The sequence below is a fragment of the Solanum dulcamara genome, chromosome 6 (genome assembly GCF_947179165.1).
Source record: "Solanum dulcamara chromosome 6, daSolDulc1.2, whole genome shotgun sequence".
Taxonomy (NCBI): Eukaryota; Viridiplantae; Streptophyta; class Magnoliopsida; order Solanales; family Solanaceae; genus Solanum; species Solanum dulcamara.
The window spans coordinates 24,418,881-24,563,059 of NC_077242.1; the positions used below are offsets into that span (position 1 = coordinate 24,418,881).

Below are 144,179 nucleotides of genomic sequence, written 5' to 3' on the forward strand. Positions count from 1 at the left end.
TTAACTCAACATAGTATTCAAGTTCAAGCAGAAATGTACATACATAATCACCCCTACTATAAGAATGTTTTCAACCCAAGATTTGGAACAATAGAAAATTTCACCCCCCTCCCCCTTTTTTAAAAATGAAACCAACTTCAACACATTACTTTTTTTTGTTTACTCAAGAATTCAACACACATTATCCATAACAATCACAACATCCAATTTCTTCTAATCATCAATGGTAGGGTTAGATTTCAAGAACTTAACACATAATAATTTAACCACAATAACCAATTCTCAAGCAATTTCACACACCCATAAGTATTTCAATTTAAGAGCAATGAAAATCAATTATATTGAGCTAAAACTCAAGGCCCAAGAACTTACTTATTTATATTTCAACTATTTATAGCATAACACTAGTTCAAGAATACATACGTTGTTGTTATTTAGAAATTCAACAAACTATTTTGCTTGAATTGGAAGAGTGCATCGCGGATTTGGTTTAGAAGAGAGGAGTTGTGAGTGTAGAAGAGAGAAAAAATAGTTCAATGTTGAAAAAGATGAAGTTGTAAAGGGTCAATTTTGGGGTTTAAAGACTGATTTTGTCGGGTATACCCATTAAAATGGGTTAAACCCGTCTTTTTAATGAAAAATCCAAAAACTTATCCTAGGGCTGCAATGCAGAATTGTAGCGGACCTTACTATTTTTAAGGCCAAAGTTCCAAGTTTCATTTTGTACTGAAATAAGCTAGGTCCGTGACACAGACCTAACACACACTTTACTTGGAACTTATTTCACCAAATATTTGTTCGAAAACATACATGGTGAAATTAGCTGAAATAGAATAGGTCTGCGACACGAACTTGTCGCAGACCTTTCTGTACAAGCTTCGTCCAAATTTTCTTTTTATTTTATTTTATTTTATAAACTAACTTATACATTGGAACAAAATGAAATTTTAGCAAACCCAAATAAAATCCATTATAATTTTGAATTAAAAACATGTTATATTACCTCACGGGTTGCCTCCCGCACAGTGCCTTATTTACCTTCGTGGCATGACTTAGTGCCTTCATCTTTCGTCCTCAAGCTCTACAGCTTTCTCTTCATGGTCCACATCATTACCAAAGTAGTGTTTCACCCTTTGCTCATTAACTAGAAACGTGGACATTTTTGAGGAATTACATAGCTCCATAAGGTGTCATACCTAACTTCAAAAGGGCCACTCCACTTGGATCTTAACTTCCCTGGAAAAAGTTTTAGTCTAGAGTTAAAAAGAAGTACCTTTTTCCCTAGTTCGAAAGTGCAAGTGATGATGTGCTTATCCTGCCATCGCTTTATTTTCTCCTTGTAAAGCTTGGCATTTTCATAGGCCCAGAGCCTAAACTCCTCCAACTCATACAATTGGTCCAACTTCTTTCTCCCTGCTAAATCTAGATTAAGATTCAGCTTCTTGATTTCCCAATAGGCTTGGTGCTCTAACTCAACCGGCAAGTGACATGTTTTACCAAATACCATATGATATGGAGAGGTCCCAATGGGTATTTTGCATGTCGTTTGATATGCCCAAAGTGCTTCATCTAACTTATCTAACCAATCTTTCCTTTGTGCATTCACAATCTTTTGTACTATCTGCTTCACCTCTCTATTGGATACCTCGACCTGTCCGCTGGTTTATGGATGAAATGTTATAGCTACTTTATGCCTCACCCTATAATTAGCCAAGAGATTCTTCACTTTTTGATTTATGAAGTGTGATCCTCCATCACTGATAATTGCTCTAGGAGTGCCAAATCAAGTGAAGATGTGCTTCTTGAGAAACTTGGTCACCACCTTCAAGTCATTAGTGGGAAGAGCTACTGCCTCAACCCACTTGGACACGTAATCTACTGCCACTAAGATATATTGGTTTCCATAAGATGATGGAAATTGAACCATGAATTCCATGCCTCATACAACAAAAATTTTAATTCCCAAGATGTATCTCAATGGCATTTTCTGTCTTCTTGAGATAGTGTACGTTCGTTGACATTGGTCACAGTTCTTCATATACCCTACAACATTTTTAAATAATGTAGGCCAAAAGAAACCAGATTGAAATACCAGTATGCTTTCCTCCATGATAACCACTATATGGTGATGAGTGGAAACTATCTAACACTTGGCTCACCTCAATTTATAACAAACACCTTCTTACCATTTGGTCTAATCTCTACTTGAATAAGTAAGGCTCTTCCCATATGTAGAATCGAGCCACATGCATCATCTTTTTCTTCTTTTGTGAGGTTGCATCTAGGGGAAACACCCCACTCACTAGGTTATTGACTATATCAGCGTACCATGGAACTTTAGTCAACTCGAAACCTAAAAGTTGATCATCAGGGAATTCTTCTTTGATCTGCATCTGCTACCTAATATATGTCGAACTCTCTATCCTAGAAAAGTGATCGACAACTTGATTTTCACAACCCTTACGATCTTTGATCTCGATGTCAAATTCTTAGAGCAACAGGATCCATCTTATGAGTCATGGATTTGCATCTTTCTTGTTGAATAGGTACCTAAGACCTTCATGGTTAGTGTAAACAATTACTTTAGTACCTACTAGATAGGATCTGAACTTGTCGAATGCATAAACCAGCGCTACCATCTCCTTCTTGGTGACTGTGTAGTTTGCCTGTGCAGATTCAAGAGTCTTACTTGCATAATAAATGGAGTGTAAGATCTTCTCTTTTCTCTATCCAAGAACTGCTCCCATTGTTGTGTCACTTGCATCGCACATCAGCACAAAAGGTAGCTCCCAATCAGGAGCTACTAGGATAGGGGCTTCGATCAACTTCTTCTTTAAGAGTTCAAAGGCATGCAAACATTTATCATTAAAAATAAATTTTTCTGCCTTTTCAAACAAGTTGCACATGGGTCTTGCAATCTTTTAAAAATCTGTAATGAATTGCCGATAGAATCCAGCATGACTTAGAAAACTACAGATACCTTTCACTGAAATTGGTGGTGAAAGGTTCTCAAGCACTTCAATTTTAGCTTTTTCAACCACCAAACCATCTTTTGAAAGTTTGTGCCCCAACACAATACCCTCCTTTACTAAGAAATGACATTTCTCCCAATTTAAGACAATATTTGTTTCTCCACACCTTGCTAGTACTTTCTCTAGATTTTGCAAATAAAGATCAAAAGACTCTCTAAAGAATGACAAGTCATCCATAACAATCTCTACAAACTCTTCTACCATATCATAAAATATAGCAACCATGCACCTCTGAAAAGTGGTGGTAGCATTGCAAAGACCAAATGGTATACGCTTAAATGCATATGTCCTAATTGAGCATGTGAAAATTATCTTTTCCTAATCCTCTAGAGAAATAATAATCTTATTGTACCCTGAATACTCGTCGAAGGAACAATAATACTCTTGGCCTGCTAACTTTTCAAGCATTTGGTTAATAAATGGTACAGGATAGTGATCCTTCCTTGTGGCATCATTCAAGGACTATCTGTTCAACCGAGATTGTGTGAAATTATAGATAAAGAGAATGGTGAGATTTTTTGGAGTTCCCATAGCAATTGTCTCGGATGAAGGATCCTGATTTATAGCTAACTACTAAAGATCAGCCCACAAAGAGATTAGGAACGCACACAGGTCTTCATACACTATTGTACCCTCAGACCAATGGAAGAACTAAGCTTACTAGCTAAATCCTAGGAGATATGTTGTGGGCCTATACGGTTAACTCTAAAGGTAGCTTGGACAATTGTCTACTACCTATCAAGATTACTTCCGATATTAACTATCATTCCAGTCTCCGGATGGCCCCGTATAAGACTTTGTATGACAGAAAGTGTAGGTCGTTATTGGTTAGTCTGATGTTGGCAAAACATAACTAATAGGCCCAGACATGGTCTAATAGGTTATGGAGAAGGTAAAGCCTACTCAGGAGATATTATTAGTTGCCCAAAGTCGACAAAAGCTATATGCAGACAATCGATGTCGATCTTTGAAATTTCAAGTGAGCGATTGGGTGTTTTTGAAGGTGTCTCCCATGAAAGGAGTAATGAGGTTTAGCAAGAAAGGGAAGATGAGTCTGAGATTTATGGACCCTTACCAGATCCTGCGCCGAATAGGCAAGGTTGCCTACGAGCTAGACCTACCGGCGGATTTGGAAGCAGTACATCTAGCCTTCCATGTATCAATGCATCGCAAGTGCGTTGATGATCTATCCCGGGTACATCCCATAGATAATATCCAAGTCACAAAGGAGTTATCCTATGAGGAGCAACTTATCAACATCCTGGATCAGCAGATTAGAAGATTGTGGACTAAGGATGTAGCTTCTGTCAAGGTGTTATGGCAAAATGAGAATCGCGAAGAAATGACCTAGGAAGCTGAAGAGGAAATACAACACAAGTATACATACCTATTCCCTATGTCTACAGGCAATTCTAACTTCTGAAACCCTCAAGGTGATGAAAGTATGTGTTATTGCAATAGAAAGGAATTTTCCCTATAGTCTGCGTAGGATTTAGAAGAAGGTTTTTTTAACATTCGAGGAAGAATGTTCTAAAGGGGGGAAGGATGTTATACCCCATACTTTTGTACCTTGGAAGGTTCTCAAATTTCTTAATCTTAAGCTTCTCAAGCTTCTTAAGTTCTTGAAAGGTTCTTAAGCTTCTTAGAAGTTACCATGTAAGCCGGATAATGTATAACTCTATCAAGTAACTTTAAGGAAGGGAGAATGAGATACCCTATAATAGAGAAGATTGGAAATAGGGTCGTAAGAATCCAGAAGAAGTTGGAGACAAAACAATGAGTCATAGAACTCGACTTACCTACTTAAGCTACCAACTTGGAAATCTTACATTCTTAAGTTACTTGAGTTCATACCAAGCTTACGTAGCAAGGATTATATAGGTTCATAAAATAAAATGAGATTATGAACCCACGAGGAGGAAAAGAAAGAAATACGTGGCATCGCATGAGAGAGTGACACATGGAAGCATGAGGGAGTGCCACGTGATAGAAACTGCAGCAAAGGGGTGGGCCCCCACATGCCATGTGGCAGCCCCTAAGTGGAGGAGGTGTTGTGTTGGCCCTATGAGGGCTTGACACATGTCACCCTCTTAAAGTGGCATATATACACATATTTTATGACTTTTAAGCTTCATTCTTATCCTTCAATTTCATCTTCATCCAAAAACTTCTAGAAAAGAAGAGAAGAGAAACTCTAGAGAGAAAGGGAGAGAAAGCTTCAGATTTGGGGAGAAAAAAAGGTGACTTCTCCGATTTCATTCTGTGAATTAATTATCTACGGTATACTAAAAAGGTATGAAGGTGTTAGTAATATAAATTTATAGTTTGGAGCAGCCCCAAAATATTAGCAAACAGCCACGAAGTTTCACTCGCGCTAGAAGAACTTTCGAGGCAAGTTTCGACGAGTTTGATAAGTTCCGGGCAAGGTAAGGGTTTCTTTTTTCAAATTGGAAACTATGATGTGGTTGTGAGGTATATTACATGTCTTAAATAGGGTTGGAAGTGGAAAAATTGCATAAGAATATTTGACGTTAGGAACAAACTAAATTGAAGTCATAGTATGTAAATCAGAGTCGAGTAGTGCATTGTTGTTGTGGTGCTGCAGGTTGGGGGTGGTTTAATTGCATGTTACAGGGCTGTAAAGTACTCAAAAAGGGGTATGGGTGCTGATGGTTTCAGCCACACGACCCTCCATTTCTTATGGTAAAAGATTTTATGAAAGAAAGGCTAAAAACTTTATTTTGGTATCGTAGTTTCGAGCTAGTTGGATAGGGCAAGTTATAGGGGAGATGCTGCCCGATTTTTGATAACTTCGGAACTAGTAATAAACTAGTCAAGGGAAAGGGATAAGGGAATGATTCTTATGAATACGTGGGTGTAGAGTTGGAAATTGGAAAATGAAAGGTTATTAATCTTAGTATTACTTTCATGTTAAATAGGTTAAGGAGATATCGAGGCAAGCTAGGTTAAGATTAATCCCTAAAGAGGTATGTGAAGCCCTTCTTTCTCTTGGCATGTTTTTTTGGCATAAGTATGTGAAGCTTCTTCTTGGCATGTTTTTGGCACATGTAAAACTACTCTTCTTCCCTCTTGATGTATCTTTGGCATAAGTATGATATTGTAATGCTATGATTACTCACCGAGTCCTATCATGGGTTGGGTACATTAAATGATGGTAGGGTAAAGCAATGAGAAAGTTATGATACCGAGCTCATGACGGGCCGGGTAAGGTATATGTATATAATGACGCTATGAGGGAAAGTAGAGGGTATGTAAAGCTTATTCTCTTCCTTCTTTTGGCATGACCCATAGAAAGTCAACAGACAAAGAATGCACGAAGTCTACAAAAAGTTCTTATTCTTAAGTACACTACGACGGCTAACGTTTTAATTTCCTAGAACTTATGTCCTTTTGCCTCAATTCATGTGAAAGTTTCCAACCATCCTAAGTTGGTATAATTTATGTTTTGGTATAAATCATGACTCTTATTCACTCCTTTAAGCTAGAACTCTTCCAATAATGGAACTATGGCTTCTCAAGTTTTTCTATACCTTGGGAAGTAGTAAGTAGGTAAAGTTAATCTTCTTCTTTTTTTGGCATGAACTTTATAAAATGAATAGACGAAGTATATGTGATCCCAAGGAAGTCCCCATTCTCAAAGCCACTAAGATGGCCATTTTCTTTACTTTCAAAAGATATTTTAGTACACCTTGATACGAGTAGATAGTTCCAAGAGAGCTACTTTGATGCAAACAATAATGACACTCCAAAGGTTCTTGTTATGGCTATTGTCTTAATTTTTGAATGATAGTTCACTTTGATTATTTCCACAAGTCTCCAATGATGGTTTAAATTGCATATGGTTACTCACTACTCTACTCGTGTATACCGTAACCCTTCTTTCACCGAGTCTCAGGCTGGGAACGTAATTGTGCGCAGTTCACTACATTATCCACCGAGTTCCTCACTAAAGGGCAGGGTACGCTATATGAGGAAATGATAATGAAATGACATGAACAACTCACTGAGTCCCTCACTAGAGGGCCAGGAATGTATGTATATATATGTGATGATGTGATGTGATGTGATGTGATATTATGATGATGGTGCTGGTCCCTATGATGGTCCTATAGATATATATTTCACCGAGTCCCTGAAGAGGCCGGCTATATTGTATAATATGAGCATGCATGTTTTTATGATTCACAAAGTACAGTTACAGTGTTTTCTTAAGTAACGTATTTATCCCCTGACTCTCTTTATTTCAGATATGTTTTCAGTTATGCTTTGTATACTCAGTACATATGTCGTACTAACCCCCTTCTCTTCGAGGGGCTGTGTTTCATGTGCGCAGGTATAGATACATACTTTAGGGATTCGCCAGCATAGGAGTCCCACTCAGCAGTTCATAAGCACTCCATTATGCCAGAGCCTAGATTTTGGGTACTAACCCTCGATATATATATTTATCTATTTATGGGTACGGCGGGGGCTCATCCCGCCTTATGTTATTGTTCTTACTCTTAGAGGTCGGTGAACATGTATATGGGTGGTATGTGTATATGTATACAGTTGTTCCTATATGTTACGATAGCCTAGTCGGCTTATATGTTATCATGCCTATTGTTGCATTATAACTTAAACAAGAGGCAGGTTTACTTATAGTTTGCAGAGGTATATGCGAGTGTCCAGTTCGGTCACCCATCACGGCCTATGGGGTTGGGTAGTGACAAGATACTTACAATGGCATTTTATTCTATTTTGATTAAGGATGAGACAGAGACTTGTCTTAGCCCTTACTAAATCTAAAAGTTAGAGGTATTGTTAGGCATATATAAGTTGAAGATTTACTATTATGGTTTTCCCTTGTTTATTTATTTCCATTACCTATGAAAGACTAAATAAATGCTAAGAGTCTTGCTTGAGTTACTTTTGGGTTCCTCATTCATCGTGTCACGTCTAGGCCCTAGGCTTGGGTCGTGACAAAATTAGTATTAGAGCCCGAGGTTTTGAATGATCCTCGGAGTCCAAAATACTGCATCCAATAAGGTCTTGTTCATTGTTGTAAAGCACGCCACAATTATGAATAGGAGACTATGAGGTTTTTAGGAAAGTTTTCCTTCTTTCATGATCTATGTCGTGCGATAGAGCATACTCTAGGTCTCTTTCCCCCTAACAATTGTTCTTTGCGACTTTCAGAAGATGCCTTCAAGAAGAGCTCTAATCCAAAGAGGGATTGGTATTAATGAGGGTGGTATTCTTGTTCAAAATATTTCAAAATCATCATTTCTAGAGGATGTAAAAAGCAAGGCAAGACATGGTTCCAACCTTAGTTAAATTAAAGAAATTGATGGTTGATAAGAAGATTGAAGTTCTCTCACAAGGGGGAGATGGAGTACCTAGTTATCATGGATGGTTGTGTGTTCTAAAGTTAATGCTATTAGATGAGTCAGAGAGAGAGTGGGTATTCTGTATCTTAATGATGGTGGCATGCTTATTCCATTTAAGGTTATATACATGGAAAAAGAGCTAGATGGATCTTGTTGTGTGCATTAGATAGGTAAGAGTATATTGGTGTGCCCTTGGTAGAAGTTAATGCAAATGTGGATATATAGAGGCTAAGGTAGGAATGAAAATTCTTAAGTGATGTTGACTTCAATGGAACCATAAAGTGGTTAAAATGGTAGGTTTGAATGAGTTGTTGTAGATATTTGAGTGATTTTAGTAGGCTATTGATGACTTCTTGTTAAGGGTTTCAAATGAGTGTATTAGAATGGTTATAGAACTAGGCTTGAATGTGGTATTGATGGCATGTGGGTGAATGTACGATGTATTGGGTGTTTCTTTATTAGGTCTCGTCGTTTGTTGAATATGGTAGTAAGGGGTATTACTTTTGGAACAAAGTTTTGTATAGATGTATAGGGCCCTAAGGCCTTTTGGTAAGGTGGCCTATGAACATAATTTGTCATTGGAGTTAGACTCGGTTCATCCAGTATTTCATGGGTCTAAGGGTTGGTGATCTAAGTTTCATTGTGCCTTTAGAAGTAGTGAATGTTGAATAAAACTTGACTTATGAGAAGGTCTCCGGTTGAGATTTTGGACCGACAAGTCAAGAGTTTGAGGAACAAGGAAGTTGCATCCGTCAAAGCCCTTGGGAGGGATAAACAAGTCTAAAGTACTACATAGGAAGCGGATATGATGAAGCGATACCCTCATCTTTTTTCCTGTACTCAATCCTAAGGTATTAAGTTGTCCTTGCTCAATTACTTGAAATCTTTGCATTTCAACATTTCTTGTCATATACATGCATAATTATAAAATATATTTTGAATGATGTTTTAAATTGCACTATTGAATTAACGATGGGTTGTTGGTTTACTCTCTATTCAACTCAAGCTAAGTCTTGTCTCACTCGAGAACGAATGTTCCCAAGGGATAGATATTGTAACACCCCCTAAAAAACGTTGTATGTGGTATTCCAATTCTCGATGAAAATGATACCGCTATGATAGTTTGGGCATAACACTTCCTAGGATAGACTAAATTAGGTGCTTCAAGTTGCTAAAGAACCCAGACATCATTATCTACAACTTTTGTAGACCATAGCTTAAGATTCGGAGGCTAAGTAGGTCAAATAAATTAATTTTTGCGAGACCTGGTGTTGTGACAAAATTGAGTATTTGTAGAAGAAAATTCATATCTCACTGTAGATTAATCCAATTCGGTTGATTCTTGAACGACATAAAAGGATACTTCTATATCTAAAATTCATATGAGACACCAAATCCTAAATAGGAAGTTATCTTGTTCAAACGTAGCTCTAAAAAGGGGTATTTCATAAAAAGAAGATTTATCTCACCAACCATGGAAGATCTTGACCCATGACATCAAAATCCTTCATTTGACATCACCCAAGAAATTATAATTCACCATTGACATCATCTATAACATCACAATCCTCCATTGAATTTTTAAGATCATTCTTTGTAATTATTTTATTTATTGTTAGGTCCCTCCTTCACATCTATTAATACCCACCTTAGTTCCTCATTTTGTTCATCAAGCTTTCTCAAACAACTCCTCTCTTTATACACTTGTTTACTCATTCTCAAATATATTTTGTTTTTAGTAGTGTATAAATATTATTTCGGTGATTCATATACTCCGGGTAGTACATAAAACGCTCCGGCGAGGAGAAAAGGCTAAGGTTCAAGAGTGTTCATTGAGTTCTTTGATTTTCAGTAAAGCTTCGGATTCCAGGTATGTAAGACTTCAATGAGAGTATTCCTTCCACTCTCATGCATAAAGTATTTTGATTATATGATAAATTGCGTTTATTTATCCAATTCTCTTCAAACTTTACTCTAAGGTATGTGGGTGTTTATCTATAGATTCTTCCACCCATAGAGTCCAAAATTCTTTCAACTAAATCTTTTGATTTCAAGTAAGATTTTTTAATTGGTAATTCTTATTTCTATTTAATAGCATGATTCATGGTTAAACTAATGATTGTAGGTCTATTTTGATGCAAAATTATTTCATATGTATGGATTGATAGTGTGCATGTATTTTCTCTACTTAGCACTTTAAATGTTTTTGAAATTCATGATGGATTATTTAAAGCATGATTTTTAAATTGATGAATTTCAAAATATTTATACTTTAAAATAAAATAATTACAAAGAATGATCAAACTATTTAAATTGATGATTCAAATAGTTTTTGATGAGAAAGAAAGGATTAACAACTCCCTTACCTGTAACATAATAATTCTCCAGTGTTAGTGGGTAAGATCAGAAGAAAATGTGATGGTGGTGAAAAGGGAAACCTTGCATCATTCCATGGGAACATCACACACCACCAAAACGTCCTATTGAAATAACAAATTTTATTTATATTTAGCCATATTTACCTTAAATTGTCAAAATAGTACTTGAGAGGATAGTATCAACCAATAGCACCTATTCTTAAAGTTACGTGTTTAATTTAATTATATTAGAGGGTAAAATTACTAGGAAAAACACGTTTTAATTTAAAACAAGTACTGATTTTAGCGATACTTTTTATTTATTACCATTTGTAATAATATATAGCAATATTATGATATATCTACTATGTATTAAAAGTGAATTATGCATGCAATATAAATGTATTATAAATATTTTAAAATATATTATACTTGTTTGGTAAGAAATTGACACAATATATTCTAAGTGTATTAAAGTATGTGATAAATATATTATCCATGAATAAAATTTATATTATATGAGTTTTATAAATTATTCTCGCTAATATATATTAAAATTGTATTATAATGATATTATAAGTGTTCAGTGAAAAAAAATATTATTACTATAAATGATAAATATTTTCTTAATATAGTACATTTATGTAAATTTCCCATTAAATAATATTCATTGTCACTTGTTGTAATAGTTAAAGAATGTAAAAACTTGCTCTGAAACAATTAGGAGATTCTCTAGAAGAAATACGGGGTTCTGCTTCTGGCGGCAATATGCTATAACTACCTGAGCTGAACATTCCAGCTTTATTCTTAGGAATACAGCTCGCTAATAGACATAGTGAATAAGAAACTCGACGAAAAATAGCTTAAACCATCAAACATACTTGACAAATTTATAAGCACGATAATGATATAATAAAATCAATAATTAAGATCAGCTGATATCCCAATGTCTTTCACAAGAGTCTTCCTAACAACAGAATAGTAAAAATGACTTATTCAATAATTTAAAATTTTTAAAATTCGTGCAATATAAAAAAGAGAATTTCACCTTAACATACCTCGCTTTTAATCCGTTCACGTATTACTAAGAACAAATCTACAAAATAAGATAACAACACAAAAAATTGCCCAACGTGCAATTTCTACGAGGCTCAAAGAATAACTATTTTGAATATTGTTAGTATTTTCTTATTTCCAAAAATGAAGATGAACAATAGAGGTAGGAATGTATATATATATGTTTATTGGTCTATGTGGTGGCGGTGGAGGCGATGATAACTGAATAGGAGAAGTTACTACATATTTTCTACCACATTAATTAGATCCTCCACTATATTTAATGCAACTCAAGGATAATTATATATATAAATAATATAAATAATATTATGTCTATTCTTTCAATTCTTATTCTCATATATAAAATAATATATATTAGTTGTTATGTATTTATTGAAAGAATTAATGGAATCCATTTTGGATAAACATTATCCAATATATAATAATATTTTTGGCATAAGAAAATTTTATATGCGTTAAAATATTAATAACTTATAAAACTTTTATAAAAATAAATACATACACCATTATGTTGTAACTAACTAATTTTAATAAATATTAAAGACGTTTTAGAAATAAACTTAAAAATATATTCTTAGCAAATTTAAATTTAAAAATCGTTGTTTTCGAACACAAGCAATGTTACAATAACAAATCTCAAATTTTAATTCTTAAGCCTTTAATATAATACAAAGGACAACTGTAAACACTCGGAGTGTTACATTTATGATGCTGAGTTGACATAATATCATTTGGCAGCCATTATCGTTGCAGATACAAGGTCTGGCCATGCTGCTCTTTTATCCTCTACGGAGTCGATACATTTTGGCTACGATCGGTTTCCCCTTTGAAACTCATCCCCGATTCGAGGTACAGGCTTTGTAATTCTTAGTTGGGCTGCTACTGTTGGTTACTTGGAGACTAACATTGACTACTTTGAGATTCTTCCGCGGTTTGATGTACAGGCTTTGTGCTTATTTGCTAGTTGGCATTCATTGGCTACTTGGAGGCTATCAGTGGTTTGATATCCGGTCTATGCTCTTTCCACTCTGGACTCACTGTTATGTATTCCTAGTAGTTTTAGTTATTCTGTGCACCCGTCGGGCTTATGGGGTCCGCTCAGATTTTTATTTAAATTTGGGCACGAGTGTACCTTCTTGACTTATGGGGGTTCAGTTAGTTTTAGTTAGCTATACTTAGTTTTCTTCTAAATCTTAGTATACTCATGTGCATCTCCTTTACATTCCTTTTGGTTTCTACTGTTGCTAGATTCTTTCTTTTCATATTGCTTTTACTTTTCAAGTTAAGTCGGTCTATGATGTCTACTGTGTACTTGTTGTTTTGGTACTAATACTACACTCTGCATCTATTTTCATGATGCAAGTCTGACTACCAGTTACCAATGCTGATTGGAGCCAATCCCAGTCTACACGAAGGCGAGGGTGAGCATATGGTGTTCTAAATTTACTTATCTTCATTTATATATAGCTAACTAGTCTTTTGCTTTTTAAAACAACTCTGTGTTTTCTTGGTCCACTTTTGGGACTTGTATCTATTTTATAGCAGTTTTGTACTTGTGACTTTCATATGAGGAATTTTTTGTTATGTACATTTTTGGTTTCCTTCCGCTTATTCTACTAAAATTATTGTTATTGTTTAATTTCTAGTTTAGTTTTTACCCTTAATCCCATTATGTACAGTTCTGAGATATGGGTCAGCTTACCTACTAGTGGGTTATAGTAGGTGTCATCATGGCTTGAGAAATTGGGTTGAAAAAAGTATATATCAGACCCTAGGTTCACCGTGCTCACTTGTATAGAGATAACATCTTTTAGAGTCCTGTGGATCGGTGCGGAGACATCCGTAACCTATCTTTAGGAGGTTACAATATGTCGTTAGGAAGATTTCCTCTTTTGTATCGCTTTCGTGTACTGTGTGTCTTATCCATTTCATGAAATCTCACTTGGTTTAATCTTTTACAGGATGTCTCCTACGCGTGGTACCATAGTGAGTGGTGATCCACCCGAGCTTGCAGATAGAGCCCCAGCTAGGGGTAAAGGCCAACCTCGAGGTTGCACGAGTGCTGCAGCACCATCCTGTGATAGAGAGATAACTCCGGAGCTAGTAGAAGAGCCTCAGGTAGCTCTAGTTCATCCTCAGCCAGTTGGCCAGCGGCTAGCCCATCCACCACCCACACCAGTTACGCACTGATACGTCCAAATTACACCTCCCTAATGAAGTATAAAGTGGTTGTTGATCAAATATACAACCTAACAGAGGTTAGGGTCGACCACGAAGAATATGGTTTAGACTTAGGTTAATCGCTTATTATTTATTTTGGTAATCATATTATTTCTGTAAAGAAAGGGGTTTTTTAAGTAAAAGTAATTAACAGATTGAATAGCAAGTATCCAGTAACAAATCAACTATTTAATACGGTTTTAAATCAATATGAAATGAAACTAGGGTGTACGTGTTCCCCACGAATCCTTAACTATGTAGACCTTTTTTATTAGTAATTCTTTTATAGTGTGTTACATGTTGAATCGGTAAATTAAGTTCACTTAAGTCCTTAATCTAGAAAATAAGTGAATATAACCATGCAACTTGATCAGTCTACGGGTGTATGCTTTACTAACCCTTGCCAATGATCTCAAATTTAGCTATTCCTTGATCCGCTCAAGCTAATTAGATGAGTATGATTAGTCCTAAATCTCATTGTTTAATCCCTTTTACTATTTGTTCTTGATCCAGAAAGTAAGAATAAGGCGAGTTCTAACGTTGGCCATCGTTAAAAAGCAATCAAAGCAAAGAAAAAAAAATACATGTATGCACACTATTCAAGCATTACTTTTTATTAAGTCTACGTCATTAATTCTTCATGGTTTCCACAACCCTAGTTTTTTAATTAGCTACTCACAACTAGGTGATCACAATCAATAATATTTAGAATGTGAGAATCCAAAATCGTCAAATAAAATCCAAACGTAATCGTTCATAACAAAAACCGAGAATTCAAGAATTAAAGTCCAAAAGTAGTTCAAGCTTTATTCTCAAACTCAAAACGCGCATAATGCAAAATAAACCAAAGGAATGTATTTATAGACAACTAATCCTATTTAAATATGAACACGAAAAAAACAAGAAACTTTAAGTTGGTTGGGTTCTATGACCCGTTTCTACGGGTCATCTTCAGGTTGATGAGTCGTAGACCCAAATCGTAACACATCCCTTAGCACTGATGAACTTTTCTTCTCCACAGACGACTTCTATGACTCTTAATCTTCACAATGAATCATGTATTTTATTCTTAGATCAAGTCCTGGCTTTTAACTATTGTGGTCTCTTCTACGAATGTCTTTACGAGTCATAAATATTTGGAAAGTCGTAGACTTGAATCATAACTCCAACTTTTCCTTTATTCCTCAATATTATTTTGATTACAACCACCTATGACTCGTAGAAGTTACTAAGACTCGTAGGTTGGCCTCATAGACTCCAAAATAACTACAATCAGTACTATGTTTCTTTGTTTAATACTCTGACTTAACTTCCTTCAAAACAAACACAAACGACATCAAATTTACTAACAAATACGTAAAAGACATGAAATATCTCATGCTTAAAGTATTAAAAGTACCATAAACCCATGATACATCAGGCACCAGAGCTACAAGCGGCCATTATGCAGCTTTTGACAGTGCTAGAGGGTATGCAATAGGCCCCAGCTCCAGTTGTGCCTCTAGTGTCATGACAAAAGCTAGGCCCTAGATGTGACATGATGATTAGAATCTCAAGGGACTCAAACCAATCCTCTTAGCATACATCGCATATATAAGATAAGTAAAGACATCGACAAGATCATAGTGCGGAAGATAAGTCTCAAAAAGAAAAATCTCAAAATAAGGAGAGAACATTCTCATGACCGTATAATCATGCCTCTACTTTGACTAGATAGGGATTAGGACAAATTCTTGGCTAACCAAAATAAAAAGAATAAAAGTAATGGAAACATAGGAAAAATCATAAGTGTTGCGTCCTCGAAACATGAGGACTCACCAACAATAAAATAGTAACTCAATAGCTAGCTACGAGTAGGGTGAGTGTGATGATCATCGAGCCTTACATTATGATACAATGTAGGCAAAAAATATGTGTTAGTACGTGGAATGTACTAAGTATGTAAAAAATATGCATAATGTATCCATGATACCATGATGAGCATAAAACATGTGATGCAATACCAATAATCATTTAAAAGCATGAGATTTGAAATCATAAGTCAAAACATGTGTCAATATATCATTTGAGATCATCATAAGGACACATAAGAAGAAAACAAAGTTCATTTATGGGATATAGAGCCCGTTTGGATTGGCTTTAAGTTGGTCAAAACCAACTTAAAGCCCCTTTTCAGCTTTTGGACGTGTTTGTCTAATGCTAACTTTAAGCCAGAAAGTTCTTAAAGTCAGTCAAAAATGAAAAGTTAGGATTTCTAACTTTTTTTTTCTAAGTGCTTAAAGTCATTTTCTTTGACCATGGAAATTACTTTTATATCCCTTATATTTTAACTAAATTCCCAAACTACCCCTTTTATTCTTTTAACCCTAAAATTCACGTATTTTTTCTCATTTAAGCACTTTTATCCAAACTCTCAACTGCTTATTTATAAAAATAACTTTCAGCACTTTAAAGTTCTAAAAGCACTTCATACATAAAAGTTACTTTTTTAAGCCCATCCAAATGGGCTCATAGCCTTTAACCGTCATTTAAGACCATGCAAGCTATAAAATGGAATTCAATGTTACTCCAACACCAAAAAGAGAGGGCTATTTGCCAAGGTAGACTCCGTGAAAATATCATTTAACATTGAACTATTTGTGGATCCACTAGTTATGCCAATTAAGGCAAACCTATGGGGCCACGTAGTTAGGGACTAGAGGCTGCTACTAGAGTTTCCTTAGGTTGCTACTTGAGCTTCCTGACTGCAACTCCACCTCAAAGTTCTCTCGGTACTTAGTTAATATCCAAACAAAATTCATAAATTATAGTAATTAATAATATTAGAAAAGGAAAGAATACATACCAATCCACATCATAAAATAGTTACAAGAGTAGCTCATTAACATCATGATTCATACTAGTATGAGAAAACCTTTCATCTTTATAAATCTGTGTAGGTGAGGCAAACTTTCACCTTTGCATGAATGTGTGAGAAATACATTTACAACCATTTATACTTACTTGAAACATCCTTGGAAGCACCATTCATTACTTTCATGAATCATTTGTGAATCATTCGTAAACCTTTTATCAATTCATGATCAACTTTCACAAATTCATACTCTGAAAAATAGCATAATGCATGGGTCCATGAAAACTCTATCGAAAACATACAATTAAACTTGAATTATGCATAATTAATTCATTGAAATAAATCATAATTAAATTGACCCAATGTAAATTAATCAAAACCCTAGAATCATTGAATTGAAATTTATGGGAAATAGGGAGAACTCTTTGGGACTCCGTGGTTGAAAAGAATCCATAGATGAATTCCTACATACTCGATTAATCAAATCCCTAGATATTGAAATTAGGAGACTTGAACTTGACCTTGAGAATCCTTAGCTTGAAAGAGAAGAAATTTCTTGGGAGGGGGTTTTAGTGAGAGAATTATTGCATAGAGTGATTGGAGAGGGAATGAGGGGATTTCAAAGGTTTTGGATAGTAATAGATTTAGAAATATGTCCAAAACGACAAAGCTTAGGAATTAAATGAGTCAGAAAGGATAAAATTGCCCTCATTGAATGACTGACGGAGTCTATTTCGCGAGATTGATCGAGCTCACCATCCTGGTCAGCGAGTCGCCGATCTCCTAGATTACTCGCCAACTTGCCTTGAGTTTTGACAAAAAAGTCTCTAAATCATTGGCAAATTCGTGCTTGCTCACCGAAGTGGCAATTCCCATTCCAAACTCTCCTCATTCCTTCCAAATACATTGAACCTTTTGGCGAGGATACTCAGCTCGCCAATCACATTTTCTGAATCACTAAACCATTTCCTTTTCTCCATCTTTCTTACTTTTTGAGCAATACTTCCAGTACCTTTTGGTGAGGTCCCCTTGCTCTCCTATCCAACTTGGTGAGACGCTACTTTTCCTCTCTTCTTGCCAAAGTCCTTGTCTATTGAGCCAAATTTTTCGAATAATTGGACGAGCTCTTGAGCCCTTAGGTGAATCTCCCAACCCTCTCAGCGAGTCAGTGAGTACATTTTGGCAAGCATCAGTCTTATTTTTCTAAGTTTTTCCCTCTTTAATTTTAAAATTCCAACTTTCCAACTTTCCAACTTTCAGGGCCTCACAATATCTCCCCTTTGGTAATATTTGTCCTTAAATGGGACTCAACTAGCATGAACAGGGTAAGAAGAGAGACATAGCAGTCCAACATGAATGAAATAACATAGTCAAATGCAAAAAACATGGAATATTCAATCCCAAGCTAAAACATGACTTAGAAATCAATTTCATGAACCTACAAGCATATAAAAGACAAGGAAAAGCTAATACTTAGGAATTCGCGATAGTGAGTCATGAATAAACTTAATATGTCAACTTGTAATAGAAGGAAAGAGAGGAGGATATCGAGACATCATATTGTCTTCGGCCTCTCATGTAGCACCTTCAATTTCTAGTTTCCTCCACAACACTTTAACGAATGCAACTTCTTTGTTCGTTAACTTTCAAACTTGCCGGTCTAGAATCTCAACTTGAACTTCATAATAGGATAAACTCTCCTTCATACCAATGCTCACTAGAGGCACAATTGATCTAGGATCACCCACACACTTCTTACACAATGAAATATGAAACACCAGATATATCGATGCCAACACCGAAGGTAAGTCCAACTCATATGTCACCTTGTCAAACCGCCTCAAAATTTGGAATGGGCCTACGTATCGGGGACTAGGCTTCCCCTTCTTGCAAACAGGCATCACATCATTCATGCGTGAGATTTTCAAGTAAACCCAATCATAGACCTCAAACTCAAGTTCCCTTCTCCTCACATCCAAAAGGACATTTGTCGACTTTGGGTAGTTTTTAGTCCTTCCTTAATTTGTCTAACCTTCTCCATAGACTCATGCACCAACTCAGATCCTATCAAGGCAACTTCACCAACTTTAAACCAACCAATAGGAGATCCACATCTCCTACCATATAAGGCCTGAAATTAAGCTATTTGAATACTTGAATGCTAGTTACTGTTATAAGAAAACTCGATCAATACAAAGTGCTAATCCTAATAGACTTTAAAGTCAATTACATAAGCTCTCAACATATCTTACAAAGTCTGAATAGTACACTCGGCTTAGCCGTTAGTTTGAGGGTGAAAAGTTGTGCTCAACTTAACTTGAGTACCAAGACCTTTTTAATATGACCTTCAAAACTAAGATGTAAATTGAGTACCTCGGTCCGAAATGATAGATAACAGAAAACCATGAAGCTTAACCAACTCACAAATGTAAAGTCTATTATAATCCTCTACCGAATAGAAAGTCTTAACGGGAAGGAAATGTGTTGACTTAGTCGTTCAATCAACAACCACCCAAATTGAATCATGTTGACTTTGACTACAAGGCAAACTTCTAATAAAGTTCATATTTAAGTCTTTCCATTTCCAAGTAGGAATCACAATGTCTTGAGATAAACCTATTGTTTTTTATTCTCAAGCTTTACTTGTTGACAATTAGGACATTTAACCACGAACTCCGCAATATTCTTCTTCATGTCATTCCACCAATACACTTCCCTCAAATCTCAATACATTTTTTTGTAACCTGGATGAATAGAATACCGCAAACTATAAGGTTTGGAAAGTATTATTCCCCTCAATCCATAAACATTAAGAACACACAATTGACCTTGATATATAAGCACATCATCTCCCTCTTGGGAGAAAGTGTCAATGGCTTTTTTGAAAACCACTTTCTTTAACTCAACCAGACTTGGCTTCATTATCTTGCTTTGCCTTCACATCCATTACAAAAGACAATTTAGAACCATTTTGGACAACAATTCCACCATCCTATGGATCAACCAAGTGAACACCTAAACGAGCTAGTCTATGAGCACAGATCAACTCCTTCTTTTCATCCTCAACATGGATAATACTATTCATGGAAAATCTATCAAAAGCATCGGCAACCATATTTGCTTTACCCAGATGGTATAACACACTCATATCATAGTCCTTCAACAACTCAAGCCATCTCCGAAGGCTCTGGTCCTTTTGATTGAACACATATTGCAAACTCTTATGATTGGTGTCTCCAAATCTTCAAAGGAAACACAACTGCTGCTAACTCCAAGTCATGAGTCGGATAGTTCTTTTCATTCATCTTAAGTTGCCTAGAAGCATAGGCTATTACTTTACCATTTTTCAACAAAACACAACCAAGACCAACCCTTGAAGCATCATAATACACAACAAATTCGTTGAACCCTTTTGACAGAGTCAACACTGAAGTGGAAATGAGTCTATCTTTCAACTCTTGGAAGCTTTTCTCATATATCTTGGACCATTGAAATTTCACTTTTTTCTTAGTCAAAGTAGTCAAGGGAGATGAAATGGAAGATAATCTTTTAATAAACTTTCTATAATAACCAGTTAGGCCCAAGAAACTTCGAATATCATAAGAAGACAAAGGTCTAGGCCTATTCTTTGCTACTTTAGTTTTCTTAGGATCAACCATAATCCCTTCATCGGACATAATATGTCCAAGAAAAGCAACCGACCTCAACCAAAACTCATATTTTTTAATAGCAAATAATTGATGGTCTTTGAGCATTTGTAAGACAATCCTCAAATGATCAGCATGCTCGTCCTCACTCCTAGAATAAATCAATATATTATCAAAGAATACAACAACAAACGCATCCAAGTATTGCTTGAACACTATATTTATCAAATCCATAAAAGTTGCAGGGTCATTCGTTAGTCCAAAAGAACTAACCAAAAATTCAAAGTGACTATACTGAGGTCTAAAAGCTGTCTTTGGAATGTCACATTCCCTTACTCAAAGTTGATGATAACCCGAGCGAAAATCAATCTTTGAAAAGTAGCTTGCACCTTAAAGTTAATCAAAAAAGTCATCAATTCTTGAATGGGGTACTTATTATTAATTGTGACCTTGTTCAATTATTGTTAGTCAATACACATATGGAGAGAAACATCCTTCTTTCTAACAAAGAAAATCGGAGCACCCATGGAGAGATACTCGGTATAGTGAAGCCTTTATCCAACAAATCTTTTAACTAATTTTTTAACTCCTTCAGTTTTGTCGGAGCCATTCGGTAAGGAGAAATAGAAATAGATTGGGTATTGAGGAGAAAATCTATACCTAAGTCTATCTCTCTTTTCAGAGGGATACTTGGAAGATCATCAGAAAATACTTATGGAAACTCATTAACAATCGAAATTGACTCAAGAGTAGGAGTTTCAGAATTTGTATTCCTAACCTACTAGATGATAAATGCAACCTTTAGAAATAATTTTCCTAGCTTTAAGGCACGAGATAAACTTACCTTAAATCATGGAATTATTACCCTTCCATTCTAGGACTGGCTTATTAGAAAACTAAAACCTTTCCATATAGGTTCTACAACATATGGAAGCATAACATGCATGAAGCCAATTCAGACTAAGGATAACATCAAAATCAATCATATCAAGCTCTATTAGATAACATGAAGTAACTCTGTGAAAAACTGATACTACACAATTTCTATAGACTATTTTATCCAAAATTGACTCACCAATAGAGGTATAGACTGAAAAAGGTTCTAGCAAGATCTCAGGGCTAACATCAAATTTCATAGGAGGATAAGGAGTAAAAAAGACAAATTTTCTCTGGGATCAAGCAATGCATAAACATCAAAGTGAAAGACCCACAACATACTAGTAACCACATCGGGAGACTTCTTTAAATCCTACCTAGTTCGAAGAGCATAGAATCCAGTTTGGTGTTGACCGCCACTGGAACATATAGTAGTATTCTATTGAACTGGTCGGCCTGTGGTCTGAGTCTGAGTTTGGGGTCAACCATCTCTACACTCCCCTGCATGGGGACCCATATTTCCATACTCATAACATGCTCCAGATCCAACCAAGCATTCCTCGATATGGTTCTTTTCATACCTTTTACATGCAGAAATGGCTTGACCACTCAGAACTTCTCCTTGAACCTTAGGGTTGGACATCCTATCCTTGTTTAACTTTGAAGTGGGAGTGTTAGAAGAATTTTGATGAGAGAATTTTTGGCAAAATTAAGGATGACCATATTTTTGGACCTAGAGTGTGAAAAGTCACCACCATCAGTCCTTGCCGTCTTGGACTCCCTTGCCTTCTCCCTAAGATTTTCCTCCTCAATTTGCTCGTCGTGAGTCATAAGCCTTGAGATATCAATTCCTTAATTAGCATGGCAGTTTTTCACTCTATGTACACCAAGTCTGAAACACCCTATATGAACTTGCTCATGTGAGCTCTGGAGTCGGATACCATGGATGGGGCGTACTTTGACAATTGTGTGAACTTGAGGGCATACTCTCTCACACTTATGTTTCTTTGCTTCAAGTTGATGAAATCTTTAATTTTAGCCTCTCTTAAATCAAGGGGGATGAAATGGTTAAAAAACACCTTTGAACTCTTTCCAAGAAATAGGACCTGTTTCTCTAACTCGCTCACCTTTCCATTGATCAAACCAATTTCTCTACCGGGCTAAATCATATAATCTTTATGATTTTGTGTAGGCTTTCTACAAATCTTACGGATCCTTGTCCACTTTTGACCCATGAAACTCTGGTGGACTCATTCTCATGAAATAACAAACTCTTGTTTCCATTGTACCCACATTTAGGTTCACAGGAGCAACAACTTCCCTATTAGCTTGTGCGGACACAACTTTAGCAAGCACTTGGAAAGCCACCCTAAACTTGGCATGTGACACTTGCTTGGCCAATGGGTCATTTAGAGCTTGTTTCTCCTCTTCAACTTTTCTTCTCACGGGGGCTCTTCATGGAGTCATGGTTCTATAATCACAAAGAGAGTAAGAGGGAAAAGCCTTAGATTTCAGCTCTATCGCATGACATAGGAATGAGGAAAGAAGTGAAGTTTCCTAAACACCTTGTATCCTTTTATTCATAGATGTAGTGCGTTTCACACCTATAAACAAGAATCTACTTGACGCAGAATGTTAGACTCTCTAGTAAACCTTAAACCTTAGGCTATGATAGTAAGTTTTTCACAACCCAAGCTAAGCACTAGGTGTGACACGGAGATTAAAATCCCGAGAAACTCCAACCAATCCTCTTAACATACATCGCATACATAAGGTAAGTAAAGTCATCGATAAGATCGTAGTGCAGAAGATAAGTCTCAAAAAGTAAAATCTCAAAATTAAGGGGAGTACATTCTCATTAATGTCTAAACATACCTACACTTCTATTAGATAGGGCTTAGGACAAGTTCCTATCTCACTAAAACAAAAAGAATAAAAGTCATGGAAATATAGAGAAAAGCACAAGTGTTGCTTGCTCAAAACATAAGGACTCAGCAACAATGAAATAGTAACTCAATAGCTACCCACAAGTGGGGTGAGCGTGATGATCATCGAGCCCTACATTATAATACAATGTAGGCAAAAGTAAGTGTTAGTACATGAACTGTACTAAGTATGTGAGAAATATATATAATGTAGACATGAAAGTATGATGAGCATAAAACATGTGATGCAAGACTAACAATTATTTAAAAGCATGAGATTTGAAATCATAAGTCGGAACATGTGGCCAATGCATCATTTGAAATCATCATAAGGGCTCATCAAAAGAAAACATAGTTCATTTGTGGGATATAACCTTTAACCGGCATTTAAGATCATGCGAGCTATAACATGAAATCCAGTGTTACTCCCACATCAAAAAGACAAAGGTTACTTACCAAGGTAGATTCCGTGAGAACATCATTTAATATTGAACTATTTATGGATCCACTAGTTATGCGAATTAAGGCAAACCTACGGGGGCATGTAGTTAGGGACTAGAGGCTGCTACTAGAGTTCCCTTGGGTTGTTACTTGAGCTTTCTGACTGCAATTCCACCTCAAAGTCCTCTCGGTTCTTAGTTAATATCCAAACGAAATTCATAAATTATAGTCATTAATAAAATTAGGAAAGGCCAGAATACGTACCAATCCACATCATAAAATAGTTACAAGAGTAGCTCATTAACATCATGATTCACACTAGTATGAGAAAACCTTTCATCTTTATAAATCTGTGTTGCAACCTTTCACCCTTGCATGAATGTGTGAGAAATCCATTTACAACCATTTATACTTACTTGAAACATCCTTGGAAACATCATTCATTACTTTCATGAATCATTTGTGAATCATTCGTAAACCTTTCAACAATTCATGATCAACTTTCATAAATTCATACTTTGAAAATAGCATAATGCATGGGTCCATGAAAAATCTATCGAAAACATGCAATTAAACTTGAATCATGCATAATTAATTCAAAGAAAGAAATCATAATTAAATCGACCCAATGCAAATTAATCAAAACCCTAGAATCATTGAATTAAAATTGATGGAAAATAGGGAGAAATATTTGGGACTCCATGGATGGAAAGAATCCATGGATGAATTACCACATACCTCGATTAATCAAAGACCTAGATTCACTTAAAATTAGGAGACTTGAACTTAACCTTGAGAATCCTTAGCTTGGAAAAGAAGAAATTTCTTGGGAGAGGGTTCTAGTGAGAAAATTATTTCATAGAGTGGTTGGAGAGGGAATGAGGAAATTTCAAAGGGTTTGGGTAGTTATAGGTTTAGAAATAGGTTCAAAATGACATAGCTTAGGGACTAAATGAGTCAGAAAGGATGAAATTACCCTCATTAAATGACTGGCAGAGTCTATTTGGTGAGATCGATCGAGCATGCTGTCCTGATCGGCGAGTCACCGATGTCATGACTTACTCGCCAACTTTCCTTGAGTTTTGATGGAAAAATATTTGAAACATTTGGCGAGTTCATATTAGCTTGTTGACCCTATCGGCGAGTCGCCAAAATGGCTATTCCTTCGCCCAAACTCTCCCCATTCCTATCAATTTCTTTGAACCTTTTAATGAGAATACTTAGCTCTCTAATCACATTTGGTGAATATCCAAACCATTTCATTCTCGCCCATCTTTCCTACTTTATGAGCAATACTTTCAGGACCTTTTGGTGAGGTCTCCTTGCTTTCCTAGCCGACTTGGCGAGTCACCAAATTTTCTCTCTTCTCGCCAAAGTCCTTGTCTACTGAGCCAAATTTTCAAAACAGTCGGGCGAGCTCTTGAGCCCTTAGGCGAGCGCCCAACCCACTCGGCGAATTGCCAAGTCTATTTTGGCGAGCATCAGCCTTATTTTTCTAAGTTTTTCCTTCTTTAATTTCTACATTCCAACTTTTAAATTTTTGGGGCCTCACATCAGCCCCAGCCATGCCGGTACCGCAGGGTCAGCCTGCAGTAGTGGCTCTAAATGTTCAATCGCAACCAGCCCCCATTTTTAATCAGCCAGATATAGCAGATAGGACCATGCCTCTACGGTAGCAGAAGATGCTCGGGTGTTTCAAAGAGAGTTGCCATCGAGATTTTTTGGAGTGATTGGGGAGGATACCATGAGTTTCTTATAACCTACCGAGAGTAGTTTTAGTCAAGTCTTGTGAGTTTAAAGGAGCCGACTTCACCACTCATCGGTTTTTTAGGCCGACCAGGCAGTAGTGGTGCTCATATTTAAAGACCAGGCAAGTTTGTAGCCTCCAGTGTCATGGAATGAGTTTTCATATGCTTTCTTATCCAATTATATTATGCGGAGCGTCAGGGATAGGATTTGTACCCAGTTTTCAAAGTTATAGTCAGGATCCATGACTGTTTCAGAGTACAAAATAAGGTTTCATGAGCTCTTCCGCCATGCCACTATGATATTGCCCACTGAGGATGAGAGAGTTAGTTATTTTATGTGTTAGTTGAGGTTCCAATTGAGGATTGAGACGGAGCCCATAGCTTCAGCAGACCACTCGTTTCTTAACGTAGTTGATCATGCCCGTACACGGACCACATATATAGCAAAGCCCAAGGGGTCAGCAATAAGCGGTCTCGATATCAAGGCAGCTACAACAGGTCCTGCTCTAAGGGTATGGACTATTATGGTAGGTCCCACCCTCAGTTTCAACCGGGCCAATCTAACCGGCCTGTTTTGGCAGCCTTGCATGCTTAAGTCTGAAATTAAAAAAAGAACATAACAGGTTCACATTGGTTGATTCTTGAACGACATGAAACTAGACTTCCATATCTACAATTCTTATGAAGACACCAAATCCTAATAAGAAATTTATCTTATTCAAACGCAGCTCCCAAAAAGAGTATTCTGTCAAAGATAACTCATTTCACCTACCATAGAAAGATCTAGATACATTTGACATCACTCATGACATAAATTGTCCTTCATTTAACATCATCCATGACATCAATATATTCCACTAAATTTTCAGATTTTTATTTATAATTATTTTATTTATTGTTAGGTCATCTTTCCCACCTATAAATACCCACCTTATTTCCTCATTTTATTCATCAAGCTTTCTCAAGCAAATCTTCTCTCTATACACTTCTTTACACATTCTCAAATATAGTTTTAGTTCTTAGTAGTGAAGAAATACTATTCCGGTAATTCATATATTCCGGGTAGTACACAAAACGTTCTGGCAAGGAGAGAAGCTAGGACTCAAGAGTGGTCATTAAGTCTTCCGGTACCAACTAAAGCTTCGGTTTCCAGGTATGTAAGATTTCAATGAGAGTATTCATTTCACTCTCATGTCTAAATTATTTTGATTATATGATAAATTATATTTATTTTCTTTAAGCTTTACTCTATGTTATGTGGGTGTTTATCCATGGGTTCTTCCACCCATGTAGTCCAAAAACTCTTTCAATTAAATATCTTGATTTCAAGTAATATTTTCTTATGTTAATTCTTAATTTTACTTAATAGTATGAATCATGGTTAAACTAATGATTATTGCTCTATTTTGATGCAACATAATTTCATATGTATTAATTGATGGTTTACAAGTAATTCTTTTATTTAAAGGTTCTTGAAATTCATGGTGGGTTGTTTAAATCATGATTTTTAATTAATGGATTTCAAAGTATTTATGTATATTTATTTACATATATATTTGCAAGTTGAAATGATTTTAACCCACCTAGTTTTACTATATTTTTAACAAAGTTTGACTTGAAAGCTTTGACTCCAAATAAATATTTATGAAAGCAATATCTATGATCAAAAAGGGAGTCTTATGAAATGAAAGAATGATGAAATGATATGAATCATGGATTCTTTATGCAATAAGGACAATTCTTGCATATTTGAATTATCAAATGTTTTAATGAGCTATTCTACCGAATATGATGTTTGAATTCTCAAGTTATATGCTATGAATATTTTGAAGTATTAAACTATTCTGTGGGATTGACTTAGCACCGAATGAGGCATTGAGGTGGGATTCGGTAAGAGAATCCTAGTAGCAACCCCTTGTCTCATTAACTATGTGCCAACATAGGAGCCCTTGTAGGCTTAGGCTAATGGATCCATAAATAGCCCTAAAAGTTAAAGTTAAAGAAACGAATGAAGTTGACGGAGTTCTACCCGGCAAGTAGTCTCCCCGGCCAACGTAGGGGGTTATGTTGGATTCCATGTAATAGCTCGCATGGTCTTAAATGTCGGTTATGGTTAATTTCCCACAAAATGAATGTTTTAAAGGATATCTATATGATTTATTATGCATACATTAAATTATGTTCCATATTACATAAATGTTTTAATGTTTCCTTAATGTTCATGCATCCTTACATACTTAGTACATTCAAAGTACTAACGCATACTCTTTTGCCTACATGATATCACCATGTAGGGATCGGTGCTCCTCCTCGTTCTCCTCCACGTGGCTAGTTGATATTCCATTGAAGACTACTTTTGGTGAGTTCCCATGTTCCAGGAACAATACTCCTTTATCTTTCTAGCTTATGATATGTTAAGATATTTTATTATGGCATTTCTTCTATTATGATTGAGGGTGAGCTAGGAACTTGTCTTAGCCCCATTAAATCTAATAGTTAGAGGTATTGTTGGACATATGTAAGTTGAAGATTTATTATGATTTCCGCTTGTTTATTTATCATCATTACCTATGAAAGGCTAAAAGAATGCTAAGAGGCTTGTTTGAGGTACTTTCGGGTTCCTCATTCGCCATGTCACGTCTAGGCCCTAGGCTTGGGTCGTGACAATTATGGTAGGTCCCACCCTCAGTTTCAACCGAGCCAATCTAACCGGCCTGTTTTGGCAGCCTTGCATGCTTAAGTCTGAAATTAAAGAAAGAACATAACAGGTTCACCCTCGAATTATGGAAACTCACCAAAAATAATAAACTTTGAGTAGGACCGGTATTAGCCATGATAATGGGTGGGAGTGTCGTGACCTATATTATGAAAAAATATAGGCAAAAGTATGCATTAGTACGTGGAATATACAAAGTATGTCAAAAATATGCATAACGTGAACAGAGTACATAATAAGCATCCACATGAGATTCATGACCACAATTTCTTGAAAAATGTGAAGTAAATCATAAAATCATGAGATAAGGTCAATGCATCATTAAAAGCTTGTAAGAAAATATAGTCATTTTTGTGGGATATGGACCGTAACCAACAATAAAACTATGTGAGCTATAACATGGAGTCTAATGTAACTCCTACACCAAAAAATGAGAGGCTACTTACCAAGGTATACTTTGTATCATTATCATGAACTATTTATGGATTCACTAGCTAAGTCAATTAAGACAATCCTACAAGGGCGCATAGTTTGGGACTAGAGGTTGCTACTAGAGCCTCTCTTATCAAGCCTCCACCTCAAACCCTCTCGGTGCTAAGTCAAATCCTAATGGAATAGATAAAAATCAATTATCAACATAACATTAGGAAAGGCAATAATCATATACCAATCTGCATCATAAAAATCATACAAGAGTATCTCCTTTCAAATCATGATTCATAACATAATTCATATAGACACTTACCTTTCTAAGCATATAAATCATGATTTTATTTATTGTGTGAGAAAACCATTCACAATTCATTGATATGTACTTGAAAATATCCTTGAAACATAATTCATCATCTTTGTAAAACATGCATAATTCTTTCATCAATTTCATGATCATAATTCATAGTTCATATTGAAAATTATAGAGATAATGCATGGGTCCATGTGAAATCAATTGGAACTCATGTATCTTAGTAATTCATGCATAATAAACTAGAATATCACGAATTGAATAATAGAAAGGACCCGTGAAGAATTGACATGAAACCCTCATTGAATTAGATGAAATTAAATTTGAAGAGCTGAGATCTTTTGGGACCTAATGGATGAAAGGAATTCATTGGTGAATTCTCACATACTTGGATAATCAAGATCCTAAAAGCAATGCAGATCGGAGGACTTGAAGCTTGAAACCCTAGCTTTATTTGGAGGAGAAACCTTGGGAGAAAATCCTTGATGCCTTAGGTGATTTTAGGAGATTAGGAGAGAATGAGGAGTATTTGAAGGGTTTGGAGGACTTGAAGTTTGAAACCCTAGCTTGATTTGGATGAGAAACCTTAGGAGAAAATCCTTGATGCCTTAGGTGATTTAAGGAGATTAGGAGGGAATGGGGAGTATTTGAAGGGTTTGGATAGTTATAGGACCCCCAAAATAGTTCAAAACAACATAGTTTAGGAGCTAAACGAAAGAAAATTGTCCAAAATAATCCTGACTTAAAACTACCGAAGTGACCTACGAATGGGACCTAAGGGTCATACATCTTTAAACGAGCCATCAAAAGGGTTTGTAGAACCCATGCCCAAAAACTAACCCAACTCCTACGACTATTGTCCTATGGGTCATAGTTGTTCTACGAGTTGTAGGACTCTCCTTTAGAAACCGTACACCCAAAATAGTAGCTACTGGAAATTGAACTTGACCTTATGACTACGGATCTTAGAAATCCTTACGGGTCGTCAAAGGGGTTCGTCCTGCCAACTTCCAAAATCCCCAAAAATCATCTCTGAATTTGAGTTTTTGCCCTGACTTTTGTAGTATAATTGGGTTTTCTTTTTCCTAAAGGAAAATATAAAGTCTCTATATTTGGCTAGTCATTTTTCTTGTAGGAAAAAGTTTATGACTCTATAAATAGAGGTTCATTCCTTCTAACATAGTAGAATTCACAATGTAGTTCTAGGGGGATTTGAGAGTTCTATGTAGGGGAAAATCAGTGAGACACAAGTGTTACATTAACACTTGTGTGAACCTCTTTGTACTCCAAGTGAATTGTGTGAGGTTATTTCTCTCGATACTTTGTACTATCATATTTATAGTGGATTGCTCATCTTCTTTTATGGATGTAGGTCGGTTGACCGAACCACATTAAATGTTTGTTCTCTTTTTGATATATTTCTCGTTTGTCTTCTTACTCATGGTCATTCAATGTTTGCTTTGTTAGCTTTCGCATGACACCTGATTATTTCTGCCCTAACACGTGTAACCTCTACCTATAGATTGTAGGATCATCACGGACTATCCTGTTGGTTCGTAGGAACTATTCTGAGCCATTATAATTAGCCTACCTTGAGGACCCACTTACAAGTGTCATCTACGGTCCATAGGTCCTTATACGGACCGTACATAAAGCTCGTCCAATTTTTCCCAACTTCCCATTTCCTTCCAAGTGCCAGGGTCAACTTGTGACTGCCTTCTTACGGCTCATAGGTCCATCTACGGCCCGTAAGTCAACTTGTAGGAACCTGCACCAGCAAGTTTTTGCAACATTTTCCTTTCTATTTCGACTTTCCAACTTCTGGGGTCTTACACCGATTATCTGACATCTTTGACTAATGTTGTGGCCTGGGTAAGGCCTACTTCAGACAGTTTTTACTGAAGATATAGCCTATCAAGTTCTACTTCAGACTTTTATTTTTAATTGAAATTGCAGACTTAACAAGACCAAACTTCGAACAAATTTTAATGAAGTTGCGACCTAGCATGACCTAAAAATCAAAAGTAAACCTACACTATCTCATTGATAGGTAAGACAACTCTTTACCCAAATAAAATATATATCAAACATTCATGCAGAAATTGTAAGAAAAGCGTAATAAGTCTCAAATGTTTATGTTTATGATATCCAATATAATAAAAGTTTGATCAGATGCTTAGATTCAGATTTTATCAAATATTTTATCAGTTAAAGTTCAAACTTAGTTATTTATTTCTATCATGGGAAGGAGCAGTGTTGTGGTAATATTAAATAAACTGTCATATTATCGAATATGAAACTGAAAATTATGACATTATATTTGATCACTATTCAAGTGTTGTGACTACAGAATTTTGTCTGAGAACTTGAGTCAAGGTCATTACCAAGTCGTTGAAATTTTTGGTGGTTATTTTACAGTACTAGTCAAGGATACGTGCTTTATATCTGTGTATCGCGTTAATTAATAATAAATATATATAAAAAAAATATTGTATATACGTTATATTATTAAGTACAAAACTTTCAAAATTAACAAAAATTTATCAAATAAAGACTTTAATCAATTTCAAAGTCCTAAATAATGTACAATATTGACTTCTTTTATAAAAGTGTTTAACTCCTTTGACTGAAATTATTTTAGTTTTAAAAATTCCACATAAGTAACATTAATTGGTAAAAATAATTCCGAAATCATCTTTCATAAGGAAAAAAAATCCAAATCTCTACGAACAAAAGTCTTTACACCACAAATAGTACAATACTAATTTTTATATTCGACACTTTTCAATAACCAAATTCTAGAAGATAAGCACTATTTATATTGACTATTGGACATTTGATTATATATCATACGACAATAGACCATAAGATATTTCACCAATCAATCATGTAAAAGAGATGCCTTACTCAGCACTCCGATGGTATACATTAGTATCCATAAAACAATTAACTTATATATCATTTGGTTAAAGAGTAATAACTACCCAATCAACTTAATATTAATTAAAGGAAATTATCCCTTAGATAAATCATGAAATATTGAGATTTATCCTTGGCTCAAAGAAAAGTATATTAAAATTGATGAAAAAGAAATAATGATAAAATACTATAAAAAATGACAAAACATCCTAAAAAAGAACAATATTTACAGTAAAATAGTGCAATACTCAAAGTACATGAGATACTAATAGAATTTGAAGGACAAGAAACTAACTGAGAAATATTACAACTATTAATATGAAAGGACAAGCAAGACAATCCTCTAATACATATTCCCTATTATAATTTTTGTCCTCCATAACCTTATATCTGTCTTATCTAATCTCCTTCTAAAAATTTAATCCACCTTCAAAAATATGTTACATGTTTCCATCTTTATTGATCATCAAGATCCTTATACAATCAATACACATTCAAGAAAATTAAATATCATCATAAATTTTTTTTCTAAATTTAACAATAAAGAACAATATATCTAAAAGAAACAAACAAATAAATTATATCTTTAGAAGTAGAGTTGTTTGTACCCGGTTAGGACTTCTTAGTTGATTGTTGGTAGTTGGTACCCGTTAGGACTTCTTAATTAGTTGAAATATCGTAGCTAAAAACTTCAAGTACTAAGAATATGTAATTTTTGCTCTTACCACTTTTCATATATTTTAATATATAATATATAAAGAAAAATTAAATAATAATTTGAGAGAAAAAGTGAAAAGACAATTTTATTTAAAACGGGGTCTTTTAATAAAAGGCAAAAAGATCACTCAACATTTCTTAGGACCTTTATGTTTTTAATATAGTATAGATAGATAGATAGATATATAAAACTATGAACTTCTATAATAAATTATATGTTATAAAAAAAAATTAAAAAAAAATAAATATTGATATAAAAAGTAGAAAATTTTACATCAAGAATACTAATACTAATAGCAATTATAGGTTAAAAAAAGTCATAATACATAAATATGACTTTTAACTTGGCTTTAGCGGACAATTATGACCTCTAACTTTTCTAGTACACAAGTAGGCACTTTAACTATTTAAAACTTGAACAAAATAGACATATTCGTCCTACATGACAACTTTGTGTCCTACATGGCGTTCTACGTGTATTGTGCCACGTAGGACATGTGTGTCTACTTGTTCAATTTTATACAAGTTTAAGTGTCTACTTATGCACATCCAAAGTTGAAGGGCATAAATGTGAAATGAGATCAAGTTAAAAGGACATATTTATTTATTCTACCTTAAAAAAGTAACAAAATATTTACAATTGTTAAATCAAAAATCCGCAAATAAATTATCATGCGTCTCTAGTTAAGAAAAACAATGAGACAGAAAAAGATGAAGAGAGAGAACTAACCCTTGCTAGATGGAAGACTAAGAACTAAACAATAGGCGTACCTTTTTTGTGTGCTGATTCTCTTATCTTTGCCTTCCAATCTTCTTTTCTGCAACAAGAACAACATTAGAAAAGGTTTTATAACAAATCAAAAGTATTGAAAAAGAAGAATAATACAATGTCGATCCCCTAAATCACTTAAAGAAAGCAATAAAATATATAGAAACTATTGTTTTCTTCTTTCAACTAATTGTTTAGACTAAATGTTGTCACATGTGAAAGAGAGAGAAATTGGACGATAATAGGTTTTCATAATTGAACAACTATTTGACTCCTAATAGGATTAATTATCTGACTCTTTTTTAATTTTTCTTTACCAACTAATTAAACAAAGAATTAATATAAATAAAAAAATTCTTAAATAATTTAAGGACAATAGTAAATGACAGTTTCGTCTATTGCAGAAATCTTTTAATAATGGATAAAAAGTTCATTCAAGATTTTAAAAGTCTTCATGCTTTTAATATAGTATAGATAGATTACTTTTCTAAGAATGATAAATACTTTAAAGGTACCAAACTTATAAAACAAAATATTTTGTCAACAAAAAAAAGATTCAAAAATAAAGGGTGCCAATTAAAATGATTTCATGATTGTAGATTTATTCATGAAAGCTGCAACCAACGACATTTAAAGAATAAGTACATATAATGAATCTTGATTGTACTTATGATTAGTGTGCTTATGATATTTTCACACTCTAAGCTCGATTATGTGTTTCTAATAACATTAATGGATTCTATTTATCATAAGGGTGTACACATTATAGTATAAGTCTCAATGAGAGTATGGACCATAATGTTAAACGTTTTAATAGCTAACTTGGTATGTAAGTTGCTAATGTTATAGTATATGAAAGAGAATATGTAGTGCAAAAATGTGTATAACCTCCATAACTCGCATTAATGATTTGTCATAATATGATAAGTATGATGGACTTTATAGAAGAGATTTGTTTTATGCGCAACTAATGAATATATTAAATATTAGTGTTACGTGGCTATTGATCCAAGTGTGAAAATGTTAGACTTCTTATTATTTTATGTGTGGTCCAATTATTAAAATATTCATAACTAATATTTTATGAAGAACAAATCTTAATTGTTAGATCGATTACTTGTTGGACGTATCGGGTAAAGTCTCAACCTCTATAAATTGGTCCTTCCTTCGTTCATTAGGGTTACAACATATTTTCGATAAAATTCCTTCACTGACGATTGTGGTAACATAAGATTAAGACACAAAGGTAGAAACTAATTTAAATTAATGCATCGTGATAGTATTTTCTGCTTTTAAGTATACTTTTTACGACGATTTTTATATGAGATTATCATTATTCAAGATTCTAATATTATTATTGTCCTATAACATCTCATGATTGTATATGCATTAAATCTTATGTTTACATTTGGTTCATCAAGTTAAAACAATCTCTTTTAGAACTGCCCCCAACCCTATTCCACTCCACCCTCACCTTGATTTTTTTAAGGGGGTTTTAGAAGAGACGGACTGTTTGCATTACGAATAGACATTATTCAGCTATAGAATATTTCTTTTAGTGGATTCCTCTATGAATAGAAATGAAAATTCAAGCAATATTACCTAATGGTCATTGTTCAACAAAAAAAATTTACTACACAAATAACAGGGATTTTCGAACAACCATGCATACAGGACGTCAGGATAACAGATAAGGAATCGGTTTTTTTAATAAGGTTAAAAAAAATTGTTTGCGTTTCTCAGTGTTATTAGGAGTGGGCATTTGATATTTGGTTCGGAAATTTCATATTATAAATTCGATAATTCAATAATAGGTAGTTAAAATAAAGGGATAATTACAGAAGATGGTCATTCGGTCATTTTAATTAACAAAAAAATGGTCATTCGGTGTATATTCGATGTATATTCATATATACTCAGCGTATATTTCATTTATAGAATGTATGATAATGTGTATTCAGTGTATAGCTCATGTATAAGTAATTTATATTATATAGTCAGTGTATACTTTCTATGACTTTTGGCACGCTATATTGTATATGTCATTGTATATTTCCTATGATTGTTTGCTATTTTTTATGTAAATAAAACATGGCTATATTTGTTGTAAACTAATTAGTTTATTGTATATATTTGAACTTGTCCCTAAAATAAATATGAAATATTAATTTTTAAAGTTTTATTCGCTAATTCAATAATCAGTAAATCAAATTTCGATTGGGTATGATATTCAGTAATATCGTATTAAAATTGGAGTCGACTGTACTATAAAGTTAATACCGTTGCTTCAATTATTTTTGTTTTATCATGTGGAGATACGATATAGTAAAAGATCAACAACTAGGAAGACATCGAAAACATTTGTACATTTTATGCATGTTGTTTTTTAAAGGCGCATACTTTATCAAATTTTATTAGAGGTTCAAACATATAAATCTATGCAGCAAATTTTAGAGATGTCTGCACACCAGTTTACACTTGTGGCCTCGTGACACACAGCATATTCTGCTCTTACGCTATGCATTATGATTATTCTTTGCCATGCTTGATCTAATCTCTACAAGTATGGTAGGCATAAATGTGGCTAATGAATGAATTAAACTGAATTTGAATGGGTAAAAATAGATTGAGTTAATAAATAATTGAGTTATTAATCTATTCAAAAGTTATTTGGGTTGAAATAAGTTTAAAATGGAAAAATATCAAATTCGCCCAATTTTACTAAGTTTTAATTACTTGATTTGTTCTTTTATTATTTTTTTTAGTGCCTATTATGTCTATACATAACAAATCAAATAAGAAAAATATTTTTTAAAATTATTTTAACAAGATTTCTCATAAATCAATTTGAGTTATATATCAACTCAAATATTGATGGGGCTAAATGAATTGGACAAATATATGAAAAAATTATGCAGAATGTCAGCTCATAAATTTTGCTTACCATCTATTTAGCTCAACTTATACAAATTAGAAAAAATGATTTGCTCGATCATACTATTTACCCAAAAAATTGGCCTGACATAGCGTTTCTCTTCTTCTTCTCCCCCTCCTCCTCCTCAAGATTTCTCATAAACCAATTTGAGTTATATATCAACTCAAGTATTGATGGGCCGAAATGGATTGGGTAGATAAATGAAAAAATTATATAGAACGTCAACCCATAAACTTTACTTGCCATCTATGTAGTCACAAATTAGGAAAAATAATCGTTCCATCATATTATTTATCAAAAAAATAATCAACGCAACATTTCTCCTCTTCCTCCTCCTCCTCTTCTGCATCTATGTTGCCTCTTTTTATAAAAAAAATTGACATACCACAAGTATGAATCATTTTGAGCAAAGTATATATCAAAATATTGAAAGGATTTCATATCAAAAATTTAAAATTGTTTAGAGGAGATTTTGAATTGGTCAGGATTGAATAGTCAGTGTATACTTCATATATAGTTAAACTATATTCAGCTTTTTAAGTGCATCATAATGTATAGTCAGTGTATAGCTCATGTATAGATAAGCTATATTTAGTTTTTTGAGTGTATCATAATATATAATTAGTGTATATTTTTTATGACTTCTAACTATTTTTTATGTAAATAAAAATGACTATATTTGTTGTAAACTAATTACTTTATTGTATATATTTGAAACTTTGACTATTTTTTATTATTTTTTATGTAAATAAAAATGACTATATTTGTTGTAAACAAATTATCTTATTGTATATATTTGAAACTATCTCCACATAAGTTGGTCGGTCAATAATGGATAACCTACCTAATTACACAACCGTTCCTATCATATTTACTAATTCTATAGTATGAAAAAATTGCATATTGTCTCGCTGATTAATAATTTCATATCAGATTCCAAGTCAGATACACCTATATACATGCAATTTTGCTACCAGATACACTCTGAAATACATATTTAAAAGAAGAGAGGCGAGCGAGAGAATTTGTGTATCCCATACACATTTGAATCGCATTAGAAATTTATATCTGAGATACCAGGTATATTTCGAATACATTCTAAAATACGGATGCAAAGGAATACATTCTAAAATACGGATGCAAAGAAAAAAGACAAGCGAGAAAGGGCGAGAGGCATGCGAGAGAATCGGATGCATGTAAATCCACTTAGATATAGTGTATCTAGAGCAAATTACACATAATTTTGACATCATGTATCTAGATATGGACGCACTAGATACATGTATCCGAAATACAAATTTTGATGAGATTTGCAATATTGAAAACTCGCGTGAAGAAAAATAATTTGCTCCTAAACTCTTGAAATTTATTTTGTTTGCCCTCGAACAATCAACTCAAACATAAACGAGGTATGATTTTATGAGCTAATTTTATCAGCTCAATGGTTGCACACAACCACAAAAGGGTAGCCCTATTGAAATTTGGTTTTGATCAATAAGAAATCTCATATCTTCGTCTATCAATGTTTTATTCATTTGTTTAGTCTGCTCAAGTGAAAAGTTACTAAGCCAACAACAGGAAACCAGCTTTTCCATGGATGACGATCTGTTGGCATGCTCCACAGGTTTAGGCTTAAACCTTTGAACGTCTAAAGCTGGCAATCCAATGGTCTACTCGCCAAGACGCCAACCACAACATGATGCCACAAATTAACCCACTCTAACCGACAAGTGAATGATCAAAGAACAATAATTGGACCTCATCATAATACATATGCAGATCACAAAAGGTGTAAATTGAGGAATACACCTAAAACATAATATTAGGCAAACACCACAATTGAAATATACAACAGGATACAGAGGAAGCCCAAAGGTTCAGAAGTAAGCAGAGGCAATTACATTCTAAAGATGCCAAAGACCTTGGTATTATGCCTTGAGGAATATATACAGAAGCAGGGCGAGAACCTGAACCCTATAACTTCTAAAATAAGCCAACCGCCATTGAAACCTATCTGATGTTAGGTTCATAGGGTGACGCAAAATTAAGTTATCATCAAGATATTCTATTCCTTTATGCCCATTAGGCTGGAAGTTCCAGTAGCAGCCCCTTGCAGATCTGATAAGGAGAAAGACCTCCATGGACTAAGCTTCTGTTCAGGAGGTGATGATGAGGGCTCAATGCTATATCTTCTTGATTGTGGAGGTAGAGGAGGAAGAGAGAAATGAGGTGACGATGCATTTGAGTTCAAGGACTCGGAACTATTATTGCTCTCAGAGCAGCTCGAGGTTGCACCAAGAGCTAATGAGCTTCTAGAGTTTATTGGTCTCTTGTATAACCCACCGCTATTATTTCTTGGGAAGTGATTCCGGTTCTTGTCAAAGAAATTGCTATGAGCAAGCAGGTTCTTGCGTTTTCTAGTGTATGCATTCTCCGGCTTGACCATATCTTTAAGCGAGGAACATGATGCTGCATCTGCTAGACTAGTATAAGATTTCGATTTACCAGCATAGAAACTTGATATGCCCCTCCTGAAACATGGCAGCCAAGCAAAATTAGAACATTGAGAAGAATAAGACTAACAGACTGCTCATTAAACATCTATAAGAAGAAGCTATAAATCTGTCTAATTTGACTCCTGCACTACTCAATTCGTTCTCCAAAAGATCCATGTTCTTAGAGACTTGATTAAAACTAAACTATTAACAAAACTAAACAAAGTTTTGCATTTCTTTATCTACAACTTCCATTCAGTCCCAAAAAAAAATACTTTTCAACTTCAGCAATAACTAATATACACTTTTATTTACTGATTATCTTTCTTCTTCTTTTTTTGAAATGCTAACACACCCAATGGTGGGTGACTTATAAACTCAAAACACTCAACTGTTTTTTTCATAGCCAATACATACATCCATGTTGGTTGAGCTTCTTTCAGGATACCACATTAGTGGTCCTTTTTTGAAAATAAAAATAAAAATAAAATGGTCAGTATTGAATATGCTGAATTGATGTTTCAGGCTTCAAGAAGCATCAGGCTGCTTTACTTTTGGTATAGTGGTCCCACAAACTCTATCCAAACAAAGTATTTTATCCATACTATGGATACACATGCCCCCATGATGGAACAATGATTCCGGACAAACTAAAAGTCCGAACATTTCACTCAAAAGCCTTAGAAACCAATGTAATAAAAATGATTTTGACACCTCATCTTGTCCACCTGTTTAAAGCTTTCACAAAGAGAGGATTACTGAGACCCCGTATTAGCCCCAACTGTCAAAGGCACTACAAGAATGACAAATTCAGTAGAGGAACTTTAGGACATCCTTGGGTAATGGGGCAGGTGTTGTAGCCTATCAAGTAGCTCTAGTAGCATGTGAAAATTTGTAATGAAAGATATGATCTCACTCAAGAAGGTAATGAGATTATTCGCGAAGTCTTTCAAATTTGAACTCAATTTTGGTTCAATAAAAATTCATTGATTAAAGTTAAGAACTCGTCAATTTCTGTTAATAATGGTTTTTTTTATAACCATCGTGTCCGAACCAGCTTGCGTGCATCTTAACTTATTCCATGGAATACCTATCACCTCCCACCAACATCATGTATCACGTAACACTATCCACCAAGGCGAGAATAGATGGAAAAAAATCGCCCAAGTATTTTCCTTGTAGGAAATTGAACCCGAAACCTCATGGAGCTTAATCCACTTCATTGACTACTAGGCCAACACCCTGGGTGCATTGATAATGGTTTTCTTATCAACTGTATCCAATTTTTGAACAAATTCTTGGCAATCCAGAAGCAAGATAGGATGAAACATCAATCACATTCAAAGCAAATTCTCCAATAAGATTGCAAGTATAGGTCAGGCCACACACTGGAATTAGTTCCCAATTACTTTTCAGGTACAAAGTCTGCACCATGCTACTTGAAATAAAGCTAAATAACTGGAGGAACAAATACCTCAGTAAACTTTCAGATTTTTCTTTTACTGCTCAAATTAAACAAACAGATACAGATGAACAAATCCCACCCCAAGGTACCGGATCCATTATCTCAAAATGAAAAATGAAGCTTAGTTAAACAGCTCACTTCACAAGACAGAGACAAGCCCACGGAAACATGTAATCACTCCTTAGTTCTTTATACATAAAGATCACAAGCATGCAAAAAAGCCACACAGAGATGCACACATTACTAGCTACCTATAAAGTTCTATTGGATTGTTTGATTTGTGATCTTAGTTAGTCAAGTATTATAATGCATGGATTGTTTTAACGCTTCGAGTGGCTCAGATGTTTTGGCTTGGAACTTCCAGAATGGAGGTCTCAAGTTTGAAACCCGTTGCCTAGAGCAGCAGGGGGGTGGACTTTCTCAGTCGAGCTACCCAGGACTTGCTATGAGGAACCTAATCTGGAATACTAAGGAACTAAAGTTATCATCTTAATTTCAAAATATACGATGAAATTAAACAAATTAAGCTAAAACAAAGAGAGAAATTAAATAAAAGTAAAACCACATACTTTATTGGCAAAACCTCCTCCAAAGACTCCAAATTATCCAGAGCACCAGGTTTAAAAGGACTCTGAACCTCCTCTCCGTCACCATCCAATGAAGATCCTCCTGCCGGCGGCGAGTCATCACTATTCCTACCAATGGAAGAAGAAGAGGATGAAGAGGTCCGATCATCCTCATCTTCCTGCTTCACCTGAACCCGAAGGCCTAGATCCGGCGACTTATAGATCGTAACAAAAGGCATTCCGTGCACGAATCCTGGACGTTCGATCTGATGATCAGTTGTATTGTTCCTCTCAAACGCAATCGACATAGCTTTCGTTTACACTGGTGTTGAGAAAGCAGATACACATGGAGAAACCTAGAGAGTTTTTATATAAAATAACGTAGAAAGAAGAGTCTAGAGAGAGAAAGGGAATATACCAAAGGAAGATGAAAGCCTTATCTTTATCCAGACAGAGTATTATTTTTATATTATCTTTTTTTATTCATTCATTCTGTAAAATTCGTTTTTATTCTATCTTTTGAGATCTTCAATATGAGATAGGAAACACGGTTGAATTTTCAATTTAAAATAAAAAATAAGAAAAAAAAAGGTTTCTTTTATTTTAGAATCAAAATTACCATACTTTCAATTGAATACTCATTCTCTTTAGTCATCCATTTTTTCATTGGGTAGTTTCCTTTACATAATAGAGGAAATGGCGTTTTAATTTCTAAAACTGTGTTATTTAATTATACACATTTAAATTTTAATTATTTGTAGTATACAATTTTGATCCTTGGAGTTAACAAATGATTATTTTGAAATATATAAAATAAAATGAATTGAAGGATCGGTGTTTTTAAATGCTTGAAGAATTATATGGATAAAAAAATTAAATTTAATAAAAATAAAATGTTAAATGTTTTATAGAGTGAAAGTTGTTAGGACAACATTGATAGCCTTAAGGAATCTGTCCACCTGCTAAACCCTCAAATGTAATCGTATTTGACCTTAATTAATAACCATTGAAAAAGAGATGAAGAAGGAGACGCTAAGGAATAAAAAATAGAGCATAAAGCATTTGAACAAAATGGAGCTAATGAATAAATTCAAACATATAAAATCACCAACCCTTTATTTTATTTTATATATTATCAAATAATTATTTTGTTAAATAGTTAACTTTCGTTATCCTCAAAGACTAAAATCGCACACTTCAAATAAATGAAGGTTAAATGCACATAGTCAAATAACACATGAACTAAAAATGAAAGTATGCAATAACACATAGACTAAAATCACTATTTCCTCTACAAAATATAAAATATAAAAAACAAAACAAAAGTTAAAAATATTTTTAAATTATGTGAAATTGAATAAAATGTTTTTAATGTCTTTTTTAGTCCCAAAATACCGCTATTGTTATTTAATGTGTCATAATGTCTTTTTTCAAATAATTTGTTTTTCTTTCTTAAACACATTCTTATCTAATGATGATTTTTTAAAATTAGAAAATGTGTATTCTACTTTAATTCGGAAAAAATTAAGAAATAAAAATATTTTTAAATTTATTAGAAATTTGTTTTGTCATTATCTAAATAAAAATTAATAATGCGATTATTTTGATCATATATATAACCTATATTATTAGTTAAAAAGGTATATGAAGTTATTCTCTTTTAATTGTTAAAATGAGATATGTAGAAAAATAAATTTTATTTTGTACTTATTTATTAATTAAATTGATTTTAAAAGAAAAAAATAAGAATTGGGTTCTTTAATAATAATATTTAAATTACAAATAGAATATGTTTAAAAGAAAAAATAATTAATATATTTATTAGAAAATGGATCAAATTATTAACAGTATGATATTTTTGACCATTTTCGTAAATAAAATACTAATTTTATTAGATCAATCATTTAATATACTCTCCTCGTCTCATTTTATGTGGCATTATTTGACTTGAAACGATGTGTAAAAAAAGATAGACCTTTAAACTTATAGAATAAGACAAACATTAGATATTTATGTATCTGTAAATCATTTCATTAAGGATAAAAAGGAGAATTTGAAGTTATATTGTTTCTAATTATAATAAGATAACATCCTTCTTAAGACAAATTAAAAATAAAAAGGTATCACATAAAATTAAACAGATGAAGTAAATTTAATACTTTGGATATGTATTAGATAATAACTATGATATATAAGTGATAAATTATCTCTTGATTTTTCAACTGAACAAATAAAAGTGAACATTTATTTTTACTATAGTTGACAACTAAAAATAGACGGAAGAAGTACAAACAACTTATATTTGACTGTGCACATTCCTTAAAGAATAATAATAAATAAAATGACAATTTTAGGATATTACCTATTACATATAATAAATTTAATATTTTTAAAATATATTAAAAATTACTGTAATTAATAAATAATAAATTATTTCCTTCTCTTTTAATCTAAACAAGTAAATGTGAACATTTTTTACTATCAATACATCAACAAAAGTGGATGGATGAAAGACAGCTTAGATCTAAAATTGTGTTTGTTTAAAAGACTTTTGAGAAGTTAGTTGGGAATTTTAATTAAGGGTGATAAAAAAAATTAAAATTAAAAAAAAGTGACTCAAGTCTAAATTATTGAGTACAACAACAACAACAACAACCCAGTGAAATCCCACATCGTGGGATCTGGGAGGGTAAAGTGTATGCAGACCTGACTCCTACCAATGTAGGAAGTCTAAATTATTGAGTAGAAGTAACAATTTTAAGATTAATCCAACTGACAATAATTTTAAAACAGACAAATGTTATTATTTGCACAAAAGTCATATCTTTCCCATCTTACCCCTCCCCCTTTCCACCCTATCCTTTTGTCGCCTCCATCCCTTCCCCTTCTTCCACCATCACCGTCGTCATCGCCACCTTCATCACCACCAATTCTTCCTCTATCACCACCACCTCCTTGTCTTTCACCACCACCACTTTCTCCTCCACCACCACCGTTGCACTTCATTCTCATCCATCGTCGCCGCCATAACAACCACCACCTCCACCTTCATTGTTACCACCTATATCAATATTTTTTTGCCGTCATAGCCACCTTCTCCTTGACCTCACAACTACTAAATTTGTTACAATAACTAAGTCATATGTTGCAACATGTGTCCTATCTATTACGACATAAGTCATTGGTTGCAACAAATAGATTTACGTTGCAACAGATGGGACATATTGCTAACATGTTATAACAGGTTGTAAAAATAAGGACCAAAAAGAGAGCAATGAAAATCGATGAACGGCGACAACAAACACCATAAAAAAGAAGAAGAAGAAAATAGAGGAAGAGAGAGAAAGAAGAAGAAGAGAGAAAGAGAAAAATATAGATAGGAGAGAGAAATCTGAAAAAAGAAAGAAGAAGAGAGAAAGACAGATTAAAAATATAATGAAGAGGGAAATTTTAAAATTTGAAATTTAAAAAGAAAGGAAAGACTTTTCAGAATTTTTAAAATATTATTATACCCCCAAAGTTTTTAATTGCTCTAATTGAGTTTACTTTTCATTTAATTTCATTTGACCAAGTCAAAATCACCAATATTAAAAATAAGACTTGAAAGACACCTTATGTTAAATCTTCACAAGTGGGATAGTTTCACATTCCGTTTTATATAATTTGTACACATTATTAAAAATATTTAGTTCAAATTACTAATAACTAGTAAAATTGTCCGCGCTTCACGAGGCTCTTTCTCTCTCTCTCTCTCTCTCTATTTATATATAAAATTATTTTAATAAAAAAGTATATAATATTTATATTCAGATTGGTGTTGGATATATAAAATAATATTAATATTTTTCTTCATCTGCGAAATGATATATTTTTTTTTATCTTTTTTCAATATACAAAATAGATTTTTTTTGCATCTTTTTAAGTGCAAACTATTCATATGTATATAGTAAAATAAAATATTTATTGTGGTAAAGTAAATGATATAAGAGGTCATATTTTGAAATAACAATCTACTATTCTACGTTAAAATATTTTTATATTTTAATTTTCTCTACCTTTTTTAAGAGTACTTAATTATATATACAAATTTTGATTTCGTAAAAAAATAAAAAAAAATCATTGTGTTTTTATTATTACATTAGTTTATAATAATTTTCTAAACATTAATTAAATATTTTTAAATACTATGAAAATAGAACAAACAAAAGTTATAAAAAATATTTAAGAGAGGAAGTTACAAGTAATATAAAGAGATACGAGTCATTAAATATATTACCAATTATGCATTGATTTTTTTTGTAATAATAAATTAATTAATGTGAAAATAAGAGGGGGGGTAAAAATGAAAAACATATTAATAAATAATTGGTGTGTCATGACCCAAGCCTAGGGCCTTGACGTGATACGAGAATGAAGCACCTGGAGGCGCCGTACCCAAGCCTCTTAGCATTCCTTGAGCAATTTATCGGTCATGATAAGCAACAAGCGATAAACATAAGGGGTAATCAGCTCATATTAAATAAGAGTCAAAGCTCAACATATGTCATTTACTTTGTCCAACAACACCTTCTACATTTAGACTTGGCGGGGGCTAAGACATGTCCCTAACTCACCCTCAAGATTTAGTCAAGGAATACCAAAATGAGAGTCAAACGTCTAAACATATAATGAACTAGAAAGGTAGGAATATCATTTTCGGATCATGTGAACTCACCACTAGTAGTAGCCTTCAACGAACAACCTAGCCACAGGGAGAAGAGTGCTAAGCAACGCCAGTTCCTACATGGTGATATCATATAGGCAAAAGTATGCGTTTGTACTTTAAAAGTACTAAGTATGAGAGCATGCTAAAATAAAGAACAACAAGTCAAATATATATATATATATATATATATATATATATATATATATATATATATATATATATATATATATATATATATATATAAGCAATGTGCATAATGAATGCATGCATGAAAAAAATCATATGAATCCTTAAAACATTCATTTTTGGAGAAAATGACATTAATCGACATTTAAGACCATGCGAGCTATTACATGGAATCCAACATAACCCCCTACGTTGGCACGGGGAGACTACTTGCCGAATAGAACTTCGTCAACTTTAAACATTCTTTAACTTTAACTTTAATGGTTAATCATGGATCCACTAGCCTAAAATAGCCGACAAGGGCTCCTATGTTGGCTTATGGTTAATGCAGCATGAGACTTTACGTAAGGACCCCTTAGGTCGAGTCCCCATCTACATGCTACATTTGGTGCTTGGTCGATCCCACGGAATACATTTAAAAATCATAACAGCATAAGCATACTATAACTTTAACATTAAATCATCATTCGGTGGAATAGCTCATTAAAATATTTTATTTGATTCAATGAGAGAATTGTCCTTTCACATCGAAACCTTACTTTGGCTAAGAGACCCTTTAATCAATAAATCATTTTATAAAGACTCCATTTACACAAACATTTACTTCATAGCATTGATTGGAGTTAAAACTTCATTTCACTTTACTTTAATCATGAGAAAAACTAGGCGGGTTCTCTTCATAAAACCCTTTAACACATTTTGAAGAGTTTATTGCATGCATGAGAGAGATGGAATACACCAAATTTAGAACATCTCAAATAACCCATCATTCATACTTAATACCTTCCTTCAAGCCTTCATAGAGGCACATTAGCAAATCATTTTATTCATAAAATTGAGAGTTAGAATACATTAATATAGGTAAATAAATTTGAAATACATCATAATCCATGCATTCAAAGCCATTATATAAAAGCCCATGAAGATTCATTATTAGGATTGAAATATCAACATTTGAAATTCATTTAGGCTCCATGGGTGTAAGAACCCATAAATGATAATCTCACATACCTTGAGGGAAACAAAACCCAAAGAAAACTTGAGGAAAAAGGAAGACTTGAATGCCTTGAGATGAAACCCTAGCCTTTGCCTTGGAATTCTTGGGAGAGCTTGAGAAGAGAGGAATTTAGTTTTTTGGAGTCTAAGTATAGAGAATGAGGGTTTTAGGGGTTTGGGGTCTTTAGATAGAAGGATTCAGCCCCCAAAGAGACATCATTTAGCATTAAAAGGTAGAAAAAGACTAGAATTCCCTTTTAGAATTCTGGCCGGAGGAGATTTCACGGAGACCCTTCACGTTCCGTGGTGGGGTCCCGTGATAAGGGACTTGGAGAATTTTTGAAAGAGGACTTGCAGGGATAGTCTCTGAAGTTTTACCAAGGGACCTCTTCACAGTCCGTGAAGCTCATTACGAGCCGTGAAATATGGTCATGGTGCATGTCTGCGAGTGGACCTGCAAGGTGTCCACCACGAGGACACACCACAGTTCATGAAGATTTACATGACCCGTGGTGGTTGTTCATTTACCCTGCCTTAAGAAAATTTCTAAGGGTCTTGGGGGAGGGCTCACCATGGAAGGCTTCACAGCCCGTGGTGCTTACCATGGTCCGTGGTCCCCCATCGTGGTTCGTCCGCTACAGTCTAAGTCTCTAAATCTCCACCATGAGTTTCCACTACGGCTCGTGGTGCTTACCACGGTCCGTGACGTCTTCCATGGTTACATCTTGGTGTCATTTTCTTCAACTTTTCTGAAAACAATTCATCCTTGGTTCCTTGGTTTAGGACCTTTCACATTTCCCAAGACTTACAATATCTCCCCCTTGAGAACATTCGTCCTTGAATGAGAATCATTGACATAAAAAAAGACATGAAACGAGGACTAGCAACCCAAAATATATACAATGACACCTAAGATGCACCAAACATAAAATGTTTAAACTTTAGTAGAAATCATAACTTTAAAACTCAACTTTATGAATATGCATGCATATGAATACTTGGGAAAATTGAAACATAAAAGCTTTAAACACTTGAGTATAAATGACTTGTTACCTTAGTCTTGAGTAGAATGAAAGAGATAAGGGTAACGTTTCATCATATCCGCTTCCGCTTCCCATGTGACACCTTCAACTTGTTGATTTCTCCAAAGGACTTTAACAGATGCAACTTCCTTGTTCCTTAACCCTTTGACTTGCCGGTCTAAAATTTCAATCGGAACCTCTTCATAGGTCAAATTCTCCTCGACATTCACTACCTCCAAGGTTACATTGGAACTAGGATCTCCCACACACTTCCTTAACATACACACATGGAACACCGTTGAACCATGGCCATTTTGGAAGGTAATTCCAATTCATAGGCAACCTTGTCAACCCGCTTTAGAATTCTATAAGGCCCTACATATTAGGGCTCAATTTCCCTTTCTTACCAAACCGAACCACACCTTTCATGGGTGAAACCTGTAAATTCACCCAATCATCCATATTAAACTCAAGATCTCTTCTTCTAGTATTGGAATATGACTTTTAGCGACTTTGAGTCATCTTCAAACTTTCTCTAATTACCTTCATTCACCTTTTCTAAAGCATCAAGTACCAAATCGGGCCTAACAATGTCATCTCACCTACTTCAAACCATCCAATCAGAGACCTACATTGTCTTCCATACAAAGCCTCAAACGGTTCCATCTCGATACTTGAGTGGTAACTGTTATTATAGGTAAACGATGAGCGGTAGATGATCATCCCAAATCCCTTTAAACTTTAAGACACAAGCCCTTAACATATCCTCTAGTATTTGAATTGTCCTTTTGGCTTGCCTATATCTTTGAGGATGGAATGCAGTGCTTAAATTTACCTTAGTTTCGAGGCCCCTTTGAAATGACCTCAAAGTGAAAAGTGAATTGGATACCACGATCCAAAATGATTGACAACGGCACAGCATGCAACTTCACCAACTCCCGAATAAACAACTTTGCATAATCTTAGGCACTATAGGAAGTCATGACCGGTAAAAAGTGAGCCGACTTAGACATTCTATCAACAATTACCCAAATTGAGTCATGACGCTTCTGGGTATGAGGCAAACCAACTACAAAATCCATATTCACATTTTCCCACTTCCAAATAGGGATTTCAATGTCTTGGGATAGGTCATCCGGCCTTTGATGCTCGGCCTTCACTTGTTGGCAATTCGGACATTAGGACACGAACTTTGCTATGTCCTTATTTATGTCACCCCACCAAACTCTTTTAAGTCTCAGTACATTTTCATTGAACCAGGATGAATGGGGTATAAATAATTATGAGCTTCCATCAAGATCAAACTCTTTAGGCCATCCACATCCGGAATACATAATCGACCTTGGTAGTATAACACCTCATCTCCCTCTTGGGAAAGAACCCCTACCTTCTTTTCCTTCACCAACCCCTTTAACTCATCAAGTGTCAAGTCAGAGTCCTGTTTTGACTTGACATCCACCACAAAAGAGGATTCGGACTAATTTCGAACAACCATACCACCATCATCGGTACCGCACAACTTCACTCCTAATCTAGACAACCGGTGAAAATCATTTACCAACTTCCTCTTCCCTTCATCAACATGGGCTATACTCCCCATAAACACTCTACTAAGTGCATCGGCAATCACATTGGCTTTACCCGAATGATAATGCAAGCTCATGTTATAGTCTTTGAGGAGCTCTAGCCACCTCTTTTGCCTTAGATTGAGGTCCCTTTGGGTGAATGCATATTGAAGACTTTTATGATCAATATACATATCCACATGCACCCTATAAAGGAAATACCATCAAATCTTTAAATCAAAAACAACGGCCGCCAACTCAAGATCATAGGTAGGGTAGTTACATTTATGCACTTTTATTGGTTAGAAGCATAGGCTATAACCTTAGCGTTGTACATCAATACACAACCCAAACCAATTTTTTGAAACATCACAATAAACCACAAACCCTTCTGATCCTTCTGGTAGAGTCAAAATAGGAGCAGACGTAAGTCAATCCTTCAAAGTTTGGAAACTCTTCTCACACTCATCCGTCCATATGAATTTTGCCTTCATTTGAGTTAATTTTGTTATAGGAGATGAGATGGAAGAAAACCCTTCGACTAACCTTCTATAGTATCCAGCTAGACCTAAAAAGCTCCTAATATCCGAATGAGATAATGGCCTAGACCAATTCTTGACCGCCTTCATTTTCTTAGGATCAACCTTGATCCCATCACCGAATACTATGTGACCGAGAAATGCCACATCCTTCAACCAAAATTCACACTTACTATATTTTGAAAACAAATACATATCCCTCAACGTTTTAAGCACAATTCTCAAGTGATTCTTATTTTTTTTCTCACTCCGAGAATAGATCAAAACATCTTCAATGAATACCACAACAAAAGTATCCAAGTAGGGTTTGAACACCTTATTCATGAGGTCTATGAACACCGTCGGTGCATTCATCAACCCAAAACTCATCACCACAAACTCAAAGTTACCATACCTTATTTGGAAAGCGGTTTTGGGAATGTTACACTCCCTTATCCTTAGTTGGTGATAGCCGGACCAAAGGTCGATCTTGGAGAAATGACTCGTCCCTTGCAATTGATCAAACAAGTCATCTATTTTAGGGATTGGGTACTTGTTCTTAATGGTTACCTTATTCAATTGTTGGTAGTCTATGCACATCCAAAGAAACCCATCCTTCTTCATCATGAACAACACAGAAGTACCCCATAGTGAGATGCTCGGCCTTATGAACCCTTTTTCTAATAAGTTCTTTAATTATTTCTTCAACTCTTTCAATTTCGTTGGGTTCATTCGGTAAGAAGGAATAGAGATAAGTTGGGTATTGGGGAGGAGATTGATACCACTATTAACTTCCTTTTCGGGAGGAACACCTGGACGGTCATCAAGCTAGACATTGGGAAACTCATTCACTATGGGAATCAAGTCAAGAGGAGAACTTTCGAAGTCGATATTCATAACCCTCATAATGTCGTAAATACAACCCTTAGAAATCAATTTTCGAGCCTTAAGAAAAGAAATGAACCTACCCTTCACCACTGAATCATGACCCTCCCATTCAATATCAGACTCATTTGGAAATTAAACTTGACTCGATGATTCCTACAATCTATGGAAATATAAGATGCATGAAACCAATCCATCCTAAGTATAACATTAAAATCTACCATGTCAAGCTCTATTAGATCACAAGGGACAATTTTACGCAAGATGGACATGGGACAATCCTTATAGACTTTTCTAGCGACAACCGACTCACCCACGGGAGTAGACACCAAACAAGGATCTACTAATATTTTGGGCAATATATCAAACCTATTAGCTAAGAATGGAATAACAAATTACAAGTTTGCACCCGGATTGAACAATGCATATATATCAAAAGTAAAGATATTTAACATACCGGTAATAACATTTAATGCTTCCTCAATCTCTTGCCTCCCATGTAAGGCATAGAATCAATTGGTATGTTGGCCTCCTCCTTGAGCTTGTTGGCCATAAGCAACTTAGACTTGAGGCCTAGCACCACCCCCACCTCTACAATCCCAAGCATGATGACCTGGTTTGACACATTTGAAGCACGTATTTGACCCCGCCAAGCACTCCTATTTGTGGGTCCTCCCACATTTCTTACATAGGAGAAAAGCTTGGGCTCCAACATTCATTCTTAGGACCATCGGATTAGGACCTTGTCCTTGTTGAACTTGGGAGGAGAAGTATTGATGGAAACTTATCCCATAAAATGTTGCCCACCTTGGCCCTTGCCATTGCTACCATAATCGGATCTTTGAGGATTGAACCATCCACCATCCACTCTAGCCTTTTTGAACCCTCTAGACCTCTCCCTCAACTTCTCTTCTTCGATCTGTTCGGCATAAGTCATTAACCGAGAGATGTCTATTTCCTTGACTAATATGGCCATTTTGCATTCTTTGGACACCAAGCTTGAAACTCCGAAAATGAACTTGCTCATTCTAACCCGAATGTCGAAGACCATAAAGGGAGCATACTTGGACAATTTTGTGAATTTGAGGGCATACTCCTTCACATTCATACTCCCTTGACGGAGGTTGATAAACTTTTAGATTTTTGCCTCCCTAAGCTATAACGGGAAAAAGCGGTCCAGGAAGGCACCTTTGAACTCTTCCTATCCTATCGGCCCCATTTTTTCATCCCCCTTAACAACCCATTGCTCATACCACACTTAAGCCACACCTTTTATTTGATAGGACACTAGCTCGACCTTCTCATTTGGGGGAACACCCATGATAGCCACAATCTAGTACACCTCGTCGATGAACTCTATAGGGTCCTCATCTAGCTTAGAACTATCTAACTCGGGAAGATTTATCCTTTGGAAATCCTGATTCTAAGAGGCCAAATTTTGCACTTGGGGAGGAGGGATAACTTGATACCCTTGGTTGGCCACAGATTGAGCCAACAATATAATGATATTGCAAAACTCGGCATGGGCCCCTTCCTCATGATGTGGTACATCGGAACCAGAGGAGCTTAATCCTCATCTCCAACCCTTGCTCTTTGAAGTGCTCTTCTATGAGGCATGATCTAGAGAGAACAAAATGGGTTGTTAGTTAGAGGAAGGCTTAAGATACTCTAAGGAACAACATGAATTTGGAAGAAGTAAAAATCTTCCTAAACGTCCCATAGTCTCCTATTCATAGTTGTGGCACGCTTCACAACAATAAAAAAGACCCTATTTAACGCAGTATGTTGGACTCCAAGGACCATTTAAAAACCTCATGCTCTGATACCAAGTTTGTCACAGCCTAAGCCTAGATATTAGACATGACACGGCGAATGAAGCACCCAAGGCACCTCACCCAAGTCTCTAAGCATTCCTTGAGCAATTTATCTGTCATGATAAGCAACAAGAGGAAAACATAAGGGGTAATTGGGACTAAGGGGCTTCATATTAAATAAGAGTCAAAGCTCAATATATGTCATTTACTATGTCCAACAACACCTTCTACATTTAGACTTGGCGGGGGCTAATATATATCCCTAGCTCACCCTCAAGATTTAGTCAAGGAATAACAAAATGAGAGTCAAACGTCTAAACATATAATGAACTAGAAAGGTAGGAGTATCATTCCCGTATTATGGGAACTCACCACTAGTAGTAACCTTCAACGAATAATCTAGCCAACGGGAGGAGAGTGCAGAGAAACGCCGGTTCCTACATTGTGATATCATGTAGGCAAAAGTATGTGTTAGTACTTTAAATGTACTAAGTATGAGAGCATGCTAAAATGAAGAACGACAAGTCATATATATATATATATATGCGCATAATGAATGCATGCATGAGAAACATCATATGAATCCTTAAAACATTCATTTTGGGAGAAAGTGACATTAATCGATATTTAAGACTATGTGAGCTATTACATGAAATCCAACATAACCTCCTACGTTGGCACGGAGAGACTACTTGTCGGATAGAACTCCGTCAACTTTAAACATTCTTTAACTTTAATATTAATGGCTAATCGTGGATCCACTAGCCTAAAATAGCCGATAAGGGCCCATATGTTGGCTCATATTTAATATAGCATGAGACTTTACGTAAGGACCCCTTAGGTCGAGTCTCCATCTACATTCTACCTTCGGTGCTGGGTCGATCCTACAGAATACATTTAAACATCATAATAGAATAAGCATAATATAACTTTAACATTAAATCATCATTCGGTGGAATAGCTCATTAAAATATTTTATTTGATTTAATGCGAGAATTGTCCTTTCACATCGAAACCTTACTTTGGCTAAGAGACCCTTTAATCAATCAATCATTTCATAAAGACTCCCTTTACACAAATATTTACTTCATAGCATTGATTGGAGTTAAAACTTCATTTCATTTTACTTTAATCATGAGGAAAACTAGGTGTGTTCCCTTCATAAAACCCTTAAATGCATTTTGAAGAGTTATTGCATGCATGAGAGTGATCGAATGTACCAAATTTAAAACATCTCAAATAACTCCCCATTCATACTTAAAACCTTCCTTCAAGCCTTTATAAAGGCATATTATCAAATCATTCTATTCATGAAATTGAGAGTCAGAATACATCAATATAGGTAAATAAACTTGAAATACATCATAATCTATGCATTCAAAGCCATTATATAAAAGCCCATGAAGATTCATTATTAGGATTGAAATATCAACATTCGAAATTCATTTAGGTTCCATGGGTGGAAGAAACCATAAATGATAATCTCACATACCTTGAGGGAAACAAAACCCAAAGAAAACTTGAGGAAGAGGGAAGACTTGAATGCCTTGAGATGAAACCATAACCTTTGCCTTGGGATTCTTGGGAGAGCTTGAGAAGAGAGGAATTTAGTGTTTTGGAGTCTAAGTATATAGAATGAGGGTTTTCGGGGTTTTGGGGTCTTTAGTAGAAGGATTCAGCTCTCAAAACGACATCATTTAGCATTAAAACGTAGGAAAAGACTAGAATGTCCCTTTAGAAATCTGTCCGAAAGAGATTTCACAGGTACCCTTCACGGTCTGTGGTGCTCACCACGATCCATGGTGGGTCCCGTGATAAGGGACTTGGAGAATTTTGGAAAGAGGTCCTGCAAGGATAGTCTCTAAAGTTTTACCACGGGACCTCTTCATGATCCGTGAAGCTCATTACGAGCCGTGAAATGTAGTCGTGGTGCATGTCTGCAAGTGGACCTGCAGGGTGTCCACCACGGTCCGTGAAGATTGTCACGACCCATGGTGGTCGTCCGTGGACCCTGCCTTAAGAAAATTCATGAAGGTCTAGGGGGAGGGTTCACCATGGAGGGCTTCACGGCCCGTGGTGCTTATCACGGTCTGTGGTTCGTCCCCTGTAGTCTGAGTCTCTAAATCTCCACCACGATTGCCCATCACGGCCCGTGGTGCTTACCACGGCCCGTGACGACTTCTGTGGTTAGCTCTTGGTGTTAGTTACTGCAACTTTTATGAAAAAAATTCATCCTTGGTTTAGGACCTTTCTCATTTCCGTGGTCTTAAATGATGGCTATAAGAGATGTGTCACCTTATTATTTCAAAAACTCCAATTTAATAATATATAGATGATATATTTTTTTAGATATGTTATTAAGACATATAAAAATTATATAAATAACTTACATTATTACATTGACAAAATAATTAAAAATGAAAATAAATAAATTATGAATACATTTCAAACAAAAAAATAGTGATGAAAACCTATTGTTAAATACGCAAAACAAAAAAATGAATCATAAAATTAATATTTTATTTTATAATTATTTTTTGCGAGCATAATAAAAATGAAACTCCTTATCATTATAATTCTTTTGATTGAAATAGAGTAATTATATCAATTGTGCTTCATAACAACAACAAAAAAGTAGGATAGTAAAAGATCAAATGGGTAGTATTTTTTAAACATCTAGCTAAGTTATTAATACAAACCAAAGTTTAAAAAAAGTTCTAGCAAAACTAGCTAAGTTACTAATATTAGAAAAAAATCAAGCAAAAGTAACTCCTAATTATGCTTCAAAAAAAATAATCTTCCACCATCTTCATTTGCAAGTAAATCCGCTATCATATTTTTCTCCCTAGCTATGTCAAACTCTTCAGCATATGCTACAAATTGAATTAAATTTTTTTACAAAATATGAACAAATAAAATATTATACCAATTAAACAATAACCATATCAAAAGAAAGAAATCTAAACTATACAATATATCTACAAATTATATTTTCAATTGTACTAACAATAAATAATAATCATCTCTTCAAATATACAAATATTGTAATGAAACTACAATATATGATTATAATGTTAGTATCAACCGCAAACTGATTGTTAGAGAAAACAATTATTATCATACTTTCTTGGAGGATTATAATACATAATTAATAAAATATTAAGAATGAAATATTTCTTACCCTCATGTACTTCTTTTTTTGTTATATGTGAGATAAATCACAAACCAATATATTGAATAAGAGAAAATATAATTTTGAATGTGAATCTCCATGAAACTAAATAAAAATTTATATAAGCAAAATAGAGAAAATGAAAAGATCGACTTGAAAATAAAACACTTATTACCTTCAGATACTTTTTTTGTTACATGTTATTTTCATTCACAAATTAATACGATGAAGAGCAAAAAGGATAACCTTGAATGTAAATGTTCATAACACTAAATATGAATTTATATAGGCAAATAGAGGAATACCATAAAACACCTTAAAGTTATAAATTAAAATTTGGAGGTAATGGACACGAAAATTATGGGGATTATAAATATTATTAAAAGTAAAAATTAAAGAGTGTAAATCATGGGTAATTACTCCTTGTAAATAAATTAAATAATAAAAATATAAATTCTTAAAATATTATCATTTTATGATTAGAAGAAAGAAAAAAAAAGAGAAAAAAATGAATTTATTTAGAGTAGAAATTAAAGATATGTGAGTTATGAATAATTACTTCTTGTAAATTGACATGTGAAGAGTTTTTGTTCTAAATGTTCCTCCATTAAAAAAATATTTATTTGTAATAAATTAAGTAATTTACTTTTACAATACAATAATTAATTTAAATAAGAAAAAAAAGAAAAAAAAAAGAAAAACAAATACAAATGAAGGTCATAGAGAGGTGCCGCGTCACCTTATCTATATTTCTCCTTTATATTATGTATAGATATAGATTTATAATTGGCTGTTCATGGAAATAATGTTTTATACGATTGTATAGGATATGATTAACATATTAAATAATATTGGTATTGAATTAAGTGAAAATATATTATTTAATAAATTTCATATATTATTTAGTGTATAAAAATTAGCACATTATTAATCATCGTATAATAATTTATCTTTGTTAACGGAGCCAAAACAAGAAGCTGCTAGTGTGTAAGGGTGGGCAAAACCCGTCCAACTAATCGAAAAAATATTATTGGGTTAACAGATTTTTAATAATTTATAAAACAATTATCGGGTTAACGGTTCTGTTTCAATTTTTCTTATTGGGTTATTGGATAAACCGATAACCCAATAAGAACCCTTCATAAATATTAAATATTAAATATTAAATATTAATAATTAACCTAACAGATATCACTACTTTAGTACTTTATAATTTACCATCTTTGACTTTACTACTTATTCACTGCTTGTTGTTGCCATATATTTTGAAGAGGAAAAATGTATTTCTCTATTGTTCTTTAAGTTGTTGAATGAGCCACTCTTGTTTTACCGTAGATTGTTGGTCTATGTTTCCTAGGAGAGTGTGTGGCATGTAGTAGTATTGAGCAAATACAGTAATAGTTTAATAGAAATAGAATGATTGATGACAGATGAGACTTATTATATTTTATTCACTTCGTGTTGATTTAGTCGTTATTTTACGGTGTTCATTTGGGGTGGGTGTCATGTATTCATAGTTGTCCAAATTGATATGTTCATCATTTTTATAATTCTTTATCTGTCCATTGAATTTGAGAACAAATAAACAAATATTGGAAACGTAAGAAAGTGAGTTCAATCTAATTTTCAAAAACATTCTGTCATTAAATATAAATGCTACAGTAATAGTCAATTAAACTGATGGTTGTCTTTTTCTTTCAAGCTTTCTGATTATCTTGGTTAGGAACTTGGTCATAATTTTGCTGAATATTTGGTGGATCTGGCAACTGTTCAAGTTATTTTGTTGGACTACTTTAATTTTTATTTTAGTTTCTAATTGTAGCTATTGCAAATTTGTAAACATTTCTAATTTGATTAACATCAGATATGTAGCATTGCGCCAGATTATTAGAGAAGTGAGAAATCATGTATTTATTTTATGATATTTTTTATTGGGTAAATCAAAAATCAATAAACTAAAAATTAATAAAATATATCTTATTGAATCCTTATTAATTTAGCATATTTAAAAATTAAAAATCATAAATCATAAATCAAATGGATAATATATAAAACGAACCATGCACACCCTCGTCTCCTTCGCAATACCAAGAAGAGTATCCAGCAATTGTCTTCATCCCTCACAATTACAAGGTATCAAGTTACTGGATTTCAAGCACCCTTCAGACCCCTTTTCTTCTTTTTTTTTCGTTTATTCATTTTCTCCTAAACACACTGTAATGGGCACAAATATATGAATTTATAAATAAAGTGACTATTTAAATTTGTAATTTCTTGATTTTGAACAATATTGCAGTTTGAATTGATCTTTTGGGTCTGAAAATGGAGGAGGGTGGACCAAGTAGAGAAGAACCCACATCATGCGAGGAGCTTTACAACGTCAATTTGATACCTTGAGAGCTTTTTCTCAAGTTTAGAAAACAAATTAGAGGGTTTCCGGGTTGGCGTTAACTTGGAGGTGTAATTTCTTATCTGACTTTTTTCTTCTTTTTTTTTTTTGTCATTCTCACTTGTCATTGTTTAGTTTTGTTTACTTAATTAGTTCAAAGAGATGAGTGAATTATCAATTTTTGGGATCAGTTTGAAAATCTCACTTGTTAGTATAAGTTTTGAAAAAACTTGGCTAGTCTTAAACCACTGAGGTCAGGGTAGAGTATAGATCGCACAAATAATAAATGTGATTTTCTTTTTAATAGATACCGTCCCCCTACATTCATCCTTAAGGTGTGGTCTTGTGGTCAATGAAGCAGGTGTGAGTTGGGAAATGAAGTCTCAGATTCAAATTTTATAGAGACAAAAATACTAGGTATTTTTTTTTCTTTCCAATAGATAGTTGATGATATATTGATACCATCCATCTGAAACTTTAGGGGTCAACAGTGGTTTCTCTCACTGCTCCTCTTGGTGACACGAACCCCCAAGCTCATAGTTGAAGGTGAAGGGTTCTGCCATTCGAGCAGTATCATATTCCTCGGGATTGATGTTAAAAGTGATCACAATGGTGAAATATAAATTCTGCATGTGAATTTTTTGCATCAGCATTCAGCATTGTGGTTAATAATGGAATCATCAGAAATGATATAGTTCTCACTGCATTAAAACTTTGTGTCAATATTAGCATTTTTCAGTTTTCTGACATTTGGAGACCATCTTCTCCAGTTTTATAACAATCCAAGCAATGAATATCTGGCAAAACTGGTTTTAAAGCCTTTAGCTCCTGAACAGCGATGGAAGTTCATATCTGAGCCTTTGCATCATGAAGTGCGCCTTCTATCAAAGAAGATCCCAGTTACAAAATTTCTGAATCTTCAGGTTTGCCTTTCTTTTCTCTTCCCCCATACTAATTTATTTGCCATTATCTGTCCAAATTTTGTTGGTTCTAACATGGAGTTTTAGCAGGTAGGAATAGGACACAATTTTCAGTTGCAAGCAACTGGTTGGAAATGGAAGCTTACGACTTGTTTGGGTGGAGATGGTGTCTCCAGGATCCGCAATAAGACATCACTTGGATTATGTCCTGGTGTGGATTTTCGTTTTGGGTGGAGAGCAGACTATGTTCTCCCTGAAATTACTGGGTAAGCTTTTTCATCTTGATATGCCTTTTTCTTTGTAAGAAATCCTTATACTTTGTACCCATGACAATAAGGTGCTTTGAAATTAAAAGTGACTGAAACTTGATGGTGCATGCCACTTTAGTGATTGATGTTCTGGGTTTTGGATTTTCCATTTGCAGGGCATTAGGCACCGGTGAACCATTGTTCAATATGAACTCCGGATGATTAGAAGCATCACTGGATAGAGTTGAGGCCATTTTTAGCCAATAAGCACAATGATCACTTGGTATCTTACCTGTTTATGCTGCCTAATTTAACTTGGAGTATAGGTCAAGGTCAAGGTCACCCCAATCTCCCCTGTTTATTGGTTTTTCTTCTTTGTATCAGTCAGTGATTGGCCTATAAAATGCTTGGTTGTCTTCTTATCGGTTATAGAGCTCTGTATGCCTAGGAAAACTGATATCATTATTCAAGTTTTATAGACATTTAGGACTTTGATCAACTAAGTTGGTATCAGGTAGTATTTCCTTTGATTAACGTCTCATTTTCTGTCACCCAAAGTTCTTCTAGCTAACTGCATGAATAATATGCTGCATCCATGTTCTTTTTCATCATAGAAACATCTTTGCATATTTTGTTTTTGGTTCGTGCTTTGTTGGAGGAGGGAGTTGTAAACATCAATATTTTATAGACTTTGGTTTGAGTGTTAGAATGTTTTGTTTGTTCAAAATTTGCAATGCTAAAATCATTATTCCCTATTTCTTTAAAGAGTGATGATCCTTAAGGTGTTTCAGCTGGATCGATAATCCAATTTCTCACCTAATCACTTATTTTCTATTTTCTAACTGAACCTTCTTTCTTCTTTTTTTTCACGCTTAGCAAGACCTTGATGGAATTAGGAGAGGCCTAGCTGCCACTTCTTAGACATGGTTTGACCCAAGTTGTTCGTTTCTTAACCTTTTTTAGACCTATTACCCTAGCATAGTTGCAAGCAGTAGTACTCATGCGCCGTTTCCAATCTGTACATGAATTGTTGAGTATTCAAGTTTTTTCTTCTTCTTTCCCATTTTATTCAAGTTTGATTCACATAACACTGCTTCTCACTGAGAGTATTGAACTAGAATATGCAGGAAGAAAAGGAGTGGGGAGCGCAATGTGTTTTTCGAGGGTAAAATATCTCTTGTGAAACGATCCAAATCTCAAAATTTGCAGTTGTTTGATGTACAAAAACAGGATTTGATAATTCTGTTTTTCCTTCATTTTGGCTACATAGAAATGTTGGGTTTAATTGATAGGTTGAATGAGAAATTGAGGGGAAAAAAATGAAGGGAAAAATGATTTGTTCTCTCTTGCTTTATAAAATAAGAATTTGTCCCATATAGGTGGTGAAAAGAAAAAATCTTCTACTTAAAAGTAGAAGCACTCCTTCATGTTGCTAAAGGGTCAAGAAGAGGGTTTCTCCTCGTGTCGTCGTCGTCACTCAGATTTGGTTAATTGATTGATAATCTTTTTGGACCAAATTTTCTTTAATTTTTTAATTAATTAATATTATTTATTTTTTTATTTAATTAATTAAAAATCCTGATCCGTGACCCGATCTGTTTCTTTTTTTCCCGGATTAATTTAAAATATTTCCCTCCGTTTTTCCAACGAAATTTTTCTAAAAGGTTGCAACATTGTCTGAAAAGTTGCAACCTTTGGCAAACATTTTTCCAACAGATACCTTTTCAAAAAGAATGCAAGCAGGCTATATATATCTGTTAATCCTTAGAATTGTTCCTTACGAAAATTTCTGATAAACAATCTTCTTCTTTTTCTTTTCTGCACTTTCTAAAAACTGTGTGATATACTGCCTTCGAGTGGTTTTCTGTCACCATAATTTGTTGTACCGCTATTCTGGTGAGTAAATCGTTCTATCCTGGGAGGAAAGATTTCAAAACCTTAGGTATATTGAGGGGAATAATTTCCTTAAAGACACACTGTACATTCAGTGGGTTCGGTTTCTTGTTCTTACATAATTTTTTCAGACACTATTCTTATTTTTTGTTCTGGTTCTGTCTTTTATTTCAGAATTTATTGTTGTTGTTTCATCGTTTGTTTTCAATACAGTTTACTAACAATCTTAAGGAAATTAATGTCATTTTTTTTCTGATTAAACTGTATTCTGTTTTGGAGACTAAAACTTGTGTGGTTTTCTACTTTGTATGAAATAAATATTCTGACTTGAAGAATATAAAAACTTCATTGGAATATTAAATTTCGTACTTGTACAATGATTTGAAAAGTATAAAAACTTCATCGTTGTTGTAAAAGGCCTGATATTTTGAAATATTAAGACAGTTTGTCTATTTTGACAGTGAAAAGAAATGGCAAGTGAAACTGCTATTATTTCTGCGACTGTTGCTGCAACAAGCCGCACTATTATGCCACCAGCGAAAAAATCAGAGAAATTTTCTTGAGCCAACTTCAAAGGATGGCAGCAAAGAGTGTTTTTTTTGGCTTACCACTCTTGGTATACAGAAGTTCACCAACGAAGATCCTCTTGTGTCTGCTGCTGATATGTCGACCAATGAAAAATTTATGATTACTGAGGCATGGACACAGGCGGATTTTCTATGCAAAGGCTACATCCTAGGTGCTTTGGATGATGATTTGTACAATGTCTACAATGCTATGAAAACTTCTAAAGAACTGTGGGATGCACTTAAGAAGAAGTATAAGACTAAAGACGCATGTTTGAAAAAATTTGTGGTTGCCAAGTTTCTAGACTATAAAATGATAGATAGCAGAACCGTTGGAACCCAAGTTCAAGAACTTCAACTTATTTTTCATGACCTTATTGCTGAAGGCATGGTGGTTAATGAAGCATTTCAAGTGGTTGCAATGATAGAAAAGTTGCCTCCTTCGTGGAGAGATTTCAAAAATTATCTAAAGCACAAATGCAAGGAAATGAAGTTGGAAGATCTTGTGATTCGTCTCAAGATTAAAGAAGATAACAAAACAACCGAAAAGAAGTCGCGTGGAAATTCAATGATTATGGGAGCGAACATCGTTGAAGATGCTGCTCCTAAGAATAAGAAAAGGAAGAAACTTTTTGGAAAGAATAAGGAGCAGAACAAGAAAAAGTTCAAGGGCAATTGTTACAATTGTGGAAAAGCTGGCCACAAAGCCCCAGATTGTCGTCCCCGAAAAAGGACAAGGGGAAGGGACAAGCCAATATAGTGGAGAATAAAGAAGGCATAGATGATCTGTGTGCAATGCTATCGGAATGCAACCTGGTAGGAAATCCCAAAGAATGGTGGCATGATTCAGGAGCTACGTCGCATGTTTGTGCAGTCCGTGAAGCCTTCGCTGCTCATTCACCTGCTTCACCTGATGCGACTATCTATATGAAAAATTCTGCAACGGCTAAGGTTGAAGGATATGGTAGAGTATTTCTGAAAATGACATCCGGTAAGGTGGTGACGCTAAACAAAGCTTATCATATTCCAGAAATGCTAAAGAACTTGGTTTCTGTCGGTCTTCTTATCAAGAATAGATTCAAGTGTGTTCTAGTTTCAGAGAAAGTAGTTGTTAGTAAGAATGAAATGTATTTAGAAAAAGGCTATCTCACTGAGGGTCTTTTCAAACTAAATGTAATGGTTGTTGATGATAATAAAGTCCAAACTTCTTCTTACTTACTTGAGTCAAATAATTTATGGCATTCACGTTTAGTACATGTCAATCATAAAACCTTGCAAAAACTGATTAACTTAAATGTATTGCCTAACTTTGAGTGCAATAAATCAAAATGTCAAATTTGTGTTGAATCTAAGCATGCTAAGCATCCTTATAAATCTATTGAAAGGAATTTCAGTCCCTTAGAATTGATTCACACAGATATTTGTGATATGAAGTCAACATCAATTCGTGGTGGAAAAAAGTATTTTATAACTTTTATTGACGATTGTACTCGATATTGTTATGTGTATTTGCTTAATAGTAAGGATGAAGCAATTGATGCATTTAAGCAATACGAGAATGAAGTGGAAAATCAATTGAACAAAAAGATAAAAATGATTAGAAGTGATAGGGATGGTGAATACGAATCTCCTTTTGCAGAAATATGTTTAGAATATGGAATTATTCATCAAACTAATGCCTGCTACACACCACAATCAAATGGAATTGCGGAAAGAAAAAATCGAACATTAAAAGAAATGATGAATGCTTTATTAATAAATTTTGATTTACCACAGAACTTGTGGAGGGAAGCTATCCTTACAGCTAATCGAATACTCAACAGGGTGTCCCACAGCAAAACACAATCTATTCCATATGAACTATAGAAAGGAAGAAAATCCAACTTGAAATATTTCAAAGTGTGGATTGTGTTTTTATTGGCTATGCTACAAAGAGCGAAGCTTGTCGGTTTTTGGTTCACAAATCGGACAATTTCGAAATTCATATTAATACGGTAATTGAATCAGATAATGCTGAATTCTTTGAAAACATTTATCCGTATAAAATAGAATGTGAGTCCTCAAGTGAAAGATTTAAACGACCGCGGGAAGAACTAAAGGAAAGTAAACCTACCGAAGAGGATCCAAGGCGTAGCAAACGTCAAAGGATATCTACTTCCTTTGGACCAGATTTTGTGACATTCTTGTTTGAAAATGAGTCTCAAACATTTAAAGCAACAATGTCTTCTTCTAATTCAATATTTTGGAAAGAGGTAGTCAATAGTGAGATTCAATCAATTTTGAATAACCATACATAGGAATTGGTTGATCTTCCTCCTGGAAATAAACCTTTAGGATCAAAATGAATTTTTAAAAGGAAAATGAAAGCTGATCGCACTTTTGACAAATATAAGGCAAGACTTGTGGTCAAAGGATATAGACAGAAAGAAGGCCTTGATTACTTTGACACGTATTCGCCGGTAACAAGACTAACATCTATTCGGATGTTAGTGGCACTAGCAGCCATATATGGTCTTGAAATCCATCAAATGGATGTCATGACGACTTTCTTAAATGGAGAATTGGAGGAAGAAATTTACATGGAACAACCTGAGGGTTTCGTAATTCCTAGTAAAGAAAGGAAAGTGTGCAAACTTGTTAAGTCACTTTATAGACTTAAACAAGCACCTAAACAATGGCATGCGAAATTTGACCACACAATGTTGGCAAATGGATTTAAGATTAATGAGTGTGACAAATGTGTTTACATTAAAAATACTCCAAATCATGAAGTCATTGTTTGTTTATATGTTGATGACATGTTGATAATGAGTAGAGATATTGCAGATGTGAATGCTACAAAGCATATGCTTGCTAGCAAATTTGACATGAAAGATTTAGGGGTTGTTGATTTGATCTTAGGAATTAGGATCCATAAAACTCCACAAGGTCTAGCATTATCACAGTCATATTATATTGAAAAGATACTTGATAAGTTCAAGTATTTAAATTTCAATGTTGCAAAAACTCCAATTGATGTAAGTTTTGCACTTCAAAAGAATGAAGGTGAAAGTGACTCACAATTGGACTATGCACGAGTTTTGAAAAGTTTGATGTATATTATGAATTGTACATGACCAGATATAGCATGTGCTATTAGCAAACTGAGTCGATTCACGAGTAGTCTCAATCAAACTCATTGGATGACAATGAAACAAGTATTGGGATATTTAAAACACACCCAAAATTATGCTTTGAATTATAATAAATATCCCGCAGTAATTGAGGGATATAGTGATGCAAACTATATCACCGGATCATCTAAAGTTAAATCCACGAGTGGATATGTTTTCACTGTTGGTGGAGGAGCAGTATCTTGGAAATCATCAAAATAGACATGCATCTCCTGCTCTACAATGAAATCTGAATTTATAGCTTTAGACAAGGCTGGTGAAGAAGCAGAATGGCTCCAAAATTTCTTGGAAGATATTCCATTTTGGCCCAAACCTTTGGCACCTATATGTATACATTGTGATAACCAAGCGGCAATAGGTAGGGCAAGAAGTGTTATGTATAACAAAAAATCGCGTCACATTCGATGGCGACACAATACTGTTAGACAACTACTCTCTAGTGGGGTTATCACTATTGACTACATAAAGTCAAGAGATAACATATCAGATCCACTAACAAAAGGCCTATCTAGAGAGGCGGTTGAAAGATCATCGAAGGGAATAGGGTTAAGGCTAAGGACAAGTCATCATGGCGGTAACTCTACCTAGTAGACTGGAGATCCCAAGAACTAGGTTCAAAGAGATCAAACAAAGTTATGAATGGCGGTTCAACATTGTCAAATAACTCAACCCATTCTTATGATGATGACAATGTTCAGAAACAAGGATAAAACCTTAAGGCTTTTTAATGAGTTAATAAAGCATTAAAGTTTTGTAATGATTATCTAAGTTTGGCAGAAAATGACTAGATAGTGTATCTATAGGACTACACGTTTAAAAATCACCTATGTGAGTGTGAAGTATAAGCCACTTCAAGGGGAATGACTGTAAAGGCCCATTCTCTATGCATTCACGAAATCAGGTGGTGTTCATGGCTGAAATGAACACAACCGTGAGAACCATAGATGGTTGAGGATTAATTGTGTGACTTATGTTGTCTAGTTATACAACAAAGTTCAACGGTTCAAAGATATTGCATCTACCGATTGATCGAGTATATCCTATATAAGTTCACTATGGAAAATTCAAAGGAAAACCTACTTATCCAGATGCAATTAATCTTTACTTGTATATCACACTTATCTATGTATTCCTTTATTTTATAGCCATTCCCCATTCATGTGGGGGATTGTTGGGTTTAATTGATATGTTGAATGGGAAATGGAGGAAAAAGAAATGGAGGGAAAAATGATTTGTTCTCTCTTTCTTTATGAAATAAGCATTTATCCCACATAGGTGGTGGAAAGAAAAAATCTCCTACTTAAAAGTATAAGCACTTTTTCATGTTGCTAAAGGGTCAAGAAGAGGGTCTCCCCTCGCGCCATCGTCGTCGTCGCTCGCCTGGCTCGACTATGGCTATGGCTACGGCTTCGGATTCGGATTTGGATTTGGATTTGGATTTGGTCAATTGATTTGATTGATAATTTTTTTGGACCAAATTTTCTTTAATTTTTTAATTAATTAATATTATTTATTTTTTTATTTAATTAATTAAAAATCCTGATCCGTGACCCGATCTGTTTCTTTCTTTCCCGGATTAATTTAAAATATTTCCCTCCGTTTTTCCAACGAAATTTTTCTAAAAGGTTGCAACCTTATCTGAAAAGTTGCAAACCTTTGGCAAACATTTTTCCAACAGATACCTTTTCAAAAAGAATGCAAGCAGGCTATATATATCTGTTAATCCTTAGAATTGTTACTTACGAAAATTTCTGATAAACAATCTTCTTCTTTTTCTTTTCTGCACTTCCTAAAAACTGTGTGATATACTGCCTTCGAGTGGTTTGTTGTCACCATAATTTGCTGTACCGCTATTCTGGTGAGTAAATCGTTCTATCCTGGGAGGAAAGATTTCAAAACCTTAGGTATATTGAGGGGAATAATTTCCTTAAAGACACACTGTGCATTCAGTGGGCTCGATTTCTTGTTCTTACATAATTTTTTCAGACACTATTCTTATTTTCTGTTCTGATTTGTCTTTTATTTTAGAATTTATTGTTGTTGTTTCATCTTTTGTTTTCAATACAGTTTACTAACAAGAAAAATATTCCAAGTAGCCTTTGGCGTTTTTGAGCATGAAAGATTTTCCTAAAAACCTTACAAAATTATCTGTAGATAGGATCTCTGTGTGTGACACTGAAAGTTGAAATAAGAAAAGCACATAGTTGATGGCGTTACAGTAATTTTGTGTATATATGTTCTAAATTAGGATGATAGGTGTACCCAAGGGGATGGCTAAATCGTAAAAGATAAACAAACCTAGAGATCAAAATCTGATAAACATTTTTATATGATACATATGATTAGGGGTTGTATAGCAAATCATTGTATAAATTAGCCGAGCTTGATGCAATCTGATTAAGATAAATATCGTTTTAAATTATAGAGATTCAGAATGAGAGTTAAAGGCAATTGATATTTTCAACTCTGAATACATTAACATCTTAAACTTTATCACTAAATTTTATTTAAATTAAATTACTCCCCATTTTAGTTGAGTTTCTAAGCACGTGATAAAACATTTTTAAAAAGCTTATGTGCATGTTTCCAAGTGAGAAAATAGGAGGTGTTAATGCATGTAGACAATTATGCTTGAGAAAATGCACAAAAAGCTTTTCAAAACTGAGTGTGAAGTGGCTAACGGGAATATTTTGCCATGTATTTCGGAGCTCAGTTGACATTATCTCCAGTTCGAGGGTTAAAATAAAATTTACTCCCTTTATTTCACTATATTAAAATTATTTTTTTATTTTTACTTGTCACTTTTACCTTTCAAAATATTTTACCCTTAACATTAATTATTTATTTTTCAAAACTTAACACTTAACTTCAATTAAGATGGATATTATGGTAAATACTTATATTAATTATTGTTTTTAAGGGCATGACAGGGTGATGATTTGTCATCATTTAGTAGTAATTTGAATGAAAGTTTCAACATCTGAGGGGCCCTTTTGGTGAGAACGACATTGTCATTAAAAGCCACAAAATGTTTTAATCTTTCAAAAACCAAAAGGAGGAAACTCAATGTGAAATTTAGCCGTTAAATGCCCACATATCCCCTCAACGGCCATATTCATACTCCCTATATATATATATATAAAGAAAACACCAAGTATTATCACTCGTACAAAACAATTCATTAATCCTTTCAAAAATGACTTCTTCAAAGCTAAGGCGTTCTTGTTCCTTCCCAATTCTTCTACTTTCCTTTCTTAATTTCATCCTCTTTATTCTTTCTGCAGTCTCTGTAGCTCCCATACTTTTCCTCACAACTCCACCAACTTCACTTGGTTGGTCTTTCCTCATGGTTTCTGCCATTTCAATTCTTTCTTGTTTCATTGGTTTCTACTCCCAGCTAACTCATTGTTGTTTCATCACCCACCTCTCCCTTCTCATGGCATCGTGCATCGGACAATTACTTGGCATTTTAGCCTTGTTCACAAAGGAAAAATCGAGTCTTTTGATGCTGAAATCACCAAGAGACCCAAGAGAAGCAAAGGTTTTGGTGAGATTGGAATGTGGGGTTTTTATGTCCATGTTTGTGATGCAATTAGGAGTGTTGATTCTGACTTGTGCAGTGCAGAGTTGTTGGGTGAGAGATTATGAAGGTCTTGAGGCAGAGAGAGAGGCATGGTCAAGGAAGAGAAATCAGAGAATTGCAAAAGTTCAACAAGAGTCCATGGCAAATGCAAACAAGATATCTGAAATGAAAGCTAAGGAGTTGGATGATAAGATTAACAACAAATATGGACAGTGGATAAAAAATGACTTTGAAGGCTAAATATGCATTCTTGTTCTGATGATGTTATTGAGTCACTACTAGGTGGCTATATCTGCGATTTCGTGATTGCGTTTTATTCGTGTAAAGCCTTGTTACAATTTACTTTTATCTTGATGTAAAATTTGTGCCATTTAATTATGCACTCGTTCAAAATTCTTCATTTCCTGTGGGTTCAGAGATGCTAAAATAGTATGCTCATAATGAAACTTTTCAGTCATCACACTAGATAGAGTTTTTACTCCGAGTTTTTTTTTAATTCAATTACCGGTAAGTTCTGCGTACATACTACCCTCCACATTTTACTGGGTATGTCGTCGTTGTTGTTGTTGTTACCTAGATTAAAATCTGGGTCTGTTGTATTCAGCAAACAGGGGTAGAGGGGGACTGAGCCTAACCTCAATATAGTACTGTCAAGCCAAAAGAAGGTGGTGATATAATATCATCGAAAACACCAGAAAGCACAAAAATTACAACTTTTGGGCTCAAAAACTATGTGCAGACTAACTAGATAATGTAAAAGTTCGTCTTATCAACTTTTGTTCTAATACTGCCTCTTGTTGAGTTGAATCAATCCCTTAGCTTGTCTTGGTAGCTGGATGAATGACTGGAACATGTTATTCTGCAAAGATATGGAAGTCAGTTTTGCAAGAAAGTCAGCCACTTGATTTTCCTCTCTGTAGCAGTGATTCACTTGCACACCATGAAAATATTTCAAGTTGACAATTCTGTCTATAATATGTTTCAGTTTTAAGTTAGTGGAGCCTCCATTGTTCACCATGTTGGCAATAACTAGTAAATCAAGTTCCAAAATAAAATTAGTGTGCCTTTGAAGACACCACCATTTCATTCCAAACTCCGCAGCCAAAGCTTCTGCCATATTACTGCTAATACAAGGTACAATAAGGGAGAAATCCATGATCAGATAACCACTACTATCCCTGACTATACCACCAATATCAGCTCTACCACTATCATTAAGATAGCTCCCATCAGTGTTGATCTTAACAGTGCCTTCTTGAGCTTTTTTTCAGATAACTTTAGTCCATTTTTGGGTCAATGTAATTTAAGTTGTGGACAGTATTTGAAAGTACTGCTTTTATGTGCCAAATGATCTTATATTCCATGTTGTTGTGCAAAATCTTTCTATCATTGCCATATCTACAAGCACATCGTTGCTTCCAGATTTTCCAACATATGAAAATGGGAGCTATTTCAACATTGGTAGGATTTGTGCTCCACCAATTCTTGAATATGGTGATTAGAGGCTGGTCAACATATTGTATTCCTAGGGAGTTGCCAATTGCATTCCAGATCTTTATGGCAGCATCTCCTTCAACAAAGGTATGGTGCATTGTCTCGTCCTGTTCAATTCTACAATAAAAACAGCTTGTAACCTGATTAATTCTCAGTCTATCAATCACATCATCAAAAGGAAGCTTTCTTTTAAAAATTCTCCAAGTTAAAAAGGATATTTTAAAAGGAACCTTGTTATGCCAAATGTTACCAAGAAATAAGTTACTCTGTTTTGAGGTTCTAAGAACTTACCAGGCAGAGTTGTTTGAAACATGACCATCCTCAGACGGGTTTCATATAGGAAAGTCGGAGGAATTCTTATTTCTTATAGAAATGGTGCTAATCAGTTGAATAATATTATTAGGAATGATATTACTAAGCTTGTTAAAATTATAGGAGTCATTAGTAAAGAAGTGACTAACAAGAGTTTTAGTAGACTTACCTGGGCCTTGAAATAGATTAGCTAAGGCCTCTTTACCTGTCCAGTTGTCCCACCAAAAGCTAGAATTACCATCTTGAATCTTCCAAAGAATGTGAGGCGCAACTTTTTTCTCGAGTTCATCAAACTTTTGCAAGTATTATAATCAGTAGAAGTAGGAGCTTTTTTCATGGGGTGAGCTCTTATACAATATTTGCTCTTTTAAGGAAATCAGCCCAAAGAGAAGGGTAAGTTCTAAATCTCCACCATCTCTTTAGTGTGAGGTGTTCGAGATATCCTCCATTTTTCTGAGTCCTATACCACCTTTTTTCTTAGGATAACACATCTTGTCCCAAGCAATCCAGTGGTATTTATTCTTTCCTTCACTGGATCCCCAAAGGAAGTTTGCAAGGTGTTTCTCCATGAGTTCTAAAGTCCCTTTAGAAGGATTCATAGCCGATAGTGTGTATAAGGGCATAGATTACATTACATACTTGATCAGAAGATTTTGGAGTCAATTGCGAGTTTACGAGCTTGATAAATATAGAGCGCATCCAAAAGAATAGAATCAGTAAATTTCCTTTTTTTCCTCCATAAGAGAGCATCCTGCTTTGCCAACCATTCAATTTTTTAAGAATTTTGGCCAACATGAAGTCAAAATAACAAATCTTTTTTCTTCCAATGCAAGTGGGACATCCTAAGTAGGTGAAAGGAAAGCTCCTGTCCATGTAAATCGTCATTCTTCTCATTATATTGATTCTATGAGGAGATGTGTTAGGAGTAGTGATGAAAAAACTTTTATCCTTGTTGACTTTTTTCGTAGATGCTTTCTCATACCTCCTAATATGTTTTTGAATCAGTTTTATAGACTTGTTATTGCCACCAGTGAAAATCACTATATCATTGGAATAAGCAAGATGATTAATGATAGGACCATTGGGATTCATACTGAAAGAAGAGAAATTGTTGTCATAGATAAGGTTGTTGAGCAGTCTGGTTAGTATTTCCGAACCAATGATGAACAAAGATGGGGACAAAAGGTCCTCTTGATTTATTCCTTGAGTCGAGGTGAAAAAACCAATTTTATTACCATTCATTAAAATAGAATACCACACATTAGTAATAATCCTCATAATAATATTGAGCCATTCATCAGAGAAACCAATATTTTTCATGATAGCAATTACAAAATTCAATGACATCCTGTCGTAGACTTTAGACATATCCAACTTCATAATCATGTTACCCCCTTTGTTGTGCTTCTTGATGCCTTCAGAGATTCCTTGAGTCATGAGAACATTTTCAATAATCAATCTTCCTTTTAGAAATCCACTTTGATTCTGAGAAATCAGCTTATCAAGCAAAGGATTCAACTTGTTGGAAAGGATCTTGGAGGTGAAATTGCTTAAACTGATAGATCGAATGTCAGACAAGCTATTAAGAGAGTCTGTCTTGGGTATAAGAACCAAACAAGTATGGGTATAGTATTTGGTAAAGCTTTTCCCACGAAATAAAGTTTGTACAGAGTCATTTATGTCATTTTGAATGATATCCCAACATTTATGGAAAAACGTTTCAGTGTAGCCATCAGGACCAGTAGTACTAGATGCACTCATACTAAAAAAACAACAGATTTAATCTCTTGTAAGTCAGGCATGGCAGTTAGGTGATTGTTATCATCTTCAGTAATGCATGGGGTGATAAAATCCAAGATGGTATAATCATTAAAATGGTGAGGAATATTAAAGAGTTGTTCAAAATGGTGTACAACAGCTTTGGCAATCTTGTCATTACCTTGAACCCACCTGTTTTTGTGATTTTTGATTCTGTGTAGTTGAAGCCTTCTTCTCCTGTCCCTAATCAAGCTATGAAAGTACTTAGTATTATAGTGTCACCCTCTTCAAACCAAGTGGCTTGAGATTTCTACTTCAAAATATTTTCCTTCATGCTCATCCATCTTATGTATTTAGCTTGGCCCCTATTAAGGTTTTCCTTGCTCATAGTTGTTTCTGACATCATATTCTTCTAAATCAATCATCTTATTCTCCCATTCATACACGTGATCAAAGACGTTGCCTATCACCTCTTTTGATCATTGACTGAGTTTCTTGCTGAGAATCTTGAGTTTCTATTGTAACCTCCACATAGGATTACCTGGAATATGAGTATTCCAAACATGTTCCACCACTTGTCTGAAGGAAGATTGATCAACCTAGAAATTCAAAATTTTAAAATATTTGATACCATTTTGAGAGTTGGTATGACACTTGAGTAAAAAGGGCCAAGAGATGTTTGATAACATTGGATTGATAGCACTAAGCCCACTCATCATTTATGAAGGGCTTGTCTAATCTTTTCTAGATTCTCTTTCTTGGTCTCCAATTATTGCACCAAGTATATTTGGGACCATGGAAACCCAAGTCAGATACTTCACAAACATCTATACACTGACTGAAATCAAAACTTTTGGACATTCTATGGGGTCTCCCTCCTAGCTTTTCATTAGTATCCAAGATAACATTGAAGTCACCGCTAATACACCAAGGTCCTTGTATCAACTGACTAACTCTTTCCAGATCCCTCCACAAGTCTTTCATCTTGGAAGTTGTGCATTTAGCATAAACAACAGTAAAGTACATGTCTTTTTCAATATTGACGTGATGCATTTTAATAGTAATTTGTTGCTCAGAGTTACTGATCACTGTAGTGTTCAGATTTCCAGTCCAGAGAAGCCAAATTTGTCCATTAGAGTTGGACATACTATGATGATATCTTAGATATCTCATGTACCTGTCAATTTTGTTCATGTTCATGAAAGGTTCAAAAATAGCAACAAATTCCACCTTGTTAATGTTGATCAGATTTTTTAACCTGAGATAGACACTTTTGGTTCTCACTCCTCTAATATTCCATAGAATCATTATATCATATATTATTAAAAATCGGAAGCTTCCATCTTTAAAGTTGGATATTATTTTGTCCCTTCACTAAATCAAAATCTAATTAAATACTAATATTTTAATCACTAAATTAAATACTAACATATCATATTCTATTTAACTACTTAATTACTCCCCTTAATTGCAGAGTCATTCACTGTATCAGATAAAAAGCCAATTGCTTGAACTTCTCCGGTTAATACATTATTTTCCCTTCATTTTCAACCATAATCAAATAATGTTATAAAAATTGTCTAATTGATTAAATAGTAAAAATTGTATAGTAGTTTTTAAAATAACTTCTCATAATAAATTAAGTCAATTAATCATCAATATAACGTAACAATCTGTACTAAGAACTAAATACCACCTCGAAGCTCACAAAATTAAGAGATTTTCTACTGCTCTTAATATCTCATAATAAATTGGATCTTTTCAAATATTTCTAACATCTCATAATAAATTGAGTCTTTTCAAATACTCTTAACATCTCATAATAAATTAAATTTTTTCTACTATTTCATTTGATTAAAATTTTCAAAATTACTTGAGCCATGTTCACAGAAAAGATAAGCTGATGAAGTTCCCTCTTTTTTTTTTTCTTTTTCTTTTTTTACTTTTGTTTGACAAAATAATGGTATCCTCCGTTGGCACGATTAAGAAATTGGTACGTTCATTTTGCTTATCATATATATCACCAACAAACTATGTGCACTTGTATAAAAATTAGAATTTCTTTTATTTTGTATTTACTAATTCTTTGAACTGTTTATGTAGGCTATGCGAAAATGAAAGATTCTACTAATCATCATAAGAAAGACATATATAGATTGACTATATTACCATATAATTCTATATATAAACACATTAATTAATACATATTTTATTATATTTACAAATAATTTTCAATATAAAATTATGCATGTGCAAGTTTTGTTTTATATAATAGTAGGGGACAACCAAAAAACTAATAGCATTAAACATGAAAAGTAGAAAATATTTGATGATTAGTTGGAAGTTTCCATGAATTCTGCAAGCACCAAGCAAAGCTCCCCAAACATTGGCATCAGACTCAATTAGGCATGCTCGATCTCTTAAATTGATAAGCCTCGAGAAGTTGGGGTGGTCGTCCTACCATACAAGCACATTCCTCCTTTTCTCTTCAAAACTTGAATAAAGGCCATGCTTCTATTAGGCAATCTATCAAAAACATATTTTGCATGGATAAGTGTATTTGTGATTGGAACATTAATTGCATTCCATGAAATATCTTTATTGTAGCGAAACCAGGATCATTATGCAGCAATTATTGCATTCGATGAAACATTTACACTATGATCCTTCATTTCATCAAACAAGTACGTGGCCACATCACAATTGCCATAGAATGCGTTAACTTTTGTCGTGAATCAACATTACCCAAGCAATAGCATTACATAGAGAGTACTAAAATCATCTAATTAAGTAGAGCCATTCTCAACAATTCCATTTTGTATAAACACATTGTTTTCAAATCCATGTTTAACTATGTTACAATGTAATTCTCTACATGCTTCCACAAAGCAAGACTCAAGTACAAAAGGAAATTACCTAATTTTGTTAATCAATAGACAATCAAGTCGTTGTAGTATAGTGCTAATTATTCCCGTCTATCCGGCAACGGCAACGGCAACGGCGTTTCTTTTTATTTTTCAACCACCTCACTACATTAACACTGTTATTCTTTGAAAAACTCATTTAGAAACTGTAGCGAATTAAAATATGCTGTATTTGTTATGAAAGAAAAGATTTTTCACAACAAATGTTCATATTAATACCAATTTTTAAAGTGAATGCAGTTCAATGTGATGTATTACCATATGTAGTGCTCCATTATTAACCGTACCACATTCGATTTGGTATCAATAGTAGTATAATCTACTATGGTTAATACGTGGGTAAACACTATCACACAATTAATGATACGGTTCTTCATATTAGCTGGGATGTTCTTCCACATTGTGTAACATTTACAATTAAGAGGGTGCATAAGATTTTTTCACTTAAGATCATTTGATAGTTGGTTTGGAGGTGAGTTGTGCTGGTATTAAATCATATATACAAGTAACATCTAGCTGGTTAGAAGGTAAATTATTCATGTATATACTAGACACAAGCCATCCAATTCCAACACCAGAAAACGACAACATTATAGTTCACAAAATAATAAACAACTTTTTTCATTAATTCAGATTAAAAGTATGTTCAATAATTCAGATATGGGAAAATGTTCTCCATGAGCATGGGAAGTTTCCATTTGACATAGCATAACCACAAAAGCTTATCTAGTCTAGTTTCAAAAGGAAGTGAGGGGGGAGATTATGACTTCTGGCATTCACAGAGGATACTAACTCCATTTTTAATAATTTTAACAAAATCATCATACTAAAGATGGTAATGCTGAATATCGTAGCGGCCCCAGCTTCAGAGAATCTGGTGCCTCAATGCACTGTAGTATCGGAGTCCCCTTCAATCCAATGATCTGAACTTGGGAATTTGAGTGCCCATCCAGAAAAACACTAGTAACCTGCATATTCCACATGCCAAAGTTAGTTGCATTGAGTGCTGCTTAACTACATCTTCAACAGTCCAAGATGTTTAAAGGATTGAATGCAAGGGAAATGCTGTAGTAACAATTATAGAGTCAAAATTATCAGAGAAAGTAAAAGGAGAAGAACTGCAGCATAGAAGAAACAAATGGCATCAAACAAAAAAATGGGATGGACCCTCTACACTTGTCCACTTAAATACCAAGTTTTTGTCTGCAAGCAAAGTTCGAACAAGTAACGTGCGCCTAATACACACATCATATCATGTGTTGCACTCTTCCCACTAGACCAAAGCCAAGCCAGTTCAAATGGAACCTAAGATGAATGGACCTCAATTAAATGACCTACTTTACTTCAATTGACAGAATAGTGCACTAGAGGGTATGAAAGGATTCAAGGTTACAAAAACACAACGTAAAAATTGTACAAGCACGAGAAATTCCTATAATTCTACATATTTGAGAAAGTTGTCATTTGTCTTTGATCTGTGATACGAGCGTGTGCCTTTCAACACTCCCTGCTGTCAGTCGAGGTACAGGAAGATATTTAGGACATTACTGTGTCTTTGAATGATTAGGCAAACTCTAGGGAGATGAGCAAAGTAAGTTTCGCATTTACCAAACTAAACAGAGCATACCTGAGAACAGCCAAACAATTTTAGTACTTCCAACGATAAGCAGTTATCAACAATCAATCCCAAGGCTTCATTTGTCAAGTTGCGGCACCAAGACAAATCCAGATTGATCAAATTTTTTGAACATTTGGCTAGAGACATTGCAGTGTTGTGTGAAACCTGTAAAAACCATATAAAGACGTTGAAAAACCATATAAAGACGTTGAAAAACTAAGATTCCTCGACTCTTAGTCTGGCAATAATCCATTGACCTTTTGGATTAGCAAATTCCATGTACCCAGAAAAAAATGGAAGAGGAAAACTGAGGTCTACAAATGAAAACGGAAAATCTGCCAGTTCAGATTACAATCCCAAGGTTCCGTTTGCTAGTTCTCTCAAAATATATATTTATTTGATAAGTTAATGTTGATTTGTGTGGAAACAAGAAAGTGGTAGATCACCACAAACGTGGCTGGAATTGTGTCCCTTCAGATTGTAGGGAGTCTTTAATTCCACTACATTGTCAGGAACACCTACAGGCTTCCTATTACACCAAAAGTTGCTCTCAAAATATATTTGAATAGTTGTTATATCTAAGCGAAGTTCACAACATGCCGTAAAGAAATCAGTTCTAGATAAAATGGGTAATCTCACTTGTGTAAAAAACAATACTTAACAGCAAAACTGGATACTAAAAATCATTAGAATCTATCTCTCAATTAATTAAAATGTTGATCTAAGCAAATTTTAGCTGGCTTGATCAACTAAAATTCAGCAAAGAGAAGCACAATCAGAACCCATAACACATTTTCCTACGACCACACAAACACAATAAGAGAGGCAATGAACACTGCATGCTGTCAAGTACCTTATTGACACAATTGAGAGACAGTTCCTTCAAAGACGCCCCACTAGTCTCCACATAAGCAGCAACAGCTTCATCACTGCCATTAGTAAAGATAAGAATAAGCTTATGCCACTTCCATTTTGGTATTTATGAATTCAAGGAATGCAGAACATACTATCAAAAAGATAGTAGTTCTTTTTTCATATTTTGAAGAATGCATACTGCAAAGATCCTATATATAGCTTGACACATAGAATGCCTACTGAGAATAAATCTATTCTAGGCCTTCAAACATGACATATCTGTCAAATAAATCTGAAACCAAGCACTTTGATATTTTTTTGACAAATTGCTCTTAAGACATAAGCAATTGACATTCAAGAAAAGAACAAAACGCTACACAAAATGATGATGAATATTGTAAGCAAAAGATTACGGCTAAAGACACTGCATATGCTACAATTAGAAAAAAAAATTATCTACTCAATTGCTATATTTTGGAAACCTGAATGCATTGCGACAGAATTTGAGATTATCAACTTCTCTACAACCAGTGGCAAGATGTCCAATTGCAGAGTCTGTCAATTTACACAAGTCACTCAGGTCTATAGCGCGCAATCCAGGACAGTTTTGTGAAATATCTTTCAGAGAACAGTCAGTCAATTCCCTGTGTCAGATTCAAGGAACAAAGACAATCAGTATCAGTCAAATTTCTCTGTGGAGCTTCACTGATGACGAAAACCACTTACATGCATCCCTTCAGAACAATCTCTCTCAGACTCTGACCTCGATGAGTGACAAATTCTTTAATAAAAGCATCACACACAGTCTGGATTCCAGCTACTGATAGAACTTCCAAATGTTCTAGCTTTAGCAATGCTGGCAGAATAAGCATGGGATCTATTGCTTCACAATTGTCTAGATATAACTCTCTCAGAACTGATCCCAATGAATTAGATAAACAGCTAATTCCATCACATGTCAGCAAAGAGCACTGGCTAAGATTCATTGACCTTAAATTAGGTGCTGCGGAGATGATCACCTTCAGCCCAGCATCCGAAAGACGACATGCACCTTTCAAGGATAAGGTCGTCAATGCAGGGAGATTGTTTGGACAACGAGCTAATGTAACCAATAGGATATAATCTGGCATACAGCGACCACACTGATCCAGTTGAAGCACCTGGCTCCACAAAGAAAACATTTTGAAGTTCACCTATCAGAACTAACATATCATTGAACTATTACTACATATGCAAGCAAAACTGGACTGGAGAGACTGAAGACATTTAAAGTAATATAATACAGATCACACGAAGAGGAACACCTAGGACAAAATCTGAAAGCTAGGGGAAAAAGGAAAATAACCTTGATTTTTATGAATTTTAGTTCCAACATCAATGTAATCCTTAAGGCCATAGTTAAGCTGAGATATGCTACTGAACATGGTCCATTTGTGGCTCCTTATGTAAAAGGAAAGTACTTATTCCTTTAGTAGCATTAATAAGTATCATATGTAGCTTTGTATCTATCTATCTATACTTCTTTTTCTTTTTTTTTTTTTTTTTTGGGGGGGGGGGGGGGGGAGGTGTGTGTCTTGCTTCTACAATAACTAGATGAATAGTATTCATACAGATTAAAACTATGTTTGCCTCCTTGAATGAGAGGTGAAAAGGAAGGAAAGAGAACACAACAATCTACTTCCCTATGCTTAGTATTGATAATTTACTTCCAATCATTTGGTATGCTTGTAATATACTCATCACTTCCACCCAGCTTTGGAGAGATTGAGAATGATGATGCAGAGTAATGCAACCCATCCACTTTTACTTCATGTTTTCTAAAATTCCCTAACCAACCGAGGAGGAACACAAATACTTTCACTTACTCCTCCAATTATTCCTTTTTTCACTCCAATCAAACATAGTAAGTAACAGGAAAAATTAAAACTCACCACCAAGTTGTTGGTGTCGCATCCTTCAAAGCTCTGTGTGAACTTCTCCTCGTTCAACCATGAACAATCCCTTATGCGTATCTCTGTAGGAGATCCACGGATAAGAAGTTCAAAAAATTGATACGTCATTTCCCGAGAGTCGCACAGTGACTGGCATATCTTGTGCCTAAGTGCATCAGGTACACAATCAAGTGAAGTGATTGCATCTGCATTCTTCACTAAAATGCCCATGCATAGGTCTTGTAGTGAGGGAACCACCAGCTTTCTAGATTGGCACTGCTGGTTCTTTTTGGGAACCCATACCACTTCAATCTTACTTTTCTCAGATTTACTCTGCTGCTGATGCTTGATGTTTGTTTCACGATCTCTAATAATCTTCATAGCAGTTGAAAATGGACCAGGCCAGTCTTCTATTTCTTCGTTCTCCATTACCTCCTGTGGAATTTCCTCAGCAGCCTCATCAGCGACATTGGTCTCCTGTTCCGCTTGAGAGGAGAAATGGGCAAACCTGGAAGCATTTCGCCTAGCAATATCCCTAAACCTTTCTCTATGAACTCTTCTTGTAGCAGTTGCACTGCCATCGGTATCTGCAACTTGCTCTCCATCCTGAATTGTCAAATTAATAGCTCTTGAAACGATTTCATCAACGAGTTTCTCTGCCCTGTGCTTGGATTTTCCTTGCACTGTATCAACAGCATGACGCAACTCATAGACAGCCATCACTTTTTTTCCCTTTTCCTCTCTACTAAGCCTCCTTGTCTTTGAATCACGAATTTGCAAAGTGGCAGCTTGTCCATCACCCTGAACAGCCAGATCTACGGTTTCTGGCAAACAGGCAGACTGAGGTACCGTGTTCTCAAATGAAATCCCAGATGCTACCGCTGATTCCAATTTCAGTGAATGAACCACTGGCAAACTCTGTTCAGAAACTGGACCTTTAGATTTCTCTTCTCTGCTGAATCTCCTCCTCTTAACACTAGAAGGTTTAACTGAACTTGTCCATAACTTATGGCTGGAGCCATCTGAACCGCAACTGTTTAACATTCCTTCACTTAGCTTTCCATGAGACAACTTCTCATCACAATCATTCTGAACACTTCCAGTATCGCCGACAGAGCCACCACTGCATTCTTCAACTGCTCTCTTAGAGATTTTCTTTCCTGACCGCAAACTCAAAAACTTAGTGTCCCCTTCTCCCTGCACTTCCATTCTTGTCCTTTTATCCCCTTTCCCCTTTTTAACATATTCAATTCTTTCCTCACTGCAGGCTGAATTTTCTATATCATCAGATTCATTATGTAAAACCCCAAAATCCTTATCATCTTCATCCAAAGCCACACTTTCTACACCAACGTCACTCTTCAAGCTCTTGCCAGTATACCCATTATCAATTTCAAAATCCTTACACTTTCCTCTATTACTCGAAATTTCGCCAATTTCGCTCAAACCATTTTTAGAAGCCAATCTCAAACTCCTTCTTGTAGCAACACGAGGAATGTCACGACTAGCCGAAGAAGGAGAAGTGGGAGTCACGTCACATAAAGGCTGTACGGAAGTCTCAAGAGATTTCGATGGAGTTGCCGGTTCCAATACATGATTTTCTAGGGTTTCAGAAGAGACTTTAGCCTTAGATGCGGCCGGAGTCACCTCGCGAGACCTTAAAAGCGTCATTATCTCTTATATCCTCTGATGTTAATGAAACCACAATGAGCCAAAAAAACAAAAATCACAACAAGTATATATCTATATCTATCTACAATACAAAAGTGAACACAACGAAAGAACAAAAAATTCAAACTCAGTAGTGAGATTCAGAAACTTAATAAAGGAAGCTTTTGTGTATATTGAAGGATAGAGTAAGTTGAAAGTTACCAGTGACGGTAGAGGAGACTGCAATGGAGGAACAGTGAAGTGACACTGTACTGAAGAAGACGATACCGGAAAAAAAGAGTACAGTAGTGAAAGAAATAATTGAGCGGTTGAGGACGGCGGGAGGTTTTTCAGGTTTATTTGGAAGCTTACCGGACACGCTTGTTGGGATCACTTCGACTTTCCCGCCATAAGTATGGGTTGGGCTTTCAACATATTCGCTCAATCAGGCCCAACTCATTATAGTTTATAGATAGTAGAAACAGAAAATTGGCTATAGTTAGCGCCATTTTTTAAATTTTCTATCTATTAAACATTTATACCACTCAAAGTTTGTATTATTACATATTTTTTGTTCACATGGAATGTGAGTGTAATACACTCAAAATCAACGGGTGAACACTTCAAAATTATCCAAAAAAAAAATTATTGTTATTAACTAGTGAACTTATTTGTGCTTCGTGCGATCATAAAAGATGATAAAATACAAGTAATTTTATTAAAATATATTATAAATTGAAGAGGTATTGATTTCTTAAAGAAAAAAAATATTTGGTTAGTAGTTAGCGAACTTCCAACATAGTGATAAGTTAATATTTTGAATCAAGAGAAATTATTAACTTGCAACAACCAAAATTTATTTAAAATACAAAATAAAGAAAAATTATAGAGTAAATACCACCAAAAAATTACAACATCATACTTACGACCTTAATCACTATAAAATAGAAGGAAAAAAAATATGAAATCAATGCACAATCTTCCAAACTCTTATCGACATTCATTCCCACAAGCCGATCATCATTCAATAGCCTTCATCTTATTCTTCAAGTCAAACTAAGCATGAATATAATAAGTACCGAAAAAAATTACAACTCAAAAAGCTAATGTAATCAATTCTACAAAGTCTTACAATATCATTATTTATAAGTATTACAATATGGAATACCAAATAATATCATCCATATGATTATTAATTATTTTAGGGGCTATGATAATAAAAAATTATGAAAATAAAGATCATTATGTTTTACATTAAAAAATGTGAATGAATGGTTAATTGACATACTTATTATTTTACAATAAAACAAAAAGAGGTAGGAGCAATTGTCAAACAATTTTAAAAAATAGAATTCTTAGTCAAAGATTATAATAAAGATGGAAAACTCAAGAGACTCAAAACATTATTGTGTACGTAGATTCTAGTATTGTTTAAAGAATGAAGGTTTTGTAATTGAAAATTCATAGAGAAAAGAATTATTTATTTAAACTTGTTAAGGAAGTAAAAAGTCTAAAAAGGAGTAAAAAAAATTAACTATGTCCAACAAAGTCATAAGTTACTAATTTGAACTAAAAGTAATTATAAATTTATGAAAATCAGAAATTCATATAAAATACAAAATAAAAGAAATTACAGAGTATTTATGAAAAACTAAATAATGCAACATCATTCTTATGTTAAGAAAGTAAAGACCCAAAAGGAGAAAAAAATATAATGTCCAACAAAGTCATTCGTTATTATTTTGAACCAAAAGAAATTATAAACTTATGAAAATTAGATTATTCATATAAAATACAAAATAAAGAGAAATCATAAAGAAAACATATGGAAAAAGAAATAATGTAACATTATTCTTACAATCTTAATCATTAAAAATAGAAGAAGAAAAATACAAAAGCAATGTACAATCTTTGGAGCTCTTGTGACTTCTTCAATCTAAAAAGCAAAAAACATTATCATTCAATAATGAAGTCCATCTTGGATAATGCGTCAAACTTTTAAAAAGTAATTACAAATGCAAAAATATAATTGATAGGAGTATTGAAAAGAGAGAGAGACGTGGCAATGGATACCGTTCTCGCACCCGAGCCTGCAGTTGGTAGGTCAAATCCCTCTGTCCAAGTGATTGAGTTGAAGCTTTGGGCAGTGCAAGAGAAATCATAAAAAAATGATCGAATCTTCGGACGCCCCGAAAAAGATATGAGGTGCCTAGGCTAGGTTTGGTAATATCCAAAACAAATGAAAAGAGATCGGGGTCGTGTAAGTGTTACTTCATGCTTAATTTGAATCCATATTCCACATTTGCATTTAGTTTAACTACATATATTCTGTTATGAAAGCTGATGTTCCACTTTGTGGGACCCATTCAAAAGGGGGAAAATTGCCACCACTTGTTTTCTTTATTTGGCTATAAAATAGCCATATGAATTATACCTTGCGAGCAAATATTAAGAATTCTCTAAATTCTCTCTCTTGCTCTTACTATTTCTTTCTTAATTGGCTAAGTTAGTGTGCTTTATAAAACGTTATCAGCACGAGACTCCATCACTTTGAGCTATTTTTAAAATGTAACAAAAGGGTAAGAATTTTATTTTCTTAAAATATCTAATATCTCTAAACTTGAATTTGTTGCTCTTGATATATCTGGAAAAGGCTACTCACCATGGGAACTAAATGCCGAAATACACCTAGAATCAATGGATCTGGCAGACACCATCAAAGATGACAATATGACATCTAGTCAAAATCGTGCCAAAGCCATGATATTTCTCCGCCACCATCTTGACGAGGGTTTAAAATTACAGTAACTCACATTAAAAGATCCCCTTAAACTATGGAAGAATCTAAGAGAAAGATATGACCATCTGAAGCTGGTCATCCTTCCACAGACATGTCATGATTGGCTCAATCTTAGATTAATGGATTTTAAAAATATAACTGAATATAATTCTGCCTTATTTAGAATTATAGCGCAGTTAAATTTATGCGGAAAAGAAATCACTGAGCAAGATAAACTTGAAAAAACATACTCCACATTTCCACCAGCGAATATACTCCTGTAGCAGCAATATCGCGAAAAGAATTTTAAAAAATATTCTAAATTACTTTATCACCTTCTTATTGCTGAACGCCACAACGAACTTTTAATGAAAAATCATGATAGTCGACCCGTTGGTTCTTCCTGAAGTGAATCAGACAAACTATAACCAACGAAAAAAGAGGTTATGGCCCCATTCGTGGTCGTGATCGTGATCGAAGAAGAAATTATAATCATGATGCTCTTCTGGCACCGATAAATGATCAACAATATAAAAAGAAGAGTGAAAAGCAAGATTCTAGACCAAAGAAAATTCACAAAGTATATGTCATAGATGTGGAGGTATGGGGCACTGGTCACAGACCCGTCGGTCATCAAAACGTCTGGTTCAGCTATATCAGGAATCCTTAAAGAGGGCAGAAAATAATCCAGAGACAAACTTTATCTCTGAAGATAATATTGAGCCTATAAATTTTTTTTTAAAAAAAAGCCTATATATCTGGATGTATCTGATTTCTTCAATTTTTCAGAAGGAAATATGAATATTGATAAGCCTAATAATATTTAAATAATTTTTTTTATTTATCTGTACTAAATAATATGTTTATATTTTTTTAGTTCATGTAAATAAATAAAATTTGTATAATGAGTCATGTTTTAACTCTAAAGTTTACCTTATTTCTTTTTGAAGAAAAATATGGATATGCCTCAAATTTTGTTTGGATCAATAATCAATCATAAGGATATTTATGTAATTGATAATGGAATGACTCATGTCATTTTTAAAGACGAAAAATATTTTTTCTACTTGCTTAGAAGAAAAGCAAATTTTACTATAATTTTTGGTGATTCAAAAATGATTGAAGGATTCGAAAGAGCTACTATATTTCTGCCTAAGGGGAAAAAAATTGTTATAGATGATGCACTATTCTCTTCTAAATACCCAAGAAACTTGTTAAGTTTTTAAAGACATCTGCAGAAATAGATATCATGTTGAGACACTAAATGAAATGAATATTGAATACCTTAGTATAACCAAGAGTGTCTCAGGCCAGAAATATATTTTAAAAAAATTACCAACTTTGTCGTCTGGCCTATACTATGCAAAAATTAATGCGATTGAAGCATATTTGATCGTAAACCAGAAGTTTACTAATCTAAATATGTTTGTGTTCTGGCATGATCTAATAGGTCATCCTGAATCAATAATAATGAGACGAATTCTTGAAAATTCAACTGGACATCCGTTAAAGAACCTGAAGATTCTTACGAATGATGAATTTTTTATGTGCTGCTTGTTATCAAGGTAAATTAATTGCAAGACCATCAACCCTGAATGTTGACATCGAATCTCCTGGCTTTTTAGAGCGTATACATGGAGATATATGTGGACCTATTCATCCACCTAGTGGATTGCTTAGATATTTTATGGTCATAATAGATGCATCATCAAGATGGTCTTATGTGTGCTTATTATCATCTCACAACCTGGCGTTTGCGAAGTTATTAGCACAAATAATAAGATTAAGGGCGCAATTCCCAAATTATCCAATTAAGGCTATTCGCCTTGATAATGCCGAAGAATTTACATCTCAAGCTTTTGATTATTATTGCTTATCAATTGAGATAAAAATTGAACATTCTTTTGCTCATGTTCTTACTCAAAATGGCCTTGCGGAGTCATTTATTAAGCGCCTACAATTGATAGCAAGACCTCAACTAATGAAAACAAAATTGCCGATTATTATTTAGGATCATGCTATCTTACATGCAACAACACTTGTACGTCTCAGACCGATAAATTATAATAAATACTTTTCAGCACAATTAGTATTTGGTCATGAGCCAAATATAGCCCATCTACGAATTTTTGGTTGTGCGGTATACGTGTCTGTAGAACCACCACAACATACAAAGATGGGCCCTTAATGAAGGTTGGGCATATATGTTGGATTTGACTCACCCTCCATAATTTGCTACCTTGAACCATTGACAAGAGACTTATTTACTGCTTGATTTGCAAATTTTCGGTTTGATGAAACAATTTTTCCGTAATTAGGGAGAAAGAAAAAGAAATCCAAAAAAAGAGAAATTGTGTGGAAAATTTTCATCACTATCCCATTTTGATTCTCATACCCGTACATATGAGCCGAAGGTTTAGAAGATCATCCACTTACAGAAAATAGAAAATCAAATGCCAGATGTATTTACTGATTGAAACGGATAACTAAATCACATATCCCTGCAGTGAATGTGCCTATCCGAATTGATGTCCCTAAAGGACCATTTACTAGTATCATAGTTTTTGAATCCCAAACACGCCTGAAGCATGATAGATCATTGGGTTCAATGGATAAAAATCCTAGAAAGAGAAGCGTGAGAAATAATAAAGATGATACTATAAAAAACCTCCTAAAGAAGGTATAAATTTGAATAATCCTGATATTCCTGAAGAATTCAGTGAACCCGAGACTCAAGTGAATGAAGAACTTTCAATAAGTTATATCGGTGATGAGATAAATTTAAATCAATCAAAAATCGCGATTGATAATATTTTTGCATATAATGTTGCACTTAACCTCATACAAGATAGTGAAAGTCTTGAGCCTAAATCCGTCAAAGAATGTCGACATAGATATGATTAGCAGAATGACAAAAGACAATTCAATCAGAGTTAGACTCACTTGCTAAACGTGAGGTTTTTGAACATGTAGTCCAAACCCTGAAGGTGTAAAACCAGTTGGCTATAAATGGGTTTTTGTGCGAAAATGAAATGAGAGAAATAAAATTGTATGATACAAGGCACGCCTTGTTGCACAAGAATTCTTTCAAAGACCCGGGGTTAACTATGAAGAAACATATTCACCTGTTATGGATGAAATAACTTTTCGATAGCTCACAATTTAGCTGTACATAAAAATCTTGAAATACATCTAATAGATGTAGTTATATCTTACCTTTATGGTTCACTTGATAATGAAATTTACATGAAAATCTCAGAAGGATTAAAAAGACCTGAAGCAAGTACTAAGTTTCGGGAGATGTACTCAATCAAATTGCAAAAATCATTCTATGGTCTTAAACAATCATGGCATATGTGGTACAATCGCCTTAATAAGTACTTGATAAATGAAAGTTATATAAATGATGTTATTTATCCACGTATTTTTATTAAGAAAATGAAATCAGAGTTTGTTATACTCGCCATTTATGTTGATGACATAAATCTCATTGGAACCCCTGAAGAGGTCCAAAAGGCGATTGAATATTTAAAGAAAGAAATTGAGATGCAAGATCTTGGAAAGACAAAATTTTGTCTGGATCTGCAAATTAAACATTTAGCAGACTGAGTCTTTGCCCACCAACTTGCCTACACTGAAAAAATCTTTAAAATGACTTTACATGGACAAAACACATTCATTAAGTACTCCAATGGTTGTTCGATCACCGTCGCACCCTATTTTCGAACGGGTCGAAATAGTTCACAACATAAAAGTGGCTATGCCTCTGATTTTGAAAATGTTTAGAGTCGCCACCTAATTTTAAGAAAAATATTAAGAAAACCATTGTAAATGTAAACTCTATTTTGATGTGCGAAACCAGTGAGATTCTAAGTAAGAGTTTTAGTTACTCGAGGGGAAGGTATTAGGCATCCCTCAGAGCCTATCCGAAGATAGTCCTTAAACTTAGTTTTAGAAAAATGATTAGGGATATTTATTCATTTGTTCATTTTAAAAATATTAAGAAGAAGGGTTTTTATTAATTTTGAGAAAATGGTGAAAATATAAGGTATGTCATATATATACGTCTTATATATGAATAGAGCAAATTTAATAATAATATATTTATTGTATAGTAAAAATAAATAATAAATAATATACTTGAAATATATGAAAATTTTATGTATGGAAATACAAATGTATATTTTAAAATCATTTGAATAAATAAGCTTACCTAATTTATGGTAACTAAAATGAATGTCTAGTATTAGCAATGGTTACTTTATTTGTAGCCACGATAAAAAGAAAATAAATAAAAAGTGAATAAGATAATAAACAAGTGTAGATATATGGATGTGTAATATGTCGTAAAATGTAATTTGGGTGAAATTTCTAATAAGATTAATGATGCCTAAAAATCATTGAGTTTTAAAATATTAAACTACCCCAAATATATACAAACAAAATTATATTTAAAATTCGACAAGAAATAAGAATCTCTACATTCTTATCTTCTTCGGATCAACGTTGGCTCTTTAATCGGAAGACAAAAATATAAATATTTTATTATTTTTCTGCTCGGATCGACTTCCATCATTTTCGAAGGGCCTAATTACCCCTACCCCCTCCTATGTTCATTTGTTATTGTAATCCTAGAGCGATCTAAAAGAAATAAAAACTAACGTCCTAAAGCGTGCTTATCGACCCAACTTAATATCCAAGAGGCATTGGATATACTAATAGGGAAGGTTTTAGACCAAAGGAAATATAGACATTCTAATTAGACACATCGTCAAACAAAACAAATAAGACGACATTTAGCATGTAAAATCTCAAATAAGCCTCTACATTAATTAATTAACATACTTGAAAACACAGATAAGTTGTGAAGGTCATCATGATCATGTGTGTGTGCGTACAAACTTGAATAATATGACGGGCAAACTTAATTACTAAGATGATTATGATAAAAGAAGCATGCTTGATAATTTTAATTATTAACTATTAATATTTTATAAAATCCTATTAACATGACTTTAGTTAAGAGCATGCTGAAAATTTATTGAACACTATAGATATGATTTTCTAAATGTTGATATGCTTAAGATTTATTAAAATATAGACATGATTTCAAAAATAGAATAACATGATAAATATTTATTAGAACCCTATGGGCATGACTTCTATACATAATGTTATGAAAAATATTTATGAAGGCCTAATATCTATTTAATTGGGAAGTTGGAATTATAATACCTATAAACATGATTGTTATATGATAAAATATGCTAAAAATATTGTTAGGTCCCATGGATCTAATAGGCTAAAAATATTCTTACCTTATTAAAATCTACCTACAATTTCTATACCCCAATGGCATGCTTTCAAGCTAAGAATTATTTCATATTGACACTACCTAATAATATTTTACCAATATTTATTACACCCATATAATGAGTTTTTAAAAAAATTCAATAAGGGTCATAGCACTATAAATACTTAAATATTCATTAAATCTCATAGACATGAATTTCTATATGATATTTAACATAAAATTCTATGAGTGATTTCTAAATGATTAGCATATTAAAATATTGATTAAAATATATATAGACATGATATATTAAAAATTATAAATCTTATGGACATGATGTTTATACAAAATGGTATGTTAAAAAAATATTAATTAAAATATATAGACATGATGTATTAAAATTATAAAATCCTATGGGCATGATGTCTATATGAAATGGCATTTAAATCTAAATATTCTTATTATCATATTCAAAATTATTTAGTAGATCCTACATATATAATGTCTAAATAGTTAATATGACAAAGTTATTGTTTGAAACTATATTCATGGTTTTAAGTTTAAAAGACAAGTTATAACGTAGAAATATCATCAAAGTAATTATTCTAATGAGATTTAAAATTTAATAAACAAAGATAACACATATAAAATAGACAAATTATTTTTGAAAACATATATGATGATAAACGATATTTAACAAACAATCCTTAGATCATTTTATTTTATTTTTTAAAATTTTTTTATTAAAGAAAACATCTTGTAAAAATAAAATATTTATATCGTGAATAAATGGACCTAAGCACGTGGAAATGAGTAGAATAACTAGATCACATGTATTCCAAGCACACATAAATTTATGATAAACTAAAAATAAATAAATAACCAAGTAGCAAGTATATTCCCTCCCCATGTATTCTCCCCCTTTTATTATATACAGAGTTTACATGCCAAAATAATTAAGAAAGAATAATACACAAATAGAAATAATAAAACAGAAACTAAAACCAATTGAATCCTGTTCCAAATGAACATCTTCATGTCTTGCATTTGAAATCCAAATCCTGCTAAAACATAAAGAAAATACAAGCACTATACAAATAATATAGAGGTACATCATGATTATATAATTTTACTACAACAAAGCAAACAAACAAAGCAAGAACATATTTTAAAATAATAAATCAATTTATAAAAAAAAAGTGGGAACTAACCTAGATACTTCATGTATTTATTTTGACAAGATATAATATGTAAGGACCTAAAGTAAAGACAATACAATAAAAATAAGAAAAGAAGTACTAACCGGTTAATATGAGTTTTATTAATATGTCAACGAAAAGCGGTAGCAATATCCGAGATCCAAACAAGTCGAAATAGCAAAGAGGCAAAAGAAAAAATTTAAAAGCAATTAAGTATTTTGTTAAAAGCTTCTCTGATTTCTAGTGTGCTGTGTTTGTTCTTGTTTTGTGTTCTTGTCTTTTTTTTTTCTATGTTTGCTCTTCTGTTTCTTCTTTCTCTTTGTGTTTTTGTTCTTTTTTCTTTTTTTTTTGTCTATGTGTGTGTTTCTTTTTATAGTGATACACCCATGGGTAAAAGATAATGAAATCAACAAAAACCACTAGCCAAATTTTAATTTCAAACTTTTTGACAAATAAGTCAGTGAGGGTGTATTTCATTTCAAAAATATGACAAGATTTTTCAAAATTTTGTCAACAAAATCAAAAAATATGACTTTCCAAGATTTGCATCTGAAATTATTCAAAAGATAGTTTCAAAAAAAGTCAAAAGTTATGCCAAAGGGACCCAATGTCAATAATGATAAAGAAATTAATTTGAGGCAATAATCAATTTTAAGAGACCAACTCATATTCATACTACCAGAAATGTTAACGTTTCAAATTGGCTATTTCAAAACCAATCAAGTCAAATAAAAATATCAATCTACAATCTAAGCATAAGACCAATTCATATCGACAAAAGGAAAGAAACAAAATAAATAGCTCCACACGACTCGCTACAAATTCTCAAATTCAAATATTACAAACTATAATAATTTGAAAAACTCATAAGTTAGGCAATACAATACATGTTTCAGCAAAATTAAAGCAAAAATATGATTTTCCACTTATTGAAGAAAACATACACGATAATTTGGATTCTTAAAGACAAATCAAACACATATATACAACTCAAATCTAAAATCCGAGACAAATAGTAATATGATAAATTGGCCAAGTAATCACATATCCAAAGTCTTTGAGATTCAGTGAGTATGAAATTGATGAACAAACAATTTAACCACAAACTCAAATCACACCAATGATGTAATGAAAATTAACAATCAAATGGTTTGAATTTAATGAGATATGACCATATCACAGACTATGCAAATGTTAAGATTTTTCATAAATGAGAAGCTAAAAAAAATTAAAAAATTAGCAAAGCACACAATCTTTGAATCATAACCATAGACAAATAAAAATATACTCAAAGCTAAAAGACGAGATGGCAATCGAACTTAAAGAAACAAACCTGGACGGATATGTTAAGATCCGTCTTCAGCAAACCAAATCTCCAAGCTTCTAGCCAACTAAGATCTGACCATGGTGGTGTTGATGTTGCTGCAGCTGAAGGTTGTCGTTGCTCGTTGAGCTCGTCAGAGAAGAGAGAGAGACGGAGGTCTGGGTGGAGGTGCGGCGGCTTGTGTGTGTCTTCTCTTCTTTTTGGAGAAGATGAAGAGTATAGAGAGAGAGTTAGGGTGAGAGAGTTAGAGAGAGAGAGTGAGGTCTTTTCTTTCATTAGAAAGAGGAAGAATAAGATAGTTTAGGATTTTTGGGGTGTGAAAAAGATGAGAATGAATGAGAGCCGTCCGATCAATCAAACGAACGGATGAGATTTTGATTAAAAAAGTAGACTACATTAAATTGGATTAGGCTATAATTATAATTAGTTGTAAAAAATAAAATGTCATATAATTAATTACCAAATATATGTTGAATAAATAAAATTATAAATTTTATTCAAGTAGTAGTATTTTTATACATAAAGTAACTATTTATGTATATATTATGTAAATATATGCATATATGTAGATATAACGTACGTATGTATAGAATACGTACTAAAGAGATGTATAATTAATATAGTTAACTAAAATATATAATAAACTTAATTAAGTAATAACTTTTTATATGCACATTTATACAAGACGTATTAAAATAGATATGTAATATGTATATATTAATATGAATAAGTAAATTATAAAATAAACTTAGTTAAGTAATATTTTATATAAAGAAAATACACACACACATATAATATATACTAAATAACGCGAAATAATATTTGAACGTACGAAGCTTGTTACTTTGATTTTTTAATTAAGAATACCAATAATGAAGATAAAAATAATAATAATAATAATGGTAATGGTAATGATAGTAGTAATAAAAACAAAATATCGTAGAAATAAAATGTCAAAAATATATGGTTTATTGGGTAAAATAAAAACATAAATTTATATATATATATATATATATATATATATATATATATATATATATATATATATATGTTTTATATATAAGGAAATAATAAAAAAATAAAAAATTTCTATCTATTAAGATGGTGATTTGAAAAGTAATTATAGGTCGGTCAAAATTGGGTGTCAACAATTACTTGAAGTGGAAAAAGATCTATTTCGACCTCCATAAGAGAATGAAGAACTTGTTGGTCCTGAAGTACCATATCTCAATGCTATTGATGCACTTATGTATCTTGCTAACGCAATCAGACATGATATAACATTTTTTGTTAATTTGCTAGCAAGGTATAGTTCATCTCCAATGCGAAGACATTAGAACGGTATCAAGCATATTTTGCGATACCTAAAGGGTACCATTAATATCAATTTGTTTTATACTAACAAAGGTTGTGCAGACCTTATTGGTTATGCAGATGCAGGTTATTTATCAGACCACATAAATGTCACGCCCCGAGAGGGTACCCTAGGCGTGGTCGGCACTCAGAAACCATCTCTGCTTCCGAGGGAACCACTTGGTCTCATTACTCATTTGTTCATCAGCGGAAGACTTAAGAATACTAATGTGGGCTTGTCATCATCAACATCAAAGGAAAAATAGATAATTATTAGAAGAAGTAGTTTCTAAGGAGAACTACTCCGATTACATCATCAAACTCTTTCTATGAAGCCTCTAATACTCTTATGGTGTCAATGACATGTCCATGGCTACCTTAAAAGAAACATAATACTCAATAATAAGTAAAGGATAAAGAGTTCCTCCGAATACAAGAATGATTCACCAAATAGCTGAAAAATAATGATCTTCAACGATGCGCCTGTTGAGGATCTCTAACACCTGTATCTGCATCATAAAACGATGTAGGTCGAATGACGTCAGTACGTGGAATATACGAGTATGTAAAATGGTAGGAAGGTATGGACAGATATCAAGAAACTCCTCTTAAAAAAACTCAGCTCAGAACTCAACATTATCTCAACATCAATATGTAATGCAAGTTTAAAAATAATAATAATGATAATAATAATAATAGTAATAAGCAATGCTTACTCAGTTGGGAGTTTCTCTAACCGACAACCATCACTTATGAGCTAGCGATGATACAACGAAGCGATGTCGTTGCCACATCCATCCAATACCTTGCCAGGGTAAAGGACATCACCATCTTGGATCCACTCATCAAAGTCCTCTTTTTGGAACTTAAGAGGCATATCCTCCATCCTACGCTGGCTACGTAGTTTCGGGGTTTGAGTCAATTAAACTCTTACCCAACTCGGTGGTCAATACTACTCCCAAAATATATGCTCATATTAATCTCATCATCTAGTCTTATTGGACTTTAATTTAAATCATCAAACTCATCTCATTACCTCTTCATCAATCATTATACTTTAAAAACATCATTTACATCTCATCAAAACATCATTTACTCAAATTCATTTAAACTAAACTATTTTGCTCTTTCAAAACTCAATAAAATACGTATATAGTATTAATTCATATCACTCTTTTTATCAATGAAAATATTAAAAAGCCAACAACTTTACTCAAAACATGTGTAAAAATATTCATGAACATCAAATCAATTAGGATTAATGGGAAAGTAGCCATGAACAATAATTCCATTAATATGAGAGATAACAATAATAATAATATTAATGCATAAATATATCTAACTCAATAGAAGAAGAATTAATTCATTTAGAACTCAAGATTTGGATAAAACTCAACTATAACTCAATTATAATGAATTTAAATATTGGGCGCATGGACGAACTCAATCCGATGCTATGGAAGCCTTACATACCTTAAATCCGAAGTTTTACTACGAATTAGAACACTCTTGGACCCCTAGCCTTTTCTTCTCGCCGGAGCGTTTTGTGTACTACCCGGAGTATAAGAATCACCGGAGTAGTATTTTTATACTACTAAAACTAAAAGTATATTTGAGAATGAGTAAAGAAGTATATAGAGAGAAGAGTTGCTTAAGAAAGCTTGATGAATAAAATGAGGAAATAAGGTGGGTATTTATAGGTGTGGAGGAGGGACCTAACAATAAATAAACATAATCATAAAGGATGATCTTGAAAATTCAATGGAGAATTTTGATGTCATGGATGATGTCAAATGATTCTAGATCTTTCCATGGTAGGTGAGATGAATTCTCATTTAACGGAATATCCGTTTTCAAAGCTGCATTTGAACAAGATAAATTCCTTATTAGGATTTGGTGTCTTCAGAAGAATTGTAGATATAGAAGTCTAGTTTCAGTTAAGTTAAAAATCATCCAATTTGGAGCATTCTACCATGAGATATGATTTTTCTTCTACAAATACTCTATTCCATCACAGCACCATGTCTTGAAAGAATTAATTTATTTAATCTACTTAAACTCCGAATCTTAAGATATGTTCTTCATGAAAGTTGTAGGTAATAATGTTGTGGTTACTCAGAAATTTGAATCACCTAATTTGGACTATCTTATTAAAAGTTATACCCAAATTATTTTAGACATGAGAGAACATAATCAAAATACTTTAGGCATGAGAGAACATGATCAAAATACTTTTAGAACATGATCAAAATACTTTAGAATATGATCAAAATACTTTAGGCATGAGAGAACATAATCAAAATACTTTTAGAACATGATCAAAATACTTTAGAACATGATCAAAATCTTTTCATGCCTTCATATAAGGACTTTTGATAAATCAACAATTTAATGCATTTAAAAGCCAATATAAGTTAATATAAGATAGGTAATTAAATTTTAAATATTTAATAATCTATGCATTTGGAATCATGATATGAAAAATCCATAAAGTTTCATGCTTGAATTAAATAGAAAACTTTGATAATTTATTTGGACTTCATAAAAGAAAGGATCCATGAATCAATAATATTTAGGGGGTGTTACAATAAAGCTCGATCTCAAATAGGCTATCTATTTACATACGGAGGAACTGTTATATCATGGTGATCTATAAAATAGTCTATTGTTGCTACTTCTTCACATCATGCTGAAATAATAACATTTCATAAAGAAAGTAGAGAATGTGTGTGGTTGAGTTCGATGATACATTTCATCAAAGAAGGATGCGGTCTGAAAAATGATGTCAAAGTACCCACAGTTATATTCGAAGACAATGTTGCGTGTATAACTCAATTGAAAGCTGGCTTCATAAAAGAAGATAGAACGCAACATATTTCACTAACATATTACACGTGGACGCTAAGGGGGAGTGTTATGAAAGTGGATGTTCCACTTAGTGGGACCCATTCAAAAGAGGGCAAGTTGCCCATCACTTTTTCTCTTTATTTGGCTATAAAATGGCCATATTTTGCAGTGAAAGAATGCACACAAAGATACTAAGAATTTTCTCTTTTTCTCTTACTATTTCTTTCTTAATTTGCTAAGTTAGTGTGTTTTATAACATATTCATCAAAGTAATACTAAAATATCATTAAGTAATATCAACTATCTATCTATATATATACATATATCTATCAAAACAATAAAAAAGAAAAAAAGAAAAAAGATCTAATTTATTGATCCTCATCATAGTATAAAGATCAAATGACCTTATTATAGGATCGATTTTCTTTTACCACACACATTAGAAACCCATTGGTCATATTTTTCATACATAAAAAGTAACTCAATAAAAAAAGGCGAAATCCATCGGTGACCCTCTAAAGTTGGCACCAACTTTCACTTAGACACATCAATTAGGCTTTATTCATTTTAGACACCTCAAGTAAGGCTCCGATGTGTCATTTTGACATTTTATTGACAATCACCAAAATATATTAAGTGTGTGTAATGCACTTGCCTGGCGTGTCAAAAGCAGCAAATTAAATAAAGACACGTGGCATATATATATCAAAAATAATTATCAAATAATGACTTTTGAATAGAAACTAATGACCAATAATTTGATGACACGTGATATTTTTTTTATCCAAATAATATATTTTTTAAAAAATAAAAATTAACAACTATTAACTCCCACCCCCCACACCCTATCAATGGTCTTCCAACACCACCCACCCCACCGTCGTCTTCTCCAACCCCACCCACCCCAACCCCAACCCCTCCCCCACCCCACAAGATCTTCTTTTCCTCCAACACCCACCCAACGCTATTCATATCATCTAAAGAGAAAAAAATGGAGCTATAATGACAAACAAAAATATAAATCAAATTAGGTCAAAAAATCCGACGAACCTCCATTTTTTTCGGCAAGATTAATACAAATCTAAAATTATTTTTTTTGGAATTGTTAAAGAATTCAAACCTTAAAGAACCCACAACAAAATTCGAAGCCCAATTAAAAATTAAATGGGTTATTATCCAATTTCTCAGGTTTCTAAGAATAACTTCAACAATACAAGTAGTAATCTTTGAACTCAACTCATCAAGTTCCTGGCTTTTTGATGAATCAAGAGGCTTAGTGAATATGTGAACAAGTCTATCAATGATTTTTGAATCGTCTGGAGAGATTGGGGAGGGGAATTTATGGGTTTTGGGCAAATGGATGTTGAAGAAAATGGAGAAAGATTGTGTTTTATAAAAGAAGAACACGCAATGAAGAAGAAGAACAACAACAACAAAAAAAAAATATTTTTAAAGAAATGAAGAAGAAGTTTTTATTTTGATGGTGTTGATGGGAGAAATGAAGAAGAACAAGAACAACAAAAAAAAAAAAAAAAAAATATTTTCAAAGAAAAAAATATTTTTCACGCTCTTAAAATGGGTGCAACACACGTTATGTGCCAAGTCAGCACAAAGTGTCAAAATGACACATTCGGGTCTTACTTGAGGTGTCTAAAATGAACAAAGCTTAGTTGAGGTGTATAAGTGAAAGTTGGTGCCAACTTCAGGAAGCCACCGATGGGTTTCGCCATTAAAAAGAATACAAGCAACCTGAAGGAAATTGTAAAGGAGAGTGAAAAACATCCATAACATGAGTGGTAAAGTGCTTCTTCATCAGCAACAACAACAATAATAAGACGGACAATTGATGCAGAGTTGATGCAAATTTGAATCTCTATTCATTGGCTTCCTTGCAACAACAAAAAAAAAAAAAAAAAAAAGGAGAACCACTGCTCACTTCGAAATTCCAATTAAAGTAGATCACATACATATCATTTGTTCTTCCAAAATTGCACCTTTATACTGCTAACAAGCTTCTTGTGAGAATTTAAGGATCAAAAATTTTGTATTCATATTTTTAGCTTTTCAAATTCACAACGGGCCGCATTGAATTAATTTGAGAATAAAAGTAGCAATAAGTATACAATAACTATCTTTTACTATGATCTTAAGTAGGAAATTAGAATCCACTTTTTAGATTATTTTATTTGATTTCTTAAATAGTCATTATTCTGGCAACGTATGGACGTAATTTTGGCTACGAAGGCCATGTCCTCATTGGCATGTGAAGTACTTCTGTTGTAATTATGTTCTCATTAATAAAATATTTATTGGTAATAAATTAAATAATTTACTTTTGTAATTAGAAGAAGGTAAAAAAAAAAAGAAGAGAATACGGAAATAAATTTATTAAGAGTAGAAATTAGAGAGATGTGTGTTATGAATATTTAATTGGCATATGAAGAGTCTTTGTTATTAATGTTCCTCCATTATATATATATAGATTACTATGCATTTTTTCTTTACCATTATTTCCTCTATCATACTCCATTAATACGCCTCGATATCACCTAAGGCGGATTCAGAATTTTGAATCTGAATTTAAAGCATGGATACCCTAAGACTCATTATTTTTAAGAGTGTCATGTATAATATTTATACTTTTCTTATAAATATATATACAAATATGTATATAGATTTTCAACCGAGATCACGGGGTGACATGAAACCCCCTTCCAACTACATAGATATCACCATCGTCGTTAACAACATGACAACTGTAATAATTATTGTTTTCAGATCACTAATATCATCTCCTCCTCTTTTTTCTTAAACCCAACAATTGCAAGTATTGCTATGGTTAGCCAGGAAAAATGAAAATCACAAATCAGTTTTATTCTCTCTCTTTTGTCCTGTCATCTGCTAGAAAAATATCTACTGCATATATAATACTGCTTTGTTCCATCTTTCAAACTCAATAATGTTGAGTTCACCGAGAAAAACCTTACATTCATTTGTAACCATTTTGATGACTTTTTTAGGGAGAAGGAACACTCGAGCCAAGACGGTCTATATTTCAAACAAAAATATATTTTTGATTAAATAGTATAATAATTCACCATAAAATAGTAGCTTTGAGATCCAACAGGTAATGATTTTTTCTATCAATGGTAAAAATTGTTAGATAGGCATGCAGGGGGACACATAAAAGTAGTTGAAAGATATCTCTCGTAAGGTGAATTAATTTCATATCCTCTAGTATATGTTCCTTGAAAGCACCAGCAACATAGAATGACCTTTTGTCAAGGTTAGCTTGCAATCCCATGTTGGAAAAGTAAATCTTCTATTTCAAAAGGGAAGTATCATTCATATCTCCAGATTCAATATTCTCTCGATATTTCACAATTGTCTACATTCAACCACCGATGTATCATAATAACCATATTAAAGAGTCTTTATTTTTTAACCGTTACTAGTCGTTATCTGATTTATTTATATCCATCTTAATTTATTCACCCATGATTACTTTGGATAGCCTTGAATATATTTAAAAGGTCTTTACTCTTTGGCTCTTGATTCCCATGTGTTGGATTTAATTCATAGGTTGAATGGAAAATGGAGGGAAAAATAATTTGTTCTCTCTTCCTTTATGAAATAAGCATTAGTCTCACATAGGTGGTGGAAAGAAAAAGTCTCCTACTTAAAAGTAGAAGCACTCCTTCATGTTGCTAAAGGGTCAAGAAGAGGGTCTCCCCTCGCGCCGTCGTCGTCGTCGCTTGATAATCTTTTTGGACAAATATTTCCCTCCGTTTTTCCAACGGATTTTTTGAAAGGTTGCAACCTTGTCCGAAAAGGTGCAAACCTTTTCTCAACAGACAAATCTTTTCCCAACATGTGCTTTTTCTTAAAAGGTGCAAACAAGCTATATATATCTGTTAATCCTCAGAATGCTCCATACGAAAATTCTGATAGACATCTTCTTCTTCTTCTTTTCTGCACTTCTTAAAAAACTCATGTGATATACTGCCTTCGAGTGGTTCGCAAACACCAGAATTTGCAGTACCTCTATTTTGGTGAGTAAATCGTTCTATTCTGGGAGGAAAGATTCTAAAACCTCGGGTACGTTGAGGAAAATAATTTCCTTAAGGACACACTGTGTATTTAGTAGGCTCGATTTTTATTCTGACATTAATTTTTTTTATACTGTTATTATTTTCAGTTTGAGTCCAGATTCTGTCTTTTATTACTTTCAGTAGTTATTGTTACTGTTTAAATATTTACAATACAACTTACTAACAATTTAAATAAATTATTATTATTTTTGTTTTCTGATTAAACTGTATTCTATTTTGGAGACTAAAACCTGTGTGATTTTCTACTCCGTATGAAATAAATATTCTGACTTGAAGAGTATAAAAACTTCATTGGAATATTAAATTTCATACTTGTACAACGATTTGAAGAATATAAAAATTTCATCGTTGTTGTTATAAAAAGTCTAATATTCTGAAGTATTAAGACAGTTTATCTATTTTTGACAGTGAAAAGCAATGACAAGTGATACTGCTACTAATTCAGCGACTGTTGCTGCAACAAGCCGCACTTCTATGCCACCGGCGGAAAAACCAGAGAAATTTTCTGGAGCCAACTTCAAAGGATGAAAGAAAAGGGTGTTCTTTTGGCTTACCACTCTTGGTATGCAGAAGTTCACCAATGAAGACCCTCCTGTGCCTGTTGTTGATATGCCGGCCAATGAAAAATTTATGATTACTTAGGCATGGACACAGACGGATTTTCTATGCAAGGGTTATATCCTAAGTGCTTTGGTTGATAATTTGTACAATGTCTACAGTGCTGTGAAAACTTCTAAAGAATTGTGGGATGCACTTGAGAAGAAGTATAAGACTGAAGACGCATGCTTGAAAAAATTTGTGGTTGCTAAGTTTCTAGACTATAAAATGATAGATAACAGAACTGTTGGAACCCAAGTTCAAGAACTACAACTTATTTTTCATAACCTTATTGCTAAAGGTATGATAGTTAATTAAGCATTTCAAGTGGATGCAATGATAGAAAAGTTGTCTCCTTTGTGGTGAGCTTTCAAAAATTATCTAAAGCACAAGAGCAAGGAAATGAAGTTGGAAGATCTTGTGATTCATCTCAAGATTGAGGAAGATAACAAAACAGCAGAAAAAAGTTGTGTGAAAATTCAATGATTATGGAAGCAAACATCATTGAAGATGCTGCTCCACAGAATAAGAAAAGAAAGAAACCTTTTGGAAAGAATCAGGAGCAGAACAAGAAAAAGTTTAAGGGAAATTGTTATAATTGTGGGAAAGTTGGCCATAAAGCTCCAAATTGTCGTCTTTCGAAAAAGGACAAAGGAAAGGGACAAGCCAATATGGTGGAAAATAAAGAAGGTATGGATGATCTGTGTGCAATGCTATCAGAATGCAACCTGGTAGGAAATCTCAAAGAATGGTGGTTTGATTCCGGAGCTATGTCACATATTTGTGCAGTTCGAGAAGCCTTCTCTACTTATTCCCTTACAACACCTGATGCGACTATCTATATGGGAAATTCTACAATGGCTAAAGTTGAAGGATATAGTAGAGTATTTCTGAAAATGACATCCGGCAAGGTGATGACACTGAACAAAGTTTATCATGTTCCAGAAATGCGAAAGAATTTGGTGTCTGTAGGTCTTCTTATCAAGAATGGATTCAAGTGTGTTCTAGTTTCAGACAAAGTAGTTGTCAGTAATAATGAAATGTATCTAAGAAAAGGCTACCTCACTGAGGGTCTTTTCAAACTAAATGTAATGGTTGTTGATGATAATAAAGTTCAAGCTTCTTCTTACTTACTTGAGTCAAATAATTTATGGCATTCACGTTTAGGACATGTCAAACATAAAACCTTGCGAAAAATAATTAACTTAATATATTGCCTAACTTTGATTGTAATAAATTAAAATATCAAGTATGTGTTGAATCTAAGTATGCTAAGCATCCTTATAAATCTATTGAAAGGAATTCTAGTCCCTTATAATTGATTCACACAGATATTTGTGATATGAAGTCTACACCAACTCGTGGTGGAAAAAAGTATTTTATAACTTTTATTGACTATTGTACTCGATATTGTTATGTGTATTTGCTTAATAGTAAGGATGAAGCAATTGATGCATTTAAGCAATACAAGAATGAAGAGGAAAATCAATTGAACAAAAAGATAAAAATGATTAGAAGTGATAGGGGTGGAGAATACGAATCTCCTTTTAAAGAGATATATTTAAAATATGGAATTATTCATCAAACTACTGCCCCTTACATACCACAATCAAATGAAATTGCGGAAAGGAAAACCGAACATTAAAAGAAATAATAAATGCTTTATTAATAAATTCCAGTTTACCGCAGAACTTGTGGGGGGAAGCTATCCTTACAGCTAATCAAATACTCAACAGGGTGCCCCATAGCAAAACACAATCTATTCCATATGAACTATAGAAAAGAAGAAAACTCAACTTGAAATATTTCAAAGTGTGGGGTGTTTAACAAAGGTCCAAGTTTCTTTGCCCCAAAGGGTAAAAATTGGATCAAAGACTGTGGATTGTGTTTTTATTGACTATGCTACAAACAGCAAAGCTTGTCGATTTTTGGTTCACAAATCAGACAATCCTGAAATTCATGTTAATATAGTAATTGAATCAGATAATGTTGAATTCCTTAAAAAAATTTATCCTTATAAAATTGAATGTGAGTCCTCAAGTGAAAGATCTAAACGACCGCGAGAAGAACCAAAGGAAAGTAAACCAATCGAAGAGGATCCAAGGCGTAGCAAACGTCAAAAGATATCTACTTTCTTTGGACCAGATTTTGTGACATTCTTGCTTGAAAATGAGCCTCAAACATTTAAAGTTGCAATGGTTTTTTTTGATTCAGCATTTTGGAAAGAGGCAATCAATTTTGAATAACCATACATGGGAATTGGTTGATATTCCTCTTGGAAATAAACCTTTAGGATCAAAATGAATTTTTAAAAGAAAAATGAAAGCTGATGACACTATTGATAAATATAAGGCAAGACTTGTGGTCAAAGGTTATAGACAAAAAGAAGGTCTTGATTACTTTAACACATACTCGCCGGTAACAAGGATAACATCTATTCGGGTGTTAGTGGCTCTGGCAACTGTATATGGTCTTGAAATCCGTCAAATGGATGTCAAGACGGCTTTCTTAAATGGAGAATTGGAGGAAGAAATTTACATGGAACAACCTGAGGGTTTTGTAATTCCTGGTAAAGAAAGGAAAGTGTGCAAACTTGTTAAGTCACTTTATAGACTTAAACAAGCACCTAAACAATGGCATGCAAAATTTGATCAAACAATGTTGGCAAATGGATTTAAGATTAATGAGTGTGACAAATGTATTTACATTAAAAATACTCTAAATCATGAAGTCATTGTTTGTTTATATGTTGATGACATGTTGATAATGAGTAGAGATATTGCAGATGTGAATGTTACGAAGCATATGCTTACTAGCAAATTTGACATGAAAGATTTAGGGGTTGTTGATTTGATCTTAGGAATTAGGATCCATAAAACTCCACAAGGTCTAGCATTATCACAGTCACATTATATTGAAAAGATACTTGATAAGTTCAATTATTTAAATTTCAATGTTGCAAAACCTCCAATTGATGTAAGTTTTGCACTTCAAAAGAATGAAGGTGAAAGTAACTCACAATTGGACTATGCACGAGTTTTGAAAAGTTTAATGTATATTATGAATTGTACACGACCAGATATAGCATGTGCTATTAGCAAATTGAGTCGATTCACGAGTAGTTTCAATCAAACTCATTGGATGGCAATGAAATGAGTATTGGGATATTTAAAACACACCCCAAATTATGCTTTGCATTATAATAAATATCCCGCAGTAATTGAGGGATATAGTGATGCAAACTGGATCACCGGATCATCTGAAGTTAAATCCATAAGTGGATATATTTTCACCGTTGGTGGAGGAGCAGTGTCTTGGAAATCATCAAAACAGACATGCATCGCTCGCTCTACAATGGAGTCTGAATTTATAGCTTTAGACAAGGCCGGTAAAAAAGCTGAATGACTCCGAAATTTTTTGGAAGATATTCCATTTTGGCCCAAACCTTTGGCACCCATATGTATACATTGTGATAGCCAAGCGGCAATAGGGAGGACAAGAAGTGTTATGTATAACGGAAAATTGTGTCACATTCGACAACGACATGATACTGTTAGACAACTACTCTCTAGTGGTGTTATCACTATTGACTACGTAAAGTCAAGAGATAACATATCGGATCCACTAACAAAAGGCCTATCTAGAGAGGCTGTTGAAAGATCATCGAGGGAAATGGGGTTAAGGCCTAGGACAAGTCATCATGGCGGTAACTCTACCTAGTAGACTGGAGATCCCAAGAACTAGATTCAAAGAGATCAAACAAAGTTATGATTGACAGTTCAACATTGTCAAATAACTCAACCCATTCTCATGATGATGATAATGTTCAGAAATAAGGATAAAATCTTAAGGCTTTTTAATGAGTTAATAAAGCATTAAAGGTTTTTTAATGATTATCTAAGTCTGGCGGAAAATGACTAGATAGTGTGTCTATAGGACTACACATTTAGAAATCACCTATGTAAGTGTGAAGTATAAGACGCTTTAAGGGGAATGACGGTAAAGGCCCATTTAATATGCATTCACGAAACTAGGCAGTGTTTATGGCGAAAATGAACACAACCTTGAGAACCATAGATGGTTGGTGATTAATTGTGTGACTTATGTTGTCTAGTTATACAACAAAGTTCGACGGTTCAAAGATATCGCATCTATCGATTGATCGAGTATATCCTATATAAGTTCACTATGGAAAGTTCAAAGGGAAACCTACTTATACCGATGCAATTAATCTTCGCTTGTATATCACACAGTTATTCGTGCATTTCTTTATCTTGTAGCCATTCCCCATTCATGTGGGGGATTGTTGGGTTTAATTGGTAGGTTGAATGGGAAATGGAGGGAAAAGAAGTAGAGGAAAAAATGATTTGTTCTCTCTTGCTTTATGAAATAAGCATTAGTACCATATAAGTGGTGGAAAGAAAAAGTCACCTACTTAAAAGTAGAAGCACTCATTCATGTTGCTAAAGGGTTAAGAAGAGGGTCTCTCCACGCGCCGTCGTCGTCGTCGTCGCTCGGCTCGGCTTCGGCTTCAGTTTTAGATTCGGATTTGGATTTAGATTTGGTCAATTGATTGATAATCTTTTTGAACCAATTTTTTTTTAATTTTTTAATTAATTAATATTATTTATTTATTTATTTAATTAATTAAGTGAAAAATCCTGACCCGTGATCCGACCCGTTTCTTTTCCGGATTAATTTAAAAATATTTTCCTCCATTTTTCCAACAGATTTTTTGAAAGGTTGCAACCTTGTCCGAAAAGTTGCAAACTTTTTCTCAATAGACAAATCTTTTTTCAACAGGTGTTTTTTTTTAAAAGGTGCAAATAAGCTATATATATCTGTTAATCCTCAGAATGCTCCATACGAAAATTCTTATAGACATCTTCTTCTTCTTCTTCTTTTCTGCACTTTTTAAAAAACTCGTGTGATATACTGCCTTCGAGTGGTTCTGTAACACCCCTCAAAATTTTTCCCTAAGATTCGGACCTTTCTTGTATTCGAGTAGGATCGAACTCGAGTGTTGTGGAGCATTTGTATGAGTAAGATGAGTCGTTGAGAAATTTAGCAGCGTTAGAGGTGATTTGGGGTCATGAAGGACCCCTAGGACCAAATCAATCCAAAAGATTCGTCGTGGCTAAGTTTGAGGAGGAGTTTGCATGAGATGTTGACTTCTAACGACCCTATCTTTTGAAATATGACGATCTGGGTGGCCCACAACCTATTGAATTAAAGGTCGTTGATTCTTCTTTCCAACGCCACCAAGAATGTACATTTTTGGAGTTTGGAGTCAAAAGATATGACGATTCTAAGACGAACTAGCACGACAGGAATTTCATTTTTGGGCCTGGGTTGCAACTGTTGGGGAAATGGCCTTGGCGCTGTAAGGGCGCGATGCGCCACTATCGCGCCAAGAATGTTCGTCAGTTGTTTGGTCTTTGGCGTGACGCGCCACTAAAAGGTGTGCAGGGTTTTTCAAGCCAATTTCCAGAATCCAGGAAATATTGGCCTTGGCGCTGTAAGGGTGCGACGCACCACTATCGCGCCAAGAATGTGCCTCAGTAGTTTGGTCCTTGGCGCGGCGCGCCATTACGAGATGTACAGGTTTTAGGCATAATCAGCCTGGCGCTGCAATGGTGTGACGCGCCACTATCGCGCTAGGAGTATTTTTGCCTATTTTTCAGAACTTTTGAGAAGGGGTAATTTGAGAATTCCCCCAAATTATATATGTATCAGCCTTAGTACATTTTGGGATAATTTTCAATCCCTCACTCTCTCTCTAAAAAGCCCTAGGAGTTCCTTTCTCTCTTTCTCTCTTCTTCTTCTTCTCCATTTCCAACAAGGAGAGTTCCAAGAGCTTCAAGATTTGAGTTCCCCATTGAAGACCCAACATCAAGATTTTCTTCAAAGTCTTCAAACAAGGTATGTAAGGCTAACCTAAAATATGGATTAAGTTCTTCCATATGCCCATAGATGTGTTGGTTAGGAGTTGTGAAAGAGTCGCACCTTCTAGAAAGGTTTTCTTGAAAGTTTTCCCTAAACTATGAAATGTTTTTAGATACTAATGGTTGATTGATGATTTTAATGACTTGAGTTACTAAATAGTTATTTTTCATATTATTAACTACAAATGTATCTTTGTATATAGATTTATAGGTATTGACGATATTCTTGAGTTGAGTTTTGTTGAGAGTATGGGTTCATGTTTCATTCACATGAACCCAAGATGAGATTTCTTATCATAAATGTCTTGAGGTTGATATGGATAGTTGTGTGTATATATGTATGGATTGGAATGAAAAGAATGAATTGGTTAGTTAAGAATGTCCCTTTGCTTCTATAAAATGAACATAAGACAAAAATAAGGATTTTGGAGTAGATGTTTGATGATTGATGTGATGATGATACTTGACAATGATGTGATGATGATGTTAGATGATGATGTAAATGATAATAGATGATGATGATGTGATGATGATGTTTTGATGACGATGTGAGTGATGATGTGAATAGTGCTTATTTAATATATGTAGAATGATTGATGAAGAGGTATATTGATGAGGATGTTATGTGATAAAGTGGATTGGAGTCTAATGTGATTATGTGATATGTGATTTACCTAATTTGATGTGGTTGGAGTCTTATGAGCATTTTGAAAATAAATAATTTTGGAACCATTTTTGCATAAACTATTTATACACTATTTTGAGTTTAAAGAGTAATTATTTTCATCTATGATTTGAAAAGAGTTTAAGCATGAGTTGAGTTTGAGAAGTCTTTTAATTATTTTTTGAACACGAGTATTTTGAGTATAAGTGAGTTGAGTATTTTTACTTTAAAATGTTGATTTTTGAGATTGTATAGATTTTAAAGAGAAGAGTTTGATGATTTGAGATGAGTCGATTTGAAAGAAGGTCCAATGAGGCCAGATTCGATTGAGTTTTGAAAAGAGTCCAATGAGACTAAATGAGTTGATTTGACAGAGTCCGATGAGACTAAATGAGCATTTTGAGTATTTTACTCACTTGATAGATATGAGCATATTAAGTCTTGGAAGGAGTATCGAGCACCGAATTGGGTAAGAGTATAGTCCATACTCGAACCAATAAACTACATCGCCAAACGTAGGAGGGAATTGAACCGTTAAAGTCGGATGCTTCCCCAAAATGTTTGTCCTAACATTATAGGACTTAGTTGGATTGGATCCATGATTGGTTGATTCGTTCATACCCTGGCAAGGTATGAACGGACGTGGCAACAACATCGGTTTGTTGTACTATCACTCGCTCATATGGTGATGGTTGTCGGTTAGAGAAACTTCCAATTGAATGGATTGTGCTTGATCTGATTGGTTTGATTGTGATTGCAAATGATTGAGTTGAATTGTAAAACATTGCATAATTTAATTTGCATATTTATTGAGTTGAGCCCTTGAGTTGGTTGTTGAGTTAATTGTTGAGTTGATTGTATACGATCGGATTGGATTAGATGAATTGTGATTTAATAGTATACGATTAGACTAGATTGGATCAGATGATATGTTGATTGGGTTGAATAGAAGGATATATGATTTGATTGAACTGTATTGTGTATGATTGAATTGGATTGTATGATGTGTGATTGGTCTTTGTCTAGAAATGTATTCTTACTTTAGACTTATGACGTCTTATGTGAGTCTCTCCTACCTTTCTGATTCGGAGATATTTGAACCAACGTTATTCTTTCTTGAGGTATGTTTCATTCTGCCATATTACATACTCGTACATTCCATGTACTGACGTCTATTTGGACCTGCATCGTTTCATGATGCAGAGACAGGTTTAAGAGATCGTCAATAGAAGCACCATTAAGGATCTATACACACTCAGCATATTGGTGAGTCCTTCCCTACATTCGGAGGACACCGCTTATGTATTCTTGCGTCGAGTTAGCCCTTTCCATTTTAAATTGAGGTATCCATGAACATGTCATTGGCACCAATTAGATAGTAATGATAGAGGCTTCATAGACTAGATAGTGATGGGTCGATTGAATATTTTATTTCCTTGAAATTATTCTTGTCAACTATTTTAATGACAAAGACTGAAGTTTGATTTGTTGGCCCATGGCCTTTCTTTCTTGAGTTAGATTATTGATTTGGGATTTGTCCACCAAATATTCTCTTTATTTTAAGTCTTCCGCTAATTGAATGAATGAACGGATGTGTGATCAGGCTATGTGGTTCGCTTGGGAGCCAGAAATGGTTTCTGAGTGCTGGTTACGTCTAGGGTACCCTCCCGGAGCGTGACAAACATGGTATCAGAGCACAGAGTTCAAGTGTCCTAGGGAGTCTATAAAGTCGTGTCTAGTAGAGTCTTGCTTATGGGTGTATTGTGCACCACATTTATAATCAGGAGGCTATAGGACATTAAGAATTTATTTCCCTTCTTTCATATTCTGAGTTCGTGCGATAAAGTTTAACTTTATGAATGTTTCCTTCTAATTCGTGCGTTGCTCAAATCCATTTGGCTACCCCTCATACTCAAGGTAGTTAAAATGGTAGATATGAGATGGCAATGAAATGAGTCTTGGGGTATTTGAAACACAACTAAAACTATGCTTTACATTATAATAAATATCCCACAGTAATTGAGGGATATAGTGATATAAACTAGATCACCGGATCATCTGAAGTTAAATCCACAAGTGGATATATTTTCACCATTGGTAGAGGAGCAGTGTCTTGGAAATCATCAAAACAAACATGCATCGCCCGCTCTACAATGGAGTCTGAATTTATAGCTTTAAACAAGGCCGGTAAAAAAGCTGAATGACTCCGAAATTTTTTGGAAGATATTCCATTTTGGCCCAAACCTTTGGCACCCATATGTATACATTGTGATAGCCAAGCATCAATAGGGAGGGCAAGAAGCGTTATGTATAACGGAAAATTGCGTCACATTCGGCAACGACACGATACTGTTAGACAACTACTCTCTAGTGGTGTTATCACTATTGACTACGTAAAGTCAAGAGATAACATATCGGATCCACTAACAAAAGGCCTATCTAGAGAGGCTGTTGAAAGATCATCGAGGGAAATAGGGTTAAGGCCTAGGACAAGTCATCATGGAGGTAACTCTACCTAGTAGACTGGAGACCCCAAGAACTAGATTCAAAGAGATCAAACAAAGTTATGATTGACAGTTCAACATTGTCAAATAACTCAACCCATTCTCATGATGATGATAATGTTCAGAAACAAGGATAAAATCTTAAGGCTTTTTAATGAGTTAATAAAGCATTAAAGGTTTTTTAATGATTATCTAAGTCTGGCGGAAAATGACTAGATAGTGTGTCTATAGGATTACACGTTTAGAAATCACCTATGTAAGTGTGAAGTATAAGACGCTTTAAGGGGAATGACGGTAAAGGCCCATTTAATATGCATTCACGAAACCAGGCGGTGTTCATGGCGGAAATGAACACAACCGTGAGAACCATAGATGGTTGATGATTAATTGTGTGACTTATGTTGTCTAGTTATACAACAAAGTTCGACGGTTCAAAGATATCGCACCTATCGATTGATCGAGTATATCCTATATAAGTTCACTATGGAAAGTTCAAAGGGAAACCTACTTATACAGATGCAATTAATCTTCGCTTGTATAGCACACAGTTATTCGTGCATTTCTTTATCTTGTAGCCATTCCCCATTCATGTGGGAGATTGTTAGGTTTAATTGATAGGTTGAATGGGAAATGGAGGGAAAAGAAGTAGAGGAAAAAATAATTTGTTCTCTCTTTCTTTATGAAATAAGCATTAGTCCCATATAAGTGGTGGAAAGAAAAAGTCACCTACTTAAAAGTAGAATGTTACATTCTGTATTTTTGTATTTGGATTATTCGTAAGCTAACGGTTATAAATTCAAGAACTTTTAATTTTGAATTTTAAAAGGACATGATTTGTTATAGATGCCAAGTTATTTGAATAATTTATGTGAAGTAAAATACATCTCAAGAAGGACCCTTGAGCCAAATCAAAGTAGAAGCCATCAAATGTTTTTTTTTCTTAAAGTCACGTTTCGGGTAAGCCAACTTTGGAAGGCCATAACCTCTTTAGAATTTGGGAATTTGGGAAAGCTCTCAAAATGAAAGTTGTAGGTAATTGAAATATCTTTCCAACCATAGGTCGTGGGATGAAATGTGATATCGGAGTAATAAGATATAGACATTTTAAGTCTGACAGGCCAAGCTAAATAGTGAATTCGGCCCAACCCAATTCTAATTCGGGTCAGGCCCAATACCCACGAAATTAATCTAATTTTTATCTCTTCTTTCTTACTTTAGACCAAGAAATATCTGGAAATTTCTAGAGAGAGTAAGAGAAGGGAAAGCTAGAGAGAAACACCAACATCTACCACAATTAAAGCCCCGAATCTCAAAGCTCTTGAAGAGAAAATTGTTGTACGTCGCATTGGCTTCAATTTGAGCTAGATATCATCCAATAAGAAGAAGATTTTATGTGGTACTGCAAATTTAAGGTAATATTAAAGTCTCCTTTTCATTGTTAACAAGTTTAGTTAGAGTTTTAACGGATTAGAACGGAGAAAATAGTGTTGTAAACTAGTTTGGTGATTTGTTGAGATTTATGGGTTAAAGGGTTATTTTAGGTAGCTTAAATGGATGGAATTATCTTAGTGATGATGTATAATAATGGTTGATGTTGTTTTGATGTTGTTGATGAGTTGTTGTTCTTAAATTTGGAGGAAAACGGTGTATGAAGATTGTGAATGTTCAAACCCGTTTCTGGAATTGAGTAGCTGGTAGTAATTCTGGAATATCTCATTGTGTAGACCTTCGATTTTAGATATTAAACATATTTTGGAAATATAATACACGTACCTACAACTCTTATATTTATGTTGTAGTCTATATATGCTGTTATTATATCAAAAAATGAGGATGAATCATAAGACAAATTCTGTCCAGATTCTGGATTGCAAAAATCCCTCATGTATACCTTTTAGTGTGATATCTCTTTGTAGAAAATGAGTTTTGAGTGGATTTCTTTTGCATTGGAAACTTAACACAGAGATCTAAATGTTTCATGAAGGTCATAAAGTCCAGTTTTGCCGTTTTCATTTTCAAAATTTAGATACAACTTGAGGTACTCGGCTTTTCGAATTTACTGTTTTAGTAACATGAGTCGGGTGGAAATATTCTAGGCTTATTGTCAATAATAAATCTTATTTTGTGTTAATATTTTGAATTATTGATGTTTCTTGATGATTATATGGCTGGTTTGAAAGTGGAAAAAGTGAGCGGTATAGGGGAGGTGCTGTCCAATTTTTTTTAGAAATAACCTACTAACGATAAACTACGTTTTATTCTTGTCCATAGCTTAACCATAGTGCTTAATGTTTTAATATAGGTTGAGACAATATTGGACAGCATATACGTATAAACAATAAAGGTATGTAAAGTTAACATTTTCTTCTTTTGGCATGATCCATAGAAACGAACGAATGACGTATGCTTAAATTCCAAAGAAACTCTTATTCGTAGATATACTCGGATGGCTACCGTTCTTGATTTTCAAAATTTATATTGTTATGTCTTGACTCATGTGTATGATTCCAGCCATCCTAGTTGGTATACTCATGTTGTGGTATAATTCATATTTTAGTATAATCCATAATTGGTGTGATTCATAATGACTATTGTCTTGGTTTTCAAATGATGGACTATTTTGCTTATTCTATTAAGTCTCCGATAATGATCAAATTTCACAAGGTTGCTAATGATACCTTATTCGTGCATATTGTTATGGTATTATTCACCGAGTCCTACGATAGGCCGGGTATGTTATCATGTATGGATTTCACTATATTATTCACCGAGTCACTTACTAGAGGGCCGGGTACGTGATATGATAATATGATATTATGATGATATGATGATATGATTATGGCACCGAGTCCCATAATGGGCCGGGTACGATATCAGTGTACACTACTCTATTCACTGAGTCCCTTGCTAGAAGGCCGGGTATGGTATATATATATATATGACGATATATTGATATAATTGTGACACCGAGTCCCATAATGGGCCAGGTACGATATATGATGATGATATGCATGTCTTCATTTTATAAGACACAGGTACAGTGATTTATTAATTATGATACTTGACTCCTGAATCTTTATTTCAGATGTGATCTCCTTTACGATATTTTATGTTTTATATACTCGGTACATATTTCGTACTGACCCCCTTCTTCGGGGGGCTGCGTTTCGTGCCCGTAGGTACAGATACTCATTTTGGAGAGCCGCTAGCTTAGGATTCTACTCAACGGGTTTGAAGTGCTCCATTGTCTCGGAGCCTAAACTTTTAGTACTAATCCTTATAATATATATATTTGTGTAATTAGGGGTACGGCGGGGCCTTGTCCCGTCATATGCTATTGTTAATCCTCTTAGAGGTCTGTAGACACATGAGTGGGTTATATGTAGATATTGTCTGGTGTACTAGTATGGCTTATATTTTTGTACGTTTACATTCGGAGTGAAAGCGTTGTCGGCTTACGTATTATGTTATCTTATTTTTGACAATTAAGACTCTCCAAGAAACAAGTGATTTTGGTATATATATAAGTGACAGTTTGACACGATGTGCTGCCCATATAAATCCTATATCATATTTAACTGCCGATTGACTATAGGTAATAGGTGTGTATACGAGTGTCCAATTTGGACACTAGTCACGGCCCACGGGGCTAGGTCGTAACAAAAGTGGTATCAGAGCAGTTCATCCTCAGAGTGTCTATAGACCGTGTCTGGTAGAGTCTTGTTTATTGGTGTGTTGTGTACCACATCTATAAACAGGGGGATACAGGACATTTAGGATGTTATCATTTCTTTTACTTTAAATCGTGCGATAGAGCTGTATTATCAGGATAATTTCTCTCTAACATACTATTATATTTACAGCGATGCCTCCAAGAAAAGTGACAGCTGCCCAAAAGGGAAAGTCAGTAGCAGGAGAGACTAGTCGGACCCCAAGGATTACTAGGGCCCGTGCCCAGTCTATACCTGAGGTTGTGCTCCAGTCGGCGAGCTCTACTACGCCGCCATATGAGGAGAGAGCAGCAGCAACTGCAACTATGGATCGGGGGGTTGCTTCACCGCCAGCTCCAGAGGCTCCAGTACCTGAGCCTCCAGCTTCTCAAACAAGGGCAGAGGATAGGGCTATGAGAGATGCAGTTCAGTTGCTGACCAGAATAGCGACAGGGCAGGCTCGCAGGCATAGGTTAGGGGTTGACTATGCTGATAGACATGATAGTTTAAGGGCTCGTGATTTCTTGACTTGTAATCCCCCAGAGTTCTATGGGTCAAGGCTCGGGGATGACCCGCAGGAGTTTATCCGACAGGTGCAGCGTACATTGAGGATAATTAAGGCTTCTGAGACAGAGTCTGTTGAGTTAGCTTCCTATCGGCTGCGTGATGTAGCTGTTAATTGGTATGAGTCATGGGAGTTATCTAGGGGCGAGGGTGCTCCTCCAGCGGTGTGGGGTGAATTTGTGGAGGCCTTCCTTGGCCATTTTCTACCTCCAGAGATGAGACGAGCCAGAGTAGACAAGTTTTTACAATTGAGGCAGAATGGCATAAGCATCAGAGATTATAGCCTTGAGTTTGACTCATTGGCGAGACATGCGCCCGCTATTATAGCTGACATGGCTGATAGAGTGCATCGGTATGTGATGGGGCTGGATCATTATTTGATTGATAGCTGTATGGCAATGGCTTCTCAGCCAGGTATGAATATTGCTCGGGTACAGGCATATGCACAGGGGTAGAAGATCGGCACAGAGGGCGTCAGCCCGATAGAGATCATGATAGAGGCCAGGGTAAAAGAGCTAAATCGGCTAGTTATTCTAGGGAATTTCAAGGCGGGCAGCCTCAGCAGTACAGTAGATATCCTTCTCAGCCAGCCCGGAGTGCACCCCCACAATTCAAAGGTAGTAGATTCGATAGCACAGGGTATTCAGGATTCGGTCAGAGCTCCAGGGTTTCAAGTTCACAGATAAACAGGGGTTCGCGTCAGTCGAGACCACCTTTGCCTCGGTGTCCTCGTTGTGGTAGGTCATATTTTGAAGAATGCCGTTTTGCTACAGGTGCATGCTTTACTTGCGGCTGTCAAGGCCATATTATGAGGAAGTGTCCATTTAGGAGTAATTTAAGTGGTGCAGCTCAGCCTACTGGGTCAGTTGTTGGCTCATCTTCTTCTGTAGCTATGCGCCCTATGGGGTAGGGTATTCAGATAATAGCAGGCCGTGGTAGAGGCCATGGTGGATCTTTCAGTTCTAGCGGTCCTTCGAACCACATATATGCCTTGGCTAGTAGACAGGACCAGGAGGCGTCGCCAAATATGGTTACAGGTATATTATCGATTTTCTCGCAGGATGTATATGCATTGATAGATCCAGGTTCCACCTTATCATATATATCTCCCTTTGTTGCTAGTAGAATCGAAATAAAATTTGAATCAATAGAACCATTTGAGGTAGCTACACCGGTAGAAGATTCTGTTATAAACAACCAAGTATATAGAGATTGTTCGGTGATTATATATAGTCGACACACCAAGGCAGATTTGGTAGAGTTAGCTATGATAGAATTTGATGTTATTATGGGCATGGATTGGCTAGCTTCTTGTTATGCTAATGTTGATTATAGAGAAAAAGTAGTTCGATTCCAATTCCCAGGAGAACTAGTCATAGAATGGATGGGCAATACAGCATCACCGAGGGGTAAGTTTATTTCATACCTCAAGGCAAGGAAAATGGTTAGAAAGGGTTATATTTATCATCTGGTTCGTGTTCATAACTTGGAAGTAGAGGTATCGACTCTTAAAGTCAGTTCCGATAGTTAATGAATTTACAGATGTATTCCCAGATGAACTTCCAAGTCTTTCTCCTGAGCGGGAGATAGAGTTCAATATAGATATATTGCCAGATACCCAGCCTATATCTATTCCTCCCTACAGAATGGTACCCGCAGAACTGAAGGAGTTGAAGGAGCAACTGCGAGACCTATTAGAAAAAGGCTTCATTAGGCCCAGTATATCACCTTGGGGAGCACCGGTATTATTCGTGAGGAAGAAAGATGGGTCACTACGAATGTGTATTGATTATAGGCAGTTGAACAAGGTGACAATAAAGAATAGATATCCTCTCCCCAGGATTGATGATTTATTTGACCAATTGCAGGGTGCTAAGTGTTTTTCAAAAATAGACTTGCGGTCAGGCTATCACCAGGTACGGGTAAAAGAGGGAGATATTCCAAAGACTGCGTTTAGGACCCGATACGGGCATTATGAGTTTCGGGTGATGTCTTTTGGGTTGACCAATGCCCCAGCAGTATTTATGGATCTTATGAACTGAGTGTTCAATCCATTCCTAGACCTGTTCGTGATTGTATTTATTGATGATATTCTGGTCTACTCACGATCGGAAGGGGAGCATGTAGATCATTTGAGGAAGGTACTTGGGGTGCTCCAGCACCAGAAGTTGTATGCTAAATTTTCTAAATGTGAATTCTAGTTGACTTCAGTAGCATTCTTGGGGCATATTATTGGAGCTGATGGTATTCGAGTAGATGCACAAAAAATCGAGGCCGTAAAGACTTGGCCTAGACCTACGACACCTACTGAGGTACGTAGTTTTCTTGGGCTAGCAGGATATTACAGGAGATTCATTGAGAAATTTGCTTCAATTTCAGCACCTTTAACAAGGCTAACTTAGAAGGCCGTTAAGTTCTAGTGGACCGATGCCTGTGAACAAAGCTTTCAGTTGCTGAAAGACAAGTTGACTACGGCCCCAGTTCTAACCCTTCCTGAAGGACCAGATGGCTATGTTATTTATTATGATGCTTCTGGTGTTGGGTTAGGTTGTGTATTGATGCAACATGGTAGAGTCATAGCTTATGCCTCCCGACAGTTAAGGAAGCACGAAAGTAATTATCCAACTCATGATCTGAAATTAGCAGCAGTAATTCATGCTTTGAAACTATGGAGGCATTATTTATATGGTGTATATATTGATATCTATGCGGACCACAAAAGTCTCCAATACATCTTTAAACAGAAGGACCTGAATTTGCGACAGAGAAGGTGGCTAGAGTTGCTGAAAGATTATGATGTTAATATTCTATACCACCCAGGGAAAGCAAATGTTGTAGCAGATGCACTTAGCCGTAAATCCATGGGTAGCCTGGCAGATGTACAACCAGAACGAGAAAATATAGTCCGTGATATTTGCCAGTTAGCTAACCTTGGAGTCCGTTTGGCTGATTCTAGTAATGGTAGAGTTTCTATTCGAGGAGTTGCTGAATCCTCTATCATGGAAGCGGTAAAGCAACACCAGTATGAAGACCCTATTCTAGCACAGTACCGGGATGAAACCCTTCAAAAGGAAAGGACCCCATTCGAGGTCACACCTGACGGAGTGCTAAGATATAGAGGCAGATTATGCGTACCTGAGATTATAGGGATACGACAACAGGTTTTGGGAGAGGCACACTATGCCCGGTATTCTGTGCATCCAGGGTCGACAAAGATGTATCATGACCTTAGATGTTTATACTGGTGGAATGGCATGAAGAAGGATATAGCAGAGTTTGTAGCCCAGTGCCCAAACTGCCAACAAGTTAAAATTGAGCATCAGAAGCCTGGCGGACTATTACAAGAGATGGAAATCCCGACTTGGAAGTGGGAAGCAATTAATATGGATTTTATTACAGGCTTACCTCGCACTCCACGGAAGTATGATTCCATATGGGTGATTGTAGATAGGCTGGCAAAATCAGCCCACATTTTTCCAGTTAGAACTACATATTCAGCGGAGGACTATGCGAGATTATATATCAAAGAGATAGTAAGACTTCATGGGATTCCCATATCTATTATCTCAGACAGAGGGGCTCAGTTTACAGCTAGCTTCTGGAGATCATTTCAGAAGGGATTGGGAACACAAATAAATCTTAGTACAGCATTTCACCCTCAGACTGATGGGCAGGCTGAACGCACTATTCAGACGCTAGAAGATATGTTACGGGCCTGTATTATTGACTTTAGAGGTAGTTGGGATGACCATCTGCCACTTATTGAGTTTGCCTATAATAACAGCTACCATTCTAGCATTCAGATGGCACCGTATGAGGCTTTATATGGCAGGAAGTGCAGGTCACCTATTGGTTGGTTTGATGTTGGTGAGGCTAAGTTAATCGGACCCGATATGATTCAACAAGCTGTTGATAAGGTCAAGCTTATTCGGGAAAGGTTATTAGCAGCCCAGAGTCGACAGAAATCATATGCAGACAATCGACGTCGACTCTTAGAGTTTCAGGTTAGTGATTAGGTGTTTTTGAAGGTGTCACCCATGAAGGGGGTAATGAGATTTGGTAAGAAAGGAAAGCTTAGCCCGCGTTATATTGGCCCTTATCAGGTTATTCGTAGAATAGGCAAGATTGCCTATGAGTTGGACCTACCATCTGATTTGGAAGCAGTGCACCCTATTTTTCACGTGTCGATGCTTCGCAAATGCATTGGTGATCCTTCTAAAGTATTCCCCATGGATGATATCCAGGTGACGGAGGAGCTTTCTTACGAGGAAAACCCTATAGCTATACTTGATCGCTAAGTCAGAAGGTTACGTACTAAGGATGTGGCTTCCGTCAAAGTATTGTGGCGAAATAACAATAGAGAAGAGATGACCTGGGAAGCCGAGGAAGAGATGAAGGATAAGTATCCTCACTTGTTTTCTACGTCTACAGGTAATCTAAACCTCTCGATTAATTATATTGATTGACATATGAAACTATTTGTTGTTGAAAAAAAAACTATTCCCCCAAATTCCTTATAAAACTTTATGAGGTGGGTTTAACATTCGAGGACGAATGTTCTAAAGGGGGGAAGAATGTTACATTCTGTATTTTTGCATCTGGATTATTCGTAAGCTAACGGTTATAAATTCAAGAACTTTTAATTTTGAATTTTAAAAGGACATGATTTGTTATAGATGCCAAGTTATTTGAATAATTTATGTGAAGTAAAATACATCTCAAGAAGGACCCTTGATCCAAATCAAAGTAGAAGCCATCAAATGTTTTGTTTCTTAAAGTCACGTTTCGGGTAAGCCAACTTTGGAAGGCCATAACCTCTTTAGAATTTGGGAATTTGGGAAAGCTCTCAAAATGAAAGTTGTAGGTAATTGAAATATCTTTCCAACCATAGGTCGTGGGACGAAATGTGATATCGGAGTAATAAGATATAGACATTTTAAGTCTGACAGGCCAAGCTAAATAGTGAATTCGGCCCAACCCAATTCTAATTCGGGTCAGGCCCAATACCCACGAAATTAATCTAATTTTTATCTCTTCTTTCTTACTTTAGACCAAGAAATATCTGGAAATTTCTAGAGAGAGTAAGAGAAGGGAAAGCTAGAGAGAAACACCAACATCTACCACAATTAAAGCCCCGAATCTCAAAGCTCTTGAAGAGAAAATTGTTGTACGTCGCATTGGCTTCAATTTGAGCTAGATATCATCCAATAAGAAGAAGATTTTATGTGGTACTGCAAATTTAAGGTAATATTAAAGTCTCCTTTTCATTGTTAACAAGTTTAGTTAGAGTTTTAACGGATTAGAACGGAGAAAATAGTGTTGTAAACTAGTTTGGTGATTTGTTGAGATTTATGGGTTAAAGGGTTATTTTAGGTAGCTTAAATGGATGGAATTATCTTAGTGATGATGTATAATAATGGTTGATGTTGTTTTGATGTTGTTGATGAGTTGTTGTTCTTAAATTTGGAGGAAAAAGGTGTATGAAGATTGTGAATGTTCAAACCCGTTTCTGGAATTGAGTAGCTGGTAGTAATTCTGGAATATCTCATTGTGTAGACCTTCGATTTTAGATATTAAACATATTTTGGAAATATAATACACGTACCTACAACTCTTATATTTATGTTGTAGTCTATATATGCTGTTATTATATCAAAAAATGAGGATGAATCATAAGACAAATTCTGTCCAGATTCTGGATTGCAAAAATCCCTCATGTATACCTTTTAGTGTGATATCTCTTTGTAGAAAATGAGTTTTGAGTGGATTTCTTTTGCATTGGAAACTTAACACAGAGATCTAAATGTTTCATGAGGTCATAAAGTCCAGTTTTGCCATTTTTATTTTCAAAATTTAGATACAACTTGAGGTACTCGGCTTTTCGAATTTACTGTTTTAGTAACATGAGTCGGGTGGAAACATTCTAGGCTTATTGTCAATAATAAATCTTATTTTGTGTTAATATTTTGGATTGTTGATGTTTCTTGATGATTATATGGCTGGTTTGAAAGTGGAAAAAGTGAGCGGTATAGGGGAGGTGCTGTCCAATTTTTTTTAGAAATAACCTACTAATGATAGACTACGTTTTATTCTTGTCCATAGCTTAACCATAGTGCTTAACGTTTTAATATAGATTGAGACAATATTGGACAGCATATACGTATAAACAATAAAGGTATGTAAAGTTAACATTTTCTTCTTTTGGCATGATCCATATGAAACGAACGAATGACGTATGCTTAAATTCCAAAGAAACTCTTATTCGTAGATATACTCGGATGGCTACCGTTCTTGATTTTCAAAATTTATATTGTTATGTCTTGACTCATGTGTATGATTCCAGCCATCCTAGTTGGTATACTCATGTTGTGGTATAATTCATATTTTAGTATAATCCATAATTGGTGTGATTCATAATGACTATTGTTTTGGTTTTCAAATGATGGACTGTTTTGCTTATTCTATTAAGTCTCCGATAATGATCAAATTTCACAAGGTTGCTAATGATACCTTATTCGTGCATATTGTTATGGTATTATTCACCGAGTCCTACGATAGGCCGGATATGTTATCATGTATGGATTCCACTACATTATTCACTGAGTCCCTTACTAGAGGGCCGGGTATGTGATATGATAATATGATATTATGATGATATGACGATATAATTATGGCACCGAGTCCCATAATGGGCCGGGTACGGTATCAGTGTACACTACTCTATTCACCGAGTCCCTTGCTAGAGGGTCGGGTATGGTATATATATATATATATATAACGATATATTGATATAATTGTGACACCGAGTCCCATAACGGGCCAGGTATGATATATGATGATGATATGCATGTCTTCATTTTATAAGACACAGGTACAGTGATTTATTAATTATGATACTTGACTCCTGAATCTTTATTTCAGATGTGATCTCCTTTACGATATTTTATGCTTTATATACTCGCTACATATTTCGTACTGACCCCTTTCTTCGGGGGGGCTACGTTTCGTGCCCGTAGGTACAGATACTCATTTTGGAGAGTCGCCAGCTTAGGATTCTACTCAACGGGTTTGAAGTGCTCCATTGTCTCAGAGCCTAAACTTTTAGTACTAATTCTTATAATGTATATATTTGTGTAATTAGGGGTACGGCGAGGCCCTGTCCCGTCATATGCTATTGTTAATCCTTTTAGAGGTCTGTAGACACATGAGTGGGTTGTATGTAGATGTTGTCTGGTGTACTAGTATGACTTATGTTTTTGTACGTTTACATTCGGAGTGAAAGCCTTGTCGGCTTACGTATTATGTTATCTTATTTTTGACAATTAAGACTCTTCAAGAAACAGGTGATTTTGGTATATATATAAGTGACAGTTTGAGACGACGTGCTGCCCATATAAATTCTATATCATATTTAACTGCCGATTGACTATAGGTAATAGGTGTGTATACGAGTGTCCAATTCGGACACTAGTCACGGCCCACGGGGCTAGGTCGTGACATAGAAGCACTCATTCATGCTGCTAAAGGGTTAAGAAGAGGGTCTCTCCACGCGTCGTCGTCGTCGTCGTCGCTCGGCTCGACTTCGGCTTTAGATTCGGATTTGGATTTAGATTTGGTCAATTGATTGATAATCTTTTTGGACCGATTTTTTTTTAAATTTTTTAATTAATTAAAATTATTTATTTATTTATTTAATTAAGTGAAAAATCCTGACCCGTGATCCGATCCGTTTCTTTTTCGGATTAATTTAAAAATATTTTCCTCCGTTTTTCCAACAGATTTTTTGAAAGGTTGCAACCTTGTCCGAAAAGTTACAAACCTTTTCTCAACAGACAAATCTTTTCCCAACAGGTGTTTTTTCTTAAAAGGTGCAAACAGGCTATATATATATCTGTTAATCCTCAGAATGCTCCATACGAAAATTCTTATAGACATCTTCTTCTTCTTCTTTTCTGCACTTTTTAAAAAATTCGTGTGATATACTGCCTTCGAGTGGTTCACAAACACCAGAATTTGCAGTACCTCTATTTTGGTGAGTAAATCGTTCTATCCTGGGAGGAAAGATTTCAAAACCTCGGGTACGTTGAGAGGAATAATTTCCTTAAGGACACACTGTGTATTCAGTGGGTTCGATTTTTGTTCTGACATTAATATTTTTTTTATACTGTTATTATTTTCAGTTTCAGTCCAGATTCTGTCTTTTATTACTTTCAGTAGTTATTGTTACTTTTTTAATATTTACAATACAGTTTACTAACACCATGCATAGCCATTATTGGAGACAAACATTTCAGCTATGAAAATCAGATGATTTACTTCATCTATATATATATCCTTACACTCTTCCGGCCATTTGGAGATGGATGAAAAGATATACCATAAAATATTTCTCCTTCCCATATTTTGTAGTGTTGGGTTTTCTTTTCTTAATTTTTGTTAGATTGTGGCTCCTAATTTTATACTTGCTCAATCATGGGAATACATCTATATCAGATGAAATATTCTTTAAGGATAGTGTCTGACAAGCCTCAAGCTTTGGTGAATTCTCTACAGGTATTCATGGTGAAGTATTTTCTGTAAGATTTTCAAAACCTAATACACTAAAAGAAGTGCTTTAAAGCCTACATCATAATTAAGTTGAATAGATATCTTATGTTCTCTACAACATATGATCAGGTCATCAGCAAACATACATAGGACTAATTTTAATTTAGCACACTTAGGATGATAGTTGAAGTTTGGGACATGTCTCAACTGTTTAGGGGATCTTTTAAATATTTCATCACCAACACAAATATGTAAGGATACATGAGGTCTCCCTGTCTTAAGTCCCTTTTTTACTTGGATTTTATCAATTACCGTCCCACTAATCAAAATTGAATAGCTCATTGTGGACACACAAGTCACGATCCAATCAACCATTCTTGAGGAAAGGCCAAACTCTAGTAGCATCATCCTAAGAAACTCCCACTCAACAGAATCATATATATGTCGTCCTAATGTCAATTTTCATGAAACTATCTTTTTTATCATAACCTTTCACAAGTTCATGGATTACAAAAACATTATCAAGGATGCCTCTACCTTCTATAAATGTAGATTGGGGTGGGCCCTACTACGTAGTGGCGCGTCTTATTTTTCTTGTGAAAAAAAGGATTTTGATATTTGATAACTCTTTATGATGTTAAGAGAAGAGTCATCACCTAATGAATTAAGGTATATTAGGGCATCATACTTTACTAATTCACAAATAACTCCGTTAGTTAGTCTATGTTATCAGAAATTAAGTAAGGATTCAAATTAATTTGAAAGGAAGGTGTTAAACACCTTTCGAAGTTCACAAATTTAAATTCATGTTGAATTCATTTATTATGTAGGAGATTACATGATAAAGACGAGAAAATCGTTTTTTAAAAATGACTAAGGGAGTATTTGGATTAACTTTTTAAAAATAGCTTATAACCTAAAAGCTAAAAGTCATAAGTTGGTCGTACCTAATTTTTGGATTTTAGTGTTTGATTGGCTCAACTTATTTTAAGCAGCTTATAAATTGAAAACGATTTTTTTTTTTTGGCTTATAAGTTGTTTTCAGCTTATAAACTGTTTTAAATAAGTTAAGCCAAACAAATCCAATTTTTTTTTCTTATTTTAAGCACAAAATGGCTTTAAGTTGGTCAGTCAAACACTGAACACACCTTATAAGCAACTTATAAGTCAATCCAAATGGGTTCTTAGCTTATTTTTGTACTTTTTTACCCTAGAAGTAGGTGATTAAAAACACCTTTTATATTTCTCAAACACCTCCAGAATTAAAAAAGAACTTAAAAGTCAAAAACTGCTTAAAATAAGTCAATTCAAACTTCCTCTAAGTGATTAAACATATAAACCACTATTAATTAAAATAAATAAAATTAGACATATAAATTTGGTTATTAATTAATTAAGACACGTCTAAGAACTAGGTGAATAAGATATGCAAGCTGAATAACTAAGCATACTTAATTAATGCAAGTAAAGAGAAAGCCAAGTGGTGGAAGATATGAGATAAACCATAGATAGTTGAGACACAAAAATAAAGAAAAGACCTAAATACTACTCCCTCTGTCCCATTTTAGTTGTCATAATTTTCTTTTTGAAAGTCAAATTATATGAATATTGAATAACATTTTAAGATATATTTTTTTTATCATATCGTTATGAAAAAAATTGTAACTTATATATAGTACTTTTCGTATAGTTTTTGAATATATAATTTTAAGTTAAAGTAATATAATTTAACTTTAAAAATTAGTCAAATTATTTTTTGAAAAACGCAACATGACAACTAAAATAAGACGGAGGGAGTATATGATTTAAAATTAGGCTAAACTATCCCAAACAAGATACCACACACAAATATTCAACACTGTGAAGACTGAAAAGAATATAAGTTAGGGAGTAATCGTTCAACTCTTTTAACCAGATTGCAATTAAAATAATACTCCCTCTCCCAGATATTACTAAAAATAATTATCTCATATTACTTGATCATTTACCAAATTAGGATATAATTAATTATAATTTTTCCATTATATCCCTAAAATTAATATGGCTTTTGAAAGTTTAAACAAATTTTGAAGATCCAAGAATATTTTTTTCAAGAGGCTAATTAATATAAATAAAGGACAAAATAGTAAAGTTGATTAATCTATCAATGATTTCTTAATCACTGTATAAAATAGAAAGTGTTGATAAGGGTACTTCACAACATATTAATGGTTGCTCATATTATTTAGCGAGTACAAACTATCATTTCTCACTACCCAACTAACTTGGTTGGCTGGTTGGATTTATTACTGTTATTAATCCTATGAGCACATTAGAGAAAATGAAAAAAGACTAATTGCATCTTAGTATGCCGATACATCCCAACTTAATGTTCAAGAGGCATTGGACTTACTAATTTGAATTGTGTCTAAAGACTTAATAAAATCATAATATTATTTAATGAGCACATAATGATTTCATGCAAACCTCTAAATTAATTAGAGTAGTGATGACTTTAGACAAATGGGGCATGCCTTCATTCAGAATAGTGGACAGGAAGAAGAAAGAGCTGATTTGGGATCCGTTTTGCAGATCTTTGCCATTTGCTAGTTCTTACTGTGTTTTGTTCAATAGGTACTTGGATTCATGTGTATATGACCAAGGAACATAGTGCACCTTTTTGCATTTACATCATCTTTTAGGATATATATATATACACTATCCTCAATCTGAGAAGGGAGCAATAATTCACTTCATGTAAACTCCCTCAAATCATAATGTACTTATTGAGAAGATGAATGTTGTTTTTTGCTTTTTAAAAAATAATAATAATAAAAGATAGAAAAATTAATTAGAGTAACTAAATATTGACATGACAACGAGATGAGGGCAAACTTATTCTAATGATAAAGACTTAGAGTCGGTTTGGATGGGCTTTAAGTTGGTCAAAATCAACTTAAAGCCCTTTTTTAGCTTTTGGACGTGTTTGCCTAATGTTAACTTTAAGCCATAAAGTTCTTAAAGTCAGTCAAAAATAAAAAGTTAGGATTCCTAACTTTTTTTTTCTAAGTGCTTAAAGTAATTTTTTTTATCATAGAAATTACTTTTATATCCCTTATATTTTAACTAAATTCCCAAACTACCCTTTTTATTCTTTTAACCCTAAAATTCACATCATTTTCCTCATTTAAGCACTTTTATCGAAACACTCAACTGTTTATTTATAAAAATAACTTTCAGCACTTCAAAGTTCTAAAAGCACTTCATACATAAAAGTTACTTTTTTTAAGCTCATCCAAACGGCTCTTAATGTAGTCACATTTATGGGCATATTAAAATTTCCCATAGGCATGAATTTTAGGCAATGATAAACAGATAAATACTCTCACTATTCTCGTATAAGATAGTCTTTTTTATAAATATACTTAATGTCCATTTATTACTCTTATAAACAGGTTCTTATAAGCAGTTTTGTCAGCAACTTCAATTTTTCTGTAAATAGAAATTCATTTCAATTCATTTAAATATCAATTTGAAGTTGAATAAGATATCAATGTCTCTCTATATAATTGTCTATGATGCATTTACTTTATAATATTTCTTCTATAATTGACTTTTTTATTTTTAAAACCCAAAAATTAATCATTCAACTAAAATAAACATGAATTTAATTTAATAAAACTTATTTGTCTACACAACCCCGATATATTTTACTTAGCCTAGGTAAAGAATTGGAAGGGTAAACCATGAAAATAAGAAAACTTGGGGATTAATTTCTCTGATCAGCTAGCAAATCTTCAATTTATTAGTATTTGTTAACAGAAATAAAGTCCCATCAACTAATTATTTAATTTATAAAAAATTCAAAATTTAGATTCTCCTACAGCTTATAAATTGTTAATAATACCAGTGTACTGGTACTAAATCCTGAGCACCATTCTCTCTAATGTCAACTGGGTCCCATTTATTGAGTAGACTAATGTAGATAACACACGATCAATTAAAAAATAAAATAACACATGGTAAGGAAAATCAAGACTCATATATATAGTACTTTCATACACACAATTACTTTAAAGAACAAAGAGAAAAGACATAAAGTCATTTGAATTTATCTCTTTTAAAAAAAAATATACCTTAACTTTACGGATGTTTTATGACTTTTCTAAATAATTTAAAAGTAATATTATTACCTTATTTTTTAATTAATCCCATTTTAAAAAAAAAAATAATTTTCACGCACCAATAACTAATTGACACATGTTAAAATGTCATAAACCAATTTAAGAGAAGAGAAAAAGACTGATTTTTTGTAAATAAAAGGAAAAACTTTATAAAATAACTAAATCATGATGAAGAAGAAGACCCATTAGTGGAAATATGAAGATGAAGACTACAATTACTAGTAGTACTATTATCATTATTGTTGTTATGATCATTATCTTCGTTGCTGCTTATTGTGCCATTGATATTGAACTCGTTGTGGGTATCTTTACTATTATTATTGGAAATTCGGTACTCTTTATTCCCAAAAGTGTTCTTGTTATTATCCATCCAAACTCTAAGAACCCCTTTTCCAAATCCAATTTCATGACAAAATTCATCAACAGCAACTTGATCACATTTTTGCAATTTTCAACCTAACTTCTCAGAAAATGAATGCATTTTCTCTTTCTGTTCTTGAATAAATTTGGTCCTAGATCGCTTTCTCCTATTTGGGTTCTCTGATTTTAAAGCTGTAGGGTAACGGGTTGGGGTTGCGATAGTGACGACAGCAAGGGCGGAGATAGGGACGAAGACGAAGACGGAGATGGAGATGGAGAGAATCGCTTAATTAGAGAAAAATCAAAGAATTCAAAATCCACTCAAAATTTTTTGATTGAAATATGTAAGAATTTGATTGTACATCCTTTGTTTAAAATTTCATCTTCTTTTTCTTCAAGAACATAGGAGAAAGAATAGAAGGAATAGAAAATAAAAACTGAAAAAAAACAAATAGAATATTAAAAAAATAAAAATAACAAATAGAAAATTTAAAACTAAAGTGAAATAAAAGGAGAAAAAGGTTAAAATACTTTTAATAAATAAAAAATGTTCTTTTTAAAATAAAAAATAGGTCTCTCACTCTCCTCTAAGAGAGTGAGTTACACTCACTATATCAGGTGACTATAAATGTTATATTAATATCAATAAAAAATTATTCAAACGGTCATACATCCGCAAAATTAAGGTGTCTTTTTTAAAAAATAAAACAATTTCAGTGGTGACTTTATGTCTTCTCAAGAACAAATGAACTATTTTTAATATCATATAGATTTTTTCTAATCTAAGGTATGGACGGACTTACTTATAGATCTAACTAAGTCTTATTTTTTACAGTTAAAATAAGATAATAACGTTGAATAATGAATATGAGTGAACAAATTAACTAAGTTTAGGAAAATAAATAAATTGTTTGTAATTGTAGCTTCATTAGGGAGTAGCAATTAAAACTCAAAAACCTCTTTACACCATTGAGAATATATAGAAAGTAAAAGGCATTTTTAAGTATATATTAATTGCACGTAAGGGGGAAAATTAATTACTAAAAGTAAAAGTAGATTAGAGTATAACAAATAAGTAGATTAGAGTATAACAAATTCTTTGATTTATAAAATCATTTAAGGGACAATTATGCTGAAATTCGAGTAGCACTAAGGGTATGTTCGGATGGAGGAAAATAAATTTCTCATTATAAGTTTCTTTAAAAATAAGAAAAATAATTTATTTAATAAAAAAAAAAAGTTCCCAATTGTCAATCACATTAATTATGTCCTACCAACACACCTTATTCCTTACCGTCACCCCATCCTCATATAACGAATTATCCCTGTCGTTAGGAATATGCCAATGGAAAAGGATTTCGGGCCAGAAAACTTTGGGTAATAACTTAGAATTTTTTTTAGCCTAGATCAGACTTGAATGAATTCTGAGTCAGGTGAAGTCTAGGGTGACCATGTGAATGGTGAGAGAGCGAATCTCTGATTTATTTGGATAAGCTGATAGCCAAGATGATACGGAATATTTACGATTTTGCGGAATCGCATTCGGGCAAGTAAAACTCTTGAAATCGGATTCGGCGTGAAGGGTAAATTTTAATAGGCCTTGGGAAGGGGGCGTGTTGTGAAATGGGGACTTGGAGCTCAAATTCTGAGCTCTCTATTTTCGTGCAATCGCTAGAGCAGGGCCGCCAGAGCGGGATGGGTCCCGCCAAAGCGAGGCAGTCGCGACTTAAGTTGGGAAAGACTCCAAAAATGGTCTTTTTATGCAAAAACAGTTTCTAAGACTTCAGGAGGCGACCTAGGGCGATTTTCATCAATTTTCCACGGATTTCCACACTTAAGGTAAGAATTTTACACCCTAAATTCATTCTTTTATTCCTAGAACCTAGAAACTATGGTTGGTAGTCATTGGGGGAGGGTTAAAACTGAAAACTAATGGTGGAAAATAGCCCTAGGGTGGGGTTAGGATCATAGATTTGGCCTAGGATGAGAATTTCGTTATTTTTCATGATAGTTAGGCCATTGTGTTGATCCTTTATATGTATTTACTGTTTTCTAGGCCAAGAACGAGAGGAACGAACCTGAAAAGAGAAAGCTCTTGCATTGTAAGGTTGTTGAAGCATAAATTTGAGGTAGGTGATGATCTTGTTTCCCGTATGTGTTTCATATATTTGTTAAGTTGCTTTATGATATGCATGTATGTATATGAATAGGGAGACATGCTAGATTATGTGTGAAATGCTCATTTGTTGGCTTGTTTTTGTGATGAACCTGTTCTTGGTGATATAATGTTGTAAATACTGAATGTATTTGTGATGTGGTATGTTTGGATCGGATGTCACAATCTGACACATAAACTGGATCAGGTTCCACATTCCAACACATATTTGGATTGGGTATCACGTTCTGACACATATTTGGATCGGGTATCACATTCCGACACAAAGTTGATTGTTTATAGGTCCTTGGCGAGGACCTTTATGTGAAGTTATAGCATGTTGAAGATATTGAGTTATGATCTTGTTGAATATGGTTGAACATGAAATTGATTGACTTATTTTATATATATGTGCTTATTATATTTAGTTTACTTGTCTATGATCTGCTTACAGGCTAATCGCGTGATCCTACTAGTACACTGTTATTTTGTGTACTGATACTACTCTTGCTCTGTTTTTTGTTGAGCACAGGGTATATTCAACCGTCTGCGGAGAGACCTCGCCTAAAGGAGTAGAAATTTTGTTCAAGTGCAAGGGTGAGCTATTCTGTCATACTGCCGTGGATTTTCTCATTTGTCTTAGTCCTTCGTCCGGGACTCAAATGTTCATACAACTCTTTTAGTATTATGACTTCTTTTTGGGAGTGTTTTCCTTTTCCTATACTGATATTTGGTTAGGCTTTTGGTACGGACGACTTTCAGTTCCTAGGATGTGTTTACTTTCGCATATTTGGGTTGATAACTATACGTTTTCTGAATTTATGGAAACTCAGCATTTATTCTTGATTTAAACTTGCTTCTGCATCTTTAAGCTTTTTGTATACTTTGCTATTATTGTTGTTGGGCTATTTAGAATGGTTCTCCCACCGAAGAGTTAGAGTGAGTGTCAGTCACGGCGGATCGGGATCATGACACCTCATCGCCACCACCCAGACCCTTACCCCAACTAGGGGCAGATCTATGTTGAATGGAAGGGGTGCCACAGCACCCCTAGTCTCGATTGAAAATATGTATATACATGTATATTTGTATATAAATTTATAAATAAAAAAAGAGCAACCCGATGCACTAAAGCTCTCGTTATGCGCAGGGTCCGATTAAAGCTTAGATTTACTACCATAGAAATGCAAGTTTGAACTTTGTTGTAGGGTGTATTTTCTTAAATCTTTTTTTATCATGTAAGATATCGCCAGTGAATTTATTATAAAAAAATTTTAAATAAGTATATTAGAACCCTAAATCTCTTGTAAGTACAATCTTAACTAAATCAACAGAACAAATCTAAATTTTGTATGCAAATTTGCTAATAAATATTAAATATTATCTTACTCTACGCTGAAATGTTTGCCATAGCTTACTGTTCAAAGCAGCGTGACACCCAAAAATTCAAAATCTTGAATCCACCTCTGCCCCCAACTCTATGTTTTATAATATTATTCTAGTTTTAAAAGGAATGGCCTAATTTGACTTGAATTGATGTTTAAGAAAATAAATAAGACTTTTTTCAATATTGTTAGAATATATGAAAATACATTCTGACAGATTGTATATATTTAGATCCTAATATAAATATATTTAGTTTATTTAGTTCCTAATATAGAGACATTTAATTTCCTTAATTATAGCCTAATTATACTCTTGTATTTGTGTATATAAACTATTGAGGTTAATGAAATAAATCAAGGGATTAATCTCTTTCATGGTATCAGAGCTCTAGGGCACGATCCGACCTTCTTCTTCTTCTCGGATTCCTGCTATCGCCGTCCCCCCTCCGCTCCCTCTTTCTCTCTTCTCAATCACCATGTCTAACTCCAAATTTTTCTTTCATCCTTCTCTTGTTGTATCCAACATCAAGAACCATGTTCCAATCACTCTTGAAATGGAGAACGTACAATATTCCATATGGGCAGAACTCTTTAAGATTCATGCAAGATCCATCGGGAGATTGATCATGTTATTCCTCAGGCAGCGGGCACTGAGAAACGGCCTCAATAAGAGGAGGACAAAGAACTGTGGTCCACCCTGGACGCTATCGTTCTCTAATGGCTCTACGCTACTATCTCTCATGATCTTTTGCATACAATTCTTGAACCCGACACCACAACGATGGAGGCTTGGAATCACTTGCGTGACATATTCTAGGATAACAAACACTCTCGTGCTGTCACTCTTGAGTACGACTTCACTCATGTCGACATGGAAGATTTTTTGAATGTCTTTGCCTATTGTCAATATCTCAAATCTCTGGCAGATCAACTCAAGAATGTCGGCTCCCCGGTCACTAACGATCGACTAGTTCTTCAACTGGTTTATGGCCTTATTGATCCCTACCAAGGTGTGGCCACTCTTATTCTTCAACGTGACCCGTTGCCTCGATTTTATCAAGCCAGTTCGATGCTCACTCTTGAGGAGGCTGGCCGTGCTAAGAAAATGGCCCAAAGCTCCTCCGTGCCTTAGTTGCTCGCTCGTTCGAGGGTCCTCCTGATGTTCCTGATAATTTCTCTTTCAACCTCAATTCTAATGGTGGGAAGAAGAATCAAAACTGAAGCAATAATGGGGGAAAATATCGTAGAAACAATGGTGGTCATGGAGGCGGCAAAGGAGCTGTCAACAACGGCGGTAATACATGCCATGGTGGTCAGATGGGAGGCGATAACAGCCGCGACACTGGACAACAATCAGCGGGGCAGAACCCTCCAACCTATTCTTCATGGGTTGGCGGGCAGCAGTGGTCGTGCATGGCATCATGGGGTCCTTGGGCTATACCACTGTGTCTATATCCTTCAACTTCTTGGTCGCAACCCAATTATGGACAGCAACAACAACCACGAGCGGGTGTTCTTGTCCTCCGACCTCAGTAGGCCTACATGACAGCCCCTACTCCCACGGTCATTAAAGCCGTCATGCATACTCTTGGGATCACTCCTTCGGATGCAAATTGGTACATGGAAATCGGTGCCATTTCTCACATGACATCCACGCAAGGTAACCTCACGTCTTATTTTACTAAGAGCAATAAACGTGGTATAATTATTGGTAATGGTCAATCAATTCCAATTTATGGCTATGGTCACACGACTTTGTCTTCCCCGTATCCTCTCTTGCACTTAAACAATGTCCTTCACGCCCCTCACCTAGTTAAAAATTTGGTATCCGTTCGCAAATTTACCACTGATAACTCTGTCTTTGTTAATTTTGATCCCTTTGAGTTTTATGTGAAGGATTTTTAGACGGAGAGACTGGTAATGAGGTGTAACAGTCGGAAAACGCTTTATCTGATCACAAATCTAATTACTTCACCATCTACTTTTGCTGCTTTGGCACCATCTCTTTGGCATGTTCGTTTGGGTCACCCGAGAACATCTGTGTTGAATTCCCTTAGGAAGAATAAATTGATTGATTATAATCCAAGTAGAGATGTTCGTATTTGTCATTCTTGTCCTCTTGAAAAACATGTTAAGTTTCCATTTTATGCTTCGAATTCTAGCACTCTTATGCCATTTGATATTATACATAGTGATCTTTGGACATCACCTGTTTTGAGTTCCTCAGGTCATCGATATTATGTCTTGTTTATGGATGATTATTCTAAATTCTTGTGGACATTTCCTTTATCGCACAAATCACAAACCTTTTCTACACTTTTAACTTTCAATACATTTATTCGAACTCACTTTGAGCGGGACATCAAGAATATTCAATGTGATAATGATAAGGAATTTGATAATGGCCCTTTTTGGGACTTCTGTAGAGCCAATGGTATGTCGTTTCGATTTTCATGTCCTCACACATCTCCTTAAAATGGGAAAGCCAAAAGACAAATTGGTATGATTAACAATATTATTCGTACCTTATTGGCCCATGCTTCCCTTCCTCCTTACTTTTGACATCATGCTTTACAAATATCAACTTATCTTCTTAACATTCTTCCACATAAACTGGTAAACTATCAATCTCCTATTCGCATTTTTTATCGGAAGGATCCCTCTTATTCCCATCTTCGTGTATTTGGGTGTTTATGTTATCCTCTCATTCCCTCCACACTCATAAACAAACTTCAATTCTGGTCAACCCCATGTGTTTTTTTGGGATATCCATCACATCATCGTGGCTATAAATATTTTGATTTGTCATTCGAAAAATCATCATTAGCCGTCACGTAATATTTGATGAGATACAATTTCTTTTGTCAAGTTACATACTCTTCAAAATCACACATATTAATTTTTAGATGATGGACCATCTCCCTATATGGTTCTTCATCTCACTACCTCTACAAATCCGTCGGATCAGCACCTTTCTCCCTCACCGCTGCCCATCCCGCCGTTCCTAGCTAGCGGCTCTGCCCCCTCACTTGGGCAGATCGCTCTTTCGTTGTCTGCTGGGTTGGCCCCAACGTTTTCTTCCGATCTCTCACCTAGATCTCCTCTTTCACCCACTCCCGTCTCTCACTCTAGTCTACCCACCGGTTCTGTTACTAAGAGTCAGTATGAGATCTATAATCCTAAGAGGTCATTCAACCTTCTTACATCCGTCTCGAAGTCTCCTCTACCCCATCACCCTGTGTCTGCTCTTCATGACCCGAATTGAAAATTGGATATGGATGATGAATATAATGCTCTTATTCAAAATAAGACATGGGAATTGATGCTCCGTCCTCCAAATATTAATGTTATTCGGTGTATGTGGATTTTTTCTCATAAAGAAAAATCTGATGGTTTGTTTGAGCGACATAAAGCTCGTCTTTTAGGTGATGGTAAAACCCAACAGGTTGGCGTGGATTGTGATGAGATATTTAGTCCAGTAGTCAGACCGACGACTATTCGTACGGTTCTTAGTTGTGCTTTCTTCAAGGCATGGCCAATTCATCAACTTGACGTCAAAAATGCTTTCTTACATGGAGGACTCAAGGAGATTGTTTACATATATCAACCTTTGGGCTATCGGAATTTTGATAAACCTAATCATGTGTGTTTGCTAAAGAAATCTCTTTATGGGCTGAAACAAGCTCCGCGGGCTTGGTATAAGCAATTTGCTGATTATGTCTGTACCCTTGGGTTTTCTCACAGTAAGACCGATCATTCCTTGTTTGTTTATCGTCAAGGTATTTCTATGGCTTATCTTTTATTGTATTTCAACGATATTATTTTAACTGCTTACTCTGATGCGCTCCGTCGGTCTATCATATCACTTCTTAGCTCCGAATTTGCTTCGAAGGATTTGTGCCCGTTGAGTTATTTCTTGGGCATTGTTGTCACTTGTCATAAAGGTGGTTTGTTTTTATCTCAAAGAAAGTATGCGGTCGAGATCATTGACCGAGTTAGCATGCCATTGTGTAAGCCATCTCCTACTCCAGTTTCTCCAAAACCGAAGCTCGGGGCTACTACGAGCATACCGTTTGAGGACCCATCTCTTTATCGGAGTCTTGCAGGGGCACTGCAATACCTCACGTTCACGAGATCGAATATTACTTATGCTGTGCAACATATATGCTTATTCATGCATGACCCACGGAATGAGCACATGAACATTCTCAAGCGCATCGTGCACTACCTACAAGGTACTTTTGATTATGGTCTTCACCTTTATCCCTTTTTCACAACCACTCTTGTCTCGTATACTGATGTTGATTGGGGTGGGTGCCCCGATACACGGCGTTCGACTTCAGGTTATTATGTCTTTATGGGTGATAACTTGATCTCCTGGTCCGCCAAACGTCAAGCTACTTTGTCCCGTTCGAGTGCAGAGGCAGAATACCGAGGGGCTGCCATTGTGGTTTTTGAGTCGTGTTGGTTGCGAAACTTACTTTTGGAACTTCATTGTCCTATTCCACGGGCTACTTTGATTTACTGTGATAATGTTAGTACCATTTATCTGGCTTGTAATCCTGTTCAGCATCAACGCACTAAGCACATTGAGATGGATATATATTTTGTACGGGAAAAGGTGGCTCGTGGCCAGGTTCGAGTGTTACATGTCCCCTCTCATTATCAGATTGTAGATATCTTCACCAAAGGCCTTCCGTTGGTGTTATTTGAGGATTTTCGGAATAGTCTTAGCATTCGGCGACCTCCCGCTTCGATTGCGAGGGTGTGTTAGAATATATGAAAATATATTCTGACAGATTGTAACGGATTGTATATATTTAGTTCCTAATATAGAGATATTTATGTTTCTTTATTATAACCTAATTATACTCTTGTATTTGTATACATAAACTATTGAGGTTAATGAAATAAATCAAGTGATTAATCTCTTTCAAATATTGTGGTCATAAATTAAAATTATGTCAAATATATTAAAATGTTCCTTAATCTTGTGGTCTTAAACATGCTATGTGAAAAATTAAAATTAAAGTATTGTCAAAAAAAAATAGTCGTTCTTTTTCAAACAAACTAAAAACAAAAGTATGTCATTCTTTTTTAAAATAAAAAAATATTTATCTAAATTATATACAGATATTTTTATTTACATATCAAACATAAATAAATAAGTAAAACCCGACCCCACTTATTATATTCGACATCAAGTTTTCCTTCATACCGTTAGTTGGAAAACAATTAATGGTGTCCATATGAACACATAAGATTGTCGTTAATTATCTTTAGATTACTTGTCATTTGCTGTCAAGTGTCAACAGCTACCCAATGATAATATCAAACGGGGAAATCATATTATTATATTATTCTTAGAAAATACTAGGATAGTGACCTTGATACTTCTTCTTAGTCTTGGTAGTTATTTTTAAATTAAACCCGTTTAAATAAGTACTACTTTATTCTTAAACTGCTTCTATAATTTTTTATATTTCTTACAATTTTCTACAGTTCGTACGTTTGTATTATTGTAATCACTTAATTTTTTGTTTTACTTAAAATAAAAATAGAAAATAATTGCACGACACGTATTTTGTAATCACTTTATATTTCATAAATTTTTAATATTTTTGAGTTTTCGATATGAAATTTTTTTGATAAAAAGTATTTTTGATGAATGAATTTTATATGGTACAAATTTAAATTAATCAGACTCTAATATAAATATAAGATACTAAATAAAAAAATAAAAAAATTCTTACATGTGTCTTCTGTCATGTATCAAATTATAACTTCTTACATGTGTCTTCTGTCATGTATCAAATTATAACTTTCCCTTCCTCCAATCTTTTAGTTTATTTGGGATCTTATCCGGTGTCCAATTTAGAGATTATTTATACAACAAATAATAACAAAAAAATTACTATGTAGTGAAAAATAATTACGGTATGTATTATTATATTGAATGAATATAACTTACTTAGGCCTCATTTATTTATATTATATTAAAATTAAGACGTTTGAATTTGATTACATATTTGAATAAATTAAGATTTACATTAAGATTTTAAGGTCTAAATCTGAATACACATCTGAATATTATGATATTTCATTAAGATCTGAATACTAAATAATTAAGACTGTTTATTTTCTCAACATCTATAAATTTTATTGTCTTAAAATATTAATTTGATTTAACATTTTATTAATACAGTATTTTAATTTTTTTATATGGCAGCTGGTGATCGGGATGACTAACGCTACTAATTGTGTGTAGTATTGATTAATAATGGTGGTTGGCAGTAGTGCTTAACTGTGCTTGTTGACTGTGACAACTGATAGTTAGTAATGCAATGATATTGATAGCTAATGGCGGTGGTAAATGATAATGATAATTAGCGGTATATCTTGTTCGCTAATGGTGAGAATTATCGATGGTTATTAGTGGATGTAATAATGGTTAGTGATGATGATTGCAAATGATGGCTAATGATGATGACCATTGATTTTGGTGATTGACGATATAGATGGGTTGGGGTTTGACTGAGGATGATAGTTGTGGATAGTAGGTGGCAGCGATTGACGATGATGGTAGTTGTGGTTGAAGGTGGTTGAGAATAGTGGGCGAAAGTAAATGAAATAGCGGTGAACTATCATATTTATAATAGTCATCTTAATGATATTAAGACTTTGTTATAGATCTTAATCATTCAGCCTTATTGAGTTATTGTAAAATAAGAAAAACAAACGCACTTAATAATGAAGATCTGAATTATTAAGATTCACACCTTAAAAATAAATAGATTTAATGACTAAAATCTAAATAATTAAGATTAATACCTTCATTAAATACAAACAAATGACTAAAAGTACTTTTCCCATTGATATTTACTGCAGCAATGTGCCCAAAATAGATTTGGCAACAACATTAGCAAAACTTATTTTTTATGGTGTACAATATATCGGCGAAATGTCCTGAGAAATTATTCTACTTGTTCTGATGTGTCAATCCAATCATTATACTTCATGAAATTTCATTCATACCGCAGCTCGATTAAAAAAAAATATTTTAAACAGTCAATTGCTTGTCATCTTTAAAATTAGGAGCATAATAAGGCTTGTCGTTCTAAAAATTAGGAATGTTTTAACTATATCTCTTGATAAAAATTATCAATTATATATATCACTTTTAGAACCAAAAGATTCAATCCCTCCAAATCCAGTTCTTCTTCCTCTCTGTACCATGCATGTTAGTGAGGAGTGATTTTTATTAGATTTATTTAGGTGTTGCTATAGTTTTTTTTCTTCTTCCTTTTTGGAGTTTCTCCCACATAATTCATCATGGTTCAATTTTCAGCCAAGAATTTGGAATGTCGGCATTCTTTATGGCATGGATGCTTTATCTCTTTGGAGGATAGCATCAAAGGACATTTTTCCTCATGGCCCAATTTTAAGAGATTAATTAGTTTCGGAAATAAATTTGACACTTTATCAAAAAAATAATATTTGTAAAAAGATAAAAAATGATGTGATAATTTTTATGTGACATGATTACTAATGTTTTTTCCACATCCGGACGATTGAGAGTCACACATAGCTAAAGGTGTTTAAAATACTTGGTTTAATCGAATTAACGTGTCTGATTCCGTGAAATACAAGTATCAGAATGACAAATCAGATTAAATACAAGAGTATCTCAATCCATTGCGCCTAGTATATACACATAGCAATGTTTTCAAGGCATTTTTGGTGCAAGTCTTAGGGTGAGTCTTGGGGAAGGCATACCAAAAACACTCCGGGGTGCGGAAGGCGTAGATCCATAAGGTGTGTGTCTTAAAATTTGGGGTGTGAGCCTCATCGTAAAATCGTAAGTCCCAGACATAAAAATATAAACCATGGACGTTAATTTTGGTTTTTATTACTTTTAAAATATTTTTGTTATAAATTATATTTTTTTATTATTGATGTAATGATATGTATACTTTATGCTATAATATTTTTGCAAGGTGTAGATATTTTTTCTAAAATATATAAATAAAAAAGTAGCTCTTATAAAAAATATATATGATAGCATCATAAATAATATTTTAGATAATCGTGCCTCAAACTAATAGGATAGAGATTTCATATCATTATGTTCCTGAGACAACATTATCCATTTTTGATCATTATGCTCTTATCTTTTTTATGCTTTCCTTGTTTGAAATATATAAACAATATTCAATGAAAATATTTAATTGAGGTTAGAAAGGACTAGTATGTGGAGATAGATGGTGATTTTATTTTAAAGATTATATCGTCTATGATTATTTTGTGTTATTACTTGTTTTCAAATAACATTTTACTATATATTTTTCTATATTATTAGTGATTTATTTAAATTTATTTGCAGAATTATTGAAACTTAGATTTGCTTATTATTTTAGTAAAGAATTATAAAATTTAAAATACATGAGATATACGCATCATAGATCTATCAAATTTATGCCCCATGTCTCGAGTCATACACCTCACTCCGTATTGTGTAAAACATCTGGTCTCACGCCCCTACCTTTTAAAATACCTACACATAGTAATCTTATTGTAAACGCTTATCCTTATATAATTTAATGATTGAGAAAATGAGATCTCTTGCCCTCTTATAATTTGATTATAACTTTAATTTTTTTTATTATGAAAGAATAGAAAATCATTGCTCACAGTTTAATGTGGGGTATTATCAAATCAGACTTCTTTTCATTTATCTTCTCATTATTTTTCTCAAGTTCTTGATTTTAGTAGAGACACATGTCATAATTTAAAATTAATGACTGAAATTTAATCAATTAAAGTAAAATCCTAATCATGACTAAAATAATTAATTGCTTCCATATATTTGCTCTCAAATATTTTTACAATCCCACAATTCTAGATCTATATTAAATCTTTCTTATATAATACAAATTAACGAAATTCATATATTTGTCAAATAAAAATTTGAAGAGTGTTAATCTGTCATACTTTTAGTTTTGGATCAAAACAATTAAGCATTCAATTTTAAACTCTTCGTTATTTCTTAAAAGGTGGACCTATTGACTTGCAGAAGTTATGGTTTTTGTAGGGAAATTTAAATAGATATACTATATTAAAAAAATATTTATCAGTTATAGTAATAATATATCTTTATTATTGAACATTTATAATATATTTATAATATAATTATAATACATATTATCAAAATAATTTATGAAGAACATATAATACAAATTTTATTATGAATAATATATTTATCACATACTTTAATATACTTATAATATATTTGTCAACTTCTTACCAAACAGACATGATATATTTTACAACACTTAAAATACATTTATATTGCATGCATAATTCACTTTTAATACATAACAAATTTATCATAGTATTGCTAGATATTATTATAAATGGTAATATAAAAAATATCGCTAAAATCAGTAATTATTTATTAAAAAGTGTTCACCCAAATAATTTTTCCTTTTTTTTTTACACTCAATTAGAAAATAAAGCTTTCAACCTTATTATGAAGAAGAACAAAGGAGATAAGTAAAAATATTTTATGCACAATTAAATTTTACTATAGGCAAAAAAGTTTTTTTAAAAATATATATAGGAAAAATATGATGTTGATCTAGAATCGTGGGATTGTAAAAACTTTTGAGAGCAAATATATTAAAGTAATTAATTATTCTAACTATAGTTAGACTTTACTTTTATTAATTAAAGCTTTGAACCTATATTATGAAGAAAAAACAAAGGAAATAAGTAAAGACATTTTATGCAGGACTAAAATTTACTCAAGGCAAAAGAGAATTTTTTAAAATATATTTAGGAAAAATATAATGTTGATCTAGAATCGTGGGATTGTAAAAATCTTTTGAGAGCAAATATATCAACGTAATTACTTATTCTAACTATCGTTAAAGCAAAAGCTTTGCTATAATTAATTAAAGAGTTAATACGTCAAAATCTTTTTAAACTTGACATCAAAAAACAAACTTTAACATTATAATTACACGGACATTTAAATGCCCCTCTTAACAATTTTAAAGTTATTTAAATATCCTCTAAGGGGTGACGTAGCTAAGTGAGTGTACTCACTTTCTTAAAAGTAAGTGAAAAAGAGAAAAAAAAACTGAATTTAAAATCGTATTAATGACCTTTTTTTATTGAGCGCTTGCATTTATAACGTACAGATTTATATTACTGTATTAGCTGTGCAATTTTTTTAAAATTTTTTCCCCATTTCCTTTAACCAAACACAATTATTTTATACAATTTTTTTTTTTTTAAGATTACACTCAAATAGTAAGAAAAATGTCTAGTTTTACGGCATATGATAGGTGGAGGTGTCATGGTAGGTCCAACTTCATAAGGATAAGTACTCGTCTTTTCCCCTATCACAAAATAAAATTAGTTGTTAAAAAAAAATATGTAAAAGTGATAGGGGAGGTCAACGTGATCTATTGTATACAATTATACTTATTACAAACAAACAAAAAATTTAAATCTTTTATGGACAAACAAACATTCATCACAAACGAGAAAGAGGAATTTATTGTACTATTACGTGGGAATAGGGTGTCATTAATTTTTTATAGCAAAAATAATGTAACACCTCCACAATTTATAGATTCTTCGTATGCGTATAGATCCGAATCTGATAATTTCTAATTTGTATGTATGTGTTAAGATTGATTTCTAAATATTGGAAGTATATTAGATATGGATTAGAGTCGTAAGGAACCTCTAGCACTAAGTCGAGTTTAAAGATTCTCTATTGATTAAATTTTTGTATAAGATAATAATGCAAGGCTCAACTTCAAACGAGCATATCTCTTAGAATATAGAGAGTTAGGTAACTTATAACCTATCAAATTAAAGGTTTATGAGTTTTCTTTCCAACCATTTGTTAATCCAATTTTGAGATAGTTATGGTTATTTACTAGAATGTGTCTGAGATGGAGAGTTTGGCAATGACACTTGTCAGTTTTGTGAAACACTGGAGAGTTTGATATATTGCCGAACTGCATCGCTGAAATGGTCTAAAACCTTCAGAACTTGTTAATTTTGGTGATCAAATCCCATTGTAGTGATCCGTCTAGAATATTTTAGTGATCCGTCAGAACTTCTTTTTTTTTTTTAATTTTCCTGGTGTTCTTATGTTCCAAGAGGGGTATTCTTACCCTTTTACCCTCAATTAACTTCCCTAAATCCATCTAATAACCTAATAACATCCTAATACGTATAGCAACCCCCACAATCTCTAATTCTCCTTATCTCAAAACTGAAGAACATCAAGAAAGAGATCTTTCCAATTTCCCAAACTCTAAAGACTCCAAGTTCAAGATTCTTTTCAAGAATCCTAGAGTTTTCAATCAAGATTCGTCCGCAAACTTCATCTCCAAGAACTCCATACAAGGCGTTCTTAAGTACAAGTTATAAGGATTCAACCCCAAAGTTTTTCTTCAAGAATTCCTAAATTTCAGGTATGTAAGGATATCATAGTGAGTAACCTAGTTCTTGTTCCTCACGCCCAAAACCTATAATTTTAATTATTAATATCAAAGTTAGAATTTTTATCCCAAAGTCTATGATGTCAAATTCTCTCTATCTCTTATAGTTGATTCTTGTTTTGTACTATTATATTAAAATTATGGTAATTCATATCATTAATGATTTTGGGTTCATGGTTCATGCTTATTTTTTCCACATGGACCCTTTTAAACCAAAGTTATTTGAAAATCTAGTCATAATATTTTATACACATTGTTTCATGAAAGAAGTAAGTCCAAGATTTTTAAGGCATTTCAAAAAAGTATTCTACTTCAAATGCCTTATTTCAAGAAAGAATCAAGAAAGTATATTTTCATAAAATTTCTTTATACCTATTTTAAAGATTTATTTTAAATAAAGTGTAGTGGTAAGGTTTGCGTACATCCTACCCTCTCCAAACCCCACTTGTAAAATTCCACTAGGTTGTTATTATTGTTATTGTTGTTGTCACTTGAAAGATTCATTATGAAATATTACAACTTTCCATTATAGATAGCTATGATTTCCAAAAATAAATTTTGTTACCATGATAACTTAGAACATCAATATGTTTTAGATAGTTGTGAGCTTAGTCTCACCAGCAGTATAATTTTACAGATTTGAGCAAAGACTTACATTATGATTTCAATTACAGTTTTCATGATATATTGTGAACATATATAAACTATTTTGGGAGGATTATTTAGCACCGAGAGGATGCAGATTAAAAAATCCAAGTCTCATATCTACGTGCCACTATAGAATTTGAGTATATCGCTTTGTCAATCAACTCCTTTAACCCTTTCAGGCTTAGTTAGTGGATCCACATTAGATAAGGTCTATACCCTGATAAGGTATAGGGCAGTCATCCCTAACGGGGATTGTAAGTTGGTACATTGTTGTCACCCAATTTTGATCGACTTATAACCCATCTTCGGATAGCTATTTAATTAAATATGTATGTTAAAACAACAACAACAACAACAACAAGTTCAACTAAATATGCGAAAATACCCCTAAAATCTGAAAGTCGATGTACCAAAACTCTAATGAAACAACAAGTCTAAAGAAAGGAGATGTAACCTAAAAGTCATAAAATAAACAAGTGTTTGAGAGTTTAGTCCTGAGTGAAGGACTAAAGAAGAGATGAGCCCAGGTAGCTTGAAAGAACTGGCCCACCCTTTAACTCTGATCAACTAATGGTCTTCTATATGAAGTCTCTCAACAGCCACTTGAAAATGCCCTGTACTCAACAAAGACAGAGCAAGTGCAGTAACAGTATACGAAAATAACTGTGTACTGGTAGGATCACACGGCTAGCCAGTAAGTGAGATATGAGCAAGTAATTACAGCACAGTAAACACATATATACAAAATTGTCTTATAACTTATCATCTCATATCCGATACTTAAGCATACTCACAGATCAACAATCCCATTTATCATGCAATTTCAAGAAAATGGTCCTCTCATGGGACCTACAAACACCTATTAGTATGTCGGAACATGACATACGGTTCAAGGTTGTGTCAAAAAATGATACCCTATCCAAATGTGTGTCATAATGTGACACCCAATTCAATTACATGTCAGAATGCGATACCCAATCCAAGCATGCACAATCAACCATAATCACAGTGAATAGTTCAACAGTCATATCTACTAAGAACTGGTTCATTGCAAGCTATAGACAGTAAACAGTCATTTCGCATGGTTTATATCATCCTTCCCTATTCATATACATACATGCATACAATGTAGCAATTAGAAGGAACATATAACACATACGAGAAGACAAAATTATCACTTACCTCGAAACCAATCTTTGACAAATCTAAACTGTTGGAGCTTTCCCTTTCCAGGTTCGTTCGGCTTATTCTTGATCTAAAAACAGTCATATACATACAAATGATCAATAAAATGGCCTAATTTATATAAATTATAATGTAATTCTCAACTTAGGCCAAACCATGATCCTAACCCCCAATCTAGAGATACTTTTCATCATTAATTTCAGTCCAAAACCTTCCCTCAATAATCTTCAACCATAATTCTAGGTTCTAGGAATC

General features: G+C 34.1%; 3 protein-coding genes and 3 pseudogenes across 3 annotated transcripts; 2 read left to right on the forward strand and 4 right to left on the reverse strand.

The window, feature by feature from the left end:
* Window positions 1–38,145: 38,145 nt before the first annotated feature.
* LOC129893208 (protein OXIDATIVE STRESS 3 LIKE 1-like) lies at window positions 38,146–41,332 on the reverse strand. Its single transcript, XM_055968703.1, has 2 exons — window positions 40,895–41,332; window positions 38,146–38,896 (listed from the first exon to the last, which is right to left on the reverse strand). The coding sequence occupies exons 1-2, from the start codon at window positions 41,197–41,199 to the stop codon at window positions 38,431–38,433; spliced, it is 771 nt and encodes a 256-aa protein (XP_055824678.1). The 5' UTR covers window positions 41,200–41,332; the 3' UTR covers window positions 38,146–38,430.
* A 16,469-nt stretch (window positions 41,333–57,801) lies between these two features.
* On the forward strand, window positions 57,802–59,928 carry LOC129892305 (uncharacterized; annotated as a pseudogene).
* Window positions 59,929–68,118: 8,190 nt separating this feature from the next.
* Window positions 68,119–68,986, forward strand: LOC129892160 (uncharacterized). The gene has a single exon (XM_055967714.1). It carries the CDS (start codon window positions 68,140–68,142, stop codon window positions 68,764–68,766), a length of 627 nt encoding a protein of 208 aa, XP_055823689.1. The 5' UTR covers window positions 68,119–68,139; the 3' UTR covers window positions 68,767–68,986.
* Window positions 68,987–75,610: 6,624 nt separating this feature from the next.
* On the reverse strand, window positions 75,611–81,377 carry LOC129893228 (uncharacterized). The gene is made up of 7 exons (XM_055968729.1): window positions 81,291–81,377; window positions 79,419–81,104; window positions 78,214–78,647; window positions 77,970–78,131; window positions 77,486–77,561; window positions 76,642–76,797; window positions 75,611–75,982 (listed from the first exon to the last, which is right to left on the reverse strand). Exons 2-7 carry the CDS (start codon window positions 81,087–81,089, stop codon window positions 75,836–75,838), a joined length of 2,646 nt encoding a protein of 881 aa, XP_055824704.1. The 5' UTR covers window positions 81,090–81,104; window positions 81,291–81,377; the 3' UTR covers window positions 75,611–75,835.
* Window positions 81,378–126,832: 45,455 nt separating this feature from the next.
* Window positions 126,833–131,047, reverse strand: LOC129892791 (zinc-finger homeodomain protein 11-like; annotated as a pseudogene).
* Window positions 131,048–143,306: 12,259 nt separating this feature from the next.
* Window positions 143,307–144,179, reverse strand: part of LOC129892792 (uncharacterized) — a 17,656-nt pseudogene continuing 16,783 nt past the window's right edge.

Excerpts from the sequence above, each read along its gene's own strand:
- LOC129893208 (XM_055968703.1), bottom strand. The coding sequence starts at position 41,199 with ATGTCGATTGCGTTTGAGAGGAACAATACAACTGATCATCAGATCGAA. Across the intron at positions 38,897-40,894 it reads GAGGAGGTTTTGCCAATAAA|GAGGGGCATATCAAGTTTCT; the intron begins GTATGTGGTTTT and ends GCCATGTTTCAG.
- LOC129892160 (XM_055967714.1), top strand. The coding sequence starts at position 68,140 with ATGACTTCTTCAAAGCTAAGGCGTTCTTGTTCCTTCCCAATTCTTCTA.
- LOC129893228 (XM_055968729.1), bottom strand. The coding sequence starts at position 81,089 with ATGACGCTTTTAAGGTCTCGCGAGGTGACTCCGGCCGCATCTAAGGCT. Across the intron at positions 78,132-78,213 it reads ATTGTTCTGAAGGGATGCAT|GGAATTGACTGACTGTTCTC; the intron begins GTAAGTGGTTTT and ends AATCTGACACAG. Across the intron at positions 76,798-77,485 it reads CTCTCAATTGTGTCAATAAG|GTTTCACACAACACTGCAAT; the intron begins GTACTTGACAGC and ends TGGTTTTTACAG.